Consider the following 144,179-nt stretch of genomic DNA (forward strand, 5'->3'; position numbering starts at 1 on the left):
ACGGAATACAGCTATATTTGTTTTGTATTTACAATACATAAAGCCATAAAGGTAGGAAGTAACAAAGTAAAAATACTTAAGTAAGATTTTCAAGTTTCTGTAGTTTATTCGACTTTTTCTTTCACTTAAGAGGTTTTACTTTTACATTTTTACTTTCTACTCACTACATTTTCAAAACTGACTCATTACTCCAGGGAAATCATCATCTGATTTTGTTTTTGTTTTTAATTTTCCGCATCAGACAGCTTCCATCCTGGAAGCAGCGGATCAACTGCCAAATGTGATTGGCTGCTTGTTCACCAAAGCGACACCAAAATGGAGAGAAAGGGACAGAGAGAGAAGCAACAAGAAGAAGAGAGAAGCAACAAGAGAGCGAGAAGAGAATTAACATTAGTGAATTCAGCTGTGCTAGAATTAACGTCAGTGATTTGACGTGCAGACTCTCTCATCTGTGATTCAGAGGAACGCTCAGAGAACCAGTTTCGTACATTAGAAATGCCTTTTTTTAGAGGAATATTTTTACTTTAATACTTTAAGTAAATTTAAGACCATGTACTTTTATACTTGAGTTATTACTTAGCGTAGATATTGTGTTCATTAGAATAGCTCGGTGTACAGTTAACAGTTATAGCTGCAGCTAGGGAGAAATGCAGGGAGTGAACAATAGTCCAATGAGGAAGTTTTACTGAATAGAATAAGAGGCAGAAAAGAAATTATGAGCTTTTGTGAGCATACATTTTTGAGACTGAACATTTACCAATACACAGGATGTGATGTAACCGTCTCTTGTGCCATAATCCAGAGCGAGCATTCATACAGAAGGCCAACTCTAATGTCAAAAGAATGATTTACTAACCCATGAATGGTGACTGTAGAGGACATCAGGCCATGCCATCATAAGTATACAGGACTATTCGCTTACCACCTAGTGGAGATGTTGCAGTCCTCACCTACCCACTGACTGAGGTTTTGGGGAGAGGCTATAGCACATTATAGGATGCACCTTGTTGTGGAATTTAATTAACAAGACAAAATTATAATTATAGTATAAATTATTCAAAAGGAGCAAAATAAAATAAGTATTATAAGTCATAAGCTCTTGCTGATCCTGTTACGTGAGTCTTTAGCAAGGGCTTTTTATACACATGAGGTGGTGATACAATCCAGCAAAGGGGAAAAATGATCAAGGGAAAAACAAAGGCAACCACAACTCCCTCCAGCTAAGTTCCTTAAGTTTCTTCCTCTACACTTTACCAATGCATCCACTAACCCTGTTTTAACCCTGAGAGACGGCCTTAGCACACCTTGCAGGAGTGGGAAACACGAGTCTCCTCTCTCTCCCTGGCTCATATTCTCGCCTCCTTCTCCCGTGAGCCAGCCTTCACTTGCCAGCTCACCTCTGCTCAATAACCTCGATCACCTACCCACAGTATGAAAGCCGTCCTAACCAACATGCTTGGTTCGACAGCGATTGCTTGCACCCCTCAGCCCGCCCTCCTCACCTCTTCCATCTCCATTCTGCACGCAGATCTCTCAGGGGGATGCTTGTCTCACCACAAATACTCCCTCCTCCAGACTCCGAGCCAAATATCCTCCGTCTGCCCCGGTCTGCCGACCCTCCTCACCCCACTCTTCTTCTTTTCTGAACTTCAATTAAAATCCCTGCTACCTTAACACTGTTGTCCTGTCACTCATCCGAGTGTTGTCCAGCCTCATGAATCATCTTTCTTTTCCCGGATGGGGTTTCCCTACTCCATAAAGGCCTAGCCCTTTGCCCATCCCTAAGCCTCCTCGCTCTTGTTGCACCGGCTCTACAATATTCCTACTGTATGTCTCAGTGTTGACTGTGCCAAATTTTAGTTGCAACACCTGAAGTTAGACATGATTGTTGCCTCAAGCCACTGCCCCTTTGCCCTCTTCAGCTGAAATGCCCTTCTGGACCAAAGAAATAATAATTATTATAATAATTATTAGTATTATTGTTGTTGTTGTTGCTGCTGCTGCTGCTGCTGCTGCTGTTATTGTTATACTTATGATTATTGCTATTAGACCAAATTAAATTGCTGCTGTGAAGTGACTGACCATGTGAAGTGACTGACCATCATTCAATAACCTCATATAACTCATAATGGATCAGTTTTTCATCCAGATACATAGTTGAAGCAAGTGTGTGTGTGTGTGAGAGAGACAAGTGTGTGTTTGGACATACTAATGATGTAGTGTGCCGAAGTCAGGATGATGAGTGGGGACAGTAGGCAGGGGGAGGGGGGCTGGAGAGGGGCTTTTTTTTTTATTGAGCCACTGCCCCTCAAAATATCTGTGCACGTCCCTGATTGTTGTTGCAGGTAGTGCAAGTGAAAAACTTGCTAGGGCCATAGTAAATAGCAACAGCAAATAATAACGTGTGTAAAGTTTACAGACAGTTTTGTTACATGTATAGGAGTCCAAAGTACAATGGGGTTTGCGAATGTGTAATGATTCTGAGTTTGAGTTATCTATTAATAACCATATCATGTGAAATCCTGTACTTTTTGCATGGCAATCAATATCCTTCCACATGCAGTTCTTTAAACCTTAATTCAATGCCCCACTATGGCGTCATTTCAAAAGAGAAGCCATTAATCACCATGGAAAGAAGTGGTTATTTTCTCTAGGGTTATTATAATCTATTGTGAAGCCTTACTATTAATGTACAGTCCTCGCTGATGCTGCTTTACAGGTTCTGGCTCAGCCTTACTTTAAACTGAGATGAATTAATATATCTTGTATTCAATATGAGGGAGAAGAGATCTATGGAGGACCATATTAGTCATAATTAAATAAATAAATATGTCAGTAAAATAAATCATTACATAAATAAATACAGAAATATATAATATCATATAATAATAATAAATTAATAATTGATTGATTTTATTCTTTAATTAAAATATATATATATATTTCATAATAATTGTTTTCATAATAACATGACTATATTTAGTTGTATTTTTATTTCATAAAAACTTTTTTTTATTTTTCAAATGGCTTTTATTTTCAGTTACATGATGATATTATTCAGAATTACATTTTTCAAAGTGGTTCTTTTATTTCCCTTTTTATTTTTTCATTGCTCCTCTTTTTATTTCATAACGACTCTTTTCATTTCATAATGTCACTTTTCATAATGTCTCAGCCGTCTGTCAATCAAAGTGAATGGGGCAAGATCTATTTGCCGATTGGGTAATCCTTTGCGATTGATTATTTTTCCTGGCTCTGAGGCTGGTCTTGCCCCATGGGCCAAATGACGTTAAAAAATACATTAATTAGTTGGATGTTGAAGGGTATAGTCCAGAGCTATCATCTCTGTTGATCCTTAAGAAACTCCTTAAGCTTTATTTTTACATTTGGAAAGACATGTACACTGTTTATTGCCTATTTTGGTCTTGGCTTTGACTTGGTCTCAACGTGCTTTGGACCTGGTCTTGGACTTGGACTCGATTAAGGTGGTCTTGACTACAGCGCTAAATTTGAATGCCCTGTTCTTTTCCACAGCTGGAGGTCCCATCGCTGACATCCTGCAGCAGGCCCTCCTGCCTATGGTCAGCCACTCCAACCCTGACTGGTGGGGAAGCCTGGTCACCAAGAACATGATCTATGCTGGAGGAGATGGACAGCTGGCTAGCTGCAACGTGAGTCACATTAATTTCCCGCGACCTCTAAATTTTATTCTACAGTCTCATGTAATATAGAAATGCAGTTCCTGTGAAAATATACCAGCCTTACAGTTTAGAATAGTTTTACACAGTGCCATAATGATTATTATATATGTACAATTTCTAAATGTTTTCGCCATCTTTTGCCTGAACATCACATCTGGCTCTGTTACCCCTCAGGGAGACTCTGATGGCCCCCTGTTCTCTTGTACAGTATTTGTTAAAATAGTATGTGCCTTTCAGTGGACGCTTCTGTCCAAAGCACCTTACAGTACAGTGCATAGATTGTTTCTTTGGCTCCACTTGACAATGTTAGTGCAGTGCTCTCTCTGTTGCTTACAGCTCTGCAGATAGATTCAGCGTACTTACGGTTTACTGTCTTTGTGACAAGGCAATTAATGTTAAAACCCACAGCTATTGATGGGCAGCCATTTCTTGGTGGTGATTATGTGGCTCTTAAAGTTAGGCTGAAATAAAAGCAGGAAAATGGTTTTACTTATAAGGAAATCAGTGAGTGTTAAAATGCGAATGTTCATGAAATTCCAAGTTTCATACTCAACTCCTACTCAAGTGGCAGATAGTTACACTTAAAATTTGTAGGAGTGTGCCACCTGCCGTACAGGTATAGAATATCTATCATTGAAGTGTCATTCAAGTGACATTAGATAGCATACTTTGAAAACCAATTGTCAGTGGTAGGAGTGCACAGAAATCCCTATTATTCTTTACATGAATATTCATGTTGCAAATAAAATCCTCCATTCGAACTTAGCATAGGAAATGCGGTCATTTACCAAAATGAAATACATTGCAAAATGCACATATTATCATAAAATATATGCACAAGAATAATATAATCTAAATCTCACTTTTAGACCTTTAAGTATGCATGGCTTTAAGTATGTGTGGCTCAGATGAGTGTGGATTAGATATATTGTGATTAAGAAGCATCAAGTCCTAGCCTGGCTCCAGACTCCTGACCTGCCCACTCTTCAGATTTGGTCAAGCGATTCAGAGTCTGGTGTTGCTCTATTCAACAGCGATTTCTCGATCGGAAAAACGATCAGGCCAATGGCGTTGTAAAACTACCTGTCAACTGAAGGTGGTAAAGCATAACTACTATTTCCTTACACGATTTTGAAAGTCTACCAACACATTTAGAAAGCTGAGAGATTTCAGTTCTAAAACTCGAAACAGGAGTTAATTGACGGTGGCTTGGCCTTGGTAGTGTTAATAGGAGCCTACTATCACTCTATCATTAGTGTATGCTAATGTGCCAATCTACCAGGAACACATGCATGATTTGAGTGTCTATGTATGTCTAGAGGCACTAGTTTCAGCCATAATCCCTGAGCAGCAGTTCTCAGGTGAGTTGGTGCCCTTGCAACATACAAATGACGAGAGTAGCCTATTAGCACCAAAATCTTCTCTGTGCCTCCGGTAGATAGCTCTGTCTGGTGCACATGCTAATGCTTTAGCATACAGTATGTTAAGTAATTATAGGCGACTAGCATTAACCTAAAAGTGAGGAAATGAGAACCTGTGTCAGCTCTAGCGCTGGCTAATTTTAATGGCACACATGTAAACCTGCCAGGCTTGTTTAGGGGATTGGTAAAATAGGCCTAAAATTCTATTAATAGAATGCACTTTCAATGGCAGACGATCTCTCTTCCTGTGAGACTTCAAGCATAACTTGATTTGTTTACATACTGAAGTTAGCAGAGTTAGCCAGAAAGCTAAAGTGATGAAGATTGAGATTTTGTTTATATAAGTTATGAACCTACAGGCCATAGCATAACAAGACTAAGGGTCTAACAGCCCCGTGATGCTGAATTTTGTGGAAGCGTCTGCTGAGATTTTACTTAAGCAGAAGGAAAATCACTGGTGTAAACACCTACTCAAAAGAAAAGTAGCTCATTTAAAATATACTCAAAGTAAAAGTTACTTTTTAATAAATCAATTCAGTGTAATGTGTTAGAGGGAGGAATAAGGGCCATGATACATGGGAAGTGTTGTGAAGCAATGTAAAGTATGTAAGTATTTTTTCATTATTCTCCTATAGCCAGTGTGGTTACATTGATTTTGTCCTGCTTGCCAATTCCATCCCTGTTGTAAGCAGTACTGCCCTTCTCCACAGCTTCAAAATGTTGCTTGTGCATCTTGGACCTAAAGCTTGTGATACAGCAAGCAACATTTTGGAGAAGATGACAAGGCAACGTGTCGGTCAACAGGAACTGAAGTCAGACTTGCAGCATAATACCATAGCATTAGAAGTTGCCATGTAGACAATGTGAGAGTGTTTATCCATCTACTTGGGCTGTGTAATCCTGCAATGTTGACCAAAATGTTACACAGTGTGCGTATCAAGGATATAAAAGTGCTGATACACCTGGCAGTTTTTTAGGGCAATGTAGGCTACACTCCCAATACCAACTTACCAAGTCAAAACACTGGATTAACATCTATTCTCTAAGTGTTGCCTTGCAAAAAGACATTCCTGTGTGATTAAATAAAAAATGTAAAGGCAACTTATTGATCGATCTTGATCATCATATTTGCCCAGACATGTATTTTCCCTGGTCATCTCTGCCTGAACAGCTGAACCAAAACAGAATTTGTCTGCCATAAATCCGACTGAGATTTTAGTTGTTATAGTTGTGTTCTAGTGGTTAAAAGTTTTATTTTGGAGTGGAAAATGCAGAAATCGGGCATATAATGACCCGGAAGCGGTATATTTGTTTGTAGAAAATGGTGGTAAGTCTGTCCCGTCTTGGCTCTTGCAGTATTCCTGAACACTAATATGAAACCGTGAACGAAACGATATTATCGTTCTGAAGCAATTTTGCAAAACGCAATTGGCAGCCTCTCGTCTCCAGAGTTGTTTTCTATGCCGTTTGGAATTGAATGGGAGTGAACAGGGAGCGCAATGCAGAAAACCCCCCAGGGTATACAAGAGTGGGCCCAAAGCAAGACACTGAATACAATTTTAACCTTTGAGCCATGTTAAGACTCTGAACTAGAAAGGTGGAGGCTGGGGTGGTGGAGGCAAAGCTTTGCCAGTAGCAGCAGCGGTGAGTGAGGCAGCATTGGTGTAGCGAGGATCAGTGTAGAAGGGAGTCATATTTAAATGGACCGCCTTGATATGAGAATGGGCTGTGATTGGTGTATGACTGATTAGAAACGCTGATTCGATCAGCGGGCTGTCAGCTGCTTACAGGGGGCGTATGACTTTTGTGTCCCGCATGAAGTAACGCGATGCTTCATAAAGTAATATTTAGACTTTTTTCTCAAAATTACCACTTTATTCTCGTAATATTATGACTTTTGGCTTTTGACTTTTTCATTTGGCCCATGGGGCAAGACCAGCCTCAGAGCCAGGAAAAATAATCGATTGCAAAGGATTACCTAATCAGCAAATAGATCTCGCCCCATTCACTTTGATTGACAGACGGCTGAGACATTATGAAATGTGACATTATGAAATGAAAAGTGTTATTATGAAATAAAAAGCAATGAAAAAACAAATAGGGAAATAAAAGAACCACTTTGAAAAATGTAATTCAGAATAATATCATCATGTAATTGAAAATAAAAGCCATTTGAAAAATGTAAAAAAGTTTTTATGAAATAAAAATACAATTAAATATAATCATGTTATTATGAAAACAATAATTATGAAATAATATTATTTAATAATTTTTAAATTAAAGGAAAACAATCAATCAATTATTAATTTATTTATGTATTTATTTATGTAATTATTTATTTCACTGACACATATTTATTATTTAATTGCGAGTTTGAACTGGATATTCAATGCTGAAGAAAAATAAGACCATAACTCTATAACCAGTACATGATTTACTGATATTTTTTTTAAGCTTTGTACTTGATACATAATTTATCCATTATCTGAACCTGGCGTTATACAGAATAAGAGCAATTATTCAACAAAGCATTAGTCTGTATGATTAAAAATGCACCTTTGAGGGAGCATCGAGTTTAATGGCCAATTAATAAAAGGCTTCTACAGTCAACCCTAGACCCAACATGTTAAAAGCACTTCCACAATTATTACAGAAGTCATTAATGTCCAGATTTCCTCTCTAAAAGCCCTTTCTGTTCTGCCTGCGTTAATGCGGGCTTTTCATTAGCGGTAATGAAACCTGTTGTCATTTGAGTCTTGTGTTCTTATTTAATGCACTTCAAACAGAGACTCTATAAGGTTCACTGGTTGAACCTTTGTACTGTGTGTGTATTGGGAATTCCTGAGCTCAATTATCTTACAGCTAATATATCAAATTGGATGCCAGACACTGCAGCTAGATTCAAGTCAACCCTGTATGTAATTGGCAGTGGCTTCAATAAAGAAATTCCACTGACAGTTCCGGTGTCTGAGTGTGAGTGTGAGTTTTTTAATGGACATTCCTCTGGGCGAACTAACAAAGTAGAAAAGGAAAATAAAGAATGCATCATTCTAAAGGCAGCAGAAAGAAGAGAAACAAAATAAATGTCCCCCCACCCACTGTTGACCTTGCCTGTTGTCCAGCCACCATGAATAGCAGCCTTTAGCACTTTTTGAATTTACATGGCAATTCATAGCGGTCTGGATGCAAGCCTATTCACCAGCAGTTATTTTTTTCAGACAGATACTGTCCAACATATCTGATTGGATAGTCGATGTAGGCGGGACAAACCTAATTATGACGAGCGTTACAGAGTGCGACGACGACTACCATAATGGCAGCGGCAGCAAAGGAATTGATAGCAAGCTAGATTTAGCGATTTTGTCAGTCAGTCAAACTTAATGGCATTGATGAATTAAAACAGGAACAATCAGCATGTTTAAAAGCTCGGAAGTGAACGCTGCCATGATTGTTATTGCTCTGAGGCGTTTCCAGATTACATCAATCCTGTTTGCTACTGTGATTGGTCAAAGATTTTGATAACTAACACCAACCAATCGGTTGGGGCAAGACATTACATCAGCGAATCAGTCGTGGATCGGCTCGTTTGAAAATTTATTTCCCATACCTGTATATACATTGGCATTTTTCCCCCATAATTTGAGTTGCTTGCATTTTCTTTGGTGTTGACAACATTTGACAAATATCAAAATATTTTACATTTGCCGAATAACAACATAAAAGCAAATTTTGGTGTAACTACCCTTTAAATCAAAGGTAATTTGTACTTCATCTGCAGATCCTGAGGACCTGACACATCATAGTCACCACTTCATCACTTCAACCACCATCTTCAGCCGCTCCTCTAAAAATATGAATCCATCATTCCACTTCCAGGAAATCATCAACCCCAGTAAAAATAACAAAAATTCATTCAGTAACTCCAGAATAAGAGCCTTGTGGTACTTCATCAAACATTTCCTCATTGTGTAAAGGTCCTGAGGTGAGGGAGGCAACACAAGAATATCTATTTGTCTCAATCTTCATTCATGACAGAATAGTTTCTTTAGAAGAGAGGCAAAAACCATGTATTCAGAAGTTAAATGTATTGGGAATGCTTTTGTACAGAAGGCACAACACCTGATCAAAGCTTATGAATGAAAGTCAAATCAGATGAATACAAAGAGAGCAAAAGACAAGAGTCAACATTTTAGCTTGCCAAGGAGATCCTCTTTTACCATAGATTAGACACAAAGGCATTCTTTAATTCACAAAAACTAATCTTGCAAAAATGAAACATTCTTTAATCCTGAGGCACGAGTCATTACACCCTTGAACACAAAACAATATCATTTTTCAGAGACATTATTTTGTGCTGTGGGCATATTGGAACACAGCCTGGTGACTTACGCAAATGCTCCAGAGGATTATGTCGATCATGGGATAATTATGTGTTGTGTTCCAATACAAATGGCAATCAGTTGATATATTGCCTCATATGCTTTTTTTTGTTGTTGTTTGTGACATCTTCAAGTGACATAATTGCCTGTGTTTGTGTGTGTGTGCATTCATGCAAGTACGCTTGCAAAATGAGTCAGTGTTGTCTCTTGTGTTTGTGTGTGTGCATGCACACGTATGAGAATGTGTGTGTAGGCAGATAATGTACAGCCCTCAGGTGGGTGATTGTTTAATTGTGACCCAAACTGTACAGCAGGTGGCTGCAACCTCACAAGCCCCCGATCCAACCCAAACAGACCGGGAGAGATAATGACGCACAGGCCTTCCCCGACACGTCTCCTGCATATTCATCATCAGATGATCTAGCTATGAATAATTAAAGTTTTAATTGCTGCATGCAACGAGATGGGGAGATTCACATTAACATGATAATCTAAGCCGCTCAGGCAGAATATTAAAATGTATTTCCGGTTCCCCTGACAAATACTACAGCTAGAATTCTCAAAACACAGCTTAGTTTTTTGACTTCTTGTTTATCGGTGTATTTATGAGCTTGTGCCAAAACAGTCTGAGTCACTTATATTTCAGGGAGTAAAACAATAATGTGACATTATTCTCTTGGTGAGTTGAAATCATAGTGTAACACACTAGGGGGGGTGATAGAGAGACAGTGGGGGTTTGTTGCGCCCATAATGCCATTCAGCAAGTTCCCCATTCTTCCCCCATTCTGTAGTTGTTCTGTTCTTTTGTTCATGTTAGAATTAGTTTTAGTTAGAGTTGTACCTGGCCTTGTGTACTCCTGTCTGGGTAGTGTTAGGGTTAGGGTTTTAGTGTGTTCGTGTGTTTTTGTATAGCCCCATTTGATTTATGTGTATGACCCCCTGTATTTTCCTCAGTAAATGTTGCCAACCTGATACTGGTTGCTAGCGTCTTCAACAAAGATGAGCTTAAGGCCACGTTTCAGAGGATTGAGGGATTTAATAAGATGTCAACTGTGGATATGATACTCATTTTTATTTATTTATTTCTCTTAGGGTTAATTAGGGTGCATGTGGATTTGAGAGGGAGGGGGCATAAGGGCGGGTGGGATGTAAAAATGTAAAAAAAGAAATTGGAAGTTTGTGAATTTATCTTTGCAAGTACATCTGCTTTCAAATTCCTAATAAAAACACAGTTAATAAATAAAAGAGTATAATAGCAATGCAAAGGAAACCTTTGCAATTATCGCACTTTGCCGACAATGCATGTACTGCTGCATATGTTTTATGTTTTATCATGCATTTTGTTTCTTATGTGTCTTTGTTCTTTTTTTTTTTACCATGTTTCTCATGTGTTCTTATGTGTTCTTTATGCTGAATGACGCGAAGCTCGTGATCAAGAATTCCAATGCATTTTCATGTAAATGGCAAATAAACATGAAACCATTGCAAGGAGCCTTGGGGTTTCAGGCTTGGAAACGTATGCATTGACGATTCAAATTGCATTTCTTTTTCAGTGTATGTTAACTAATGTGTAAAATTTAGCTTTGGACAGGAAGAGAGGACAGAGGACGGAGGAGGCGGCTGGCAGTTACAGATTTCAGTCCGCTGAAGCCAGAACAGGAATCCAATAAAGGTGCTGACGTCAAGCTCCTGGTTCAGAAGGCACTTGTTGATTGAATCAATGAGGCTGCTGTAAACTGAACACACAATATCTCTGTATAGCTGGTGACCTGTTTGTTGTAATAATGACTGGCTTCGGGCTGCAATCCTGGCGATTTTTGTGACAAGAATTCAAATGAGGCAAGCTGAGTGGGAGTATATAACTGCTAAATTAGCTAGGAGACATCCTCGCAGAAAGCAGAAGCCATACTGACAATTTGCATTCTTTGGATAACATTATTCAGCCTGAGGTTTATTTGGTTGTATTTTGCACTGTCTAAATTGAGGGTAATTTAATTTGGGATTCAACTACACTTTTTGTTAAACCTAAATTAATTCAGGAGCCTGTCTTTATGGACTGTTCTCAGATTTGAACCACTGTAATTTTTTCAGGAACTAGTGTTGAGGGATTGGCATTCAGCATTGTCCAACAAGCAAACATTCATTAACATCTCTTGTCAAGGTCAACTTGTAAATGAATATTTGAGCATTATCGCTGCATGAGTCATCAGTCCTTTCACAATGTGAATACATGATGACATCAAATGGTGGCATTCAGGTGACTTGGTATTTCCAATTGTGGAGAGGTATCCATTGGCCAAGATGTAAAACTATAATCAGACAGTCAATGGACTGACAAATATAGTACACTGATGTCTGGCTATACATTTTTTTACTATATTAATGGCAAGACAGAAAAGCATTTTGTAGTGCTGAGTCTGTGTGTGCATTAATTTGTAGCAAAATGAGACATACAGTCCTAATTTATCGATTTTCCCTCATAACTTTCCTTGATTATCTTTCAACAGAGATCAGAGAGGTTGGACCTCACTGCGAGTGACCAATCAGCAACACTTATTGAAAATGCAAACCAGCTGTACTGATGTTCAATTTTTGCATTTTAGTAGTTGATTTGACCAGGATTTGTGCTACTAACTGTTGTACATTCACATACTGCAGCTTTCTGCAGTAAAAGTGTGAAATATACTTCTAAGACAGGTAATGTGTCACCATTGTGTTCTGTTGGCCATTAAGTCAAATTACAGGTTATTTTAAACAGTTACACCTTACTCAACTTAATTTTCTTGCGTGCACAGAGTAAATTACTTGAGACTATGCTATTGTTGACAGCAAAAGAGTGAAAATAATGATGGTTCTGTGAGGGAAAGCCATTAGCACAAAGAGCTCCATGAACCGGACATCCCTGCCAAGCAGATATGAATGAAAATAAGCTCTCAATTGTAGATGGTGTTCAATTGTAAGTCTGTACTGGTGAAATTGCTCGGGGCCATACAGTCTATTCAAACTGGTATTTTATTGCCTGGGGTTCCAGTGCCCCAGTGGCTCCTCTCAAAGCCCTCACTCTCATGTTAAGGATTCAGTGTCCCAATGTGGCTGACTGTAATGCCCCGAACAAAATGCATTGAATATCCCTCCACCTGCTGGTTGGCCTCACAGACAGGGAGCCACTGATGCTGCATTATTACTCTTCAGCAAACTGGTATGATTCAACAGCTCCTCTGAGCTTCTTATGGTCATTTCCGCCGCGGAGGGGCAAGGCTTCACACAGCGATCCCTGTGTCCCGCACTTCCGGAGGATTCCACTCAGCCTCAGAGCGACTGTGCCATCAGTGTCTGATATCTATTTACCTTAGTTCTTTCATTTTTAAGACTTCAAGGTGCTCGCATGCCGAGGTGATAAAAGATCTCAGCCATGCTTTTGTGTTTGTGCGGAGCAACTGGTGTTCAGTGATAGCGGGAATCAATGAGCTTCTGTACATCTTTTATTTCCCCTGAAGTTCAAGGCTCTCGCTTTCCAGCGACATGACATGTTGGAATAGTTCACAGACCGGATATGATAGATGACATATCTTTCAGATGTGAAATTCAGCACAATGAAAGCATCTCTTGAAGCACAAACTTGTGAAAAATGAAATAAATGCACTATGCAGGAAGCACATGCATTTACCTCTGAATATATTTTGTGCATTAATGTGTTTTCCCAGGAAAAGTGCCACATGCTTTTTGTAGATAAAATTATTCCAAACCTAACTATTTTGACGATGTTGAACTTTTCCCCTCCCTTCCTCCATGTTTATCCTGTTTATGGGATTTCCTTCTCCTCTAAATAAAAACAAAAATACAAAAGAAAAAAGAAAATGAAACAAATGTAGGTAGTAAGAAAAAGGAAAGAGAAAGAGAACAGGAAAGGAAAGGAAAGGAGAAATCCATGCTGACCACTGAAGTCGCTGAAACAATGCTTTGTTCGACACATACAAATAAGAATGAAATGCAAGTCAGTCTTTCTGTGAAGTTTGGAGGGTTTTGTTGGCATAGACAAGTAGAGAGATACAGAAGAAATGGGGCAGACGTAGGGTCCGACTGCATGTTTGAGCTGTTCCTATTCAGACTTGGGCTGTGTTCCATTCCAAAGGGATCTTCCCTAATCCCTACTCCCTGCTCAGGCACCTGGTCACTTACCTGATACACTGAAAACCAATTTGACCAACTTTGGAAACCCCTCTGCCTTTCTCAGTTTGCATTGTTGTGCATTCTTGTAATATCTAACAGCTGAAGTGCAGTTCTAAAAAGAAAGAATGCAACGATGGAGGACAGATAGAGAAGTTTACTTGTCAGCCACAAAATATCGAGGAGAACAGAATAAAAGCATCCAAACTGTTCAGAGTGAAAAAAGGGGACAGACTGCTGGCTGTCATGGAGAGTATTGGTGTATCTGCTTATTACCTCAAAGAACTGTGTCAGAGATATTGCATGTGACACATGAATGAGCGAACAAATCATGTAATGTCCACTTGGCCTGATCAGTGTCATTTTGAAAATGTGAGAATGCAGTGGTGAGATGCCTGATTCTTGTTTTGACAAAGTTTTGACAAAATCCAACAAGTAAACAAACGTTGTAGCGCCCCCCTTAGGCGAATCAATGTCATTTTAAAAATGCCAGAATGGAGCCATGAGACGCACCATTCCCGTAAGTTTTGTGAAAATCTGATCAGCGGCATCCGGTATATCGTGCGTGACATCCAGACAAACAAATTCTGTAGCACCCCCGTTAGGCCAATCAGTGTAATTTTGAAAATGCCAGAAAAGAGCAATCACCATTCCCCAAAGTCTCGTCAAAAATCCAAAACAATGAGATGAACGAACGGATGGACGGATGGAGCGGGGCTGATTCATCGCCTTCAATGTGCATCTTGCAGGAAGCAAGTACAAAGCAGTTTGAAACACTAATGTGTGGCACTTAAGTCAAGGTCTGAATCACACCTGTAGTGCAGGGGTTTTGTGAGATGACAGCTCATATAGGGGTGATGTGAGAAATGTGCCAGACAGTAAATTAAAACCGGAAGCATTTACTTGGCTCCACTAATATGGAGAGAGTCCCCCTGCCCTATTTGGTCATTGCTGTTGTTTCCTGTGTATCTGCAACAGGAAAAAAGTTGCACGCATTTGACTTCATGTGCACTTCACATCCAGTTGTGCAGGTCCTGTAAATGGTTGCATGCAATTGAATGCATTGCACACGTAAGTATGAACTACTTCTTTCTTAGCATGCAGTTTTCTTTAGCATGCAGTTATTAAGAGTTAAGAAGCTTGCAGTGGAAACAGAGAGAGATTTAATGCACCTGGCAACGGGGATCAAAGCTGGATGATTGAATGTCAGCAGACTATTGCCTTGCAGACAGGAAATCCTTAGAGGGAGAACCTCCAAAGGTGTTGATGTCCGGAAAAGCCTTTTGAGCATTACCATGAAATAAAAGAATTTACTTTTCTAGAGGTCCAAGCACTCAACACTTCATTCTAATTGCTGTGGTGAGCTGGTACTTAACTGATAGCCGTAGGTGTTAATTTTCTGCAGCTTCTGCCTCCCTTAAAATGTCATTGACGTCATCGAGTGAAAAAAAAACAAGGGTAGCCTCGACAATTTCTCCCATACCCTTTTCATTCACTTAGTCAGACACAGATTAACCGTGCACACACGCACGCACGCAGGCACGCAGGCACGCAGGCACGCAGGCACGCACGCACGCACGCACGCACGCACGCACGCACGCACGCACGCAGGCACGCACACGCGCACACACACACACACACACATGCACACACACATATTCATACACATGCATAGAGAGAAAGCACAGTGAGTGGGCTGATTGCAGTTATTGAGCACCATGACAATGTGAATGACAGCACTTCAACAGCCTGAACAGAGGCAGACGTCATTGAACACTGATGATGAAAAGAGAGAGAGAGAGAAAGAGAGAGAAAGAAAGACAGAGAGAAAGAGAGAGAGAGAGATAGCGAGAGACAGAGAGAGAGAGAGAGAGAGAGAGAGAGAGAGAGAGATTTAATGAACACATGAATGAAAGACAAAGAGAAGCAACTGATCCAGGCAGTGTGTGATACATAAACAAAGAGAGTGCGGACTAGGAGGGGTCAATATTTTTTTCTCTTTCATGAAGCATCTCTTATGTCCAGTGGTGAACAATGAATGAACTGGCCTCATTAATCCCTGCAGGAACTGTGGATCAATAGCAACGTTTAAGACTCCAGGGCAAAATGCTGAGAAAAATGATTTCTTTTGCACTCTATAAAGCTATTGACTCCTATTCTAGCCTCCCTCTGTGGTTTGTTATGTGTTTTTATTTTTAAAATCTGCCCAAACCAACTTTACCTTACAGGACAACAAGGATTTGAGTTTAACTGAAATCAGGCAGAGGTGCAGACAGACACAGACAAGGAAAGTCATTTTTTAACTTGTCGCAGTTGAAACAGTCAATGAATATGGAAATCTGGGCAATGTGGCTGCCTGCAAAGTAGGAATTTGATGTAGTTAGTGCACATGTTTATACCTTTTAATCTCCTTGTGACTGCTTGTAATCCAATCTGGGTTTAGAGAGCCAATCCTGTTATTGCATCTCTCTCTTCCCACTAAAAACGATTGAAATACTGACTGAAGGTTACATAATATTGGAATACTGTTTTTTGTAGAGTCATTGTATCTCAGACAAAGTCCAAGTATTGCTGTTCCCCTTCACCTCCTATGCCACTGCATCGAGCACCATACATCTCTGATCATTGCCGAGAACTTCCTGTTCTTCTCATTAAGCTGCATTGATTTCCAAGGATCTGAAAAAAACAGCCGCGAGGAAGGTGTTGTTTGCACAGTGATTGTTTCTGTCTAAATGATGTTCGGGGGGTTCACATTACACAGGCCTCTGTGTGATGATCACATGCTTGAGGCTAGAGTTGGATTGTCACTGTGATGTTGCAGGCTGCAGAAATCAAACACAACCAATTCAGAGGTTCAGAGCCTCAGTGTTGATGTGTATTTCCCATCAGAACAACTCATTATATTAATCTCAACCTTTTTTCTTTTTTGGTTACAGGATGTCTAGTTAATGCTATGGTATGTCTGCACAGCGCCACAACCGACATGTCAAGAGTCAAGAATCAATACTGTCTGTGTTAATCATCACTGCTGACTGAGTATTGAAATGGGCTTGGAGAGAGTGAGGTTTTCAAAGTGTTGCTGTGAAAGGGAACGAGGGTCTGCTGTGTGACCCAGGAAGAGAAAGAACATAGAAATGTTGAGGCTTAGAATCAAATCAGGTACAATAGGCCAGATTACACCAGGTGGTGACCGCTGAACTGCAGAAAAGAAGGAATAAAAAGTGGAATTTCAATAACTGAATCTTCCATCCCCTAAAAAACAAAATGAGCCTAAAAAGCACATGATTTTAGAAAAGCAAGGGGAATTTTTGCGAGCTTTCACAAAAACATTGAAAATGCTGCTGAGTTGGCTGGGTCGATGGGGGCATGTCCTCAACTGAACTGACTATAGAAATGAATTTGGGTGCTTATACTACTTTCCTTCAATTGTGCAAATGTAAAGAACACACCAATATGAAGCCTATAAAGGAAGGGAGAACAACTAACCGCTGAAATAAAGGCAAATCAACATTAACATAAAATGAAAGGGTCTTAATAGGGTGTTGGGCCACAAGGAGTGTCTGGAGATCTAACCATTCTAAATGTAATGTAAGATTATTGATCCTCAAAAGCAAATTCTTGCATCAGCCACAGTGTAGCACCCATTGAGCTGGCAGGGATTCAATGTCTTGCCCAAGGACACTTCTACAGGATGGATGTACGCTGACAAGGAGGCTTGAACCGGAGTACTCCAGCAGAAAAACAGCCTCTCCACTTTACATTGCCCTGCTGTCCATTTCTCCCACAAGAAATCATTTGACAATTTTTTAAATTATGTTAGACACTCCAAAGTTTTCAATAAGTCTTTGTTTGGGCTGAGATCTGCTTTCCATGGTATATGGTTTACATCATTGAGTGCACTTTTACCCTGGTAATGACCGCTCCTACCATCGAATAAATGCTTCAGCAGTGGTTTAAAGTGATCACTCAGAATGGATTTATATTAACTGACATTTACCTTGCCGTCTAAGGGATTGAGTGGACCTTAACCATGCCGGGCAAATGCTCCCCATATCATAGCAAAGCCAGCACTACCCTGCTTTTAATATAATATGCTTTGTGTCTTTATTTTACTGAGGTGTTTATTTTTTTGTGGTTGCCTGCAGCTGTTAGTGAGAGAATTACACCCATTCTCTTTCATTAAATCTTGTTGATATACCAGTAAAAAAAAAAAAGAAAATCAGCATTCACTGCCATCAAATGTTCTATGTCTTTGTCTTGCATTAAAATGTAGAAGCTTACCAAGAACTCCACATGACAGAGGCAAAGATGCTGCTGCAGAGGGATCAGCCTCACACGGCTCTTCTGACGCACAACGATATGAAAAAACAGTGTGCTCAGTCAGGCAGAAAGGCAGGTGAGCAGCAGGAGCATGAAAACCATGGTCTGAGGTTACTGAAGCATCCTCAGGTTGTCATCCGTGATGGGAAAAAAACATTTTTGCAGCAAAATGATCCATGCACTTTTGGTTAATATGTCAAAACAGATTAACATACAGCTGATGTATATGAGTTTGATCTGCATGTAAATGTATAAAAGTAGGGTAATTTTCAGGCTTTTCTGAGCACATGGCCAATATGTTGTATCTACTGTGCTGAGATTTAGCACACAGGGGGTTAAGGAAAAACTACTTACAGGTCACATCAAGCGTAAAGGCTGGTGTGTATCTGATAAATACCGCAATTGCAGAGCGGCACTGAGTCTGCCTTTGGCCAAGTCAAGGGTAACGCAGACTTCAAAGATCGTCTGCGTCACTGAATGAGTACCAGCAACTCTGTTATCTTCAATGACCGCCCACGCCTCGTTACTCTGCAGACTACACACTCACAAACAAACCCTTACAGGCACACGCATGTCCACATACACGCATGCACTCTGTATGAGCACACACACACTCTGTTAGAGACGACAGATCACTGCCAGAGGTAAACAGCACAATCGACTTAATGATTTCCATACATCGACTGCTAATTCCTTCTTCAGTCTGCATTTCAAGTGTTCTCCATCAACATGTGGGGAGCTCCTCTGTGCTGGAACTTCACCATGAAGCATGTTGTCATGGTAACGGAGCCAGACATATGGAGGAGCCCTGAGCTGCCGATGGCTCCTGTTGATGCGGTGATGATGTCTTTCCTCAGAATATATTAAGTGAAGTAGGCTGAGAGCAACAAAACAAAAACCTTGAACTGTGAAGGCTGCAGGCTACACAAAATAACAAAAATGTATGATTCATTCAATGTCAATGCACAGATGCAGAAAGCACAGAACTTTACTGCAGACAACTTTATTGTGGTATTGCATGACTGTGTGAGATAGTCGATACTTGGTAGACAATTCATTCTAGCAAAAGTAATAACTGCTGCAGAATTGGTACATCTACTGATTATCCTGAAACTGTATCTCATTTCAAAGTGCAAACAACACACTTTCAGCTGTCCTGCAGCACATAGTACGCCTCTTTAAAGACTTAACTCTCAGAGCACATTTAATATAATTGAGCATTTCCTTGGTTGATGACACTATGCTAAGATCAATTTGTAAGATCAATTTGTATGACTTGGAAGATCAACAGGAGGTCCTGCGTCAAAAGGAACAACTGATATATATGTGTTCCAAAGAGAGAAATAGGAAATGGGCCCATGCACCCCTTAATCTGAAAGGTCAGGAAGAGAACCAAAAGCAAGGCATTTTAAACGGAAGCCACAGGGGTGTGTGAAAAATGCAAACAGAGAGTACAGAGGGTCTCTGCGGTGTTGTAATTACAATGGCTTGCACTGACCATCAATGTCTGGTGGAGCCTCAGCTTCCGGCAGCGGCTCGGTGCAGAATACTAATGCCGCAATTAGTGTAACCCAGCAACAGGAAGTTGGCTGCCCTTGAGGGGAGACAAGAGGATGGAGCTGAATACATCGCTCCGATACTGACAAGCTCTAGTGGCTGCTGCCAGGTGGCCCGTGCTCCAGGCCAGACCTGAGAGGACTGCTGGAGCAGGACAGCAGCGCCGAGGGCTGAACTCACCCACATGGCTGCATGAAGGGAGAAGCTAAAGGGCATGTTAAGGTTAAGTGCTGCATAATCATCGCAGGCTTTCCCCCACGACAATGGAAAGAGGACTTTACCATCTCTGTTGAAATGCTGTGCTGGCAGGTTCTGACCCTGTCGTTCCACTCACAATATTTAATCTAACAACGAGAAAAGTTTTAAAAACGACACTGAGTAGTTGTCGTCTTCTGCAGAGGCAAGTAGGAATGTAACTAAGTGCAATGGGAGGGTCCAAAGTGGCAGTGAGACTCTGCACCTTTACCTCGCCACTCACAAGGTGCACAATTTTTTATGTGTGAATTTTCAAATGTTATGAGTTTCCATCTGTGAAATGCACACCTTATGCACAAAAAGAGCAAATCACCCTCCTTTGAATGGTTTTCATTGGCTGTCACATTTTCTTTGCTTGTGCCCCTGAACCCCAAGGTGTTCATTCCTGATATATTGAGCTACAGGTAGATCAGGTATTATTACCTCCGCCAAGGAGGTTATGTTTTCGGTGCCGTTTGTTTGTTTGTTTGTTTGTCTGTTTGTTTGTCTGTTAGCAGGATTACGGAAAAACTACTGGCCCGATTTTCATGAAACTTCGTGGAAGGGTGTAGCATGGGCCAAGGAAGAACCCATTACATTTTGGAGCGGATCCGGATCCGACTCATGAACAAGCAATAATAGCACAAACCTTGGCGGAGGTCTGCGCTCCCCGAGTGCCCTTCTAGTTTATTATGCAGTTTATTTTCAAATATGTCACAGGCATTAAAAGAGAACTTGTACCATGATCTTCTATGGTACAAAAGGCCATTATGAATATAAATTGAGTAAATATCCAGACAACAGCCTGAAGTTATTGGATGGATGCTTGCTAATTGAACTTGATGGTACCATTTGTGACTCTGCAGAGTGCCTCAATTCAACCCGCTTGTCCCCTCTCTCATATCTCAAGTGGAGGTAGTCAATACGTGTCCTGCATTCTGATGAACCTGTAGCTATGGAAACTCTTCCTCGATTCTGCAAAGTTGTTCAATACAACATACTTTCAGCATTGCACAGCACTTTCACTTAAGTTTTCCGCTTGACTCGCTATTGCAGGGGCCTTGCACCCATTATATGACTTTTGATTGACAAACAAAATGATAGGCAGGCAGACTGTTTTTAGCAATTTGTATACACTGGAATGTTTTGTTTGTGAATGAGCAGTCAAACCCCATTGACAGTGCTGACACGTCTGAGTCTGTCCTTCCTTTCATGCTCTGTTTCTTGGCCTGTGGAAATAACTATGACTAAGCAGAGGGAGGTTTACTACTAGTCGTGCCACACACTGCCAACACAATTATTTCTTTGTCTTAGGTTTAATTTTTGTCTTCAGTGGGATGACAGCAAAGACAATCACTCTGCTGTAGTATTATTCAGTAGACCAAACCAGTAGGTGGAGGATAGCATGACGTGATGTTCCGGCACAAAACATGTTTGCACTGGAATAGCAGTGCATGAGAAAGGGCATCACTTGCACAATCATGGTCCAGATTTTTAAAATGCACTACTACTTACATATTCTACAACTGGTCATCTACTGTTTAATTCAAAAGTTGTGCAATGCACTTGGAATACAGAGTCGAATTGAGTTGAAGAGATGAGAAGTGCAAATGAAAACTGAAATATGATTGCTGCCATGAAAGAAAAATGCTTTGTGGAATTTTATTAAAGTTTCTAGCTGTAGTCTCTTTACTCCTTTGCTTGCTAAATGTTTTTTTTCCAGTTTGATACCTGTTGTTGTCTTTGAATCTCTTTGCTTTATGTAGCTGGTGGCACCCTCAGGGTTCCACCTGTGAAATGTGTGGGTTTTTGCAATCAAAGCTGCCTTTTATAGCCTAGGTAACTTGCAGTCACATATGGGAAGACTTCTTACAATGGTGCCTGGAGAACTGTTGTGGGAAGACTTCTTACAATGGTGCCTGGAGAACTGTTTCCTAAAGATGGTGACCATTATTACAAACACATGTTGCATGGCCAAGCATTGCTCAAACCTGCAGACCTTTATTTTAAATTCTAGTCAAGATCCCAAGGTTATTGTCATGTTGAATTACAGGGAAATGTGTATAAAATAATGCATAAGACATCTGGATTTTTCCATTTGATGATATGGTGCATCCATAAAAAATGGAATCTTGGGTTTGAATATTTCACTCAATATAAGCGTGCTATATCTTCATTGATACAGAACATGTATGTGACATGTCATAGATTATGGAAAAAATGGAAGGGGAAACTTGTGTATTGTCAAAAGCAGTGATCTAGGCTGTGGTGTTAAGAGGGTGGTGAAGCCAAAGTTTGCAGTCATCAAGCAGCTATTCTTTTTGATTTTTTCTAGGTTAGTGAGCTGTTTTCCCAGGTAATATCCTAAAAAATATCCCAAATCACCACCACTGATTCTACTATGTATTTATATAAAAGTTTTATTTTTGTATTTGGTGTAATGCTGTTATTCATTTTGCAGGCTTGTGTTGGGGACCCTTTTATTAATTTGGAGCTCTACTTTGCTCAGCATTGTGCAAAGAGGTGCAGTAACCTTCTTTTTTTGTTCTTCTTGCCAGATTTAGATGAGACTTCTATGCTATATCTCCACGAGAAGCTATTTTCTAACAGTTATTTTCTTTCTAAAAGTTATTTGGTGTTATAAATAGTTATTTTTAGAAATACTGATTTCCAAATGTGGTATTTCAAGCCAGAGCAGGCTCCATTTTAGAATACAATGCCCTATAAATACATGTCTTGAAGATGAGCCACTGCTGTCCCACTGCAATGTTTATCTTTAATGCTTGGTAATGGTTTCCGGGAGTTATTTTTAGTTTGTGCAACTAACAATTTCACCATTCGGGGGGCCATTTTTTATCTCAACGCCCCTACCAAGATGTCCTTGCCTGAATAGTGCACGCCCAATGGCTGCTGAGTATGCTATTAATGGTTTTGTGTGGGACCATTTGGAGCTTGCCAGAAATAACATGAATACAAGGCACTGTTACAAACCCACAGATGGCACACACATCATTGGTGGAACCATGGTAGAGTCATCGCACGGGGACATCTTGTCTGAGATGCAACCTAATGACTCGCCACATGATGATACAAGAGACATTACTATAAATGAGACTCAATAGGGAATTTATCCCCCCACACCCCCTTCTGCAATCATCAGATACATTTTCAACACTAGTGGGAATTATTTCTTTAGCCAAGTAACATACAGTTGACCTTGCCTAATTCATCCATCTGTCCTTCCTCTGGACAGAGAGCAGTTACATATAGAGCAAGGGTTGAGTCATGCTTATTGTCTGATGGAAGCTTCCATTCATCCTCTCTTTTATGTTTATGTTCCCACAGGTGCACATACAGCTAATGTAGTGAGTAGTGAGGGAAAATACATTGCCTCACTTGCGTCAAGTTACTGGGTGAGTCATAGGGCCGCTTGACAACCCACAGCCAGGTGAAACCAGAACAAATATTGTATAGAACGTTCCATATACTGTATGTGAAGCTGTTCACTTCATATAGGTGGCATGGCACGGATGTTGCAGAGCACCACTTTTTATTATGTTTCTACTTCTACTCTCTCTCTCTCTCTCTCTCTCTCTCTCTCTCTCTCTCTCTCTCTCAGGAAATCTGTTTATGGAGCTCCCGCAGATAGGAAACCTGTTTCCATGGGGACTGCTGTCTTTTAGACTGGCTAAACGTGTGTGCATAAGACAGTCGTGCACCTCAAAACTAAAAGTTTTCACTTTGATATAGACTATTGACGCAAGATGAATTGCTGAAGGCAATTTAACTTTCAATTTCAATTAATCAATGCCCCATTACATAGTAATACCTTCAACTGAGTCTGTAAGCTCTAAGGCTTCAGGCAGAGGTTGCATAGTAGATCAAAGTGCACAAGGTTAAGCCAGCTGTTACATGCATGCACGTGCATGTGAAAGGAGTTACATTTCTATTAGAGTACCTCTTATGGACAATGCAGATGCAGCTTGCCACTGATAATGCACCTTCCTAAGTACAAGGTCAAGATTTGGTTGCTGCAAAAGTTACAACAGTTGTGTGCAATAAAGTCTAATAGATTTTTCACCAACTAAGAGAGTAACATTTCATAGTTCTGTACTGACAAGAGCTTCAGGCACTGGGTACAAACATGTGCCTTTCCGGAACATTTTATACATGACAATATGGTTGTTATCATGTTATCGAATCACATTAGAGGTTTGGGTGAAAACAATACAGAGTGAAGCTCCTCAGAGGTTAATTTGCCTCTCCTCAACTTGGTTTTAGTGGAAAAGTGAATGCATACTGCCACCCAGTGTATGCAACAGGCTCCTTTGTGTCTCCTCAAGGTGTGAACCTGACTCATCAGTAGCTGTGCTTGTACAACAATGCTTGCTTTAAGAACGTTGTATGATTGTTGGTAAAATTGAAAACCTTAATATTTGAGACTTCTCAAAAATCAGTCATTCTAGCAATCTATGCATTAAGATATTTTGCATACTTGGTGGTGGTGTGTATACATTAGATTGCATAATTACAATTTAATTCACATAAGCAATGCTGATACCTCAATTGCATCACAAAATCGACAATGCAAATGTAATTCAATACTGTATGTACATGAAGACTTACAGTACCTAATGTTGTACATCTGCAATTCCCACCAAGTCGCCCACATTATGGGCTATAGTAGTGAGACTAGGGAAAAACTACTTTCATTTACACTTATGCTATTCTAAAACTGCTCATCCATGTTACAGCCATTTATCTCTATGTATATATCTCCATTTATCACTATGTATGTCAAGAGGGAGTTAAATGATGAAAGAGCGAGTCATAGATCAGACACAGCGGGACGTCCAGTTAATAGCCCACAAACAGTGAAAGAGCGTTACTTATTTGGCATGACTAAGAGTTAAAGGAAGTCATCATGGGGTTATTACTGATCACCACAGTCTTTAACGCAGTCAAAACCGGAGTTGAGGCATGCAATTAAAGCCTCCTCCCTCCCAGCCAATGACTTTTCCTGCATCAGTGTTAGTCATCGATGTAGGCACCCACCATGAATTACACACAGGGGGCACAAGGGCCTCTGAATCTGCTCAGCACAATACAAATGGAAACAACACTGCCCAATAAACAACAGCTTTCTTTTATTTGCTTCGACTATTCATGTGTCAAGTGGCAAATGTCAGAAAACAATGAAGACACAGCATAGTCACAAACTTTCTAAATATCCCCAAAGGATTTTGAATGATGAGTTTTCATACTTTCAATTCGACTTGAAATCCTGAGCTAAAGCTTAATTTCATACAAAAAGCTTGACCTGAATGCACCTCTGACGTCCAGTTTTTTGACTCCTCCCCTCCCCAGTCATTATCTTAGGACCAGCCTCTCTTTGTCATGCTGGTACACTCCCATGTGCAAGCACCCCCAGAGTCCCATTGATATTTTAATTTGACGCAAATGATAAAACGGGGAAATATCCTTCGTAATGTGCAGTTTAAGTATTTCCAGTGACTCACCCCTGATAAAAAGCAATAATGAAAGTACAAGACTAATGTTTGCTCACAAATGAGACAGGCACATTAAGATTTTCTGAATGTTTTTTATTATTATTATTAAACCTTTACTTAGGTAATCTCATTGAGACACGGGGTCTCATTCACAAGAGAGACCTGGTCGGGCAACAGCAGCAGACAACACAAAGTTACAGACAGACAGGACATTCAATACAGAGACAAGATAGAACACAATCATAAAAGTGATAAGTGCAAAAGTGCCAAAGTGGTAGCCAGATTCTCGTATAAGATTTGTTATATATAAGATTACGTTATGTTACGGTAACATAACGTAATGTCAAAATCTCACCATCTCCAGTAGTGTTGGATGGTGCGCTGGTGCTAGCAGGTGTCGTCGGCTCTTGCTCAGTGGAACAACTAGTGCTGCTTGCTATCTCGTCTTTCTTTTTAAAGAAACTGTCTATTTTTGGAAGCTTTGCTTTTTCTTTCTCGGCTGCTTCTTTCAGTTTTCGCTTCTGAAACCCGCTTTTGTGTTTGTACTCCATCTCACTTACTTGCTGTCTTAACTCCTCTAACTTCTAACTCTTCTAACGCAGTAGTACGCATGTGTTCATAATCACCATAACCCAGAATTTGAACATCAAATCGCCCATTAATCCTTATTTAAACTTAATTTAGAAATGTAACATAGAGGAGTCAATAAACTATATGTAAAACTGTTTTATGTTATTGTATTGTTATTTATTTGGTAAATGAATGACATCAAGTATGTGACACCATGGAGCAGATGACTTGGCTCATTGAGTACTATAAATACTTACCATTTACCAGTAAAGTTCAGCGGCTGCATGTATACTGCAGAGTCAGTGCTGGAGATGTTATGATACGGTAGTGGTGAGATAATGAGGGTCCCGTGCGGGCCCTGAACTGTTGCGGGCCCCAATGCAGCTGCATTACCTGCATATATGGTAGTTTCTGGCGCTGTGAGAGCCTGAGTCCTCCATTGTAATGGCTCGTTGAAAGTGGTGATTGTAATGATATTCAGTAAGGTAAGAAGTGTAATACCAAGTTTGACAAACAGATGGTTGAATCAAATCCCTATTTAGCTCTGCTGAGCTACAGGACCTCCCCTCTTGACTGTGGTTTATCCCCAGCAGAACTGTTGATGAATCGTAAGCTGCGTACCACCAGAAGACAAGCAGAGTACAGATGTAAAGCAAAAACTGGAGACTCTGAAATGGAAACAGAAACATCATTATGACAAGTCAACTAAGCTTCTCAGACCACCTGCAAAGGATGATGTGGTGAGAATTCAAGACCAGGATGCTTGGAACAGGAAAGCTACTGTTTTTCAGGAAGTAGGACCAAGGTCTTATACAGTAAGAACTGAGAAAGGGCACATTCTCAGGAGGAACCGCCGCAGCCTTCTGAAAATACAAGAGACTTTCCAGGAGTCAAAATATGGTGATGTGAATGTGACAGGTGATGTGTCACATACAGTAACTGGTTTGGACAATGATGAACATGTACAGACAGAGACACATGATGATACTCCAAAGTCACCAGTGCTAAGGAGATCTGCTCGTGAGATCAGAAAGCCAGATAGACTCAACCTGTGAGTTAGCATATTGTAATTTAGTTGACTGAAGAGATGTGTGTTTAAGAATCACATGCTAAAGAGTTAAAACAAGTACTGAAGTATATATACATATAAGGTTATGAAGTCTGTTTAAAAGAGCTTTAAGTTCATTGAAAGCATACTAAAATGTTTAACAAAGACAGGCTAAAATGTTATGGTCAAGATGTTATGTATGTTAACACGAAATGGATGTTACTGATATCACTTATAATTTTAATGTGGTAAATATGTTTTTTTAACAACTTCAAAGAAAAGGGGATGTAATGATATTCAGTAACATAATAAGTGTAATACCAAGTTTGACCAACAGATGGCTCTGGGAATTAAGGAACGTCTGTATAGACTAGAAGAAGTGTGGTTCCTGGTTGGTGAGCTAAACAATAAAGAACTAGCGCAAGCTAGCTGTTCATACGATAATGTTTCATCATTACAAGAAATGAACAACACAGTGATGAATATCCAAAATTAGGATGAACAGTTGGAACAGTTGGTGAATAGAATATCTTGTTCAGTAGACAACACAACCTGCTCTGAAGCATGTGTCCCAGTTTAAGATCAGAGCCTCAGTGATGATTCCTCCAAACCACCACCAGAAAATAAAAATGTAGGGTCACTGATAATGTGTGCATATATCTAGATTTATAGTTGTACGTCCCAGCACCACAAAGCTTTTTTATTGCCCAGTGCCATTTGGGTAGCTGTTGACGTGTCGCTACAGGGGCAGCGCCAAACGAGAGAAATATATATTCAGGATGTTAGAGGTATTCTGTGAGGGCAAACATATGAGGTTAAGTTATACACAATACTTCAAGTGTAGAGTCATTCTGTTATACTCTTGGGTATTGATAAAATTAAGTATACTCATATACTTTGTCTGGAACCCAACTCTGCTCCTGAGTCCTGCTGAAGCATGTTGACCTATTAGATAATTCTGGGGGAAAAAAGCATAAACTCTAAAACAGCATACCCTGGAATGGTTTACATGATATTCTGTCAGCATGGAAAGTAAAATCAGAATTTTAGTTAACGCTGATCTCATTTGAACCCCTTCCATTGTTGAATTCTCGCAAAACGCTGGCGCCGAGTCGGAGGTGTCCCACTGTCCCGGATAACAGTATCACCCACTGCTGATTTGAGGCAGAGTGTGAAAAATAGTTCTTTGTGAAAGAGGGTAATAGATGGATATTCACTCAGGGAGAAGGAAAATGAAACAAATTGGACATCTCTAATGCAGTGCCATTAGAGCAGACATGCAGACGGGGCGTACATCACCTTGGCAACCTGTGGCGTCCTCTGAGAGCCATCATTGTCTTCCCCTGTCAAAGGTGTTACATATTGAGACGAGCATGATGGACGTCATATGGATAGTGCTTCACCCTCTGGATCAGAGGAGTTTGGATATTTCTACTGAAGGAAGTCCTTATTTGGCTGTGTAACTGGGGATCAAGAGTGAGCAAGAAAGACTCCGGTAGCTTATGATTCATTAATCATCTATTCTCAAAACTGCTTTGAAGACAGTATCACAAACTTGGAAAAGTACAGTATTATTTAATGGAAGTGCAGAGAAGAAGCCAGAAATTACTGAAAAATGCTAAAGCTAAAATATGTAAATGAATAAGGTTTTTTGGATCAACACAAGATTTATTATATAAAAAACATATCATATGAAGCTGAGGCCTAGATCCTTGGCTCAGCTGCCTCACCCAGCCAGGGAAATTCACCTTGTGGTTTTAAGGATATAATTACATGGGATTTGGTATACTTTTTTTTCGATTTTTATTGGTATTAAAGCAATAATACATAACGTCTGGACTGTGGCAACTTGTAACTCCTTGACTTTGAGTAGTTCTGATATAACCTGCTATTAAAGCAGGAGGAATGATGTCATGCTGTTGTCTACTCAGGAAAAAGTAGCTTCAAACTTTACTGTTATGCAAGTGCCTGCAAGGTCTCTTGAGTCGCATGGAGTAAATGGAAAAAAAACATTTCCAGAGGTGATTGAACACATTAATTCAAAATGTCGCACTGGAGGTCATAGTGGCCGGCTCATCTGGTGGCTTTCTTTCATTTCAATCCTTCCAGATTTTTGACAAATCCCCTCTTGCTGTGTTACCTGTAAACTGTTGCATTGGCCATGCAGGAATTTCACTGGATTTCTATAATTTCAGTCACAATTCTGAAAATCTCTCTAGTACAGATTTACTCACCTCCCTCACACCCAGGCTCCTAGAAAAGGGATTTTATGGGTCCCTGTTTTCAAGAGGTGTAATATAGTTATAAATTCAGACTTCCTAGTATGAAAAATGTAATGGAAGGGCCCTTCAAGTCAAAATACAAAAGTCAAAAGTTATCTGATCTCATGTTAACATGGCAGCATACACTATAAACACTACACAGCATTTAAGTTCAATTTTCAGAACTACTGTATATGAGCTTAAATCCATGAAAACCTGTGTGGTAAGTGGTGAAACATAGTTGAAACACAAGTTGAAATGTAAAGTTGCACTTACACTTGCTTGGCCACATATCAGTGATACAACATTTGTGGGGAAAACTATGATGGTCAAAGTAATCTCATGAGCGTCCATGTTGGAATGCACTGAGGTTATCATTACAGCTGGGAATTTGTACGGTTTAGTTACATTTAAAAATGTTCTAATCTTGTCTGAAATAGGTCCATTCCAAAATGTGATGTATGATTATCAAAACAAGGTTCAGGTGAATCAGGAGAGGGAAGACCCACCTGTGCCTGTTTTAATTGTCAGGAATCAGGTGCCACTTTCTGCCACTTTGCCTTGTAAACTAAAGTTTTGCAAGGAAAAAAAAAAATCAGTTGGTGTAGGCCTTTATTGTCCCCTACATGTGAAAACTCCACTTATTCAATTTTTTTTTCAAAGCACCGCCCATTTTTTTAAAGAATTCCCTTATGTTCTTATGGCTACAGACAGTCCAATCAAGATTTATGAGCATGGCATACGTAACAGAAATGTTACTGTGTATGATGGAACAAAGACAAGTGAAAACTTCTCATGAGTGACAAGACCGATAGGTTGAGCATAAGAAACAGCAGGTACAGGTCATTATAGTCCATGTTAGTTTGAATATTTCAAAGTAAACTGAGATCCAAATGTTGAGACTTTAACATTTATTTGCAAAAGGAAGAATTCCATTATTTTATGTGGAGGAGGGATGGTATGCTGTAAATCAGCATGACATTTTCCAGTCTTGTTGAACTTGAGTGAAGGTCACAAGCTTTGATAAATCCTATTCCCTGCCTCACTCCCTTCAATGCATAAAGTGTTACTTACCATTTGGACATAATCAACTTAGAGAAAAAACATCCATAGAGCAGTCTGCATACAAAAGAATTCCAAAGCTTTGTCTGTTCCACACACAGACACATAGAGAGAGAGAGAGAGAGAGAGAGAGAGAGAGAGAACATTACACTTTGCCAACACCAGATGGCAGTCAAACTGGAGCACTGATAAGGACTTGAATGGTTAGATGCCATTACACAGCAGTTGTGAAGTGTGAGATATACTAGGTCAGGGATGGACAGTCCTGCCATGGAGGACAGAGAGTCTGCAGGTTTTCTGTCCAATCAAACACTACAGCAGCTGATTTCACTGATGAGTTCTTCCTCTCTGGTTGGAATGAAAACTTGCAGACTCTCAGCCCTCCATGCCACATGATAGCCCATCCCTACTACATCAATCAATCAATCAATCGATCAATCGATCATTCACTCAACCAACCAACCAACCAATCAATCAATAAATCAATAAATCAATAAATCAATAAACCACATAGACTTGCTTTTAAGCAGTGTTTTGATTTTACCCACTTGCTAATCTTGACTTGTTTCTTATACTCATTCATCTTGTTTTTATTTATTTATTTCATTTTGTTTAACTACTTTTCTTTTGAATGTTTTTCTTATTATATATCCTTCTTAAATATTTTTTACTTCTATTCATTTTAAGTATTTAATTCATTAGAAGCACTTTGTAAACTTTGCTTTTAGACAATTACTATACTGTAGAAGAGGATTAGGGGCAACGTGAAAATTTAATTTGACTTCTGAGATTAAACAGAACTCTAAAATCAGAGTTTTGAGATTAATCAGAATTATTAGATCATTACTCTGAGAAGTCTTTTTTCTCAGCAGTCTCAGAAACTCATCCTTTTCCGTACTATACACCTAACGTGTATACTAGGGTACGCACAAGGATAATGCTATAGTTATTGTTGATGATGTTATTGTTGTTGCTTTAGTTTCATTATTCCGCTGTTTGGTAATATTTTGTCTCAAAACGAGAAAGAAAAAGCGAAACATTACTGTGTGTTACGTTATGAGGGGACCGGGGCTCTTTTCTTTTCCAGGCAATCAGTTGCTTGATCAGCTGTTCTTCACGGGTGACGTCATTTCCGCACTGGGCTGCGCCATCTTCTTCTGCTAACTGGGCGATCAACAAACAGCTCAGAGTCAACGGCAAACTATCTGTCATCAAGGGCTTGTTCTTACAATTTGAAGGGATTTCGGCTCCTGTAGCTAACGAAGGCAGGTGAACTACATCTATCAGCTTCCAGTCTGAGACGGCTGCTTTTATGAGGTCGTTTTAACTTGGCTAGCTAAGTTTGCTAACAACTTTTGCTACGTTAACGTTAGTTGTCTGGCTAGTAGCTGGAAGCCTACAGCAGCTAAATTGTTTAACGTTACCAAAACCTAGATACATGCCGTTCTCTCTTTATCTCGGGCTAATGTTTGGCTACTTACAACACACCGATTGCTTCTACGACTAGGCCCCTAAGCGTTTATCTGCTTAAAATGTGATTCAGAGCTCATAGTGCATTCAAGCAAGTAATTCTCTGTCTAATATGAACGTGTCTTAAGTGCCAAATCTTTGCTCGCACACTTTCTGCACAAACCTTTAATAGTCCATTATTGTATTTATACAAACCTCATGCTTTACCCTTTTAGAAAAATATTTCCATTTTTTCCCCTCAGGTTCCAGCTGTGCACTGTCTGCACGAATTTGCAGGATCCACCTTGCAGCTGCAGTTTACATCAGATTTTACATAATATTAAAGCTTTGCTCTGAGTGCAAGAAGCTCCATAGAAGACTGGTCGAGTTTTTTTTTTCCACTGAAGACAGATGGTTTTGAGCCATGGATCAAGGTGTTGTGGACAGTCCTGTTACCCTTGTCATCAAGGCACCCAACCAGAAGTACGATGACCAGACCATCAATTGTTACCAGAACTGGACAGTGGAGAAACTCAAGGCCCACCTGTCAGATGTGTACCCCAGTAAGCCAGTGAGTATTTTGCGTCAGTCCTCCCGGGACAGACGGCGAGATGGGAATGTGAATTAGCCCGTGTGTTAATTTCCCCTGGGATCTCCCGTGTGTCTCTCTCCCACATCCTTTTCCTCTGCCATCCAATTCATGGCAGCTCATCACCCTTGTTTAATAGCACAAGGGGAAGTTATATCCTGTGTGTTGTTATCTGTGGGGTTTGTACATTCAAATTCAGGTAGTGAGTGGTGATTAGTTTAGAGACTGCGGACTGTTGATAAATGTCACCCTCTTACAGTCCAGTTCAGAACTAGCGTCCCGAGAGGAAATGGAACTGTTGGCCTATATCTCAAAACGTTCCTTTAATTTCTGCAGCACACTCAGTTTATCTGAGCTGGTCCAGGAATTTGAAGCATTGATCTTTCAGTGACAAATTTGCTCCCTTTCTTTTACGTTTAAGTGATAATCTGTGAGATGTTTTTCTTTTTTTTTTTCAATTTTGGCAACATCTTTGGTGCTCAGCGCTCATTGCTGTGGTGTTGTTGCTCTGCACTTCCCAGAGATCACCTGTCAATCAACCAGTGCCGACAGTACTGTGTGACATCTTTTTACTTAGATTTTCTATTGATGTAGTTTGAGTTTCTGTGTGGACCGGTCTCTGTCTGTTCAGTCATGGCGGCGATAGCTGCTCATGCTAACTACGATTTTTTTCCCAAGCAAGAGACAGCAGGTGTACAGAACAGCAAATGTAAAAGCTTTCGTGAACTGGATATAGGTTGAATCACTATTGTGTTATATCTATAGATCTATATATCTATCTATCTATATATATTTCAAATGACCTCCACTTGCTATTAGACACTTAGTAAACAGCACTGATCTTCTGCTGAGCTTAACACAAAAGCCTACTGTAAGTCACTCAGTCCTCAATCACAATCACGGCACTAATAATGTTGTGGTTTCAGGTTTTTGAGCTACACTTTATGTCTTCGGTCTGGAGCCGTGACTAGCCCCGTGTTAAGTGAGTTGTTTAAGCAGGTTATGCAGCCCAAGTCTAATTGGAAGTGAGGCCTTTGTGTGGACTGAAGCATCCCCCATGCCTAATCCTGTCACCACTGTAAGTAGATGGGCAAGCAAAAGTTGGCGCTGCTCCCTGTTTTTGTTTGCTGTGTCGCGTTTGCTTGCTGTGAATTCTTCAGAATTTCCTCCCTGTGTGATTCACAATAGCGCTGAAACATTTCAGCATTGTTCAAGAAATTGACTCAGTTGATTAACCTTGACAGCATTCGCTAAACTGAAGGAAGGTGGCTAACAGAATGATAGTGACTGAAAGAGCCTCTTGGCCTTAGAGTGTGTAGATTTGACGTCACGCTGAAACGAGGGCGTTGAAATTCCCATTGTACTGCTAATCTGACTTTGCTGTGTTTCCGCTCTGCTCAGGACTTGTTGTGATGTAATCATTGTAAACACACAGGGCCAAATTGCTTCCTTGTGAAGTTGTGGCCTAATCTCAGGAAGTGCTGTGCTGTTGTTCCTGTTGATACTGGATACTTGGTTTGGCATATTTAACAAGGAGGCATCTAGAATCTAGAATGCAAGAATTTCAGTTGTAGTTTGGCCATGTTTTAAAATGGGTGATTCGTATTTCTGCATGATCCTATTCTACATGAAGGCTCAAAGAGGACACGCTTTGACCTTGTTGTACGATCCATCTAATCCACTGTTAAGACCCAGTTATCCCTGCTGAGGTTACTCACCCACACTTCTCTGCCTTTTGATGCTGTGATCTAGATTACTAAGATCCCTATTTTCATGCTTAGAAATATTGTTCTGTTTGAATATTAGCATTATTGATTATAAAAATCTGTTCAAAGATCGTAGGCCAATCACTTGAGAAACTCTATGAATCAGCCTACCATAATAACATATTAAGGCTGGCCAATAACATCGTCTCTGACCCCAACCACGTCCTGAACAGTGAATACAAACTGTTACAATCAAATCGGAGATATAGGGTCCCACGATTTAATAGGGTTAGACTGAAGCACTCTTTTGTACACCAGTCAATCCTAAAATTAAATATAGAGCTTAATCTCAGATCAAATGTACGTTGAAGGGCCTTGAATATTGTCTTTTGTGATTGTAATGATATGTTGTATGTATGTATCTTTGTGTCCTGTCTTCATTTTTGTCTTTTCTGTGATGTTGCAAATGGAGCTGCTGTGATGCAAGAAAAATTTCAGACTGGATCTGACAATAAAATATTATCATCATCATCATCATCATCATTTTTAAGAAGGACCAAACAAATTAAGTGAAATGTATTGTTGCCCATATACAAGCCCTCTCCTTTGACCCCTTTATCATTATAATATTGTGTTTTTAGAGCTCCAAAGACCAGAGGCTGGTGTATTCTGGGAAGCTCCTTTTGGATCACTTTACCTTGAAAGATGTGCTCAGAAAGGTAGGTCTTCTCTGTCGTCGCAGGCCTTGTTTTCCTGTTTGTCAGGATGATACTAGCATAAAAGTCCTAAAGCTAACAGAGGGAGGGAGGGAGGGAAGCAGGAGGGCAATGTAAACAATGTGGAATGGTTACATTGTTTTCTGCCCAGACAAAAGCTTGGCAAACATTTAAAAAAAGAGCTTAATAATTAATATAAACTCCATATCTTGAAACATTAAGGAGTTATAGTAGTGTCAAGAAAATCAGTTTCCTCATTAATATACAAATTTATGTAGCAGTGCTCTTAGATCTAATCAGATCATCTGCTCTATAGGGGGAACCTGTAAGAATGTAAGAAGTTTCTATCATGTGTTGTTCTTGGGTTATTGGGCCTTATACATGAATGTTTTCTTATTTTCCTCTTAAATTTGTTCTTAAGAAATGCAGTAAGAGAAAATGCAGTAAGAGAAAATTTTAAATTGGAAGCGTGTGCTCGACAGTTTGTAATTGGCATACTTATACCCCAGTAAGCCTATATAAGGGCAGCAGATTTCAGTACTGTGTACACACCAACAAACCAGGCCCCCAGCAGGATGCCTGTTTAGGGCAACAAGAAGAGGGAAAAAAAACTTTTCTTCATCAGAAATAGAGATCATCTGAAGTTACTATCAGAAAAAAGTTTGTCATTTCTAGTTTGAGCTGTGGCGTTACAGCTCCGGATAAGCATAAAGCTTGGAAATTAATAACTCATGCAGTTAATGCTGCATCGGCTGCAAACCACTCAGTGAAGCTAAAAATAAATGCTTTGATTTGAAATTGGATGCAAAAAAACAGCCGTAGGATTGCAGCCATGGGAGCCACAGTCCAAACATAAAAAATGGTTGACGTGACGCGCGAACATTGCAGCCGTAATCGTAGAGGTTGCGTCGACGGGTTTGAACTCCAGTTGTCCTCTGGATCGAACTTAGAGCTCCACACAACATACTGCTGGATCAATAACGAGGAGCTGAGAATGATGGTGAGAAGCAATCCAAATTATAGATCCTCACAGCAGAATTTCGGGCTTGCCTATTAGTTTTGCACTCCACAGGCCCTTTTCAAATCTGTTTAATATTTTCCTTACGTTTTTAGGAGAGGAGTATTATTGATAAAGAAATGGAAGAAGGACTCTAAAACAAACGTATTAATGCAAATGTCTGTGGCTCCAGTGTGCCTTCCACATTACACACTTCTTTTCTTTGAACAACGGCAATTATGTAATAGTCCGACTGTCTTGGCTAATGAGTCCTGATGGCTTCCACAGCAGGACGAGTACCACATGCTTCACCTGGTGTGCGCCTCACGCACTCCTCCTGGGTCCCCGAAGCCCCACAGCAGCCGCAGTAACAAGTCCCAGGAGAACGCCTCAGCTGCTCCCACGGTGGGTTAACCTGCTCTGCTCACACCTCCCCATACATTGCCATTCCTTTCATCATCACGCCATACCTTTCATCATCCACCTCATCCACCGTGATCTACAGCTCCCTGTGGATGACAAGATTCGCTAGCCTTTTCCCAGATGAACCATAAACTACTACTAATATTCAGACTGTTCTTTTTTCCCGGTTGCAGACGCTTCAAAATTCGTATAGCCCCTCCCCCCCTGGTCAGGACAGCCAATCCCCTTCGACTGGAGAGAGCAGTGATGGACTCCGACAGCGAGCGGGCCCCTTCCCTTACTACCCGATGCACCCAGCCTTCATGCATAGGTAAGCCTCCAGACTCATTTCTTAAAATGAAACTTTAATGATGCCCGTGGGGAAACTGGGTCACTGCAGCAGCTTAAGAATATATGGGATATGGAAAAGAATAAAAAAAAAATAGGACAAATAAAACATAAAGAAGATAATACAGCAATAAGAACATATTAAAGATACAACATTTTGGTCATGCTAATACAGAGCTGCTATTGGCTTGAAATAATTTTTGTTAAGCCATTATTATACTTTCTGATCAGGAAATTATCTTGGCTATTTCCTTATCCCATAGTCAATGATAACTCATAACCAATAAATCTCAGATTATTGTATATAAAATCAAAGACATACAAGTGTGTGGCACGTCTAATATCAGTGTTCTTGTGATTTTAATGTTCTTCTCTTTTGCAGCTCAACATGGCCCCCGCAGTACTCCCCACAGCCGGCTCCTCCCACAAACATGCCCGCATATTACAACCCCATGACACTAATGTGGTGGCAGCAGCTATATGCCCGGCAGTACTACATGCATTAGTAAGTCAATATGTGTTTCTGTCTCACCGTTGCTAGTAAATGTTTGCCAAGCTTTTGTCTAGGCAGAAAAAAAAAAGTTACCATTCCACATTGTTTACATCCCCCTTCTGCTTCCCTCCCTCCCTCCCTCCCTCCCTCCCTCCAGTCAGATGCTGGCTGCCTCCTCTCAGCATCTCAGGCCGGACCAGCCCTTGCCCCAGCCGCACCCGTCAGATCCTCTGAGCCAGCATCCCCAGGCGGATCGCCGTGGCAACCCGGAGGTCCAGATGAACGCCCAGGGAGGGGAGGTCCTGAACGAGGAGGAGCAAAACCGGGACTGGCTGGACTGGGTGTACACGATATCGCGCGCCGCCATCTTGCTCAGTATCGTCTACTTCTACTCCTCCTTCAGCCGCTTCGTCATGGTGATGGGGGCCATGCTGGTGCTTTACCTGTGAGTGAACTTTGTACCTCATGTAGGGTTAGACCAATATATTGGTTTGCTGATAAGGCCAAAATCGGCAAACCAATATATGGGTTGCTGATTTTGGCCTTTTGTTAAATATCAGATATCCAGTCTGTAGAACCTGCAATGAAAATTGATATTCTTTGCCCATTATATTTATTTAATTTTTCAAAAATGTTTTTTGTAAATTAAATTATTCTTTTTAAGCCAGTAATGTATCCCAGAGTTTCCTCTGTCATTGAATAGGTGCATTGGGTCACCCTGCCTTAGAGAGCTGCTAAGCCTAAAATAATTTCATTGGTGTGGGTTTCCATGGAGAGTTTTAGTGTCCCATGATGGTCTAAATGCTGTTTCAGAGGTTTTTCCACCCTGACAAGAATACAATTCTGAAAGATACCGGAAATCTGCTATTGACACCTTCGATGTGAAAATATCGGCATTGGCATGGGTTTTCAAAAACCAGTATCGGTCGAACTCTAATCTCTTCTGGCATTGAAATGCTTTGTGATAGCCTCTTGAAACCCAGAGTGATTTATTCTTGAAGAATTTTGTCATTAAAATCATTCATTTGCAAAATCAAGGCCCCAAGAGTTCTCAATGCTTTCTGATGGAATGTCAGTGTCTTCAATAGACTTTGTCCTGTTTTACTCAGCATGAAATCTCTAATCTTTTTCTATGAACTGTGCAGTGTTGCATTGAAGGTCATAACAAGCAGGATGCGAGGAGGTTGTGATGTCACTTGTGTGTGTGTGTGTGTGTGTGTGTGTGTGTGTGTATGCATGCAGGCACCAAGCAGGCTGGTTTCCCTTTAACCTGGAGAACGAGCTCCAGCTTCCTGGAGACGGGGCCAATCAGGACGACATGGAGGGAGAGCTACAGAACCACGACTTACAAGAAATGGTAGCTGTGTGACTCATCCATCTCACCTTTACCAAGAACATTCCCCCAGGCTGATCGTATGTCAGTGACAATGATGATGATGATATCAGTTATACAATGGCATTCACTGACATGCCAGTTTCCAGCTCATTATAGCGTTTTCACAGACTAGTTTCCCACAAGAATAGAAGAAATCTGTTTTTGAAAAGCTGATAATACGAAAGCACCAAGCAAACAAAGAGGTTTGTCTTGGCAGTAAGTGGCTACCTGATCTTGGAGCTGTAGAGAAGACAACCTTCTGAAGACTGAAGCGGTGACTAAGTAAAAACGTTTCTTCAGTGTGACATGGCGAGGCAAAAATAAAAACTCTGCTGTCACGTTTTAGCTCACAGGGAACCTTAATCAGGGAACCAAACCACCTGTGACTGTTAAACACTTTTCTCTGCGTATGATAATTCTGCAGCAATCAAACATTTTTGTCTCTACATGTAAGTGGCTGTTGTGTTATTTTCAGAGCCATTGCTCAAATTTATGCTTACAGCTGAAAGACAATTTATTATGAGCTGCCTGAGTCTTTCAATGGCAGAAAATACAACCTCTTTGGTTACTGAAAAGATGTTTTGGGTTTGATTGTGCCTCTGTCCTCTACAATCATTTAGTCTCCACACTGTTAAGTTCTTGTCTAATTACATATTGTTATGCATTAGTAACTATTGTGAGATATAGTACCTGAGTGAACCATGGAGTACGAAATATGAGTTCAATTTCAAAATACTACCCATCTGTTATCTATAAAAAAAATCAAAAACAGATTATTCTATCCACAAAACATAAATGTTTGTAAGCAAAGTTCTTAAGATGGCTCATAACTTTAATAGTAACCAATATTCTGCTTTATTTTCAGGCCAGCAATTATTTTGTAAAAGAATGTGTCAACTTTTTGAAATAGTGGATATCTCATTTTAGTCGAGTGCACTGTATGACCAGAGCTACACATATTTTATTCGATATGCTGTGGGCTGTGTGATATAATCTGACTGTAATCTGACTTTCACCTGATCAGGAACGGGTGATGGATGAAGGCTTGGATGATGATGGGGAAAGTGGAGAGGAAGGAGCAGAGGATCCCAACAGCATCCCCCACACGGGCTTCCTGTCTTCCACCTGGTCCTTCATCATAACCTTCTTCATGTCACTCATCCCGGAGGGTCCGCCAAACGCTGCTAACTGAACCACGGGCTCCAGAGCCGCCGCAGTCCTCCATAGGAACACATTTCTTTAAGAAGAGGTCGATTGGCCCTACCTGTTTAGGGAACTATTTCTGTTGCAAGGCCGTGTCAGTTCCCCAGTAGTCTCCTCCATGTCTAAGACTTGGAGGCCGAACACTAATGTCACTGATTTAACCTGAAACCACGTGTTCACAGCTGTAGCTAATAGAGTCACTGTATATGGACCTGCTGGACACCACTTTGTCTGAAACAAAGACAAAAGGGTTTTGCATTGTTAAATGACAGTAACATAGTGAGACTGCGAAATACAAGGATTGCTTTTGACTCCTTGTAAACATAGTCCAAATAATAATAGTCACTGTTATGGTAGAATAATCGGTTGTTGTCAAATAGGGACAGGACGCACCTTTGTAATATTGTACAGTGATCATAGCACTATTTCTGTTTAACAACCTGAACAAGTATTGTCTTTGTAAAGTAGTTGCAAGATTTGTTGAAATTGTTTTATTAGTATATTTACCATTTTGTAGGAGTGGTTGTGTTCAAATAAGAATTTTAAAAGGGCCATTGTAGTCCAAATGCTCAGCTACAGCCAATTATAGCCCTGAATCATGTGGCATCTCTGATAACTTAAATGAATGGTTTTGGTCTTAAAGTACATAAAATGTGTCTTCTTAAAATTGGACTTATTTGTGTACTATTAATTGTGTTGTGTTGGATGTTTTCATTCCCATGAGGGTGAGGAGGGCGGTGGGGATTGTTCCACATGCCCCGGTGAAATGGAAGAGAGGGCAGCCCACTAAGTGATGAAGCCTGTAACCCAAAGTGCTCTTGGTTATGAAACTGTCATTTTCACAAAGGTGAATCAGATATCCTGAGTCCTGAATCCATTCCCTACTGTCAGACGGCCCGAAAGAATCGAGTTAGTTAAAAGAATTGGTAATGCAATTGCAAAGTGGATCCGTCCACTGTGGCTGCTCTTGGGATGAATGCCACGTGTCACCCCGTGGACAAGAAAGTGACAGAGCAGGAGAAACCAGACATAAAAGTGAATATTGCTATCGCTGTTATCCTCGGCAAGTTATTTAGAGAGTTTAATACACATTAATAATACCTAACTTACATTCATGGTAATGTAGTCACGTTTCAACTGTTAAACTATCAGCCCCAAGGAGGTTTTATAGAAGTTAATGGGTGCTACTTAACATAGCTTGAACGGCCTCAAGATGTCGCTGTAATATAGGCTTATTTGCATTTACTTGGAGCATGAACCAATGCAACCTATTTGAAAAATTGTAGGAAATCTTGACATGTGGCAAGAATCAGCTGGTTGAAGACTGGATCTGACAGATGTGTGAAAAAATAGAAACGTGACAGAAAAGTGTGATTTCGTTGTTTAAATCCACTGAGGCCTGCTACGTGTCAGAATGGTACCGCGAGAGCGCCCGGCACGAGGCAGCGCAGCACGTGAAGTAAGCCATCAAACTATTTCATCAGATACCAGGCCTGATGCACAAAACAGTCAAAAGCATTAATCCTGATCAAACCTCAACATCGCTGTCCATATGGTTTTTTTGTTGAAAATCATGGATACAACTTCATTTCTTCGTTGGAATTGTCATGAACTGGTGTGCCGCTGCTGCCCAACATGAATGGCACTTTGGCAGCACTTGAAATTAGTCTTTTTTCCCATGCTGACCTACTTGGCAATACAGGACATGTCACTCAAAATACACTCATTTAGCAATATGCGAAGAACTGAGTAACAAAATTATTCCTCTATGACTTCTACTTCATGGTGGTGATTGGCCCCATTTTTATACCAAAGCCTTCTTCTGTTCATGAAGGAAAGGTTCACAGCGTAGCCAACCCTCCAGTCATTAACAGGCTGAAGAGGTTTGATTTGCACCATGAGGTATTTTTGGTTTCTCATATTGGAACAAGTACAGACCATTATGACTCAACCCACAGTGGGTATAAATAGCTCTAATTCTCCCGCTTCCGCCCGGAAACCAAAGGCTACTCTAGGTGAACTGCCCTGAATCTACACCAAGGACTCTGTTGGGGTCCCAGTCCATGTTAACGGAGGATCTTCTGCCAACACTCCTGCTCTTTCAGTTCTCTGCAAATTTGAAATGTCAGTCTCTCATAAGGGTGTGCTGCTTTAGGCCTGGGCGACCCTGCTCACTTCTATGTCTCATCTGTTCATGTATGAAAATTGCATTTATCAATTTCATGGTATAATTTAACAAAGGAGCTGTTAATGTAAAGTTACCCAAATTATTATAACTGTCAGCACAGTGGAAATTTGACTAACGCCCTTTGAAGAACTCTCCCTGGTTATCAACAGAATCAAACATTTAGCATTCCAATCTACTTCCTGGTGTAAATGATGTCACCTACATCCAGGTTTTAATGAATGCTCTGATTGGGCGACAGTATGCATAGTTAATCAGGTGTCCCATAGTCTAGCAGACTGGATATTTGTTCCCCAAAGATAAATATTGACTTGCAGTGTGCTTTGTACCATCTAACCATCAAAAACTGAAAAAAAAGAAAAAAAAAGAAATCAAACTTTTCCTTACTGAGTTGAAATCATTGCACTGGATACCTCTAAACCTTGAAACTTTTGGCTAGTTATCTGCCAAAGTGTCTATACAAACTTACCAGCTGCAGCCAAAATATAGCAGTTTTTGTTTGGATGCTGCCCATTGTGGTTGCACTCATGCATTAATGCTGGGACAGACAGGTGATCTGTGAAACGACCTGTCAGTCTGTGTGGCCACATGGCCTTGACTCTCACTGGGGAACATTTTCTTGCATTTGCACATCCAGCAGTCCACATTTGGCAACATACTCAGATCAAAGTTCACAGACTAAAAGGATTTCCATGCCATGATGTACACTGGTGCTGTGGACTATGATTTCAAACGGGCTGACGGCTGGTCACCTTGTTGATCCAGTATTGTTTATTTTCCATGAATGGTCACAACCTGTTTTATGCTGAATGTTGTCTTGTATCTCTTCTCCAGACTATGTTTGGATACAGAAAGACATATTGCTTCTCCCATAAACATGATTATCTTAGCCTTCATATCTAGAAGGATCAGACACATTTTCTATACCATCCTCTGTACTGAAGAGTGTGCTTAATTATGTGCATTCAGTGTGATCATCTAATAATGTGTTTAAGTAATGTTACAAAATGCTTCTCAAAGAACATGATTTTAAAACAATATCTTCATGGGCAATCAAAGAGGTCTGGAAACTTCTAAAAGGAGAGAATACTGCTTCAAAAACACAGTTGTGGATAAGTAAGTATTATGTCTTTAGTAATGTGTCCACAGCATGTAGCTGTTAGTGGCGCATAAGGCAGATCTCTGCTGCCACCTTTTGTCATCAACATGGTAGCACCTCAGACTTGTTATGAAAGAAAGAAGAGTGAGAAATCGTTGCATTAAACGTGTCCTTTATTCTGCAGTGTGCCACAGTGTGCAAATGCTGAGGTAAGTTCACTTGAAATAAGTTAGTTAAATTTACAATGTATTGTATTGTGCTTAAAGTGAAGGATTTCATTACTTTTGCCTGATGGTTAACTATCAGTGTGAAAAACTGACATTTAGCATGAACACCGGCTGATCACACCACAAGAGAATATTGTATACCGGTAACTCCATTTTTCTGTCCATTCCCAGTTATTCAGATTTTCATGCAATAGGGGACACTTCATAGCTACAAAAGAATGTGAATGAGCTCATCGTAGTGGAAGAAACATGAAGGTAATCCTGTGTGTTCTTGTGTTTCAGCTGGTCAGTTGGGTCGGTGGCTGGTTCAGGCTGTCTTGCTGTCTGCCATCCCGTCCATCACAGCCATCCAAGGCCTGTCCAACTGTTCAGAGCCAGCTGAGTATCATGGGAGGCTGCAGCAGCTTGTGGAGTGCATCAAGGTCAACACCCTGCCTAGTAAGTGCTGCCATGCCATGGCTTAGTATAATGGGAGCTGAATAGATGACAGGGAAAGGGTTTCTCTCAGACAGATCTGTGTGAGTGTCTTTGTCTTCATACATGCTATAATTGTTGGTTCCATCGCCGCTGTAGCGAGTGTGAAACTGTCCACTGGTAGATCTGTTGTTAATCTTCTGCACTATGAGGATGGGCTGCAGAGGCACAATACTGTATTGCTGTTCACCACAGAAGTGCAGCCAAGATGGCTGTCATCATTTATTGACAGCTGTGGTGTAAGTGAGCATCGTTCTTTGTTTAATATTGAGCTGCAGCCCCTTTTGCACAATCCACATTTCACTCGTCTCAAAACTTAAAAATCCTTCTCTAACTTGTCCGCTTCTCTTAATCTACTTCTCCTCCTTTGTGATTGGTAGAGATTTAATAACGGAAATCAATAAGGGATAATGGCTATTACCTGGATTCACCTTATCAGTGTACTTCATGAAAAGAGCAAGTGTCCCTAATATTTTGTACATTGAGTATGACCACCATCTTCGAGAACGCCGTCTACCAAGTACTCAAGATTCCCCAAACCAAAATATGACCAGTACCTAATATAAAAGGTCAAGCCTGCATTTAGATAAAAGGCAAGCATTTGAATAAATCAATGTCAGCTTTAGTGTGGTGAGCTGTTTGATAGAGAAAAAACAGTCTACCTCTTATTCACACAAAGCAGCTGCATCTACTTTGGCTTTCTCACCCATTAGGCCTTAGCATCTGATCAATACACGGTGTGCTTTGTGATGTGAATGAAGAGAGAAGGAAGTCACCATTTGTATACTTTTATTGCTTTGCACCAATCGGCCATTACAAAAAAAGTCATCATTCAAGCTAACAACAGGATGCTATGTGTGTCACTGATGTCTTGTCTCTCTATGGTACGTCAGGACAGTGTATTTTAACCAGGGATGTGGTGGAGGGTAAACTGCACCTTTTTGTTGGTGATATAGTTTACCCACTTTTATAAGATAATATATAATCGTAATTTATAGTGTACATTATTGTAAGAAGTATCAGACTGATGTCACATGAAAATAGGGTCTTTATATCAAAATAAAACATTAATACTGAAATTATACGTACTTCTTTTTTGGTTGGTGGTGGTTCACTTCATGGTAATCACTGACTGGATTTAATAGTTACCCCACCTTTTAATCTACCACTATATATCACTGATGCTAGATGTTAAACATGGATTACAAAGGTGCACTGATGAAAACGCACAGTATATATAGGGAAAATAACCTGTGAAATAACAAATAGTCAAATATTACGCAAAGATTGAATTCAAAATAAAAAGGTCACATTTTGTTTTTAGAAAAAAAAAACAATGTCTGGCAAAATGTCAAAAGATTTCATTGATATTGAAGGTACAATAATTTGACATTCACTGACCTTTCAAAAAACAAGTACCTCAATATTGATTACAGAGCTTTCAGTATGTGAGCAAATACTACAGCTGTGACAGTAAAACACACACACACAAACAGTATTTTGAGTTACATTTATAAATGGAAGAGTTGATATTCGAGTTACATCATTTCAGTTGTCGGTGTGGCTCAGGCTACGACTTTCACATAGACTTAGAATAACGCTACAACAGACATGAGCTTCAACAAATGAGCTGTCTACGGATTAACTCTTGTAAAGTGATGGTCTGTCTTTGGCATTTCTGGTGCCATGTGTGTACCTGTACATCTGTTTTGAACACTTAAATTATCAATACAAGACTTGCACAAATAGAGCTTTGACAAGGCACGTAAGCTATTGTCCGTATAGTCACTGTAGCTACACATCAACAGAGCCAATGAAACAGACACAAAATTCATAACAAATTCCTCTTCGCCTGATCATCAGCTAGGTTTATCGATCCATACATTGCATGGTATTGAATACTTATTTATTATTGCTAAAACAGGACTGCACTTAGCAAAATGAGAACAACTTAATAGAATACATCAATAGTTTTTACAAGTACTGTAGAAATATTTTGCATAAAATTACATCTGTAATGCTGAACATACTGATTTATCTTTACACCACATGTTACAAACACAAAGATACAGACAGTATAAAAACAGGTGCAACTGATTGGGGTTATGAATATTTTATTTTTATTTTGCACCTCATACTATTTTGCTATGATTTATTTATCAAAATAGTTGTGATCCCAGCAATGACAGAAACACACTGGACAGTTATTTACCGTCTTGAGTTGTGACAAAAATATTGAGCGTAACCACAGTCAGAAATCATTCCTGATTCCTGAGTTCTTTAACAGACATTTGAACAACAGCTCTATGGACATTGTGGGAGGAGAAGTAACCTTTTCAAACACAATACAGGCCATTGTAGGTAGGTAGGAAACTATATTCTACTGGCAAATGCATCCAAAGTGCTTACTGTACAGTACAATGACGTCATATGGCCTCTGACAGTTTTCTATAAGGTTACGAATGAAAATAATATACAATAACATTTCTATAACAGCACATCTGAATAGTGAGGTTCACCTAGGAATCGACTGACCAACTTGTGAGCAGCAATATCAATACTGAGTATTCCCCCGGCGTCAGGAGAGATGGTTGATAAGCAAATCCTACAAAGACTTATGGAGTAGTAGTAGTAGCAGTTGTAGTAGTTGTAGTAATAGTAGTATCTATCTGAATGTACCTTCTTTTTGGTTTGTGTCAGTTGCTGTACCAGACTAGTGCTGAAGTATAACCAGTTGGCACTGACAGGACCTGAATGGCTTTAATCAAATGAGTTTTGAAGCTGGTGTAGTTAGATGAAAGGACTTAATCTGGACCCCACCCCCCCAACCCCAAAACAAAAACAAACTAACACAGGGAAACTGGCAGACAGACAGTGCAGGACAACTCACAATGTGAGCTAAAAAGAACCCAAGATGTACAGTACTTTGATCAGCTAAAATGATAACAGGGGAAGAACAAAAAACGTGGTAAAACTGAAATTAAAATATACACTGGGTTAGAACTAAAATTCAATTCAAGCATTCACAACAACAATCCAAGATCCGCACCAGCGAGGCCCCTTCCTTTGGCATCCGTGGTTGTGATGGGTGATAGCGCTTCACTACACAGGGGGATTCTAAAAGGTTCCAAAACAGTGAGCTTCGGTGGGCAGTGACAGCAGAGTTCGTTCATTCTTCAGCAATGTGCACTCTACTGCATGGCAGTCAACTGTACGTGCACTGGAGATGAAGGACCTCAGGACTTCAGTGGAGGAGGACTCACGGCTCGCCTGCTGCCCCGAAGGAGGCAGCACTCCAGGCGGGTTGCGCTGCTCCAGTACTAAGCCCGTTTTCCCACTAAGATGGTGGCCGTCAGCGGGGTGAAGTGTTGTGCGGGACAGGGTATCGGGAGGGAGGGCCTCCTTCATCACAAGAAGGTCTCGGCTGCAGAAAGCCCTCCCGGTGTGTCTGGGTTGACGTCGACTCTAACGCAGGCCACCTTCTCCTGGCTGTTTGCGGAGAGAGAGAGAGAAGGGAGACAGATGGAGGGGAGATGAGTGTCGGCGCAGCTTCGCGATGGTGTTAAGAGTGGAGAGCTCTTTGCAGATGTGAGATTTTGTCAGGTAGGAGAGTGCTAGACAATGCTCAATCCACGATGCTGTCAGAACACGATTTTAACACCCGAGTCTTGTTGGCGACAGGGCTCGTGAGGATGGTGCTAATATATGCAGCTCTTAATCATGACAATTATAGAGACACGATTTGTCAGCAATATGTTTGAGTTTTTACGGATTGCCTCTTGTCTTGATTTTGGTGTGATCAATTATATTTTGTAATCATATTTCTGTCCACACACTGTAAAATTAAGAAGTTAAGGCTTAACGGAAGTAGATAAGAATTAACCAAATTAATTTATCTCCTTGCTTGAACAGATTCATACTGCAATACCCAAAGCTTAAGACTGCATACTGCACGGGTCGATATTTAAGGGATTTGAACGGACATTAGGGGCAGGGATTCACCATATCCAGGAGAAGGCATAGCTACCTTTCGCTACGCTTCACGGGTTGGGCGCACGAGTCTGCGCCCGAGTTCACTGCTTTCCACGCCCCGCTTTTGGCCATTTCATCAGAGATATTAACAACCAAGGGGCCAGAATCAGAGCTACATGCCGAAATGCAAACACACACGTACGCACACACACACACACACACACACACACAAACAAACACACAAAGAGGACAGACAGGCAGGTAGACATCGAATCAGCGCGGGAGGGTCAGTACAGGACAATTAAAACAGGCAGACACAGACATGCATATGAATTAGAGGAGAGACAAAGTCACAGCACAAAAAGGCTGACTGGCACAGAGTTTCTGTCTTTGGTCAGCATTTCACACTAAACAGGCCACATATGGTCCTCTGTTACCACATGTACAGGAATGTGGCCACGGATTTTACGCATTGTCATTAATGTCTGTAGTGAGTTGATTATGTACTCATCCTTGGTGAGTTAGACGAGGTACGATTTGTTTAATTTCAAGAAGAACTTAGTTTTCCCTCCACGGCATGATAGTATGTCACAGCAAACATTTTATCACTGACCATTTCCCCAAAAAGGAACACCAACACAACACTTGACAACAGCGGTGTGTTGTCAAGCCAAATGGTCTGTTTTCAATAGCCAACAAGTGACAGCTTTGGCCATGCGTTCACTGTCTGAGTAAACGTTACTGAGCGGGGTTAAAACTCAGCCATGTGGGCCAGATGTTTTGCATCCGACACACACACACCTCTACCACCTCTTCTTCCGTTGGGAGGCTGTGGGTCACTAGTCCTATTCTGTATGATCTGTTCAAGACAGACATAGTAACACACAGCTGACTACCATTGTCAGGATTACCATTTTCTAAGTTGTAAAATGACAAAATGCATCTGAAAATGTAAAAACAGCTCTAGTCTACTGTATATAAAAGTATGCACTACATTTACATTGTTACATTACAAGTTTCTGGACTATTGTTATTCATCAACAGCGATCACCTCAGACATAAAGGCTTGATATAGGAGGAATTATATATATTTTTGGTAACAATTTACTTGAAGTGTTGCTCATAAAGCATTATAAGCCATTATAAGCACATTTTAAGCTGCCTGATAGTAATTATAATCACAAAAAAACAATGTAAATAGTGCATATCTGATTATAATACACTTATGATGCCTCACAATGCACTTAAAGTAAAGTGTTACCTTTTTTCTCCCAGTTGGAAACCAAAGTATGTAAAGAGAGGTGTGTTTTACGGACGGCACCACTCACCTCCCTGAGAGTGTTTTCACTGGGATGTTGAGCCGGTTTGGGTTGTCATAGTGGACCTTCATTCCCATATCTGCTTCTTCGTGCAGCCTGGACTCCGCCTCCTGGGAGACAACAACATCATCAGCAGGGCGTAAACCACGGACCAACCTGTGATTGCAGTGTGGCACCTCCAATCGAAAAACTGCTGTTTTTACACTTGTCATTCCTGAGGATTTCTTGTCATTCTTGAGATCTGATTCTTACGATCAGATTTTATGAGATCACATCAATTCATGTCCACACTTAGCCTGAAATTGGCTGTTATGCATCTCCTGTGGCTATATTTATTTAAATCTGTATCTAAATTACTTTTTCCCCACTCTGCCTCTCAAACTCATTACAATGCTTGTGTGCACATTGTAGCTGGATTGCGTCCAGACTACATAGACTGATTAAATGCGAGCCTGACCACTTACATATCTGATTTTGAAGATCTGATAGCAATGTGAGCCAAATCCAATTTTTGTGCACCAGACAAATCACTTGCATCCTAGTGTGATCAGATGATAAGTCACATTGAAATGACAAGAGTAACCGTAGCTATTTTGATTAAAATTAAAGAATTCTTGAAAGATTTATGAAGCTGTAACAGCCTTGTTTACTAAGTCTTCAAGAACATATTATAAATATAAATATACACATGAACCCAAAATTAAGATGGTTAAACAAATTTGGGTTGTATCTTTGATTTGGCCTTAAAGTACAGTACAGATTGTACAGAGTGCAGTATAGCAGATACTGTAGTATAACCATGATTAAGTTTTACCAGTTTCTCTCGCTCTTTCTTTTTCTTGTCATCCTCTTTCTTCTTCTTGCTTTCAGGTATCAAGTCGTCCAGCCAGCTCAGCTCCCTCTTGGTGAAAAAGAAGTCTAGAAGCTTTCGGATAAAGACCAGCGCCAGAACCTAGAAAAAAGAAAGACTTTTATGAGCACCCATTACATAGACAACATTTCAAGAAAAACAGACAACAACATTTCCCCCAGACACCATTTTGGAGGGGTGCGGTCACCGGGCTCAGCACCGCCCACCATGCTAGTGATTGATAATCAAACAACCCAAACTGTTTTTTTTTTTGCACTATCTGAGCTCAAAAGTGAGTTCCATTCTTCTGCCTTGATACAGCGAAAACAAAGTGTGGAGAATGGTTTGACGATGTTAGAATATTTGAGTGGGTGAGACTGTGCTTATCTTATCTGTACTTGTAAGTGTGTTTCTGTCTCTTTAATGTCTCATGTAGACGTTTCTGCACACTTCTACGTGAGCTGACATAAATGTGTGACAATCAGTGAGGGTTAAGGCCATTACCATCATTGGGAACACAACGGCTGCTGCAGAGGCCTTGATGACCCAGAGCAACACCAGACAGGTGAGCTGCACCAGGGTGAAGACATGGACCTTCCACAGCGGCACATAGCGCAGATAGATCAGGTCAGGCTGGTGCTTGGCCGGCATGCCAAACAGCTTGATACGGTCGAAGAACTGAAGAGAAAAGGAGAGGAAAGGAGGAAAGAGGGGGGTAGATTAGTGCGAGAGATGGGGGGGGGATGCACATGAAAAGGACGGGAAATGCAAGGGGTGATAAGGAAGGGAGAGATTCATTACATATTCAAGAGAGGAAATACATTTAACAGGTTTCAAAGGGTCTGAATTACGATCAAAGCTTTTGAATTACAACGGGGAAAGCTTATCGTTACTAACAGCTCATGACTGCAGTTCTGTTCAGGATAAAAGTGTATGACGTTATCTTCAAAGAGTCTTACTTGAATTCCTTTTAGTGAAGAGACACCCATGTAGAGAAAGACTCCATACAGGACTGGCATAGGAATAAACTGTGGAGAATGGAGGTGAACCAACACAGTATAACACAACCAACAGTAGAAATTATTCAACTTACAATACATAAAAGAAAATATGGCATATGTGATGCACACCAGTGTATTAAGTAGATCTAATAATAACAGCATCTAGAACATAAATAACCCCCCATGCTCTTATATAACATTTATATTATAGACATTTATTTGACCGTCTAATTCAGAGTGATTTACAATGTGTACAACCGCAGAACAAGCTTAAATCCTTAGATAGCCAACGCTACAAGCAACCAACTGCAGAGGTGGAAAGTAACTAAGTACATTTACTCAAGAATGTGATTAAGTACAATTTTGAGGTACTGACACTTTACTTGAATATTTCCATTTTTATGCCTCACTGTGCCCATGCTTGTTATCTCGGCCCTTTCTCTTTTTTCCTGTTTGATCTCAACTTCTTAATTTCCTCTCTCATCTACGTCACTCCGCTGGGTTCGTTTTCCCCTCTCCTCCCTTTCTGTGATGGTTGCCATCGTTCCTCCCCCTGCTCTTTCTGTTGCATTTTCACGCTATACCCATATGGCTATACCCATATGGCTATACCTCATCTTTTTTTTTGTCTTTCTCTCTTGCCGTCTCGGATTTTTCTCAGCATATCTGTCTTTCCTCCTCCCTCCATCACCCTCTTTCTCTAACATTTCCCCTGCTTTTTTCTCTCTTTCATTCCTCCTACTCTGTTTCTATTGTCTTCCCTCCTCATCCTTTCACATGCTGCCTGTCTTATATTTCCATTTATCTGATGACTGCAGTTACTAGTAACTTTTCAGAATAAGGTTTTACATGCAAAACATACAATAAGCTCATACAATATGATGCACTGTTAGAGTTTAAACTACCCAACAGTATATGGAGTAGTTGGACCTACAACATTAAAATACTTCTTACAGGTTAATGTATCAATAATTTAACACTCTGAAAAGGGACCGTTCTTCAGAATGAGTACTTTTACTTTTGATACGTACATTTTACTACAAATATGACTATAATTTACTTAAGTAAACTTTTGAATGCAGAACTTTTGCTTTTAATGAAGTATTTTTTCATTCTGGTATTGCTACTTTTACTTAAAGATTTGAGTACTTTTTCCACCACTGACCAATTGTTAAGAGTGCAAAGAAAAGCTGGGAAACTAAATAACCAGGCAGATTTTTCTAACGTTTTCCCCGTCTCACCTTGAGCACCGAGGTCATGAAAACAGAACAACCCATGAGGACAAAGATCATGAACCCAGTGACCCGCTGCTCCCGGATGCCCAGGAACTTGGGCTGCTCTCCCGGGGCGGAGCAGCCGGACTCCACCTTCAGACTGTTAACGTGGGAGATGGAGAGGACGGTGGCAGCCACAAACCAGGGTAGGCCCATGATCGAACACAAACCCAGCATTACTGCCACTATCAGCAAGTCCAGGTGGTAGCCACAGCCTTTCTGTAAGATACACAGGGAGACAGAGGAGACGGAGTGAGTATGAGTCATGGAAGCAGAGACTGACAGTGATGCGTTTTTGTTTTCCCCAAGGAGCAGATGCACTCCTAAATTAAAAAAAGAAATAAAAATGGAGCACAGGAAACAAGATTCAGGAGCATAATCTGTAAAAATAATTAAATGTGCCCATCAATGTTTTGAATCTCAGGTTGCAAATGTTCTTTTGAATTTTCAAGGTAGTGTGAATTTATTTTTAGGGCGTGTATGCTGCTAAAATAGCAGTACTGTAGAACCACGAGGCTTAGAAATGCAACAGAGAAAAAGTTGAAGGAGGTGGTAGTCAAAGCCTTTCTATGAGATGAAGAACAGAGCAGGAGGAGGATAGACAAGTGAAAATGATAGCTTCAGCCATTATTAAGGATGATGGATAGGGAGAGAGAGGACTGGGGAGAGATGAGAGAGCAATAGAGTTAGAGAGGCTTAGAGAGAGGGAGAGAAGCAAAGGAGGGTTTAGAGAGATAACAACAGCTATAGAACTATAGCTATAGAAGATAAAACTGGAGGAGAAAGAAGATAATAGCAATGGTAGAGATAACAGTGGTTGTAGACAGAGGATGTGGAATTAATGAAAAGACCAAAACAGGAAGGCAACAGCCCATTTATCAGGGTGTAGACAAAATTTTGCCTCCCACATAAACCGACTTCATGAGTTCACAAGTTCAATACAAAGTTTCAGCATCATCATCTATGCATGTCGAAATGTCAGGGGCGAAATTAAACTCGACGGCATAGCATTTAGCAGATTTTATTCGGCTACAAATTTGACTAATAACCTGGCATTGACTTTTAAAAACTCATTTTGCATGTACCAATTTAGATCTGGCTCCTTTGACGCAGCAGTTCTTTTTTTGGTGTTTATTCCTTTTATTGGAAAATTTCTCTCTTCTATTGCATTTTGGAGTTGGCTGTCAATTGTTTTCCCTAATCACAATCTAAACTCCAATTCTCTTCAGCCAAGGTGAAAGCATCTTTATGATCATTCCCGGTTTGGTGATATTGCAGCACATTTGAAAGGGACAGCCGATTATTCTATCCCCAAACTAAGCAATTGTTACAAGCTTGTGCACCTCCATATAGTCTGCACGCAAAGCAATACACCTTTTGTGTTCTATTAAGTAAACTAACCTTTCACGTTCAACTCATTCCCCGTTGGATAATAAAGAAGAGCAGTATAAGATCGGCTGCTGCTTTTCTCTGTTGTGGGATGTGGACCCTCGGAGCATTTCACAGGCCCATTCAATTGTCATCTGCTGACAAAATGAATCACTTCTCCACTGGGGGAGGGCCAGTGTGATGGCTTAGAGGGATCACTAATGTCTATGATGTCCTCTGCTGCACCGTCTTTGTCTCTGGTATCATCAACTGCACTGTCCTTAGAGGCTAAAATGTCCTCAACTTGTTCCAGTTGCTCACTTTGCCTGCCTCTTTGCCATAACATCAACCGGGGCAGCCGCTCTGCTCTCCCCCTCAGTATCACGGCGAGGGTTGAATAAATGTCCGCATGAAATATAAAAGAGCTAGCAAGGTTACCAATCTCATTCTGTGCTGGCATTTATTGTTGCAGTTGGGCTAACGTTAATGTGTTCATGTTAACAGTAACATTAGGTTTAGCAACTTGTCCTTCCTCAGTCTCCTGTCCTGGTAATGTTACGATGTTCATCTCGATCAATATTTTTCTGTTGTGGTTGATATGTAAGCCAAGCTGTCGCTCATTTTATTCTCCCTAATCCAATCTCTCCATTTCCATTTTGGCCACCTGACAACTTTTTCCAGGTGTTATCCTACTTGATAAACCGCCAATGTTAGCCGGCTTTACTGAACTGTACTGACATCGGTTGCCAGGTAACAAATTTTTTGGGGGAAAAAATAAAGGCTTACTTGCAGCTATAATTGCTGTTAAGATAGATTTGTTCAAATTTTGTCATGAAATTCAAAACATGATTTGAATGAGTTTGTATTGAATCTGAATGAATATGAATTTTATGATCTTGTGCCCCCATGCATCTCACATACTGTATATCCACAACAATGGCAATATTAGAAAGGTAAAACAATAAAAAAAAAAAATAGCTACAAATCATAATTGTGCAAATGTAAGATGTAACACCAGCAGAAGTGGTTTGGAGATGAGAGGTCATAGTTCTTTCATGTCTGTATGATAAACCGTTTATTTCCAGTACAGAAGTGGTTCTGAGACCTTGAGCTTGTGCTCCTTGCGGTTGATAATGACGGCAGTGATCTGCTGGTCCATAAAGATGAGGATGGTACAGAGCAGGGCAGGAAGTGCTGCCACCAGCAGCGTCCACCAGGGGTTTTCTCCGAGTGGGTCCATCAGCCAGCCGCGGTTCTTTGAGGTTGGCTGCAGGGACAAGGCAGAGAGAACTGATGATTGAATGTTTGTCACATGTAGTATATAAGGCATAGAGGATTGATGATATATTTAATGATGCAGAGGGATACATTCTAAATTTTCGACGATGCAATCATCTTTGATTTTAAATAACCGTTAGATCACTCTGCATACGAGTGTCTGATAAATGCCTAAATTGTTTTAAAATGTAAATACTGAGCAATGAACATAAGGTAACAATTTTGTTTTCCACAATGGAAATAATAGTGTTTTGGAATTAAATCCTTGACATGGCACATTATATTTTGCTAGATGCATTAGTCCCCAATGGGTATTGATTATTCTGGATCTTTCAATCTAAAAATAATGTTACACTATTGATCTGATGTCTTTTGAACATCTATGCATAAAGATAGATATGCTATAAATGATGCCTACCTCAAAGCGGTCAGGAACATTGAGTTTAGGAGAGGGGATGCCCATCAGATAGTCCACCAATACCATGATCATGATGGTTATAAACACAGCGAAGTCGCTGATGGTGGAGCGCACCTACATAACACAAAAAAATAACACGTATATGTATTTAAGGATTTTTGCTGAGCCTGCATGCTATTTTCCCACTACCACCCTGTTTCAAATTCATCCTGTTACACACAGTCACACCTAGAAGCTGCACCAGTACAACCACAGTCTTGAGACAGCCACTGAGAAGATCCACCAAAGCAATAATTACATTTGTGTCAACAGTAGAGGCATTACAATTCAGACAATACCAACACCTGCCTACACAGAACAGCAAATGATAACAGACAGGCTGGTACTGTGTGGGAAGATGTGAGAAGACCTTTTGTTCATGCACATGTGACTGCTCACGCATACTAATGACTGATGCATCGCAAACATTTACACAGAGAGGAGAGCAAGAGACGTTTAGCTAGAGCTACACACACACACACGCACAGATATACAGTACAAACACTCCACTCTAATGTATATTTGTTCATATTTTATATAACCAATCATTTAATTGTTATAGTTTGAAAAATAATTGCATGTTGTAAAATACCACCATTTGCGGTGTTAATAGTTATATACAGACACATAAACGCACACACACACATACACACACCAGGGGTGATCAGGAATCAAAAAATTGAAATCCTGGGGTTGAAAAAACAAAAACAAAACACCCATTCCAACCACACACACACACACACACACACACACACACACACAAGTCTAGTCTAACAAATATCTCACCTTAGTGGGGAAGTATCTCTCCGTCTTGAACTGCTTGAGGAAGGAGGAGAGGAAGAAGGTGGTGAAGAAGAGGATGATGGACCAGAAGAGAACGTCTGGGATGTAGGGGCCGTGGTGACCGCAGGCCGGACCCACAAACTCCCCGTCGAGCTCCTTACACATCTGGGGGAAAGAGGGATGAGGTGAATCACATTGAACACAAGGAGCAGGAAATGGTACCAATAGTAGTATTAGTAGTACAATAGCAGATTTTTTAGTAGCCTAGTTATAGCTGTAGTAGTGGCAGAAGTATTTGCGGTTAGTGTTATTATTATTATTATTAATAAACCTTTATTTAACCAGGTGAGTCCCATTGAGATTACAAGATCTCTTTTTTGAGGGAGCCCTGGCCAAGATAGCAGCAATACAGAATTTCAAACAACATACAAGCAAACATTAAAAGCACATAAAACAAAACATACAGTAGCAACTCACAGAATCATATGCCTAAAAGACAGACAGGAGGAAACAGGTCTAGCTAAGGAAGCAATTACAAATTCCAATTGAATTTGCCTCCAAACCCTTCACTACATTTTTGAATGCCCTAATCGGGATCAGCTCATCTAGCTGCAAATCTGTCTGCAAGTGGTTCCAGGCTGCAGGGGCGGAGAACATAAAGGCCCGTTTGCCAAATTCAGTGCGAACCTTAGGGACGGACAGTAAGAGGGTGTCATTTGAGCGCAAACAATACTTAGTGTATAAGTAGAAATAGTGTTCATGTGTCCGAATGAATCAATGTGCAAATGATGAGTGGGATATTAGCTCAGAATGTTAGTGAGTCCTGAGACTTGTTTGCTCTATACATGCGTGGGTGTGTACACACTATACAGCCTATCAGAGGTCACAGTGTGTTTGCCTCACCGACACATTGAGGCTGCTCCAGGGGATGGAGTCTGGGGTGTATCCAGTCTTGTTCCACTTATGTAGGAGCTGGGCTGAGGCATTGGCCGGTGGAGAGCACTGACACCTGGGGACAGACGGTATCTTGTTTAGAAAATCAATTAGCTTCATTTCAAAATGAATTTGCAAAATGGAGCAAAAATATTGGGATCAGTTGAGTGAAATTTGGTCTTTGACTTTACTTAATTTCAAACAATACACAGCATACAGCAAAAAGCACTAACCCCAAAATTGCTCCAACAACTTATGGCACTTATTATAGCTGCATGTTGTCAAAGATTTGAACTCACCATTGTAGTGAAACTACCAAAAATACATTATTCAGAAAATTCATAATCACAAATTTACTAATCACACTGGTAATGTCTCCTCCTCTTTGCTCTTCCTGTATGCTATGTCCATGGTCAATGCTGACTCAATCCAGTCTAGATACAGTAAATATTCTGAGGGACACAGGAATATGTGTTACTTTTTTTTTTTCTTTACAGCCATTTCTGCTTTATGGGAGAGAGAGGGGGATGACAGGCGACAAAGGTCAAACCCAAGTGTGGTATGTGCCTTGTGCCTTGAGCCACCAGGATGCTTAAATATGTGTTACTTCTATTGTCTTGGAGGCTGCGGCTTGGACTTTTGAACTCCTTACTATGGGTTGCTTGTAATGTTTGTGATTTAGGAATTTAATCTTATGCTACTATTGCAGTCATTCCAAGCCTCTCTGGATAAAAGCATCAGCTACAAAAGGCTAAGATGTGAATGTAATTGGAATCTCAGGACTTACGAGTACACGGTGAGGTTGTCCAAGTTGTTATGCATGTTGACGGGGAACTGTTCTCCCAGGTGGAAGAGCTTCTCCAGAGCCTCGTAGATGAAGATGATGCAGATGAGGGCGGCAAAGGCCTCCTCTGTGAACCGGGTGATGTAGCAGACCAGGGAGCTGGCATCGGTGGCCACCAGGACGATACACAGGAAGGCCGTCCACAGGCCAATGCTGGTCCGCAGCGACAGGTAGGACAGGCTGTAGTCACTGGGAAGGAGGGAAAAGGATGAGATGGAGGTACACACATGCATGCAAACACACACATTAGGGCCCAACGGATACAGGATTATTGCATACAATATAAGAAACCACTGTATTTAGTTATCTAGTGGTGCAGGTTTATACTCTGTAGACTATTTAGTCATATATTCTGATGGTATTTCCATGTGTTGTATGTACACAGTGTAATGAATATTCCTTAATATTTTATTTTGTGACAGTATCTTGCATGATACTTTATTGCGACGTTTCAGTCACAGGACTTTAGTGTAGACAGTGTGCGTGATTATATTTCTCTCAGTATCTACCTTTTTGGTTTTTGTCCAAGAACCTGTCACTCAAAGACTTTTAAAAAATATTGTTTTCTGTATCTTGTCACAAATCCAATTCTTACTGATGAAAAGCACCACATATTGCATATGTATGTTTATCGTAGTAACTAATAGTCGTGGTGGTAGTTGTGTCCTTACAGGTATCTACCAGTGGAGGACCACAGAGCAAAAGGAAACTCACGTGCAGAACTTGAAGAGGATCTTCTCAAAGACTAAAACTGGCCCTGTGCTGCCAAGAATAGTGAGGGGCTGCCCCGCGAATAGGGAGTACGCCACTCCTGTCAGCGACGCCCCGAATAGAGACTCTATGGCACTCTGTAGACAGAGAGGAGAGGTAGGGAGTGAGGGAATGAGAAAGGGAGGATGGAGGGATGGGGGAGGTAAACCCACACAGAGGAGGCTAGAGAGGGAAAGATTGAAGGAGAAAAGAAAGAGGCAAAGAAGAAGAGAAGAGACCCCGAACACAGAGAGTCTTGATTAAACAGACATTCTGGGCTGCATGGGAGCGACTAGATAAACTGCTCTAATTTTTCCACCCAGTCGACTTGTCTGGAGTCATATCTCTGTGTGACCATCGACTGCTGAGTTTACTCAGACGCATCACACACATCAGCACACAGACTGTGCCTATGCCAACAGTCCCTGGCCTAATAAAGACATCTGGGTTAGAAAGAGAGAAAGAGAGAGAGACAGAGAGAGAGAGAGAGACAGAGAGAGAGAGACACTATATATAATGGCTCACAGTGTGACAAGAGATTAGTGCACAGGAGGTTGAATAATCACCACATCCTACTGTGGATCAGTGAATAAAGACCTCACTGTGCGGGACATCCACACAGACGAGGATTAAATAATATAGTAAGAAGGTGATCAAGTTCAGTGCTTACAGTGACTTTTCTTGATGCACCGAGTGACCTGTTGTGCATATGACGGAATGGGATAAACAGGGGGGAAAAAAATCCTATTGCAGCAACAGATTAGTGACGGGTATGACTGAGACTGACTCTACGCAATACAAAAGATCTGAGATTATAACCACATACTCGTAACTGTCACTGGCAATTATGATGAGAGGGAGGGTGCTGCTCATGATGGCTGATAAGGAACCACCTAAAGGTTAGGTCACACTGGAGGATTTTGAACTAGAAACGTATGGGAATCTATTTTTAGGCATCAGCACAAGACCACAAAGTATTATGTGCACAACACACCACAAACAAAAAAAGAAAGAGTTCATATGCTCACACATGATAGACAAACAGTAAGCTCATTGGGTACAGCATGGCACTTACACTGCCAGGGATTAGGGGTTTAATTCCCACCGGGGCCCCATCAAAAATGCATGCACTCACAGCACCGTGAGGCTCTTTTAAGTGTCCATCAAATGTCATATGTTACCATGTGTTATGAGACACAAAAGCCGACACAGTTGCACTCTCTGTCCCACTCACTATGTTGCCCTTGGTGGCCTCCCCGAGCAGGCCTCCGAAGGTGATGACGGGGGACATGCAGGCGCAGTACAGGAAGAGGATGGAGGCCAGACACTGCAGACTGAAGGAGTCCCTGATGTCGCTCCAGTAGAACGGGGCTTTCCGCTTGATGTCCAGGATCAGACCTCCAAATATCCTGAGAGAGGAGAGAGATACAATTTAGTGTTTGAATCTGAACAATAATTTACGGAATTCACAATGACAGTGAAATGTGAAAAAAAGACAAAATATCAACATCACAATGGCAGCGATATGGGCACCAACTTGTTTATAATGAGAAGACTCAGGTGGATACAACTAATTCAGTATCAGATAAACTATATGATATGAAGAGATGATCCATTAGTGTAAATTCTATTGAGATATTCCCCCAATCTAAGATGTAAAAAAGAAAAGAAAAATAAATTATCTTTAAAGTTATCAATAGCTGTCAAAAAAATAATTCTACATAAATTATACATAACTTTACAGCCTATTAGTTAAACATAATCAGGGAATCTTTGCATTCTTCCTCATGAAGGTGGTTATCACTCACTCTCTCAATCCAGGATTTACCAATGCAGCTATGAGCGTGTTCACATAAAAGGGACAGGTTTTGTAACAAATAGTCAATTGCATACAACATGGACAGATCTAGAGCACTGTGTTTAAAATAAGATGAAACTATTGATCACTGTGGGGAAATTAGATTGCTGTAGCAGCAAACGTAATAGGACTCAGTGGGGAAGAAAGGAAATAGAATATAAGCGCACAACTAGAAAAAATAAAATGACAACAAAAGCAGTAGACCATACATAATTGTGGCTTTATTTAAGTATACGCTGCTTCAACACGTTAAGTAGACTGTAAAAGTGGGAAGTATGGGAAAGAAATGGATTAGTAACATTTATGCTCTTCTCTCAAGAAATAGAAACTATCATAATGAATAAATATGAGCAATACAAAAACAGAACAGCGAAGAGTAACGCTGTCGCTGCTACCAATGCTAGAGAGAATTGTTGGAGGAAAATTGCAGACAGTGTAAATATGCTTATTACTGCCCATCATTAAGGCACAGTGGGCACACTTTTCCTTGATAGAATATTGTGTTGAGGTTGTGAAAAGATTTTCTATTCACAAAGTCGGCCTCATGTTCCCCAGGGCCGCGGTGATGGAATATGAGCACAATCTATTGCACTAATCACTCTTGGGAATCCTATGAGAGAATTTAAGCACTTAATATGCAACAGTAAATTTCATTTATTATTGATAATAAAGCTACCTGCTATTTGATAGAAGCCTTCTTTTACAGCCAGAGTTGGCAAATTGCCTAGAAATGCTACAAACATTCATTATATCTCTGATATAATAACTCATCATGGAAAGCAACTGGATTCTGCTGGTCTCTAACCACTGTTGCCCTGTGAAGAGCCCTTCTTACCATCTGTTAATTCAACAGTATCCCCCTGCAGTTCTTTTTACAGAATTGTAGTATAGTACAGTCATTTGAATGCAAAGTTTTTGTTTGTATCGGGTTTTGCAAATGAAAAGGTTATTTAACAAAGTCCACAGGATCCTCTAGGAACGGTGATGCCATTTTTCCAGAGAGGTGATTTGTAGGGAGGCCGGCTTTTTATGTTTGGATCTGATAGCCTGAACATAACCTGTTCTGCAGCCTTAGTTACCATGACAATGTACCCTGCTTGAAGGTGAGCCACCATCGTGAGACCAAAAAGCCAGGGTTAAGCCCAAACTTAGCTCGCTAACCCACTGATATCGATGTATGAGACAGGACCCTGTTCATGCCTGTGCACTAACCCAGATTCAAGCTAATCTATTTACACCCCATGTCGTCAACTCCCACACCAGTATTGTACACTGTGCACCGCTTGTGTGTGTAGAAGATCTCTATTTGTATATGGCTCCATAAAAATAGGAATACCTGCTGTGTGTGTGCGTGCGTGCGTATGTACGGTGTGTGGGCTTGCGAGTGTCTGTTATCTTCTTCATACGAGTCAACCCCAAACCTACCCAAACTCTCATCTCTCTGCCACAATCTAATTATTTAGATCGGGGGTGATTTTATCTTTATACACATATCCCTCTGTCCCCTCTCCCCCTTTCTCTCTCCATTTCAGCCTCTCTTCCCCAGTCTCTGTGGGATTCTATTTTTCTAAATACATTTCTCACCTTATACATCTTACTCTGCTTTCTCTGACACTTTCACTTGCTTTCTTTTTCCCCACTACTTTTACCGCTGCAACGAGCAACCTCTTTAGCCTTCCTCCACAACCCCATCTGTCTCTTTTATAGAACCCCTGTGTCTGTTCAGGCTTTGCTTTCTTTACACAAGCTCCTTGCACATCTACTCCTGTGTCCCCTACTAGCTCCCTGCCAGCATGTGCCTTTTATAGCAGTGGTGAAAAGGAGAGTGAATCTGTAAATAATGCAGTGGCCCCAGTCTGATGTGTATGTGCGTGTAGAGTATGTGTGTCTGTCTGAGGTCTCAAATAAACACGTTCTAGTTGCAGTGTGGCCAGGGCTCAAGAGGCTCAGCGTGAGTATCTATAAATGTCAGCCTCCATGGTTCAGAGAGTGCAGTAGACGTGATTGCACAAACATAGTGTTGAGTTTAGTATTCTAAATGGGAAGGCCTATATGGTGATACGCAGGACTAAACATTGATACTGCATTCAGCGGAGGATTCTGAGTGTTTCATTCATTGAGCATTTCAAAGATTTTCATAAATACTAGGCTACTGTTACACACAGTTTACATTCAAAATATGTAATGAGCTTTAAAGACAATTAAAAAAACTAAAGAGAAATAGCTTTTACAGAGCATTTTGTGGTTACAGAACAAACACTACTGCTGCCTATTGTTTAATGTGAAACCAGAGAAAATAAACTTTTGATGGTGCACTTGTTAATAATTACCACTCGCCTCATCTCACTTTTAACACCAAAGATTTTGTAGCTTTTGTGCAGAGGACCTTCCTATTATTATAACCACAAATTGGTCTCTCAGGTGTGCTTGGTGATATATTAAACTTAACCAGTTATGCTAATGAGGTAATTAATTCAACTAATCAATGCATTAATTAGCAAATATTTCTGTGTCAATATAAGTCTTCACATAACACATGGGAAGTATTAATGAGCTCCATTTATTAAAGCATTTAGGAGTTTAGTACTTTATTTTTCCCCCCTTATTAATATGCAAACTTATGCAGCAAGGTGCTCCAAATTCCATTCAGATCATCTACTCTGCAGGGGGCTAGGGTTGGTGTAAGGTTGAAGTTTCTATCATGTTTTGTTCTTCAGTTATTGTGTTTAAAGGACACTGACAGACAAACAGCGGCCACCATGATGAAATAATGTCCCGCACCATGTACCACAGCGCTCTAGTTGTATATCAGGAGGGCCACAAGAGTGAGGATTCCAGTTTTACTTCCCTTCTTTGCTTACACCAACAGAAGCTGTCATCTCAAGTCAATGCCAAATCATACTGTACTGACCTCCCGGTCCTCTGCAGCTCAGGCACTGCGTGATGGTCCTCCTCCTTCTCCAGCTCCCCAGCCGGAGACGCAGTGCCGTTGGGCTGGGACGGCCTCTTCCTCTTCATCTGCAGGTCAGAGGACATTCACTTGATCAACCTGCTGTCATGATGCTCTATGTCCATCGGGTGGCACTCTCAGTGTGATTATAGCGGCATAGGGTGTTTGTAGATGTCATGGAAAACTGTTTCTAGGTTACAGTTGTAAAACATGAGAATCAAGTCATTGATGATCTTTGATGAAAGGTTTTAGTGTGTCTAAGCTGTAGGCTCACTCTCAATTCCTCCATAATATGTGTAGCATACTATCAGATGTGTAACACTGTCAGATATTAGAGGTCTAACAACTCACATAGACTTTACACTGTATCTGAGGTCTAGTTAGTATGTCTGTCAGTATGTACAGTATGTTACTCTGCAGATAGTTGTTCGGTGTTTGCACCAATGCCACCCAGGAAAATTCCTGTATGTTCATTTAAGTGATTTTGACATGCCTGTTAAATACAATATAGAGCAAGTTTACAACAAAATTGATATACTATTTATTGTCAGCTATGAACACATTACAGAGTCTATGACACAGAGGGACCCTCACCTGAGACGGGACATTCTTGGGGGGCTCGATCCGGATTGTGGGGTCCCACTCTCCAGGGGGCAGGACAGTCACCTGATCCAGGAACTCATCTATCCCAGAGAGTAGATCCGTTCGGTCTTTGGCCTTATACGCCACATCATGGAAAATCTAAAGGGTATAATGAACATTATCTGAAGTTATCAAATGCGTCTGCAATCACCAAGTGTTCACGGCAAGGATAAATTCACCAAATGGAGGGGGAAGGAGAGGGTAATACAGCAAATCACAGATTACCATCACAGGATGCATCTTGGATCAATAGAAAAAAAAAAACATACCATACATCTGTGCTTTTCTCACCTCATCTGTCATGAGTGTGGCCATTGATCTGCCAATCTCATGGTACTGGGGCCCTTTACCATGAGGACCCAGCAGCAGGAACAGAAACCTTTGGAGGAGACATATCATCATGTAATACACCACAAATAGCACTGTGATACTAATCTGCCCTACAAAGGCAAACAGCAGTAACTACTTTGTTCAAAGGGTGTTTAAGCCCTCAACACTATCTTACAGATGATGGGCAGACATACGGGTAACTTTATAACTCCTCCTCCAATACACAGAATTTATTTTTGCTAGGCTGCAACTTGTACAGTTGTCTGGCTTAACTTTAAGTACACATCCGGAGGCCAGGCAGGTGTGTTAGGGTAAACCAGGAGTAACTTAGACACATGAAGGGGGATATATTGTTTTTGCTTGGCTCCTAACTGTATATTTACCCCACAGGAGTTTTAACAACCTTGTCGAGCAGAGACCAGGTATGAGTGGACAGCTTACTAAAAATGTCTGGGAGACGGGCATATGTTATAAGGTCAATCGCTTGTTTTTGCTCGGCTGGTAGCTATAGAGTTGTCTAGCAGGAGTTTTAAGTAACTCATCTGAAAGATAAACAGGTGTGTTAGGAGTTAGCAACCTGTCTGGTAGACAGTCATAATGTTAGAAGACACTGTTTGCTTTTGGTAGGCTACTAGCTGTGCATTTAATCAGGCAGGAGCTTTCAGTAGTAACTCATTTGGGAAGAAAAACAGGTTTGATTGGTTTGGCACTTGATAGGTTGCAACTTTATAGGTTAGGACATATGAAATATGTTTCTGTTAGACTGCTGCGTTATATTTGGCTGGGAGGAGCCTTGTAAACAGCAACAGAGTGTTGGCCAAGGACATCATGTTTGGGTGCGCTCATCATTCTGTGTTTCAGAGGGGGGGGCCACAAGTTAGCCAGTTACACATGGTGCCACCTCCTTCTGAAAGACAGCGCTGAGGGCTTAAACACCCAGTGAGTAACTGCTAGTTGTGTTTTAAAGGTCAAATGTTATGACTAGGGTTTAGATTTAATATTAAAAAAAAAAACCACACTCATAAATGCTATTTAATGATATACAATCAACGCTATGCATGTCTGAATAGGAAATAAGCATTGAGATCAGTTTTCTGCTTCACCACTCACGCAGTTACTGCTCCTTGACTTTGTAGAGCAGTATAAACAACATGCAATTCTCTGCAGAACTGTTGTTAAAGCTGTCACTGGCTGGCATGAAGCCTTGTATTAGTGAACATTCATTTTAGGACATGGAACTGATGTATACTATTAAACTTCCAATAAATGCAGAGTCTCAAATAACAGCTGGTCTCTAAGCGTTGGAGAATACATCATTTCAGCAGTGGCACCTATGCAGTCATGAAAAAGCCTACGCTGAAAATAATGCTACTGAAAATGTTCATAACAAATTCGGTGGACAAGGCGCACGCAGGTATTTTGGTGTAGATCTTAATATAATCAGACAGAATCTGTCTGACATGTCAGGTACTGTTCATTAAAACAAATCATTGGCAATAATATTAATGAAAGTTTTAGAATAGTAGAGAATGCAGAGGAAAGCACTGAATGAAAATTGTAAGCACTGAAAGAGTTTTGTGTTTACCGGTACATATAGAGACTGACTGGGACTTTATAACAAAATGCTATACAAAAAATAGCATTCTGCAATTCATTCTGCAACTTCATCAATTGGGATTATCAAGCCGGCACGAGTCACAAGTCAGAATCAAGTCTCAGTATGTCTTATTTAGCTATTAGAATATCAGGCACTGGTTAAAATTAAAAAAAAAAAAGTAACCTAAATGAAGCTATAGATAGAAACCACAAGTGTACGTAATCACTTAATATATTATACTATCATGCAATAGGAAAAACAAAACAAAAGGAAAGCTCATCTTTTTAAAGTTAAAAACTAATTGGCCTTGAAACATGAACATCTCATGATTATGTCAAACATCCGAGAGAGAGAGGAACCAATAGATATGGTTTTTGTTTTTACATCACTCTTTCCTTTCAACCCTCCTGCTGAGGTCCTAACTCCAACTCATCTGGCTCGCAATCAGTGATGGCACATGTAAACATCGCCCACAATAATGCTGGTATTGTGCTAAAACTGACTCATCCATATGTGTTCTCGGTTGTCTGATAAAGTTTAATGTTGTCAATCCAGTGTTCTTTATTGTGATACTGCAGGCTTTGAAACTTGCAGTCTTTTTACTGAGCCCAATGGACTTAGCCATATGTTATTACAAAAGGCACTGCAGCTGATGTCATGTTACTGTTGTGTTTGTCCACGCATCAAAGTGATGAGATACATCATAGTCACACCCAACCTAAAAATAAACACTTTTCACCTTTTTTTCCTAGGTGTGTGTCACTTAATACAAATGTCAAATTAGCAATAGAAAACGAACATCGTCTTCCGTTTAAAAAAACACTCCTCAGGGTTTGCTGGTTTTGTCCCTGCATGTGCTTCCCCATTTGAGCGTCTTGTGGTGCTGCTTTATGTGTCAAATGTATTATCCTTCCCATTAGATGACAAGTTAATTTCTGACACTTTGCATTCAATTGTTGCTGCTAGACACTTCAAAGACTATTACAAAGACCAGGTAATAACTTAAGTGTCAGAGTGGGTCACTTTTATCAAATTGTGGATATCCAATTTTTGGCAAAAAACCTCTTAATGAATTATTGTACCTCGTGGGCACAGGCACCTCAGTGAGGCCGGTGATAAGGACGGCAGGGGACAGTCGTACAAAGGCGATTATGGGCTTCTCCAGGAAGTCCACTTCCCCCACCAGCACGTTGGAGGCCTCAGCACCCGGTGGGATCTTCTTCATGAAATTCATGTCCACCTGAAACCAATGGAACCAGTGAAAGAGAGGATTCAGATATTCAGATTAATATAGATGAGAGAGGGAAAAGGTAGAGAAAGAAAGGGAAGGAGTGAGAGAGAATGAGAGATTGAGACGGAAGGACGGAGACATGCAAATTGGGATTAGGATGCAGGAATGCTAGGGATGGCAGCTAGGGTTGCTGGGATGCCAGGACGAAGGATAATCCACGAGGAAAGTTAGTAGCTACATAACAAACTAGTAGTACTGAGCAAAGATTGTCCATCTTCATGACACATTTCTTGTCATGTTCACTGGACACGACATCTCTTGTGTGCATTGCTAAATACAGAGCTGAGGACAGCAACAATTTCTGTATCTCTAGATAGAAATATTCTGCCTTCATCCCTCTCTTGCATGCTCTGACTCATAAAAGATAAGAGCTTGTTTTTTGGCAGACATAAATAATGATTTTATAATGATAACTACTTATTGCTGCCAGCCCTTCTATTTAATGGATGAGAGAACCATGAAATGGTAAGATGGATGGAGGCCATGCGAGGGAGGAATTTTCCAAACCAAACACACCTACGGAACTAAATAAGACTTTTACTTTGAGGATCAATTCTTGGTCCACTACAGCTGAAGATGCCTCTTATTGAGCCCAGAAGAGAAGGGCCAAGGGGAATGTGATGGTGGCTCTCCTAGAGGCGGTTTTACAACACAGGCCATTGAAATGTCTGCGGAAGTCCAGAAACTATGAGGAAAAATAATGATGGGCCCTTCCACCATGATGGATTGTTTCTGTGCTCAGTACTGTGGTTAGGTTACCTTGCTGAAGTCGACACTGCTGCTTTCTCTACTGACCCCTGCTTTGGATGGCCTCCTCTCCGCTGACTTGGTACCGTCCAGGTTGTTGGGGACAGAGTTCGGGGACACCAGTGGTCCTGGGAGGGATAGGGGGAGGGAAGGAGGAGGAGAGGTGAAGATAGCGAAGGAGATTGTCAGTCGTGTGAGTACTTGAGGATGGTGGGAGGCAGTGACCTGTTGAGAATGGTTGTGTGGTCCACCATGAAATTTCATTTGTGATTTTCTTCTCTCTTCTCTTTACTCAGATTGTAGTTTTGAAATACAGCAAAAGCAAAAAAGTTGCGTTTTTCTTGAAGATATTTGAATCTATGATAGACGACTACTAAATGTTATGGGCTCAACATACGGGAGGCGATGTAACAAGCGTTTCATTTATTTTCAGTCAGAGGGGAGCAAAGATTCACAGGATGCTTCCTGGCAAAGCAACAAGTGATACACGATCTCGTTAAAAATGTCACGCTGGTGCACATTCACATGCACACACAGGGCTGTGATGCGATGCCAGCGGTTATTAAAGTTTTAAACTTTTGAGTTTGCCATGCGTTTTTCAGTGTGATATTTGCATTCTGTGGTGGTAATTGCAGCATGGAGGAACAACTTATTGTTGCAGTGGCTGATTTTCCCCAATTACTTGACATAGAGAAACATGTCCACAGAGACCTCAACAAAAACAGCAGTGGCTTGGGAAATTGTTAGTGCCAGAGTGGGTGTCTCAGGTATGTAAAGTTAGTATCAGCTCTGAGGTCTTCCATAAAATAATGAAATTCACCATGCGTTTTTCTCGACATTTGAATGGGATGAACCCACACAGACCTTTTTTATCTTGTAACGAGGAACCAGCCATTATTTCAAATAACTGAAGTAATCATCTTCTACAACAGCGATCCATGGCTGAAATTGAAATGCAATGGACAGGCGTATTCTACAAGTTGATATGAGGTAGCTTAAAAATATATAAAATCTATAACGCATGAAAACGCAAGAAGTTACATTTGCTGTTGTTGACGTTTCCCTTTTTAACTGCAAGTAGAAGGATTATTGTCTGCTTCCAAGACCAAACCATTGCTTGCTAGATGCGATGATTTGGTATAGAGCTGCGAGATTGTGATGGCTCTCCATGCGGGAGGCGGTGTGTTTTGCAAAGCTCTGTTGCTGATCGCTCCCCGTCTGTGAAGCTCATTATTCTGGAGCTGAAGTCATGCCTGCTTAGCTTGAATTCATATAATCCTTAACATAAAGGTGAGTGAAGGTGTTGAAAATGCATGACCGTACACCATCCTCGGCCTTCAGCACTGCCAAGTGTTGAAGCCATCCCCCAGCCTGACTGGCTGTGCACTTCAACACAGCCTATGTGATGTGAGCCATACAGGAGACAGGAAACGCTAGCACTTGAGGCGACATGAGAGTACGAGATGAAATGAGGGGATAATGTATGCGAATCAAAGAACAGGAACCGCACACTCCCCTCTGCAATTCTGAAGTAACATTTCTTTTACCAGTTTTTGCTATTTTCCTTATTTTCCCCATCAACACATTTCTCATTTCTCTATGAAGAAGTAATCAACCCAGTCATACAAAATGAATTAATGAAAGCTTAAGTACTGTAACACATTCTCATTTGCCCCTTCATATGTCTCACAGCAATTAACCCCAAGTCACTATTAAACATCGCTGAATTTCCGCCAGCATGTGGCTTGCCAGTGATTCATCCCCCTTGACCTGTACCCTGGAGTAACCCCCGTGGACGGTGGGTAGCTGTGACTGGTGAACGGGAGCGCAATCGCTCACATTCCCAACAAAGCCTCTTGGAATAAGGGGGGGATTAGCTTAGGTTGCATCCGCCAACACACTTCATTCAGGAAGATTAAGCCCCGGAATGCTCACCCATACCAGCCTTTTAAACAGTGGCGTCACAGCGCTGCCTCTTTCATATGCAAACAAAGAGTAAAATAAATAAAATAAAATTATACAGATCCACTGACTCCTACTTGGGACTGGAAGCACAGGGCTTTTCTAATAAAAGGTGAAAAGAAAAAAGATGAAATTGGATCATGAATCTTTAAGGCTTAGAGTTGTCATGTGCTACTTTGCTATGTTATTAATGTATTAAGACGGGTCTTGTGGTAATCTACAATTCTTTCTACAACTATCTTTCCACTGTATAAAGAGAGCAGTTAAATGCATCCAGGAGTTGCATATAATGGTGCAGCTAGGTTACCATGGGCCTGGATCCAACAATTTTTTTTTACATGGACCCTGCTTCCTGAAACTGACTCAAGTTATTTCAGTAAACGTTTAATGAGGGGGAGAACTACTTAGTCTTGAAGTGCCCTCACTGTGGGCCCCACAATAACATGGAGCCAGCACAGCCTAAATTCACCCCTCACTCCATGCGTATATGAAATGTATAAGTATAAATAGCCTGTGATGGGAGACTAATGATGTCAAATCAATACCACTGCAGTTATAACTGCAAACAACTACATATTACAGGAACATGATCAATTGCAGTGCAAAAACTTCAGTTATTTGTAACCTGTAAACCAGACTGTAACCAAATTCATCAGACAACTTACTGTATATGACACATTTCAGACATTTCATTGTCTGGTGCAATATCCCCATCCAATACACAGTGACAGAGCTGGTTATGTGATTCAGCCATTATTACAGCCTACAGTGTTGTACGCCAAAAAGTATTTATAAATTGCAATGACGAAGACTTGAAAGCCCTAATCCCCCTTTGAAAAACCCACACACGGATGTGAAAATGTTTGCCTCTTGAGAAATACTGTATACATGTCTTCCTAGGAGGGGGTACAATTACAGAGCCTCCTCATCTATAATAAGACCACCCCCAACCTTTTAGTTTAAACTCCAACCCAGTGCTCGCTGGTTCTCATGACCCATCCTTTGAGCGTAGCCATGCCCATAGTGAGTGACAAACACACACACGTACACGCGCACACACACACACACAGTCTATAAATAAAGGGCACAAGACTGGGTTCGGGAAGAACAAAAAGTCACTGTAGATGCCAGATAGTACGTGCCAACACACCCACCCTCCTCCCAGGCTTATATTTAGCCATGCTGCTGGCACACATTGCCCTCACTAGACTCTTAATGGGGTAAAAGACTCTCAGACGACTGTTTATACTTAGGAATTGAGGAGGAGGAAGAACATGAATGCCAAATGATGCAATGGGAAAAGCACAAGGTGCATGACGTTTTATAGCTGTATGTTTTCTAAATGGGGCAGTCACACAGAGATAAAACACATTGCAGCTGGGAGGATATAGAACTTATTTTGCCACAGTTACTGTAACACACACTGGACCAAATAGGAAATAAGGGTGGGAAAATAATAGAGTTGGGGTAGGTGAAGTTGGCACTGAAATATCACAGAACACATGACAAAGGATGGTAGCCAGACACCAGACAAACCAAAACATTTTGGAAGACAAGATTTCATGCAACCACACTGAGTGACGTATGAAGGAGGACAGGGCCAAGCAAGGCATAGACGCTGAGGAGGGGCTCGATGGAAATGTGTGGGGAGAGAGAGAGAGAAGTGTGGATGGCAAAAAATAGTGGGCTGAGTGGAGAAGACAGGTAAGGTAGACAGAGAGGAACAGGAATGATTCAGTAGAATGGATAGAAAGACAGAGAAGTGAGGTGAAAAAAGAACTGAGGCGGAGAAGAGAGTGGTGTGAGGAAGTTTGTGGGTAAATACAGCGGGAAGAGCGTCTTAATGAGAGAGCCTTGCTGTGGGTTATTGATGAGATGGCCGCAGGGTTGGAGGGTAACAAGGCAACGGGGAGCAGAGCCAGCATGCTAGTGCTAGTGTTCTCTGTTCAAGCCGTGACTCACACTGGCAGGCTACACAGATATTTGCCTTCTAAGGGCAGCAGCTGGAGGCCCTGGGATGCCAAGGATGCTCGCCGGCTCAGGTGCGACGCTGCCCCCTCTTCCTCTGCAGAGGCCGGTGGGTCGTCATCCTCGGGGGGCGACACCACCACCTCTGGGATGCCATGGGGGCCGAGGCCCGGGCCAGGGGTGCGCGGCGGGGTCTGGGAGGAGCGTCGAAGGGAAGGGGGGGTGTTTTGGGGGGTGGTGAGGGGCGAAGGGCCAGGGGAGGGCCCGGTGTTGGAGGAAGAAGAGGGCAGGAGGTGGTTGAGGAGGACGGAGACCCGGGACTCGCGCCTCTGCGACAGGCTGGAGACAGAGGAGGCTGCCCCTGGCTTCTGGAGAGAGAGACGGGAAGAGGACAGGCCCTCTCCTAACAGAGGAGACAATGGCAAAAAGGACAAAGAGAGGAGAGGGAGAGAGAGAGAGGGAGAGAGGAAGAAATGAAGAAGAGGAAAAAGAGGGATGGAGCAGAAAGGAAAAACATATGAGGTAGGAGTTTATCAGAGAGATGGTTTCAGGAAGAGACTCAGCCAGAAGGGGTGGACAGCAAGAGCGTGGGAGGACTGCAGTTAGAGAGAGACGTGCAAGTAGAAATGTGAGCGAAAGCATGGTTGTGTGCAGGAGACACGGTGTGTGGTTCAGAGGGGAATGTAGGGAGGATCCACAAGGGCCAATCAGCTTGTCTCATTCAACTTCAAACCAACCAATCATACACCGTGACTGAATTGAGGCAAAAGTCTGAGTTGAGAGAGGCTTGCATGCAGGAGAGGATGAGTTAGTGCAGTGTCAGTGCACTGTATGCATACATTATGCTCTACCACCAGTCATTAAGTCCAATACATACTCTTTTGGCACAGGACATACTTCATACAGCATAAACTGTTTCACCATCACTAATACATCAATATAACATACACAGTTTTGACCTTTCACATTTACATTTCATGTTTAATGATACAAAATGCAAGCCCAACACAGGCACATGAGTAGAGAAAGCTATATTTCTTGCATACATAAACAAGACACCACTGTGGCCATGCCCAGAAGAAAAAAAACAAAAAAACACACACACTGCTGATTCCAGTTGCAGGAAATTAAAACATCACTTCCTGAATGTCACCCTAGGGAGAGGAAGCAGTCATTAATTCAAACCCCAAGCCAGGCCAGCCATACATGTTAGCACGATCATTAGCACCCAGATTTCTCTTTCACTTGGGGGGCCGGTTGATTCAATATTGATAATCATTCTCTAGATTCTACTCACTTTTACCTTCCACCTTCTACGCTGGCATTGAAGGGATTCGAACATTGGATTTTTAGAACCAGTCCGCCAAGGGGGGAAGATAGAGAGGGAAAAAGAAATGCGAGTGCATCGCGGGATCTCACCGTTTCTGTCAAGCAAGAGCGGGTCAGAATGTTTCTTGCCTATGTCAGCGATGGAGCGCACCAGAGGGATGCGGTTGCTGAGCTTCCTCTCGTTCTGGTGGTGGTGTCTCTTCAGCATGGCTTCCCGCACCTTCTCACGCAGGTCCTCCTTCAGCTGGCCTGACGCCACCATGCTGTCTATCACCATGTCTGACTCACACACAGGCAGGCGCACACACACACACACACACACAAGAAAATTTAAGTATGGGCCACTGGAAATCCATTAGGAATCCATGATAAGTAGTGCAGTGATTATACTATCCAACAGTAGAGTAATACAATTTATTATCAGCTTTATTTATCTAGTACTTCCCGAAACAATGTTACACAAAAAATTATAAATAAAAAGGCAGTGTGATAAACAAAAATGCCACACATGACTAAAAACAGGGTCACAGGAGGATGAAATATACAAATACAAGAAGGATATAGGTAAATACAAATAAAATGATTTGGAGTGATTAAAGTGATTTAAGTGAGTACTGTCAAATAAATGTACCGGCGATTTCCTCGATACTGTTGGCCCTCATGTCCAGCATGACGGTGCCGTTGAGTATGCAGCTACGCAGTTCGAATAAGCTGTGTAGTGACAGCGTGGCAACGTAGGGCTTACTCCACCTCTCTCCGCCATCTTCCACATCCTCCTCGAACTTCAGCCATCTGGACATGAACACCCATCACACATGCACATATACAGAATGTTTTACTTGGATCCACTAATTATAATTTACATAATATTAAAATATTAGGTTCATCGTGGTTCAAGGACATTTAAGGATACAGAAAGCATTGTTCCTGCCACATGGCCTCAGAGAACAGTCTCACATTTAGCATCACATACTGAAGCACTTCAAAGTGAATGACTCATACTCCAAATCTGAGCCTTTATTGAACACCACAAGTCATAACAGTGAGAAAACAATCTCTGTGACAGGACAGCCAAGTAAAGTCGCAATAACTTTTTAAAACTCCATATTCTCAATAAAACCTTTAAGTGACATTTTTTTTGAAAAAGAGGTAAATCACCATGTTGAAATCTGAATTTGTGAACCAAGATCGAGTTTGGGTCTTGCACCATCTGTAGCCATAACAAAAAGTATGACTAAGTAGGATATTTACAATTAGTCGTGTATCATCATATATTGTAAATTAGTTTCCACAATTAATCATAGAAGGGAGGGAAGGGAAGGCGATCCTGAAACAATTTTATGTTATTTCTTTTTTTTACAAGTTCGTGTCCGTTGGAAAACACTTAAGGCTGCATACTACAGAGCCAAAAAGAAAACTCGAACCTATACACACTCCCTTACTTTGACCTCCTTCATGATATTTATTTTTTAGCAATACAACCTCTGACTCCCGCAATTCTCTCTGAATAATCAAAATAAGTACTTTAATAATGTAAACGGAATTATGGTGAGTTGTCATGTAAACGGCTTAATTAAACCTTTTTCATAGCATTGGTAATAGTCGCACTATTGTGCGCATGCAAGTGTAGCCACTGAGACTAATGGTTGGGAATAATAGTTTGGATCACAATACCTAGATGATAATCAGGATTATCAGTTTAGCCATAATCAAGCAGTTCTATGACTAAGGTACAAAGCCATCAAACAGCCACACTGAAAAAGAGCTAAACTTTGTACCAAAAGCCAAATGAGCTGTGGAGTTCTGGACTGCTTTTACATGCACAAAAGTGTTGGTGGTGCTGCTGCCTTGAGTTGCTTTCTGACCTGGCAGTCTCCTTCCACTCAGTGGCGCTGCCGTCTCTGAAGGAGAGCTCGTCCAGCTCGGTGAAGAGGTCGTGGGGGACGTGCTCCAGGTCATCGTCCTCCGTACCCAGGATGAACTGGACCCGCTGGGATGGTGTGTCTGGACAAAGGTCAAAGGCCACTTTTACAGGGGGAGCAATGATAATAACGATAAAATTCTCTGGGGAATCTGTGCTATTTGGTGGATGCTTTAATCTCAAGTGCCCCACAGTACCATTAAACCATTTTTAGTATGAGTTGCCCCAGTGGTAATGCACTGCTCTATGCCTTCAGCTATACAGGACCATAGGGGGAAATGTCTGCCCACAGAAGCAGAGATATAAGAGTATAATACAAGTAGATGGGACTAGGAAGCAATTGAATACTGTAGGATCATTTTGTGAGTGAGTGTGTGTGTTTGTGTGTGTGGTTGGGTGGTCAAATTGCATTGATGCCTTCTGTAGCTGGGGAGAATGACTTCAGGGATAGGGTGCAGTAAGACCAATGTATCACTGTAATTACTTTTCATTTTGTTACACAAAGAGGAACACATCAACAGACTTAATACTGAGGGGTCTTTTGCGGTAAGTGTGCAAGAGAGAATAATGAAAACTTGGACTGCTTTCCATCCATCTACTTTTCATGTTTGATTTAATCAGGGGAGAGATATGATCGGGACATCTGGAGCCACAGAGAAAACAGGGAAACGGAACACCACAGGGAGGCAGAAATGGATTGATTGCGAATGAAAGAGGAAAAGACTATCAGACAGAATAATTATTCTTCATACTGTTCTCCTATTCATTTGATAGTTTCTGCTGATAAATGGGTATACAGCGTTTCCCATACATTCCCGTACAGCAGACATAAATATAAATAAGTATATGGCATATGTTTGTTAGTTAGTTAGATGAGTGCACACGTTTTTGCCCATAATTAACGGGAATCAAACTCCTAACCCTGACAGTGTTAGTGCCATGTTTTACCTACTGTATATAAGGCATATGATATGAGCAGATTGCTAAAACCTGCACACTAACTTCATCATTTATTGGTAAAAATAAATGGTATTATGGCAAATTTGAATAACCTATCATCATCCATCCTCCCCACATCCCACATTAATAATTCTCCTAACATCACTACTGAAAAAAGATGAAAAGGCGGCTAATAGCATGTGGGTTTTAACAATCGTCTCCTGATTCACACCCACCCCAGCAGCTGCACTGGATGCGTGTGTGTCTCTGCTCTTTGCAGGTTATGTGATGTGATGTAATCATTTTTGGCTGCGGTGTTGAGACCAACTGTGTAGATGAGCACAGCCTTGTTTCATGTTAGGCTTCATATGAATCTTGATGCTCTGTGCTCTCAGTAAGCACTTGACATGATGGTAGGGCTGCACAATTAAACGTGTAGAACTGTATATTGAAATTAGAGTTTCAACAATCAATAATTGTACAATATTGGTACATTCATTGGCACTATTTAAAAAGGCACATTAAGTAATCTATGAGTTAATAATATCAACGGGTCTGTAGTACAGCTTACGGTGGCCTGTAGCTGACATAAATAAGTTCCATTTTCACAAATAAGTTCCATTTTCACCACAAAGAACAATAAGGCAACTAATTCCAGCAGAGATCCAGCAGAACAGTCGACTGAAAAGGTAATATGCAAGCTACTGTCATAATTTCAAACCCCACAGATATTAGTATCATTTTGTGCTATGGGACAGTAAAAATCTTACTTCATCAAATCATCTCATCATCACCAACACCCTTGATTAATAATCATGATCACAATATCTAGCAGCCCAAATTAAGTCTTCAGGCACACGGCCCTTAGCAGTTTGGGAGTTTGAGTCTTATGAGCTTATGAGCTCTGTGCAGCTGATATGCAGTTGAGGTAATACTGCAACTTGCAACTTTTCACACAGACAGACGCAGTGTCTAAAATGTCAAAGCCTTCAATCGGTGTTAGAGCTGGTTCCCATCCCAGTGGCCTCTAATGGCTTTCAGAGTTGGATGTTTTATTCAGAGCCTTTTTAACTTCTTGAAAGAAGTCTTGAAAGAGTGGGCTTGAGCAGACCAGTGCTTTTCCCTAACAATCTGTCCATGCATTGTTAGAGCATGGGTTTGAATCCAAATCACATCATGATACATTGTCACATTTGTTTCTCCCTTCTCTCCTGTCACTTCTAATTGTGCTATGCAAGGGTGGAAATAACAAATTACAAAATCGTATCCACTGTCCATAAGCATTGCATTAGAAACGGACCAATCATAAACCCCATATGCGTAAGATGTAGCAATAATAGTAGTTTAGTAACCATAATCTAAAAATCCATCCATCCAACTACAGTATTATCATTTTGCATTTGCCTGTTTTTTTGTTAAATCACGGATCAAATAATGACAGGACCTGGTCAACATAGTCTAACAATAATAATATAACTATAATAATAGTTAGTTGAATAATTATTTGTAAGGCACCTGCTGAATAACAATTTGTAAGGCACCTTTTGTAAAGATACAAAGTGCTGTAAAATAAAAGGACCAGAAAATTCCTATCAATACAAAGAACAGAACAGAGCGGTCCGCAGAGACTAAGCTGGGTAGCCATTACAAGGGTTTCTGTTTATTGCCTTGAGGCAGCATGTCCTGTGAGTGCATGAATAAACATGGTTGAAAGCTGTCAACAGTTGATATGATTCAGAAACTGTGTACTGGAAAATGAGAGTTAGAGAGTGGGATTGAGAGAGGGAGGAAGAGAGAAAAGAGCCGTGTGGGGGGTTGGGTTAACGGCATTAAGACATTAGGCTTGGTGTTGTGAGTTACAAATAGTTTCCAACCGTAAGAGGGGGACTCCCTGCCATCCTCCTTCCCCTCCTCGGAGTCTTTCTCCCTCTTCTTGCGGTGGTGTTTGTGTCCTCGGTGGCGATGCCTGCGCTTGCTCTCCCTTCCAAGAGGAACATGGACGCCTACATACACTGCTCTGTGGCCTGGGGAAAAGGAGAAGACAGTGGAATTAAGATTCAGAAAACTTTCTTGACCATCTTCTTTCACAGGACTTAAGAAACTCTCATGGATGTACCTAAAACAGAAAAAGGAAGGGGAAAGGAAAAGGAGGAGAGAAGGAGAGAGAGAAACAGCTGAGGACAGTGTATAGTTTTACAAGCTACCAGTTACTTCACATTGGAAGAAGTTCAACAACACCAAAGCTATTCTCAAGACACACATAGTTGTTAAATTAATTAAAGAAAGTAGTTCAAACTACTTTGCAGATATGATATGATATTTTTTTTTACAATGTCATATAATACAGATTCACCACTGAAAAAATACCACTGGTTGAGATGTTAACAAAAATTTTACAAAGCAAAAAGAATGTTCACTGTGTTTATGCCGTCACTCCGGACAGCTGCCTGCCAGAAACTTAAGTCTGGATGTGAATGCAAACCAAACATCCCTATCTGGGTTTGTGATATCTGGGTTTGTGACAGGAAGCAGTGCAAGGAACATTATCTTTCTTTTGCATATAATGTCCATCACTCCTACATTTTCAAGGTTTTTCCAGCATTGTATAATCTTGCGTGGGCTGCCTAAGATGTGAAAATTTAATTCAAATCAGCTCAAAAATTGCATTTAAATAAAAGCCTATTTAAGAGGGATGCAAGAGCGGACTGTGTTGCGATAAACCCTTCCACATACAGAGGGCGCATGTCATGCTTTCAGTACTGACAGTAGAGGGAGCCGGATGGAGCCACAGATGGAGGGTGGAGCAAGTTCAAGTGAACTGCGTATAGAAAAAGCTGCTTTATGAATAAGAAGAAGCATGCAATTTATGACTTCTTTCAGTCTTCGCAGAAATGAGTGGTGAATGACAGCGAAAAGCCAATGTGGACTTGTGCACTTAATGATAGTAACGGTAGACCATCCTGTGTCGGTTGTAACAAGCTAGCTCTACACAGCCCACCCGCTCCCATTCCTTTCTCTGCGCATTTTCAACTGTTCATCAATGGAGGACGGTGCTTCGAGCAAGCGACTGGCATCACAAGATATACTAAAGCTAAAAAGCTTAATTTTCATGCCAAAAAAAAAAGTCCGCTAGGCGCTGGCTCCAAAAAGACTCCAAACCCGGCCCAACTCCATGCAAGTCAATGGGACCACAACCCAACTTCTCACTCAAATCAATACATTTTTTCGACAAGAGGTTATGTTCTAACTGATCTAACTAATTTCACTTGTTCTAATGTGTGTCCTCATGGAGATTTTCAAAATAATTGTGTCATTAATGGTAGATAACAGTTATAAAACTGGGTTGTTTTCCTAGTGATTGACAGTGTCGCCTAGCAGGCGGTGCTGCGGCTCTGCGGACGACCCCCGGCTTCGCTCTAGCTGCGCTGGCTCTAAAAAATGTCAACATGGCGGCGATCATAAAAACCCACTCTTTTGGCTTCAAAACGGCCCTTCAGTAACCTATGGGTGACGTCACAGTCACTATGTCCATCTTTTTTTTTTACAGTCTATGGGCTGTGCCAGAAACTTGTGTAGGAGGAAACAACCTCTGCTTATGTTGTTGCAATTCCTACTGGTCACCAATAGAGGTCATAAATGATTACTTACTTATTACTTAATACCCCTTTAAATGAACATTGTGAACTCTATAATTGTGTATTAAATCCATTTGTATTTCAATGGTGGCCAGCCAATCTTTTTAACCTTCTTTGAAGGCATATAATAGTGTCAGTAGAATCAATGTCATAATGCTGATCCATGTTTTTGAAAAAGGATAATCATTAGATTAAATTTCAAAATCATGGTAACCCTGTATATTCAAATGTAAATACATACCCATTAAAATGGACAATTTAAGCCTACAAGAGCAGTAACACATCCCAGTAATGGACAGGCACTGGATAGCTAAGTATGAGACATAAGACAGAGACACACTAACATCCCAAGAAAGGAGAAGAAATGAAGGGGAAGAATTTCCCTACATTTCCTGTGTGTACACTGGCTAACCTACTTGAAGGAAAGGAGAGAAGAAAATTTAACTTTTTCACCCCTCCAATACCCCAATGTTTTTTCCACTTCCCCTCATCATTGTTTCTGCCGCACAGGCTCCGTTTTCTGAGATGCAAACGCCCTACTTTCGCCCTACTTTCTCTGCCAATAGTCATTTTTCACAGATGAGTCATTTCTCTTTGATTTGAGAGGGACCCCGGGAGGAATGAAAACAATACGCACAACTCTGGGGAAGGGATAAGAGACTCACACACGAACTGAGCAGATGGAGAGAAAGAGAGATGGAAAGAGGGAGAGAGGGGGAGAGAGAGAAAGAGAGATGGAACAAGATGAAAGGGGAGTAAGAGAGGAAGGAAAGGACAGCCTAGCTGGACAAAAAAAGAGAACGGAGAAAGGAGAGAATGGGATAAATGGAGATATGACGTGCGGTGGACCCACATAGAGACCGAGCAAGGGAGAGGGAGGGGGAGGACAGAGGGACAAGTAGAGAGCCACCTGAGGGAGATGCCGCGGTGGTAATAATGTTGTTGGAGCTGCTGCTGCTTTCTCCAGCCATAAACAACACTGACACTTCCTTAAAAGCTCTCCTCTCCCTCCACCCAGGGGAGACACACGGATGGAAATAATTAAAATTAAACAACTCGTTGATTAATCACTGGGTGAGGTAGAGTACTGGTGGGCAATAGAAATACTAGCCAGCTAATCTAAAATTTAACCTGCATGCAGTGGCGAGTTGCCAGGGCAAAAACAAAATATAAAAATAAAATTTCTATGGTTTAGCAATATAGATTAAAAACAGGCAACATAGCTATTTCCCATCTGTTATGCTTAATGGAACAAAAAGTCATCATCCATTACCTGGATAGTACAAAAGAACAGTCAATTATGCCCATTTTTGACATCTATGTTTAGACAAGTCAGTTAGTCAGTTACATAACCTTAAATGTATTTAGAAGATTAACAGTCAGTGAAATTGGAGAAAAAAATTCCCATCCCTAGTCGAAGCCTACACATGCAGCATCTCAAGTTGCGTCGGCCTGATGCCAGTTCTGCTACACAGCCTTCCATAGCAGTGTTAAAATAGAAATGCCTTGTAAACCGTATGCTTAATGACGTCAAATAAATTGAGGGACTCTACTATGTGCTATATTGGTCTTGTTTTATCCTGTCCTTCCTTGGCTTTGACTTACAGTTCATCAGGGTAGCACATTTCTGATGGGTTACAGATATTGGTAGATGTAGCAGTGTTTTAGTTGTCTGAGCCAGTTATCACATAATAACACTGGTATGCCTCTGGGTGGCTGTGTTTATTTACTTTTCTGGTGGAATCAGGCGTTGTACCTGGAAAAGCTCTAGCTATGCGAGCAGCTAATCGGTGTTATGTCCTCCTTCACTAATCAAAATCAGATGGAGGAGGGTGGGGGGTAGGGGGGGTTAGAGAGTGCCAAGGTTGCAGTCCTAGGGCCTCATTTATAAACTGTTCTTTGATGTTGTCTTTGATGCCGTCGTACATCAGTGTCTCCAACAATATGATTTGGAAAAAACAAAAAGAAAGAAATAGGTTAAGTGTACAAGTGAGATATTTGGCATTCTATGGCATTTATGAGTGCCAAATATTTAGACAATCAAATGAGAAAGTATTTGAAAGTCAATTTAGCATACTTCTCTGTCACGGACAACATGACATGACATGACAGCATTTGTCTGGTCTTAATGTGGTAAATCCCAAGTCACTGGTAATACGTTGCTAATATCACTTTAGTGACAAATTACTTTCAATTTCAGTAATGATGTTACAGGTGTGTCAAGGAAAAGTAATATACCGAGTAGTATAACAAATTACTGGGATCAGTAAACAGTACTGTAAAGTAAGCAGTAAAGTATGTAAAGAAAGTAGCAAGTGAGTCCAACAACAGTATGTATAATTTGCTATGACTCTTTGACTCAGGTCTGTGTGCAGAAACACTGATCAGGTCAGTAAAGTTGAAACAGGGGCTCCTTGGGGGGCATCCTGGTGGCTAAATCTAATAATCCGCATACCAGGATATCTGTTCTGGGTTCAAATTTGGCCCAGAAACTTTGTCGCATATCATCCCCCCCTCTCTTCCAATCTTTCGTGTCACTGTCCACTGTGTACTATCAAATGAAGGTAAAATGTGAAGGGAAAAAAAATTCTTAATAAATAAATAAAAAACAAAAAGGTGCTCTTTGGGTGCTCTTTTATGAAGGTACACACACAACAAAAAGCTCTGGAAACAGCTTTGAGAGCTGTGAAGTCAGTCCTTTACTCCTGAAAACCAGCTATTTTCACCTAGGTTCAAACATCGATGAATGGAACAAAACAACAGAGCATTAATCGAGTGTGTCGGTATCTTTTTCATTGCTTTGCCATTTACAACAAGCATCTGGTCAAGAATTTGTATGCACATTCACTATCACCTTCCTCTTATTGTTCCCCTGTAGAAGAGCTAGAGCAGAGTCAGGCTGGGGCTGCGCCTGCCAAGGCCCCCCTGAAAGACTAATCCAGTAACACCTGTTCTCCCTGTTCAGCAAACAGCCTCAAACAGAGCCACACACAGGCTGAGTCATAAATGTGCCATAAACCCAACATTAAAGATGTAATCCTTGATACGTAAATAAGGACTAGAATTCAAGGCTAGGACTTAGATGTAACAATACACCGGTATGAAGGTTTACCGCAATAAAAAAAAGTGACGATTATCATACCACAGGCATCTCCTTTAACACTGTGTCCATGGTTTAAATACCATTGGTGATGCGTGCAACTGCTGTAGCTGCAGCTCCGCACTCTGCTGAGGGCAAGGAGGAGCGCACGGGGGAAAAAAAAAACAGACGGGCAGTGTGATGATCATAACTAAATTGTATAATGCCCCTTTAGAGGGGCAAGGGATTATGGCACACCAGATACAGCATAGCAATTATAGGCTAAACAGAAAGTAAGCAGCAGAAGATGTAGAAAGTCAAAAATAAAAGGGGCTTGTTTGAATTCCAAATTCACCATCTCTTACTTTATCCAACTGTACAAGCAGCAGGCCTACTGATCTGCAACGGTGTAAGTGTAATCCTTTATTTGCACTGAATGAACATCAACATAAGCTACAATGTGAATAAACTGCTACATTACCCTACAAGAATGTCATTATTTTCATCTTCACATCTGTGCTATGCATTCTCCCTTTCTCACACTGGGTGGATCCCACTCAGTCATATAATTTAGAATAAAAGGGTAATATGGTGATATATACCATCAAACCGTGATATTTTTGGAGACAATACTCAATATTATATGCAATATTATACCATTGCATCCCTACTATAAACACATTTGTGATTATTAAAAAGGTGCACGCTTTCAGGAGTAATGGTTACAGGACAAACAACCTAATGTTTTTCAGCAAACTCCCAGATCCCTTTTAATTTTAGTACTGATCAAAGTATGTATTTGATGCAAATGGCTGATGCTTTGCATGGTGAGGTTTTTTTAATAACCCTATTTCAAGCTTTGTGGAGCATTCAGAATCCGATTACAGAAAAGTTAGTTACATGTTTTGATTTTTTTTTTGTCTGTTAAAAAATTACAGGCACAACTAGTGCATGGTGCATTTCCTCCTCAGTAATTTGGAGGAGTAATATTGTAAGAAAGTTATCCCTGTATGTCGTTCTACCAATGTTCAGAATTACGTTACCCACATTTTCCTGTAATACTAATCCTGTCTGGACATGGCTATATTCAGCACAGAGATATATAAAGACACAGTTACAGGGGAAATGTTTAAGTGTGGGTGGCTTCGACTTACTTTCCAACTCTTCCTTCTCATAGTTTGTGTGGGTGGTGGAGCTGGTCTTCCCATGGTCAACTAGTGCCTCCTCGTCTAGACCCTGGGGAGAAGGGGAGGGAGACAGAGACAGAATTAAAGACATATTATGTGTGGCTGTCTGATGACCTAACCCCAATCCTCAAAAATCCTCATTAGTGGTAAATGCTCATTAAAAGGTAAATGTAACTTTCATTTACCACTAATGAGCATGGCTGCACAATTAGCGCTTCCATTACATGTAACCAATCACAACCTTTGAATGAACAACATGCACTCATGTGACCAAAACGAAAGTTAAGATAGAGAAACAGGCAACTCTCGTGGGAAAGAGAGAGAGAAACCTTGCATAGACCATTTTTGGTAAAAAGTAGCCAGGAGCAGTGTGGAAAGAATGGTTCGGTCCAACGTTAGAGAGGAAAATCCTTCTCCTGAGTCTGAACGGGAAAACAACGTTTTAGTTCCTAAAAGTGGATCTGTCATTTGGAAATACTTTGGTTTTAAAGCAGATCACAACAAACGAGCACAGATTCTGTGCAAAGGTTCCTTAGGGGTTGTAGCTGCGCCCCAAAGTAATAAAGTGGTAATTATTTATTAGAATTTTGTAAATAAGGACCTTAGTAAGAGTGAAAACAAGACTTTCTAGCTGCAGCTATTTCGACAAATACTGCACTGAAAAAAGTGACAAAGTGAAAATATGACTGCATCAACAAGCCTGTCAGTATGTGGCTATGAAGTGTGCCTTTAAACCATAGAAGTGTACTAAAAAACAAATGGTTTGTTGTGAAAAGTGCCTCCGAGGATAGGTATGGGGCTGCAGTCTCGTTGGCTCGGGGCTGGGAGTGGGGCAGAGCCCAGGAAGGCAGCCCAGAATTGATCATAACAAGTGTAAAATGAAGGTAATCATACACTGTCCTGCTATGTAAGAGGCTTTTGTGATGTCTCTACCTGCAGTCCTCTAAGGCCAATTACCTTTCAGCCACAGAGTAGTGAGGGTGAACAGGAGAAACTGGTACCCAAAACCTCACACTGAAGTGGAGGTTCTGGGTAAGGGAGCTGAATACGCAGCAACCCAGCTCACCCACTAAAGAGATACTGACACATACCAATACAAGAGAGTGGGTAAAAATAATTTTAACCTATTGTCTTATTCTATCATATTCAACATTGAAATTAAAGCTTTGGCAATATTGTTTGTGTAACATTCATGTCAATAAAGCGTGCACACACGCAGAGAAAGAGAGAGAGAGAGAGAGAGAAAGAGAGAGATGACATGGACTGGCGAGTATAGTCACCGGACACAAGCACAGGAAGATGCTATGTGCCATATGCCACTGCAATCTGCACCACTGACACTTAGTTGTGGGCCTGCTTCACAGGCAGTCAAGGACAACAGCTTAGCCTATGATCAGGACGGAAGTGGAAAATATAATGAAGTGTACTTAACGACTGGTGGTCTGTGATAATCAATCCCTTGATTAAAATTCATGACAACTTACAGCCTCTGACAAATAAATAAAACCCGGCACGAGATGTGATTACGATACAGTTTATCTAGCAGATTAGCTGCTCATGGTTTTCCTTAACAACCTCAAGTATAATGCAGCAGGGTATCATTGCAACTTAATGAAGGCTCGCCTATGTATATCTTCCGCACACCAATTAGGCTGTCTTGGAAAATACATTCATCGTTACGGTCCATGTGATAGAGGGTAGGGTTTCATAGCAACGTCAAGGGGCTGACTACGCTCCTTATTAAAAAAAGGTTATGACCTTAATGAAAAGGTAACAATTCATGTTCTTTATCAAATCATAATGCCCATTCACAAACAACCCCCCCCCCCCACACACACACACACACACACACACACACACACACACATTTAAACCTCCTTAAACCCAAATCCAGTTTGGTCCAATTACCAACCTTGTTATCATTGCTCCCTTGACTCCCTGCCCTTGGGCAGCCACAAGGACACACAGCGTCTCTAATTACCGCTGCATGTGTGACCAGAACACAACTAAATTTAATGGGATAAGTCACTGTGGTTTGCCACCAGGATACAGCTGTAACTGATAGGGATGTCAGTTCACGCTGCAACCACAAAAATAATGAGAAAGCCAGAATCCCTCTGCTACTGATATCATAACACAAGGGAAAAAAAAAAAAAAAATGAGGGAAAGTCAAATCACTTCAACACAATATACCAATGGCACATTGTAACCCGCGCCCACATTAGTGAGAAACTGGTATTTCACAGCTCTAACAAGGCTACTACTTCCAGCTGTTCAGCGAGGCATGAGGTATTGTGACTGGGAGGAAGAGGCTATTTTAGAGAGGTATCCATAAGGGATGTATAAATACCACAGGGTGGTAAGCAAGCAGCTAATGCTGGCTTTAGGTCTGACTGCCGTGCTATGGGCTGAATTAGGGGTATGAGCTTGTGACGGTTGAATGGCCGAGAGTGGGGAAACTGGCTTACAGTTTCTTTTACAAGCTGCAGCTTACAAGTCGGTGAGTGTGACAGGTTGCAGGCTTCAGCTCATGATGAACTTTAAACTAGTTTCTGCTGCAGGCTGTTGGCCATAACTGATTATAATGAAGCCAAAACAATGCACCCCTAGGATTTGCAAAATCACCAAAATATGTTGCATTGAGCCCCTTATTGTTGCTGTTAATTCCATTTAATAGTTTGTAATCATATCGCATGATCAGACAGTATTTCAATAAATTTTAATCTGCTGTTCTGCTGTCTCATGCACAAGTGCTTTGATGCAACACAATCCCCAATTGGAGGATGCTTCCAATCCCTGCAACCAATCACAGAGAAGCACTGCTGAAACAAAAAGGTGATGATGTTACCACACAGTGAAAGAATACAGGATAGCTGGCTGACATCAGGGTCTCATTTGCTCTGGCCCCATCGTGCCAGCCCCTTCCACTCAACATACTGAGGTTTCATTCTGATGAAGAGCACGTACTCTGTGCCTCTCTCCTGCACTCTCCCTTTCCATCACAGGCTTGCTGTCTCACACAGACAGTCACCTACCCGCCCATCCACACAGTTGAGCCACTCACTCAGACATTTCCCCAAGGAACACAGCATCTACACTAAAGGACAGAGAAGACACGAGCGCCGTCTTCAATGGGCACAAACAACTGACAGCGACAACAATATAATCTCCATTTTCTAAAGCCCTTATAATGTGAGCACGTCCTCCAAATTCAAGACATGATTAATCTTAAAAATGTTTCGTAAAAAGGCTAGGTACTACAGGACAGATGCGAGGCAGAACACAAAGAAAACTGAGAAAGGAATAGGCCGAAAATAAATAAAGCATTGTGAAAACCACGATGACCCATGCTGTGCTTTGATAAAAACAATACTTCCAACTGTAAATATAGAGTAATAAAAAGTGAATGAAAAAATGGTGTCCTATCCACAGAAAATAAATCCCATGCTTTTTTCAACAACAGTCATCAATAATCACGTGGAGGGGACATCATGGGAAATAGCAGTGATTCAGTGTGACTATGCCTTCAATGACATTCAGATTTCCGCACATATATTACCATAATAATCGTTTTCCTGTTAGAACCCCCACCTACGAAGAATGACGGCATCTGTGACTGTGTTTGTGCGTGCACATGTGTGTATGTGTGTGCTGGTGGATTTGCATGATAATGAGCAGAGTTGCTCTCTGACAGTGTCTTGATGAGGAGCTGCAATATTACAGTGGCAGAAAGGCAGAGGAGAGCCAGGAAATGAATGTCACTCTGGGAACTTACATTCCCCCCCCCCCCCCCCCCCCACAGCAGACCATGGGTGACTAAATAAAACTGGACTGGCTCCTGATGGTGATTGTGGTGGAGAAGCACTGGGAAGTGTCTGGGTTTTCTGGTCCAATTGCCTGGCTGCAATCAAGTCAGGCATTCAGAGTAGTCACAGTGGGTGGTAGGCTATATCCCAAAAATACCACACTGCAAAAGAAATGTCCATCTTAACAGGCCACGTAGCCTCATGTTCACGTTTACTTAGGGTTAGTGTTAGGGCTAACCAAGTGAAACATTTGGCCATTGTATTGAAATAATTTGAGTTGTTGCTGTTACAGTGTAAATTGTTTCAGGTATTTTCTAGAAACAAGGGTCAATAACTTGAAACAAAGCAAAATAAAGCAGATCACTCCACTAGTATTGAGAAAAAGGTCACTTGATTCAAGAACACTTGATTTGCTGATTCAATACTGATTCAATGCTGGAGTAAGGATGGATATTTTCTGCAGTGCAGATACTAATTTATTTAAGGAAAAGAGTAGGACCCCCAAATGATGGTTGCCAAATTGGCTGGTAAACTAGACAAAATTACTGGCCAGAGTAAGTTTTAACACAATTTGGTTGGTGGCTACTTTTAATTTCCCACTCTTCCCACTTTCCCCAATGTTTACAAGCAGGGAACATAACGCTGGTCTAAAACTATTCCTGTTTTCAGTATGTTCTTATTGTTAAGCTTCTTAAAATACCATTTCCATAAATCTGTTTACTTTTACTGTGCCGTTGACTCCATTTACATTGTTTACGTACAAACACACATTATCATGCATTCTACGAATGCGGCTTGCATGTGCACTGTTTCATGAGGTATATGCACGTGTTAAGGTCTGTCGTGCCCTCTCCCCCATGTTACTTGGAACAATTTCAACACACATGATGCAACCTGTCACATAGCTTTGGTCCAAAATAACCCCCTAGTCTGCCACACACAGTCCCCAGGCCAGGGAGGCGATTGGCCATTATGCCCACAGAGCACAGCTGTGTCTGGGCTAAAGGAGCCGTGCCAGGGGGGAGGGGTTGGAGGGCAGGAGAAGAACTGCCAACTGAGTAGGAACACCAGCCCATTCAGTGACATCAATAGGGGGGGGCGATGACAGAAGATTATTATCTCTCTGGCTGGATCTGCACATTATCTCTCTGGCTGGATCTGCACAGTAAAGAAAACAAGACTAGTCTTGTTTTCCTTTACTGAAATTACAGATCCTGCCAGATTAGGTGTGTCTAGTGGTGGCTGGGCAATTCTGGTTCTAATCTAATATACCAAAATTGTTCTTTGACATTCTTGAGAGATGAGCAGAGCTGGAGGCCAAATTACCCAAGAAGGTCCAGATCAAATGCTACAGCAATTGGATTAACCACAACATCCTTGATGTTAAAGATAAGACCTGTTCATACCAGTGCTATGTTCATCTCCAAACTAACCAAAGGATAATTCTTATTAACTGACAGCATTTACAGTCTTGATCTTTTGTAATATCCCAAAATTATGTTTCATATAGTGGTGCTTCTTTTAACAGTCTAATTGTTCATTTCAGTTGGGTCTGCTAGTAAACACTAGGTAACTTTAGTAGTAGTAGTAGTAGTAGTAGTAGTAGTAGTAGTAGTAGTAGTAGTAGTAGTAGTAGTAGTAGTAGTATTAGTAGTAGTATTAGTAGTAGTAGTAGTAGTAGTAGTAGTAGTAGTAGTAGTAGTAGTAGTACTACTGGCCATCTGCCACTGTCAGCACCTGTTGTACTCTAGAAGGTGACATCACCTGGCACCAAAGACCAGCCAATAGCAAACTGCCAGTTCAGTACCCTACTTTTCACCATTAGGTGTCCGGCTTCACCATAGATTTGACTTTGGGGTTTAGTTACTCTTTAACATCCAAACAGAAAATTAAGGTTAACATGAACAAACTGAAATTCTAACATAAGATGAAATGGGATGGTTCCTGAGCTGTGTTGGGATGAGCTGGTTTGCCTGGCTAACCTATAGCCTACTCCATTAAGACTGAGTTAAGCTGTTGGAGTTTTGACCAATAACTGATTTCTGTTAATGCTAAGGGTGTTTAAACTTCCTCTAGTCAATATTTTACATTTTATTTTGACACCATGACACCTTGTTGACAAAGCCAGCATCTTCTCAGGAGCAACATCTACAAAGCAATCCTCAAAAAGCGCATGGCCAAACTAACACATGGCAGGATGCAGCAGGATGCAAACAAAGACAAACAAACAAACAAGGCTGGTTGTAAAATACAGCCGGGCTGAAATAGTGCATTCTTCCCTGATCTTTCTATCAGTTAAGTTCCCAATGCTAATATAATAAATTTGCCCATTTATTGGCTTATATCAATGTATGGCCTTTATCATGCCATCTCTAATCACTACTAGCCTAGCCTGAGCTGTGTTTAGCTGGTAGGTAGTAACACTGAGCGAGTTTCCATGCACATTAATATTTCAGTATTATTCAGGATAAAATAAACATTATTATTAAAACACCATATCCCATCCACCATTACCCTGACTTTGAGAAACCTGAATAAGATAGTTGGGATGTTTTTGCGGCCTAAGTGTAAGTTCTGTATCCAAGGTAAAATATCTGTTTATTCATGTATACAGAGATGTTTGTGATGAGAATGTGAAGACGAATAGAAACAGCTTTTCCTGAATTTGTGGTATGAGCATGTAAATGTACTCACAGTGCTTCCTGTTAGTGTCCGGAACGACGAAAACATTACTCAGAGGACATGTCCTGTCCTGCTGTCCCAACCAGTGAGAAGAGGGGTGTCTAGGGGGGTGGGGAAACCAGAAGCCCCTAAACCCCAGAGAACATAACGTCACCTGGAGCGCAAGGGCAGCAGAATGGAAAGCACGCATGGAGTCTGATTCAGGATAAGCCCTTTGTAGCCTTGCTCATTCCCCCTTGGAAGGGGGCAAATGTGGGTGGGTAGCAGGTGGGTGCCAACTGGCAATCAAGGGGAGGCAGGCAACGCTAGCGGCCAACTTGCCAATACAAACAAACCATCAAAGTGTCATTCTTCATAATTTCTCCCTCTATCCTCCCAACCTGCCCACCCTCTCCTCCTCCTCCTCACACAGGTGCCATGTTGAAATGCAGTTCCCAGATCACAAACATGCGGGACACACAATGACTTAATTGCTGATGCCAAACATCACTTTCCCCTTATTTAGTCCATAACGCTACCAGCTAGCTGTCTAGTTTCTCAAATTTGCTCTGCTCCAGACAGGATCAATTAACAACCACCAATTTGATGCTGAAAGGATTAATTACCAAGTAGACAAAAGTGACAGAACATCCGCACTGCAAACAATTTGAGATGCTCTCGTCAACAGAGTATTTGTTTTTCCTATGGGCTATGTGACCAATCTAAGTCTGATTCTGACAGCAGTCGTCAAATTGGACACAGCTCAAATTTAAAGCAACACTGGTCCTCATCACGGCTGGTGCTTACATTGTAATACGTCCTCCCCATTATTACAACAGCATTGGTGCTGCGCCCAGCAATCAGTTACCTGATTTATTTGACCATCTACTTTTTGAGCATATTCACACATCTCTGAACAGTTTGAGATGGAAAATATCTTTAAAAAGCATGTTTTTTGGAACACTCTTAGCTCATCATAACTCAAAAGACAGGTCTGTTTCATTCCAAACATTTACAGCTCCCAAAATAGATAGGCTACAAAACTCTTTTTACAGATTATAAATACTGAGTTTTAAAGGCTCAGTCAATATGTTTCGGTAATTACAGACTGGGCCTCAAACTGGACAGAGAGTGGACATTGTGATTGTTTGCTATCTGACCGCCTGTTGTGGCAGGAGCCTAAAACATCTCTAAATAACCCTAGGCTGTTCTGTTACAGTCTTAAAACAGTCAGCCTGATGCACACCAAGTTCCATGATGTTGTTGGCCGATAGTGGTGAAGCGCCGTTTCTGTGCACGCTCATCTGAGAGAAAGCCTGGCTCAATAATTAATAAAGCTTCTAATACAGACAGACAGAACTATGGTGTGTTCTTTAGAGACTACAGAAGGGCATGTGAATTAAAAAACACAACAGAAAACAGACTTTCCACTGCAGAATTATGTACATAGCATTGCCATGTGGGAGAAAGGCTGATATAGCCTGTACTATACTGGGATAGAGGATTTAAGGTTCACATTGAATCCATTCAGAGGCTCTAAGCAAGGAAAAGGCACCGTTTGAACTCAGTGCTATGCCTTATGCATGAACAGGACACAACATATAGGCTAAATTGCATATTTCACATTTTATCTACTTGTTCAGAAAGAAAACTCAGGGTGGACGACTAAAAAGGCAGAGAAGGTACAGTATGTGTGTGTGCGCGCAATACAACTATACATGTATCCAGGCCAAGAGATACTACCACTATTAATCACAGACCTTTGTGTGAAGTCCATGTGTATTGACTCATGGTGACACAGATTTCATTAACCACTGTGCCACTGCTCATTACTGTACATTGTTAGTCATTTTATATCACAAAGGTAATCTAATAATTAAACATTTATTTTCCATCAAATCAGTAACCTATATCACATCGTCAGTGGAGAATGTGTTATATCAGGCATGACACATTGGACTAAAATGTTTTCTTCCTTTTCATAATAATTGACACAATAATTGAGAACTGCAATAAATTACTAAATTTTAAAAGGGTAATGCGTTGCATTAATTTGTTACTCATTAAAGTAATGTTATTACTCAAAAATCACAATATTTAGGTTACCCCAAATGCTGTCGGTATGTGTGTGCGGGAGTGATTTTAGCACGATGCAGCCAACCACCTGCTCAGTCAACCAGACAGTGAGTGAAACAACCAGCCATCCAACGAGCCACCCGGCCAGGTTCCCTCTAATCTCAGTTCACTGCCAGCCTTTCTTTACTGGGCCCCGGTCCAATCCGCAGAGACTGACCTAAGAGAGGTGTTAAATAGTGAGAGACCTTTCCCTTGAGATTACTGGGTGCCTCTGTTTCACACTGCCAAAAGCACAAGCACACACTAGGGACGAGAATACTGACAAATCGTTACTGCCAATTATTGTTAAATTACGTAACCAATTCAACTAGTCCGAAAACAGAAAGATGCTAAGCACAGACATGATTGAGAGCACATATACACGACTTCTAACAATCAGCGAAATATATATGCATGAGGATATACGTACATACATATACACACACATATAAAAACAGGCAAGTCGTCTATTTTTATATGTAATGATAAGCAGTAGGGGTGTAATGTTTTCTGGCTGCCATTTCTGCAAGGCTAAATTTAATTTAACCAGCTAGTGTTTCTATTGCTGACTGGTACATCGCCCCACAACTCATTCTAGTCATTTAATCATTCCCTTCCCTGAAGCCTCACCAAGCTTGAACAGGGCAAAGCAAACAAGGCAGTCAGATTACATCCCTTATGCCCACCAATGCCTAAGCTCTTCTGGGTCAAGATGCTGATGTAGGGTTCATTTTCTCCCTTGAACTCACTGAGCATTCTGGTTTTTGTTTCATGGTTCCATCTTGAACAAGGAAGATGCCTCAGTGCGCAGACACATGGAAAAACACAGACACTCCAAACAAACAGATCTCCATGTATGATGTTGGATGTAATCTACACACACACACACACACACACACACACACACACACACACAGATGGAAACCATGTCCCCTCTCTACCCCACAAATATCTTCCCCTCTGTGTGTGCACCTGCTTTCAACAACACTTACATTCAACTCGGCGGACCAATTTTCCACCCTCCTCTCACTCGCGCTGCTCCTTCCCCTCCTTCCTTCCTATTCTCCTTGTCCCGCTCCTTCAAGCAGCCATATCTGTCTCAGTTGGTTTCCTCTCGTTCCTGCTCCTCGAGGTGATCAAAGAGCAGGAACGGATCGTTTCCATTTCAAGAGGCATGGCTGGCGAGGCAAGGGCTTCTTGCCCACTCTTTCACCTATCCTCCTCCTCCAATCTCTGCTGTTTTTTTTTAATCTCTGTTCAAATGTACTGAACAACTGCCCCCTTCAATAGCACAACCTATGACCGCTACTTTACTCTGCAGCATGAGAGCATAAGAGGACACAGACACACACACACAAGTAATACTGCACACACAGAGCCACTGGATGTTATTGAACTGCACAGCACGACAGTCATGCACATCATAAACACACACACACACACAGAGGGAAGAACAAACGTACCGTAAGCACATGCTCCCCTTCGCTCTGTCCCTCCATTTAGACTATAACATTAGCCGGGCAGCAGTGACGTTAGCCGGTTCCTTCTCTCTGTTGGTTCTCTCTACTGTAGAATGTGTGTGTGAGCCAAGCGTGGACAGAGATACTAGAGCACTGGTCTGCTCCCTCTTCCTCAGCTCATCTCTTTATACAGAGAGCAGAGACAGAAAGAGAGAGAGAGAGAGCGAGCGAGACAGAGAGAGCTGCTTTATGACACACACTGCTCCGCTCTACCCTGACAGCCCGCTCTTTGCTCAGCAGCCAATCCCCTGCCACCATGAATATTTTATTCACCCAGCCAAGAGCTCAAACACAAACACACACACACACACACACACACACAGAGGACATACACACATTTGGAGGACATACAAATGCTCACCCGCTGAGGTATTCAGGTCACACATGAAGGCCCACCCCCAGCACAGATAAATAGAAACACACACACGTGTCGGCTCGGCATTCCACAGAGGGTGCAGTGTATTGAAAAAGGACAGATAGCTGTGTATTCATTAGGAGCCTCTGTGCTCTGACTCTGTGACATTCATAATCTCTATCGCAGCCTCAAGGTTGGCGATGTCTTTCAGCAACCTGTAATCCCAAAGAGGACTATGACTCATTTCTTCCCTGTCCAATACAAAAAAAAAATGTCTCTAGTACTGTTGCACAAATAGGGCAAATGAAGCCCACATTTCTGCATCATAAGCAGCTAAGAAAACAGAATTTGGTTACTCAAGGACAAACTGTGGAACCCAGTCCTTAGAGACCAATGGATGTGCTACATGTAATCTGCTATCAGTTCCACATAGATTAATAACCACAAGACCATTATAGCTAGGGTAAAACTGAGCCTAAATTCATTACCCCACTTAATCAGAGACATAATATTGGGAGGAAAGGGGAGGGTGCCACCTAATGGCTGAATCTACATTTAGCCAAGGCACCAGGCAAACTAACTGCCCACCAGGGTAATGCTTGAGACTTTGTAAAAACAGACTACATGCTCTATACCTACATAGTCGGAACAATGATTTTCTGGTAACTGTGATACTGTGTTTCATTTTTATTTCAGATGTGTATTTGTGAGTGTGATGTCTAAATTTGAAGATAGAAACCTTTTTTAAACCTTTACTTATCCTTATCCAACGAAAGTCAAATGAGCAGGCTTGCTCTTTTCCAGCAACGCCCTACTTCACATTCACAGTTACATACACAACATTCACAACATAGAGCTTCACTGAAGAAGTTGGAGGTTAAGTGCCTTGCTCAAGGGCACCTCAACAGTTGCTCTTGAGGAAGGGGAGAGAGTTGCTCAAAAAAAACATGACATCAAGTACTGGAACAGAGGTTTCTATCCTGAAAACTGTGGTATTACACCATGTCTCAGATAACAGTAACAAGGAAATATCAGTAGTGGTTAAAAAGTAACAGTAACAGTATAATTTTTGACTTTCCAGGAAGTGCAGATACCTCAAAATGATGTCCACTCCCACATCCTTAAAGTAGGCAGAGGTGGAGGTAAAATAAGTTAAGCAGAGGTTAAGATTTACGAAAAGGTAAGCAGAAGTGAAATTCAGACATACAGTATAGTAATCTGTGAGATAACCAGAGAGCTAGCCTAAAGCTTCAACTTTAAGACAACAGATGGAGTTATTTACTGTCACAGTTGCCTAGATTAGCATATCCCATGTGTTTGTGCATATGTGTGTGTGTGTGTGTGTGTACTGTGTATGTTTGAGTGTGTGTCATAGTGATACAGATTTATGTCGAGACTGACGAGACCCAATGGACTAGGTTAAGGTCAGGTTGAATTTCTAACTTAATTTCACAGGTGTGATCCAGGTTGGGTTCAGTGTTACAAAACACTTTTATTTGCAACTGATGATTTGAAAATTATTTGGAGTTTTGCGTTTTGGCCTGGTTTAAGCCAAGAAAAACCCAGCCTACACACCCCTGTGACTCAGTTCAGGTTTAGACAGATATCTTGCAGGTTTGGGTTGGTTGCAAATTTTCCAGCCCAAATCAAGCAAACATTATCTGCAAATCAAAACAATATGTATTACAGACATACAGATTATGAAGTTCCCAATCCTATATAACCACACAAGGAAATAAGCAGTAATGGTCATCACCCATCTTTTGTTTTTCATTAGCAGAGGAAAGCTAGGGTCTTTGTGTTCTATTAATCATTCTGAGTGCAGAGCTTTAGGAGGTGACACACCCCAGAATTTCTGACTATTTCAGTACCTTTTGCACGCAGCCCAAACCCCTTACAAATGCCCAATGTACTAAATAGGCCAAACTGGACTGCAAGTTAAGTGGTCAGCTAAGGGTGAGTGATTAAGCGACCAGTTAGGTTGGCAGATTGGTCGCAATGTCCGTGGGTGTAGTGTGATATGAGAATAATGGCATAGTGTGTCCTCTTCCATTACTTTCATCTAGCCAAACCCCAATTTTGTAATTGTCATTATGTGGTTATGCAACAACAATCAGCTCACCACTAAACACAGGAAAGAATGCAATACTTATCAAATTTCGTGTTTCCAAATATAACTGGCATCCATGGCAGTTAGCTCACCAAATCATAAAATGCAACATGGCTAGTTGCTTAGCCACGCTCAGGATGTGCCAAAAACAGTAAGCATGATAGCTTGATAGTTGCAAAAGTAAACATCTGTAGCTCTATCTTTGCAAGTATCTAAGCAAAATGACAGACAAAACACAGTCAAAAAGATAGTAAAAGAGATAGCTATGGTAAGACATTAAAGTAATGATGGCCTTTTAAGCTTCTAATATTACTGTATTGTAGCTGCTGTAACGTTACAGTATCTTTGCATGGATGAAGGTGAAAGGATAACTCCAAGATAGTAGGCCTAAGCCTCAGGAACATAAATGCATGCACTTACATTATAATGCCGTTCAGCTTCTCACTGGCAGAGACTGAGCATGCAAATTTTCTGCCACAGGATTGCGTGTGCACACCTCCTAGTGTTTACAAACAAGAAGCGGGTCTATGGGACAAAGGTGAACTTCTCAAAGACCCATTATCCAGTCCAGTTCATATCACCGCCCACCACAAAGCTTCCACTGTACCATCAACCATTAAGGCTGAGGCCACTTAGCTACTCAATGGGGCTGATGAGTTTTGTAAGCTTTCCTTTAATTGGATGAGCTTTCAAATCCTCTCTGTAGTGACATTATAAGATCAGTACTCACAAAGACAAAGCTCCAACTAGTCAGAGAAAAGGCACTATACTATTTAGAGAAGTATAATCGTGAGCTCTCTGATCTGCTTTCCTGCCCTGTATGCTCATAAGATTACCTTCTAGGGAAATGCTATGTCTCAAACAGTTCTCCAAGAACTCAGTCACAGTAAATAGTCCTCAAATTGTAGCCGGGGCGGCAGTAGCGTAGAGGATAGTGAAGTAGGCTTGTGGCCAACGGTTGCCAGTTTGAATCCCCAGACCAGCTGGGAAAATGTGGATAGGGAAAGGGAATGGGTAATGCTCTCTCCTACCTCCACAGCTACTGTCGAGGGGCCACTGAGTAAAGCACTTAAACCCCAACTGCTCCGGTAGAGCTGCTCAGTGGCCAACAGTGGAAGACTGCGCCTGTACTGGGCAGCTCCCAGGTGTGAATGTACAAAACTGTGTGAATGTGAAGCAGAGCGTTGCTGGAAAAGAGCAAGTAAACTCAGTAGACTTTCCCTGGATAAATAAAAGGTTAAAGTAAAAAAAAAAAAATCCTTTGATTTAACAACATTTTTTTCAACATTTCTATGAGTCAAAAACAAGGAAAATACAGAGCAAGGGCACACACAATGGTATCATTTTTCACTGTCATGGTAGTGGGCCTAGTCATTGCCTCCAAAGAGCACTTAAAAGCTTATGGTCTCAGTCTGCACTGTGGCGTTAATATTAGCCTACTTGGTGAAAGTACATTTCATCCCTACAGAGAGTGGATTGTATACAGTATGGACAAACAGGCTCTCTATTGTGCACACCCATTAGCTTATATCTAGCTCCTGTATGCATGAATCCTCTATTGTGTAGGGTTATTATATCAACATTACAGCTGAACAGAACAGTACACTATTAGACCTCCAAAGAGGCTCATTCTGTGGTAAAAAAAAAAAAAAAAAAAAATATCAAAGCAATGTCATGCAGCCAGCCAGTCTCATAAACACTCACTGACCCTGGCAGTAACCTCTTCGCTGAGCCTTTAATAGCTCGGGTCAAAGAGCCCACACGGGCTGGGCTAAAGCCACGATTCATGCCGTAGCAGGAGTGGACAGCAGGAGACACAAATCTCCCTGTCACAATCTCCCCTCCTGCCTGGCAGACACCTGAGGTAATATTCCATGAAATTCCAGGACAGCTTGTACTGTACAGCCGGTAAACAGAGATCAGGGTGTTAACGACAGAAGACGTGAAGTGGGCTAAATACGAGACACAGACCTATCGATCACAAAGGATAGGAATCAAGAGGGACCTGGCAACTCAGTTTTGAATCTCAGTCCCAATTCAATGTTATCATCATGACTCATGATGTACAGTCAGTTTTGACACATTAACATGTGATTATCATTTGGCAACTTTTTACTGCTACCATTTAGAAAAATGATCATTTGAGCTCCTAGTTGAGTACCTTTTGATATGACAGTGGCGGTTAAAGCAAAAGTATGAGTGTGAGACTCATTTTCCTGAGCCCCTCTGGTTGCTGTGTTCATCAGAAAAGTATGCTATGCTGTAGAAAAAAGTCTCTAGAAAAAAAGATGAGAAGTTTCTCTTTCTAATGTCATCCAAGAGGTTCCTACATGCTTTGAGAATCGCTTTTAGGACAGTTTTAAAATAGGGAGCAATAAAACTGGAATAGCAATCCTACCCATTGCGTATACAACACTGATGCAATTCTACCCATCATATACTGCAGTACTATAAAACTGCAATTGCAATCCTGCTCATCCGTATCCCAAAGATATAGTACTGTGAGCTCCAGTAAGCAGGGCATCCTGGTGGTTATGCAGCAGAAGTATAACGAAGCTGAGTGTTTGCAAGATTTTATGATTAAGAAATAAGTGTTTAGTTTTCGCAAGTTAAAGAACCAATACAAACTTATGAGGACAAATAACTACCATCATCCAGGGACAGGTACTTTCATATTTTCTCTTTTTTCAGGACAGCAAGAGCCAAGAGAGAGGTGCTGTAGATGAGACAGGACATGCCCACTAATGAGGTGAACCAACATCAGAGCACACATGTAATCATTTGGTAGTAAATGGACGTCACTGAGAATGTAATGAATGCCTGGGGAAGATCCAAGTCATATCGGTTTCTCTCACTCTCTCTTTTTTGACCTCCCATCTCTCAGTTTGAAACCAAAGACAATCCATTAAGTCCTGGTGACCACGGGCCAAGTCTTTGGCCACTAAGCGTTCAGTAAACACCATCGGCTGAACATGTAGGCCCATGCATAAAACCTAGCCATAGTTAGGTTTGCCAATTAAAATCTTTCAGCTGTAAACGGCCTCACAGCAATCTCCTCTCTAATGCTTTGAGGCTTACAAAGGTCGCTCAGGCATCCAGTCAGGGGGATTTTTAAGGGGCTCTCCATAAATGCCATGTAAACAGTCTGACATGGTCAGCAGTGGTCAGAGAAGAGGCATAAATATGGCTCAACAATCAGCAGCTCCATGACATAACATGACATTTACTGTTGGCGTGATCGTGGGTAAAACAGAAAGAGCAGGATTCATGTCACAGGGATCAGACAAAGGCATAGCCAGTGATTTGATTACGGGGCAAATGTACAGACTAACCTCACGTTTGAAATGAATGGGACTGGTGTGTCAAAAAAAAAAGAAATAATAATAATCACATCCCAGCTTGGAGGCACAATGTCAGCAGTGGCTTTTACAGTATTTACCTGTTTCGTATGAAAAGCACTGTTCATCCCTATTTCTGAGCCCAGTGACAGCAATGCCTCCTTGCCCATTTCTCCTTGGTATGGACATTTTAAAGACTCCCGAAGATGGAATGGGTAGGGGCAGCAAGGCCGAAATAACAGAAGAAAAGAGACTGGCTCCTTGCAACCAGAGTCAGGTTTCAAACATCCAGGCAGTGGCTAATGCCTGGATGTTTGGCTGACAACTGAACAATGGAGTCTTCTTCAAGACGAGCGCTCTGACAGAGAAATAGTTAATGAGCCCAGAGACTTTATTAGGCATCAAGCAGTTGAATTGTATGAAGGGTTTTGTGTGACAGTGAAGGCATTGACTCTTAAGCTTGGGGAAGACGTAAGCAGCTAGCCAGCAACTCCCTTTCACTGGGCAGCCAGGGGTCAAGTTGCGCACACACACACACACACACACACACACAGTGCAGGTCAAAGTTCCCTACGCTGACCTTGATGTCAGACAGTCAGAGTACCATTTAAACTTAGCTCTGCAACCAGTTTCTTTTTTTGGGGTTTGTTAGACTGCTGTTTGAGTTGACACAGTCCACCAACCCATCTGTGACTGTAAAGTTACACCCAACAAACAGGATGTGGATCTCTACTCTCACCACAGCTCAAGTAATGCAAGTCATACAAGAGTTTGGTACTTGTAGTGTATCCTTCTGCAATTCACATGTCTGACACTGTGCAAAATGATGTCTCTTTCTGTTTTAAGTCTATTTATTCTCTCTCATTGCACAAGCTTTCAGTGTAAAATTAGCAGCATTTCCTGACTTGGAAATGTCATACAAGAAAGCTGATCTATTTTGGGCGCATTTGATATGCAAATGAGCTTCTCATTTCTGTACTCCAACTGTAAACCAAGCTACACAGCAGATCTTTATGACTGACCTGTTAGGACACATTTCATTCAGTGTCAGAATAGTGAACCTGTTGAACTTGTAGATGCGAGAGAGAAAAAAATGCTACAAAGCCATGTAATCAATTATAAGCAGACTAAACTACTGTCAGATCCACTCAGACAACGCCAGAGGCTAATCATCTATATCGAAGTTCAAGTTGATCAAAGTGCTTTAACAAACACTGGTTTGCAGAAATACAGTCTTGCCTGCCAACTGAGGACAGCTTTTCAAGCAATAACGTTTCAGAACAAGGCTCGAGACTTTGCCTGTTCGAATCGTGCCTGGCTAGTAGCTTACATTAGCTAGCAGTATCTAGAAACAAATGCAGATGAACTAAACAACTATAACTCGTCGGGAAAACAAACTTATACAAACAACGTGTTTGAATTGACGCCCCAACTGACTTCAACAAGGGGCTTTAAATACAACTTGCCCCTATGCCACGTGTCATAACTAGAAAGCCGGCTAACAATAGCAGTCGCCGGTTGGTGGCTGAATCTGACTCCCAAGCATCCCTTCTTCTCCGGCTGTTTGGCAAGAAAGGGGCAAACATGGACAACGAGGAAACAAATAAAAACTATGGTAGGCTACCTGTGTTGGGTGCGTACTTACCGTTCTCAAGAGGGGCCTCATTTGCTCACTAGGTTCGTCCATTTCACCTGTCGCCTGCCTTCTGCCTCTTTTCTGCCGGGTGATGAACGGCGGAGACAGAGTTCGGTGACACTTCTCTGAACTGTGAGGTCTAGCTGTGCTTTGCTGCTGAACGACGCGGAAAAGACACGCCTTCACGGTGATTGACAGGGTTCTCTACCAATACGCTTTCAATAGCCGGCATTCACAGCCAATTAAATCCGAGAACGCTCCAGCAAGGGGGCGCAATTTCCTTGCCCCGTCCGTCCCCAAGTCCCAAGCGGGCTTTTTGTGATGCAGATTTTTTTTTTTTATTGAGCGAAGCCTGAGAGAAACAGCAAACTACCATGGGGCCAGGAAGAGGTCAGGTTAGGGGCAGAACAGACAATGCACAGTCACATATTGCACGAGGATGCTGGGTTATTACCTGAAGTTATTAATCTTTCAAATATAATGAAATCACAAATTGTTGAAGACAAGAGACTTCCATGTTTTAACCATGTTTGTTTTTTATTTAGCCTTCTACGTTTGCTATACGTTGCAGTGAATATAATTTATCCAAAATGTCTGGGTCTAAGCGGGCTTTTTGTGATAACTGGTAACAGCCTGAAAATGGTACCCCTGCTATGTTTTGGGAATCCTCAGACAATACAGTTGTTTACATGCACATCAATATATAGTCTGTTTTTTTAACATAAATACTAAATACATAAATAATGAAGGCAAAATATTTTGCTTGAAGTGGGAGATAAACAATGAAACAGATGCCTTTTCATTTGAGGGGATAATGTAGGTTTAGGAGCATGCTTTTCATCAGAAAACCACAAAGTATTTGAACAAACATGAAATGTAATCCGCTCACTCTGTCATCCTAGAGCCTCTTGACTCGGGTTTATCATGCATTAAAAAAAATGGAACAATTACTATGTAATGATTGATTCTTACCAGCAGATGGCAATGCTGCATCAATCAATTTTCTGTGGCCATGTGAGAAGGCAGTGGTAAAGCATGTAGGCCCTACTGCATTTCATTCACTATCCAGAGTTCATACTTCATATTCAGAGTTCATGTTCATATTTATGTCTTTATGGCACACATCTAAAGAAACCAAAAAACTATATTTTGGTGCTGTGTTTACAAACTGCTGCAATTGCAAAAAACATTCACAACTTCAAAGTGAAATAGAATAGGTCTAGTTGGGGTTAGTATATTGTGGAATAATCTTGGCCTTTTCCATTAGTTTGAATGGTCCAGTCCAGAAACCCATCTCTGGACATCCTGTCATCCAGACCAACGTGATGACCTACATGACGATTAGCACATGAGTTTGAAAATAAGTAAACATCTGATGTCTCTTTCCGTTTTAAGTCTATTTATTCTCTCTCATTGCACAAGCTTTCACTGTAAAATTAGCAGCATTTCCTGACTATCTTTCTTGACTATCTGAATATCTGATTTCCTGCATAATTGCAGTGAACGCCCTCAGTCATATCTATGATTCTAAAATGAGTTTGTGATCAGAGGTTCACAGCAGTTCATCACTTACAGAGGGCAATATAATTAAAACAGAAAACAGACAGATGCAAACAGCAGAAGTAGTCTGTTCTTTCAGAAGAGTTCATGGGCATCTTCCTTTAAATAGAGTCCCCCCCACCACCCTCACCAACCCCCGGCATAATCACACGGCGGCTCTGAAATAGAACTGCGAGGTGGGAGATCAAACTATCACCTCTTAATTGTACCCTGAGTCTTAAAGATGCTGAGAGCCCATTAGCGCACAAAGAAGTGTGCCGTGTACCGCTCCTGAAACATGCATCCGCACAATGCAGCTGGGAGATGAGTCAGAAGTTAGACAAGTGGAAGAAGCACCACACTGGCATCCACCTGTGCTGGGACTCACTTAAAAAGATGCAACCTGCGAGGCTTGGTGATGTCGCTAGAGAAAGTTTTCTCTTTTAAAGCTTCAAAGGGGAAAGGTTAGGAAGAAGAGTGCAGTTGTACGGAATATTACTTATGCCGGTCAAAGAATTCTTCCCATTTGTCCTTCAATGTTTCATAATTATTACGAGAGTTTTGCAGATATTCTTCCCTTGGCTGCAGGCAACAAGAGGCAACAGATTTGAGTGTGTAACACGGCAGGCGCAAGCCACCAGATGAATATTGACCGTGTCATGTTTTGTGCCAGAGGCTGCGGAACTGAAGAGGCCCTCTTTCCCTGAAGGTTTAGTGGATGTTGTTTTTCCTCCTGTGGCGAGGACGTCTGAGGGTGCCAGGAGAGACGGAGGGGAATGTGAAATTCCCAAATCTGTCGGAGCGCTCCATCAAAGTGCCAATGCATTGATTTTGACCACAGATCTTTTCCACCTGGCTGCCTCTGCGTCCCCAACCCCAAACCCCGCTCTCAACTGAAGCCTACCCAAGGTCTTGTGGGAGCCTTAGTGCCCCTGAATCCTGCTTATCTCCCCTGGGACACTCATAGGAGGGGGTGGGTAGAGACGACCAGAGACCAGTGTGGTGTACCCAAATCGACAGGGATGGATAGATGGTGGGAGGGGCAGGCTGTAGAGATGGGAAATGGTGGTGGTGGTGGTGGTGGGTGGTGGATGGTGGAGGGGGGGGGGTCTGGGGCGGTCCGGTCTGTTGAGGTGCGTCCCACTGCCCTCCGGGGGGAACACAGGGGTCTGAAATCAATGCGCTGTTAAGTGCAGCTTAGCCGCGGGATACTCTATCTGGCATTAGCCATGCACCAGCGAGTCAGGGCCTCGCCTGCGCGCTGCACACGCAGTCTGAGGGCACCGACACGAGTTCCTTCCGCGCCTCCGGTTTCTCTCGCCTCTGTGTTCTCTGCTAACACTCAACGCCCTATTCCAAACAGTTGTGGCCCTGCTAACTTGAGACTCATCTCACACCAGGGTCTCACTCTAACGGACCTGTGAGCGTTACACCCGTCCTGTAGACATGTAGACATCGGAACTGCTGACGAACCACTTCCAATGGAGAGAGAGAAAGAGAGACTAAATAAGCGTTGCGTTGTGTACATGAACACCTGAGGCAAGCTAAATGGAGGGCTTTTTGTCATCATCATTAGGACTTTCAAAGCCCATGACCTCCACTTGATAACACAAATAACATATGCATATCATACCGAAAAAAGAACAGCAGTTTGGGAGTCTCATCATATGACATGAATTGGTGCAGTAAGGTATTAATTATTGTATTAGGTCAAATAACTATCCCCAAGGCCCCTACCACATAACATAGTACAGTGCACTGTTTGATGTACTGTCTGTGTATCATTTCAGGTTGGACTGTAGCGTTATTTGATTTTTTCCTGCTGACATTACCATCGAAGACATTTAAATCAAGACCCTTTACAATATCAAGTCCGTTAGCTAAATCTTGGGTGAATACATCACAAAAGAGCAGAGTGGCCATGTGAGGCTCAGTTTGTCCCTGCAGATCAGTTTGGCGGTTATTCTGACTGGCTTGATAATCATTTGACAGAGTTGACATTTATCAACACATCAAAAGGGGAAATATAGTGTGAAGAGGAAACATAATCACCACCGTCTCAGTCTTGCCTGTCTGTTGGTTACTTTTAAAAGGGGGGTCTAAAAAATCTTGACCCAGAAACATGTCTGCCTCTGGCCATATTTAGTCAGTGAGAGCAGTAATAGTGTGTGACTGAAGGTGAGGAAACAGCCTCAGGCCCTCATCTGTGTTTGGATGTCAACCCTCCTTGGGTACAATGTCTCTGTAGCCTCCTCGGCCTTTCTTACATGAACTCTCATCATGGTCACCAATGGAGGGCCTAAGGGAAGGGCACAGACATGCAACTGTAGACACACACGCACACACACACACACATACACACACACACACACACACACACGCACAGATGCACAGAAAAAAGAAGGAAGAGAGACAGAACTTAAGTTCTTGTAATGATACATTCTCTCTAAATTCTGTATACCGCTGATTGGTTTTCACCCAGGTGAAACCTGATACAGTCCTAGGCCTTGTATAACAGATACTGCAAATGCAGTCAATCACTGAGATTGTAGCTAGCAATGTTAACATCAGCAGCAGAGTACAGCAGTCAATTCATCACTTTCTGCAGGTCTCATCCCAATGCACACATCTCCTATAAGTCAACATGGTCTGAGTTTGTGGAAGCATGCTGTAGAGGTGTCTATTGATTACTGTGCTTCTTGCATGAATGGTTGAGAAAGGCACAGTCTATCGACTTGTTGCTGGCTTTTGGAGTTGTCAGGGGCTCCCAGGAATCACCTCTTGTTAAGTCAAGGGATATCCATCAAGTAAATGATCAGATACTATTTAGTGAGCTGCATTCACTGACAGACTGGAGGCTGCTAGTGATAATCCTTACTTAAACATAAAATAGATGGATATCTTGCCTTACACTGAATGTAAGGTCATGTTGTCACTGTAGCATGTGTCCCAGTATATGCTTATTACTTACTTACTGATTGCCTACTTATGCTACTATGTTATTTGTCAATATGTCCCTGCACCAATGTCATCAAAACAAATTAGTATGCATTTATTGTACTTGGCACATAAAGTGGTTTTGATGCCTTCACAGTGAAAAGACTACAAAGATCTTTGCAGTGGAAACACAACAAAGAGGGGAGGTCAAGTTGGCCTAGAGGTCTGGAGGCTGATCAGCAACTGGAGAGTTGCTGGTTCAACTCCTGGCATGGACAGGAGAGTGTATTCCAGGTATTACATCTACAGTGCCCGACATCCATGCCAAAGTGCCCTTGACAAGGCCTTAAAACAGGGATGCTGCACTGCGGGTGACCCTGCACCCTCTGACCTCTTTGAAGAAATACATATGTGTTGGGGGTTATGTGTGTGTGCGTTGGAGGAAAGAACATGTGGAAAGATAAATTCCAGTAGCCATATGTTTAATTGGGCAGTAAACTGCACTAGTTCCACTGTAAGATGTGTAATAAGTGTAAATATAAGCTGGGTAATTTGTTCTGTTATGAAAAGACTGAAAAAGTTAGTTATTTTGGGGATGATCAAAGAGAAAGATCCAAGATTTTTTTTTTTATCACAGAGTCCTCCAATTTCACTTCGATAAAAATCAGATTTTTTCTCAGATTGTCAGTAGCTCTATTACTATCGTTTGTCTCCAACTCTCTGCCCCCACCTCCCTTTTTATACAAGTGCCTATGGTTGTCCAGTCACAACCTTGACTGCTACTCTACACCTCACAGCCGCTGATGAGCAGAGGTCAAGAGAACATGAAAGTGAGAAAAAACATCATCAGATGCTCAGAAATACGATTCGCTGACATGCACAAGAGCAAACAGAGCACATTTTTAGTCCGCAGTATCTAACCCCCCCAAGAGCCTATTTCTTACAGCTTTCCTGAGAGGCCAGGGCAATCAAGAACTCTACCTTGTTAGGAGGTGTTAATTGGAGTTAGTCAGATTCCTCACTTTGTCAAGGAGTCTGACAACAGAATTAATTAGAATTCTAGAGTATGTAAATCAATTCAAATTGGGATCCTTGAGGGGGAGGATTTTAACCATTTTCACTAACGAAAACAGGAGCTGAGAGGTCCCCGTGTGATTATTATGACTTCTCTTCATGCATTTTATCTGTATTGCTGTGCACTAATCCAGTTTTAGAAAGACCATATATACTGTATATATATGGTATATATTATATATATATATACAGTATATAAAGTTGTTGAGATGAACTTGGCTGTTGATTGATGGATGAATCAGTTTCCACTTAGCCTGGCTTTCTGTCTCTGTCTCACATGAGAAGTCATAGTTGCATTACTTAGGTAAATTCTGAGTTATAAAATGTGTGAGAACACCATGGCAATGACAGAGTGAATAGTAGGATTATGCGCTTTTGTGTGCAATTTCACCTAATTAGGTCTATGTTGTGAATCATGATGCAAGTCTCATATATAACACTTGAATTGTGAACTATAGTGTGATTTTGTAACACTTAATTGTAGCTTAAATAATGATTGCTCAGCTCTTTCGTGACAAGAGGCCATGGGTATTGAGTATTTCTTCTTTATATTGCATACATCTAGGAGCAACAATATATTATCCAAAACATTATCTTGTTGCCGAATGACTGTGGCCAAATAATAGGCTATAATATTTTATAGATCTAATGAACTGCTGAGAACTTGATGGGCACAATGGGAATTTAGCCTAAATGTCCCTCCATTAAAATGTTACAATATAGAACGGCTGGATGGATTTTATATTCTAACATGTTGCAGTGTCAACTTGATGGCAAGCAACCCCTCGAAGGTCTTATTTTGCGGCCTCCAAAACAGGCCAACACATAGGTCACCTGGCTTACACACACAGCTTAATAAATCACGCAAATTAAATTTTAGATTTGATTGAAAATTTCATTTTATCACATGTTGGGATTTTATTCCAGTTTCTAAACTGGCCTTTTATACATTTCAAAATCCATGTTTATATTTCCTTATTTACAGTTGATTAAGGCAGAATATTTAAGGACTGAACACAGACCATTGGCCTATCTACGGTCACACGGCAATAATGTAAAAATAAAACATACAGCGAAAGACATATTTGGACAATGCTTTATGAAAAGCTGCTTTATTACCCATTTTATAACACCTCCATGAAGACAATTTGTACAAGATACATCACATTCTAAAGTGCACGAATACTGTACAACAAAAAGGACTTAAATATGCAAAAAAGAATTCACATTTGTAAAAAAACAAAACAAAAACAAAAGTTAGTAAAAAATAAAGGAAAAGAAGGGACATGCTTTTTCAAAAACAACAATCACTATGCATGTTTCTGCTCAGGTATGTGGGAGGGGCTGGCCTGGGAAAATAACCTTGTGCAGCTTGCTTGGGGGAACACTAAGCTTTGGCACCTTTAGAGAAAAGAGAAAAATGACATTAACAAGGAACGGAGTGCACTCAATAATAAACCAAAGAATTATATTCAGTTTCAATAAATACAGTCTTAGGGGCTTGTGTAGAATGCATAATAACCCATGCCTTTTGGGTTGTCCTTGTTGTACTCCTCCGTGGTCAAGTCCTCACACTTGATGGTAGGGGAGTTCTCTGTGCTCGACCCCCCAGGAGACATCCTGCGCCTCTTGCAGACCATGGAGTACACGCCGGAGTCGGTAGAGTCCACCGATTTCAGCGAGTGGGACGTCTCGATCCAGGTGGAGGCCGGCGGGGCGCTCTCCTCGGGCAGCTTGTCTTTAGTGGCCCCCAGCTGGTCCTCGGGGAAGGCCGGGGGGCTGGGCCGGGGGGACCAGGGCAGGCCCGTGGTCATCTTGCGCTGGTAAGAGCTTCTGGTGCCCCAGCCCGCCGCCATGGAAGCGAAGGCCGAGTCTGGGTAGTAGCTGAGGGCATGGGACGTCTGCAGGGGCAGGGGCTTGATGCCGTAGGACAGCAGGCTGCTGGTGGAGTAGTCATTCTCATACGACAGGTCCAGCTTGTTGGAGCCCGCCTGCTGGACCGGGGTCACGAACCAGCGCTGGGCTGAGGCGGCCGCGCTGGCGTCCTCAGCCTGGGGAGACAGGAGGCTGTTGGTCTGAGGTACGGCCCGTTCTCCGGTGTAGAAGCGGTTCTGGGGCAGGTTGTTGACGAACTGGTCCTGAAAGAAAGGCTGCATGGCGTAGCGGGCCCCGGGGACAATCTGGTGGGAGCGGGGCGAGTCTGTCGGAGACGGGGTCAGCCTGTCGCTCTCTGGGGCCGTGTACATCCTGTTCAGCAGATGAGGAAAGGAACAGAGAATTATGAAGAATTATGGGACGTTGTGAGAGTAAAAACAAGCAGCCAAAATAAGCATCACACAGCGTACCCACAGAACAACAGACAAACCACACTTTGCTTGAGATGCAAGACACTTACGAGTCATAATTGTCCCGGAAGCCTTTTGCAAATGGGTTGTGATCTATCTTCAGCTGTGTGATCTGAAAACACAGAGACATTCAAATCATGCATTATTGGTGTGCATCATGACACAGCCTTTTGCATTATGTGACTAAGGAGAAATGATCAAGACTGATGACAATTTTTTTTTACATGTAATTTCAATATCATTTTGTTTTGTTCTCGCTGAATAACCAAATAAATTCTAAATCAGATTCAAATAAAAAAACAACTAATAATCCAAATACTTACGTCTGTGTTCTGGTAAGCAGTGACAGCAATAAACTGGTTCTCTGGGAAGGTGAAGGTTTGGGTCTTGGCCTCGTTGCTCATGTCCTCCACTCCATCCTCTGTCACCTCCACAATGTGCAGCCGGGGTTGGTATTTGTGAAGAGACTGCAAGACAATCATCTGCAAGGGAGAAGTGTGTTTCAAGTAAAATATCATCACAAAGCCCATTCCATTTAACAATGAAGCATACTTTAGTCAAGCTACATTCTTTATTCAGTGTAAACGGGTATTAGTTGATTTAAAAAAAAAAAAAAAATCATTATCATGACAATGGACACAAAGTAAAATATTGTTGTATAAATGATATTTAAATAATATGTATAAATAGATAGCTGACAGATTGACATTTGACAGATACTGAATTCAGACACTGACATGCTGGGAGACAATAATATCTAACCTGTGTGTTGTTGTTGTTGGCCCCTTTATTGTTGGTCAGCTTCAGCTTGCCAAAAGAGATTTCTTGCCTCATCCAGTGAGCACCAGTGTTTGGAGATTCAGGATGAACATACATTTTGTTTCCTAAGATTGAAAAAGAAAAAAAGACGTACAAATAATGTGATCAATAATATGACACACAAAATGTGCTTATATCTATGCAAATTATTTCTCATCTAAAATTGCTCATATGATAAACCAAATCCTCAAATCAGTGAATTATAATGAATCTGATCATTTTATTTTAATAATCCAAAGGCTTTGGGAAAGAAATATTGATAAAATTCAATAACCATTCCATCCTGGACATTTGTTCTGATTTTTATTTTCATAAATAAAATCATCAATTGATGGTGCTAGATTAACCTACATTGAGATTAATTTTCATTTCATTTGAATAAAATTAGAAAGCTTCAACATTATTTCAAAAACAAAGCTGAAAATTGTACATTTTCTTCAAAGCATATTAATACTCTCAATATTAAAATATAATTCCTCTCAAAAATAAACGAAAAATTTCACAAACTACAAATTTTGATGGAATATGAATGAATGTAAATATTTTGGCAGGTTTGAATGCCAGTGCTTTTTGTGTGAATACCATATTTAGCCAACAATTTCTCACACATACTGGTTCCCCAAGACAATTTGACACTTCAAGTTAAATTATACGGGAGTGACTAAATTACTGTGTTAAAAACTCGGATTCAACCCTGTTCAAAAAAATTCAAATGAGCTAAAAATTTAAGTAAAACTGCCTATTTGTCCAAAACAATTAAAATATTCTGGACTAAATGTCTAAGGAACCGATTCCCTCATGTTTTAAAATGTGATTAATTCCTGAAGTAGAGTCATGCCAAATTCTGTACCATTCTCCAGGTTTTATTAATTATTTTGTTAGATTTCATTTTGAAACATTTATACAATACGAAACCTACAGACTAAAACTAAGTTTTGTTAATTCTGTAACTCACCCTGCATATTATTGTCTGCTTTTCCACAAGTGACCCACTTCCCTCCTTGAAAGCGCCAGTGGTTCGGGTCTGCCAAAACAACTTCTACAAAGACATTGTAATGGGCCGTGAGGTTGAGTCCGGTGATGTTGAAACTGAGGAATGGAAACATCCGCCTGGAAAGATGAGAAAGATGAATAGTCAACAAATGTGTCCGGTAAAATTGGCAAAACTGTTAAAAACAATATCCTAGGTTGGCATTGCATGTCTCCCCATGTACAGGCCAAAAGCTTGACTAACATCAAATCTATAATAAAAGCCATTGGCGATTCATATTTAGCCAATTACGGAATTGTGCATTCACAATTTACTCGAAACGAACACCTAAACCTAAATTGGTGTAAATAAAAGATATTAATTTTGTGCGTAATATTTTGCCCATGCGTAAAATATTGGCAACAAATGTGACACATTAAAAGAATAAAAATTTGTAAATGGTTAAGCCACAAAATGTATACAAACGGATTGCATATTCTAGATATGACTAGCATATACTCAGTTTAGGCCCACTAAACCCGCGGCAGTGCGTCTGCCTACCTGCCCTGTTTGGTGATAATCATCTCGGTCTGGTGCCGGTGGAATTTGAGCCACAGGGGCCGGTTACACAGATAGACCTGCGCCCTGGCTCCGGCGGCAGACCCCGGCAGAGACATGGAGCCAATACCCGAACCAGTCCCGGGATAGGAGGGGTACAGACAGCCGGGACCCTGGCCGAACTGGTACCCTCCGCTGCTAAACTGGCTCCGGCCGGTGCACACGGAGGAGGAGGAGAAGCCTGTGGGCGGCAGGACAGATCCGTAATGAAGAGAGGCCGGGTACCTGGAGCTGCTGGACCCGGTGTACACCGACCCGGTCTGTCCTGCATAGGGGAAGAGGGAACACGGGTTTGCCATGTCGGAACTCGCCTGGGACGACGAGATGAAGTATCTATCAGACCCAAGTTCGTCTATGTTGTAACGCCGGCCGCTCGTCAGGTCATCCTCACCGAGAACCGGGGAGCCTTTTCTCCCATCGGGACCGGTTTTAGTCCCGGTAAAAGTGTCCCCCTCTCCCTCACCCAGCATCCCGTTTGCCACCCCGCTCAGATATTTCTTAGGAGCGCTACTAGACTCTGATTCCGTCCGGTCGACTTCTTGATATTCAATCTGCGACGATGGCCCCGGGCTGTTGTTGGCACTGTCCGACGACGAAAGATTGTAAAACGTCTTGGGTAAATTGATGCTGGCGCTGGGAAGGATGTTCTCTAACTGCATCGTTTTAATCTTGCAATAAAAACAGACTTTTCAGAGTCCCAAGTCAATTTCAGCCAAGGAGGCGACACACCACCGGCGCCTTGCTTCTCTCTTTCTGTCCTCTGTGCGCCTCCCTCCCTTACGTGTGATGGAAGGAGGTTAAACCTGCTCCTCACCTACGAATTTTCAGCTCAGAATATGGTCTGGACATGGGATGTTCAAGGGCTCTTATAAGATGTACTTCTTCACACACCCAACTCACTGTAAGCGTCAGGGGAGGAGCTTTTGGAGATCCATGCGGAGGCTCCAGCCCTCTCCACATCCAATGGTCGCACTACTCTAATTCAATTAGACAGTGTCTAATCGAAATAATATCAGAAGACAATTTGTGATGACTAGTTTATTTTTTTTTACTCTCATATCCGGAGCATGTGTCTAACCAAAGTGACATGCTCCCAATATTGGCCAAGTTATATTTTGTTTTATAGCGAATTAGGCTACGCGTGTAGCCCATTAGTTTGTTTTAGGATTTGAGTGAAACGTGATTTCTAGGAGGCCAGTGGCAGAATACAGTTTCTCCACACTTTATCTGAAAGACTGAACACGACAGAAAATAATTCCGCAGTCCACAGCCTCCGCTCATAAACAATCACCTCTAAACTTTCCGCCTCGCTTACAAGTCTTTGCGCCTGGCACTTTATGTCATTGTAAATTACAGCCTACAATTTCAGATAGTATCGGCTAATCAGAATACCTCCGCTCACTCACCCAGACGATTTATCCTTGATGAATTACAAAAACCCGGATTATTTTCTCCGCAACCGATTGCAGCATGTTAACCAAATGACATGTGCACCTCATTTCCTAATTGGCCTCGACTCCCTCTTCCCTTTCCATGTGGTCAGTCCTGGCACTGACATATATAGGCTATCGACTGTCGGAACAGACTTAAAATACCCTACCTGAAAGTAGAAAGACAGTCTACACACTGTCGCTTTCATCTGTCACTGACAAAAAAAAAAAAAAAATCAAACCAATAGGCTACGTTTTTTTCCGCACAAACCTTTAATAAGCTGTTTTATTATAAGCCAGAGAAATGTTTGTTTCTAGGCCTCAGTGAAATTGGAGATAAATATAAACGTAAAATTTTCTCTTTCGGAGATTGTTTTTTTGTGTGTTTTTTTCCCCTACATAAAACCTTTTTTAAATTTTGCGTATAATTGTCACACAAAAGGATAAACGCGCACTGACAATAACTGGCCATATGGCAGTTTAACGTGCGCCTATTGAATGCTTAAAATATTAGCCATAAATGCCCTTAAACCAAGCAAATGTTTTTAATTGTTTGGCTGGTCTATAAATGACAGGCGATCTCATAATTTGGAGTTAACCAATGCAAATTAATAAACGGGTCAAATTGACCTTAGCATAAATAGCCTTGGATTATTTGAATCTAATTTCAAATCAAACTGGGATGAGAGGCTGTAATCCCCACAGGATTGGCTTTCTCGATGCAGAGGGAAAATGTCTAATTATTTTTCCATTTGAGGTAACCGGTGATGAAGAAGGAAAGGACAGCTTGTGAAAAGAGGTGGACTACCACGTTTACATGGCAGTAAATCTCCCCCACAGGCCGCTGATATCAAAATAAGCTATAGGACGGCACAGGCAGTCCTGGCAGAGAGAGAGGACACACACACACACACACACACACACACACACACACACACACACACACACACACACACGCACACACACACACACACACACACTGCACAAGTCTGCCGATATTGACGGCACACATTTAATACCAGCTGAGCCAGTTTATGAGAAAAATTCAATTTTAAAATGTCCAAAGGAATCTCGGCAATAACACAAAATGTTGCAAAATATTGCAAAAATAAATTAACAAAAATATTTATGGAATATAAAGTAGGTCAGTGCAAGAAAAGACTATTAACCTATGTCTCTCTCTCTCTCTCTCTCTCTCTCTCTCTCTCTCTCACACACACACACACACACACACGCACACACACACAAGAAATCAAAAGCTCCAGAAAACGAAAACGAAAAAGAGTTGAAGATGCATGTCACGTTTTCTATAACAAATGTCTTTCTATACTGTATGTAGGCTTAATGGTAAAGGATTTTCCAGTAGTGACAGTGGGACAGCGCTCTCTAGTGCCTGATGAACAAACTGATGCTTTCGTGCTGATCTGAGTAAGGACTGGCTCCCAGCAGTATAACTTTATATTTCCAGTGTGCTAAAGTGACCAGCATCACATCAAGCAAATAGCCTATCCACTATGAGAGTAACATGACACAATGCAGGCTGTGGGCCAACTTCTGACGCTCACTTTTTTCCACTTGCATCTCACTTTACATCATCTTCAACTGCAGTGAACTCAGCTTGCCTTTTTACGTGTATGTGTGTGTGTGTGTGTGCGCGAGTATGTGCCTGTGTGTAGGCAGTTTGTACGTGTGTTTGTGCATGTGTGAGTCTTAGAGTAAGCTGGAGGGGGAGTAGGGGTGAGATGAATTTGGGGAAAATGGGGATACAAATCTGTGAAAAGCTGAGGGAGAATCTCGGCTGGAGGCAGATTGGCTCGTGTCATAAATGGGAAAGTAAAGCTGGCTATTGGGCCACCAGGGGACCAGAGCTACATGCACAGCACACAATCTGTCAGTCAAGACCAAGACCCTTCCCAGACCGTGCAAAGATGCAAACACCGAAATATTTGCCAGTCCAAATCAAGCTCACCTCAAAGTTTGAAATCATTTGAAATCAATTTGATGATTTATTTTGCCCATCTCTGCCCTTTCTCTCAATAGAGAAATTGAATTATCTCCACCAAAACCAATCTTAAAGGTTGATGCAGCCGGCACTGAGTCTATTATAAAATGATTTAATGCCTGTCACCCTCCCCTTTGCTCCTGTTCCTCTCAACAAACACATCCTGTAGAGAAACTTACAAAATGATGACACTGGAGAGCAGAACGCAGCTCCTGGGTTAGGTGAAACAGGGTGACTCGAAATCAATAATTTGCTTTTAGACTGACGCAAAATCATGAGGGACCGTTGTTCTGAATGGTCCGTTTCTATGAGTCCCAGAGGCTTAGAGGGGAAAGTGGTGGGAAGCATGAAGCAAAACTAACAAGCATTGGAAATATGCATTATGAGGATCATGGGCCTGTCAAGTTTCTCCAGAAGTCTACCATCAACATTTTGTCTGTTTCTCTCTCTCTCTCTCTCTCTCTCTCTCTCTCTCTCTCTCTCTCTCTCTCTCTCTCACACACACACACACACACACACAGACACACACACAATGAGAAGGTGTCTCTTGACTCAGGACACAGGCACAGCGTAGTAACAGGCGATAGGCCATTATACAGATGTCATTCTATGATTAAAAGGTAATTTTATAGTTCAAAGGAAGCTGTCTCAGTATTAGATACAAAGTCAAGTATTTTACACTGTCAACGCCTTGTTAGTATAATCCTGTCTTAGATTTACTTATTTAATTGGCCCTTGCATGATCAGCAAATTACTGTGAATACTTCGCTGATGTTAAAGGCAGAATGGTTTATAGGGAAGTACTGGCTTTCATGCCACTGGTACAGGCCCAGCTTTGTTACTTCTCTATAACATGTCATGAAAATATAAGTCAAGTGAAATTCCCTTTGTGTTAATTATTTCACAACTGATCATTCTACTTTACAGCTATGTTTCACAGATGATTGCTTGCCTGTGGGGAGAAAATCTCGATAAAACAAACAGTAAAAACACAATGCTATCATTTTAATGGCCAGGGTTTGAAGTATGTTGGTTTTCCAAAACGACTCCAAAGTCGCAGTTGCCATTTGAAAGTTAGAAAACAAAATAAATTTGAAATTTATAGCCCCTATAAATAAACTAATTCCAAATGAGGTGGATGTTTAGGTCCTACTCGTAAAGGAGCTCCTGCTTGTGACCTGTCAGCGTGTTTCTTGACCACCTATAAAAGCCCAAGTGTGTCTGAGATGACCCTGTTTGGCCCGGGGCCAGGGCCCGCGCGACAGGGGAAGGGAAGTCTTACCATATTGTTGTCAGAGTAGATCATCAACAGAGCACATGAAAGGAATACATTCCAGGTTTTATGGGCCAAGGTGGCTGCTGAAGCCTTTGCTCGGGAGTGAATTCATGTACCCCATTGCAAGGATTAATAACGCGAGTCTCATTAGAGATCCTCGCCACCGAGACCCCTGGAGGGAGGGGTGCTGGGAACAGAACCGAGTGCAATGCGCACCACGCCAGCCCCGCGGTCCTCCGCAAATCATCATCCTTAAGAACACTTTTATTGTAAAGAATTTATTTCACAAGTTTATCAAAGATGTCCCCCAGTATATTTTCCAGTGTGTTGGGATTACTAACATTTAATCAAAGCAGGAGTCTTTACGCAAGTAAAGCTTATGTTACAGACATGCTGCTGTCTTCAAAGATAGCAAGGTGACAGCTTTCATGAATTTCCATTTGAGTACATATTGCTTTCATCAGTGACTTTCTCTTTCCCCCTTTTCCTTATACAACTGTCTCCACCATTTTCCTTGCTGATTTAAACAGCTCTTTTTAGAAATTAGATGTTTTTTTCCCCCTAGAATTATGAAAGTATTTTTTTACGAAATGTATTTGTGTAAAATAGAAAAGGCTTCCTATTTGTCACTGCGCCTTTATTTTTCCATACTCAAAGAACATTAGAATATGTAAAATGTATTCATGTTTGATAGCATGTAGGCCATTTCAGATGTCATTCCAGCAGAGCAAATTATCATGAAATGGGAATCTTTCCCATCTGAAAGCAGTCAGTGAGTGAGACCCATGGGAATCCTCTGTATATATGCAGCATGTTTGAATTCCTGAAACTACATTAAAAATACACCAGAATGCATAAAACCATGGGATGTTACTTTGTGTCGTATCAACAGATAAGCCTCAATGTCAGCATGTTGCTGCATGCATGCGTGTGTGTCTGTGTGTGTCAGTGTGTGTGTGTGTGTGTGTGCAGCCCATGGATGGAGGGATGGATTATTGTAGCAATGTATCTGGGGATATGTAAGCCCAATACTTTTGTGATGAGGAGGTTTTCAGGGGGCAATGATAATCCACTGTGTTAAGATAAATCTTAGAAAAATCAGGTGTACTGACTGCATTCAAGAAGATGGGATTGAAGGTACACAGACTGTATTTGATTCCCCAAGGCATGATAACATGATTTTTGGATTATTGCATTATAGGAAGTGTCACCCAGGGCCCATGGGAAAGCACCAGGTACACAATATGGAGCACAGGACCTGGGTGAGAGTCTAGTATCTGACTTTTTATCCCCTCTCACAAATAAATTATCTCCTGGTGCTCCTCTACTGTAACGCTGCTGGCACAGTTTTGAAGCAACCTATGAACTGTCATATCTCCAAGCACAATAATGTTTACCTGAAAGGATACCTGAAAGAACATGGAATAAATACACATCATTTTTGTTTAATATTTTCTATGTAAAGCTAAAAAAAAAAGAAAGAAAAAAAGCCCACAAAGTAATTAATTGCATCAGGGATTTAATTAGAGATTTTTTCTTAGACTAAGCAGTAAGTAGATTGATGAACTGATTTTGACACATGCACAGTATAACCATGCTTTTCCTTTCACTCAGAGTGTCATCATGGGCAGAACATGAAGCCGGCGACACCAAAGTGGATGCCAGTCCTTTGGCCCGAGTCTCACCCTCATCCCCATTTTAGCATCAACCTTTGTTGACCCACTTCTCTCGGCCCATCCTTCTGAAACACCAGAGGAATTGACATAAGGGGCCCAAGCAAAATGGCAGGTGCTAAAAGTTTGACAGCGTATACTGGATATATGTGTTCCCTGGAACGTGAGGTGTAAGGGAGGGAGGGTGGCAGAGTTGTATCGACTCGGCATTAAGCCTCGAAGATAACACACCCTCTCTAACAGGCATACTCTCTTGGCCGAGGAGGGCTGGGGTGAGCTGGGGTGGGGAGGGGAAAACAACCTCTCACTTGAGCTAGTCAACCAACCACGGCCACCAAGACACGGCAGCCCAGCGCAGCGCAGCCCGGCTCACCCCTGGTTCTCTGTCCTTTCCCATAGCACTATTACTGCCAAACAAGCTGGGCTTTTATCACATTGCTAACCCTGACTCAGAAACTGCATTTCAGGAGGACCCTTTATTTTTTTCCCCTCCCTTTTTTGGACAGGGAACACAAACAGATTTACACCACAGGAGTATTCTGCTGCTGCTCCTGCCTCAATGTGGTTAAATCAGTGAGTCAGAAGTGAGAATGTAGAGTTTTAACACTTCTCTCTCCTGGTATGAAAGCTTCTAGAGCGACACAGAGGAAAGCCCTAACCGACTTACTGTCTACCAACCAGAGGCATATGCTAGTGGGAGGGAGGTTATGTAGACATGATTAATGGTTTAAGGTTGACCCCCTGGTGGAGCGGGGATGTTGCCCAGGCATCTTCAATCTACTCTGGGGAGTGGGGACTACATTCACAGTGCTAGAAGGAACTCCATTTGCCATTTTCTATCAAACAAAAAACACAATTGTAGCCCCCCCTTTATGGCTGAATTCGTAAAAAAAATATTGTACACTTTAAGTAAATATTCTTCTTTCTTCTTCTTTGTTTTGTACAATTAGATATTCAACTGGTTGATAAAATGCCAAATTATTCAATGAAAATGCTCCTATTTTCCGCTTTGGAGGAATGTATCCAGCAGCCATTAGATACAATTAGAGACCACAGAATGCTTTTGTATTAAAACATTTGCTGTAATTTGGCAGCTGTATAATTTAGATGTACTGGATCAAGCCATGCACATACATGAACACACACACACACACACACACACACGGGCATGCATGTATGCACATACTCACACACATGCACACGCACAGGCATGCACACACACACACACACACACACACAAACACGCGCGCACGCATGCACACGCACACACACTCATATATGTACACACAGAGGGACCTCCGTGCAGCGGACACCTTCAATATTGAACCCAGACCCAGCCCTGGTCTCTGTATTTACATGTAAATGGTCTACAACAATCTGCGGCCCCCTTCGTCTGCTCCGTCCCTCCAGCCGTCTGGGCCTGGGGAAGGGAGCTGCTAGTCAGATGGGGGACCACATCAGATGGGCTCCCGCGGTTATGGAGCCAAACGCTCCAAGGGAAGGGAGAGGAAAGAGGCTGCCTGCCTGGCAGCCATTGAAACAGCAGGGACTCCCACATAGTATGGAAGTGGTCCATGGTTTGGTCTCCTTTGCTGACTGGAGAGCAGGAGAGTGATGTAAAGGGCTAAGGAAAAGGCCTTGCTGCTTGAGGACTCAGTGTTGTAAGAGCAAAGCAACCAATGTGATGTTCAAAGGAAGGACCATCAAAGTATGGCTTGCAAGCGAACTTATCGGGACAGTTTAGCCAGGTTTCTCAGAAAGAGGGTTGAGAACCTGTTCTCTTCCTTGTGGTTAGAGGTGTCATGTTTGACAAGTGTATTTGTGTGTGTGGTGGGGTGGGTGTCTATGATAAGAAATTATGAACAGCAGTGAGCATGCATCTCCAAGCCACATGGTGGAGGGAAGGAGCCTGCGTGTATCTGTTCCTTATGATCGTCTGTCGAGTGTTTGCGTGTCCTTCTGTGCTGGCGGGTCAGATATGGTGGAGGTCTAGACACATGGACCAAACATTCTGTCTGACGGGAGAGCGCTTGTTTCGAGGTTCATCTGATGGCTTTAGACCTTGATAGAACAGAACAGCCGAGACGGGTTGGACCCATACCCGGCGTTAATGGTCCGGACTCCGTTTCAAAAATCTGTTGTATTCTATTGACACCCGTACAAAATGCTTGCATTTAGCGATTCTTTCTTTCATGTGTGTACCCATACAACATGAACAGAGGGTCAAGTGTCTGTAGGAGTTGAAAAACATGAAACCATTTCACAACAGAAAATCAAAACGATGAAATCCAAGATGTAATGTACTTACGTTTAGAAATCTTTGATGAGAAGGATCGCAACATGGCAATCAAAAAGCAAAAGCAAAAGTCTTGATCTCATGACACAATCAGAGAGAGAGAGAAAGAACGAGAGCATGCCTTGATTTCAGACAGTAGAGAAAAGATGCATGAAATGAGTTACGGAGATGAATCATAACCCTGTTCACTTAAATTACCCGTCTCAGAGTACAATAAAACTGATTTCAGCGTCATATAAGAAGAGCAAAAACACACATGCAAGATTATTCTTCAAGCATTTCTGCGTTTTATTAGACAGTCTGACAGGAAGATGACATTGAACAAAGGTGATGACCCGGACATAAACCTGTGATGCTGCAGGGACGTCGTATGTGTGCCAATCTGAGCTGAGCCACCATTATACCCGGTGAAACCCCACTTTGAAGCAAATGGTAACTGTCCTTCACAGCTCTGATGGATGCATGGAGGGGATCCCCAACAAGGGCCAAACTTCCAGTTACAATGTGGTTCAGCAGCGGAGGACAGACCAGCCTAATATCTTCCACCCCTGGCTGAAGAATGCCCCCCACCTCCTCACCAGCACAACTAGTGATCACACCTTTAGCGTGGAGGCAGACAAAAGGGGAGCCCCAGGCTGATGTGGTCCGTGTGTGTGTGTGTGTATGTGTGTGTGTGTGTGTATAGCTGTGTGGGGGACAATGCAACACGTTAAACCAGTGTGGGAGGTGTGAAGACAGGGGATCTGCTGCAGTCAAAATGAACAAAGAAGAAAACCGCTTTCTCTTTGTTTTAACGTCTTGTGATGATGCAATTAATTGTGTTGATTGCTAGGCTTTTTTGGTTTTGGTATTTGTCTATAGAGTTGCTAACTTCGGAAATATTTAGAGGGTCTCCATGGAAGGAAAAATCACAGTTGCATGCACATGCATTGAGCCCTGTTGTTCACAGCAGTGTTTACGGGTAACCAGCCAAGCTACTAGCATCTTACAGAAAAAATAAATATAATATTTTTCTGAGGTTTAGAACACAAAGGCAGCATTTTAAATTGTTGTATTTACAACAAATTTATCACTACAAGCATAAATAACTGTACACTGAGATACTTCAAACTGCAGCAACATGTGGTCTGTATCCTAATGTTTATGATCTCAAGTCGTATCGATGTAGACCCCCCTGTCAACCTTGACATTTGTAATTTTTTAAAAGTGGTTTATACATGTGCTGGTGTGGGGGCAAACTGTGGTTTACATCACCTGAGTGGTTAGCAGTGAGTCACCCCCCGAAGCTACAGAGGATGTGAGTGGGTGGTCCTCTCTCACAGTCGAAAAGCTATTTTCTCTTTCACTCTCTCAACTGGATTTCACTGAATCTAATTTGAAATCACCTACAGGAGACTATTTTAAAGTTGAAATTGTAGGGAAAAGAAGACTAATCACTTAGGATGTGTATTTCAGACCTGGGTTGGATAAGAATTGTAAATGTTGTACATTGCGGCAGCAGGGTCGGGTAATGAGTAGGACGACAACTGGAGGACCGGGTTCAAGCCCCCATGTTGGCAAGCCACTACAGAAAGCCAAAAGGCTCACAATTTGTCTCTCTTCCTTTGCTGTATTAAACAGTAAAAACATCCACACCACTCGCTTCGTGCATCATACGACATTTATTTTGTGCGGGCCAGTGTTCATTTACCACCAGCAGACAGGTGGACCTTTCACACTGGTATAACATTTGCATATGGTTACCTAGTGATAGAGGAGTGCACTCTTGCAAATGGATACATTTGATATGGCAAACATAAACTGAATGACTACACTTCTGTCATGTTGAGAACCAGAATAACAATTACGTTTTTATATTTGAATTTCACTAGTCTATTTTACATGTACACAAGTATACAAGTATACAAGTATGAGGGATGCTAGTGATCCTTTCCATAATAACATGCATGGATAACTAATCGTGGCCCTGTATAGCTCAATGGGCAGAGCATGACACTAACAGTCTTAATATTTGCATCTGAAAATATAACTTTCTGCCATATTGATTGTTGAGGCAACTGAACTCAACTGCTTACTGGAGTAACTGAACTAACTTTGCCATAGACAGGGGAGGTGCTATGGAAATTAGATGCAAATATGATGCAAATCCAAATCCAGACCATGTGCTGGCACAAATAAACATCATACGGTGCCAGGCACACCAAGACGTCACACACCGTCAGCGTTAATTTTATGGCGGTCGGTGACTGGTTAAGGAAGGAATAGAGGCAAATTGTGACCTTTCTGGCTTTCCATAAGTGTCTGCCCTGCTGAAGTGCCCTTGTGCAAGACACTGAATCCCTACAAGCTCCAGGAGAATTCTTCTGTAGCTAACTCTGCACTCTGACCTCCTTGTGAGAGGGAAAAACAACAAGAGAATTTCACTTATTATTTGTTGTATGTGGCAAAACCCACTCATTTGTCACCTAATACAAATCATACAAAATATGCAAATACTTTTGGACCCAGGTCTGCTGTATTTACATTAGACATATGACATGATTGATGATTAGACATATAGTATGTATAAATGTAAAGTGTTATGACCCTCCTGTCATTAGTCATCCTGTTTTTGACTCAGGTTAATCCATCAGATAGATTCACACAGCTCACATCAACCTGGCATACTGTAGTTTAGCGAACCTGAGCTGAAACCCATCCCAGTTTTCATCCCTCCCTCATAATATTTCTGCCAGTATTGGCAGGGCCCACATGGCTTGAGGGTCAGTGCAAGGGTAGGCAGGCATCGTCCGACCCATGCCAATTAACCACGTTCCGCTCTGTGCTCTTTGTAGCTTTCTGATTCCTGCCCTAAACAGGGTCACTAGTTGCTGCCTCCCCCCTCTGCCCCTATGTGTGTGTGTGTGTGTGTGTGTGTGTGCATGAGCTAGCTTAGCCATGGTCCCCACTGCAGGAAGAAGAGTGTGTATGTGCGTGTGTGTGTGTGTGACCCTGCAGCCTGCTGGCCTTCCTCCCTGCCGAGGCCAGAAGGCATGCTCCCCGAGTCCTGCCAGCTTCGCCACAGTCTGGGGCCACTGATGTCATAATGGCAGGAGCTTGTAGGCGGCTGCTATTGGTGAGTCCTCCTCACGCCGGATTCTGGAGTTCCATCAGCTGGTTGTGTAACTTGTTTTTTTTGCGGCAGGGAGGGGGAGCTTGTGTGTGTTGCTATGTGTGTGTGTGTGTGTGTGTGTATTGGGGGGTGAAAGCGCGAGGAGTCGGGGGCAGAGGACTTTTGGCTCGGAGCGAAATAGCGTGAAAGCACCTTCATCCACAGTCATGAGACTATATTTGGCTAATAGGCATTTAATGTTCGGAGGTCGCTGAGCTCCTTGAGAGGGGTTTCAAGAAAAGAATAGTATTGAGTTTGATAAGAACTCTCCCGTACAGCTGTCCTCCCCACGTCTGTGTTTATGGTTCAGTCCTGTCTCCAGTATAGAGCAGCAGCAGGGGCGAACCATCACATTTGGTGCCCAGCGTGGGGGCGGTTGGTGAGCTGTCGTGCTCCAACTATCCCATGGAGCTTTTCTTCTGTCTTTTCAGTACAATTTTGACTAACCTCATTTGCATCTGCTAATTAGATCCTGTTAGCATAATTCATACACATGACACCCTTTTGAAGCTAATGAATAGATACATCTCCAGACAACTCGCAAAGAGCATTTAATGAGGTTCAACTTACTCATGAATGCATGCTTCTGTAGGGAAGAAACTGGGGAGAGAAAATCAGAAGCATTACATTTTGCACCTGAAAATCAGCTGGGAGTTAGACTTTGAAACTTGCTAATACAAAATTATTAGCGACATACTACATGCAATGACCTACAGTGCGTAGGTTTGACATAAAAAAAAAATTCTGCAATTTCAGTGCTGTCTGCGTACTTAAGATTGTGTGCTTTTTTCTCCTATTCAGAGGGCATATTTACCAAAAAGCTTAAAAAATATCATGTCAATCCATCTGTAATAACAGTGTGAAAGGAAGACATGGATCATAACTGTTTCTGAAATCATCGACCAACCATTTTCATCCAGACAAGCTATATGCAAAATCCAACAAATTATGAATATTCATAAGTAGAAACGGTATATGATTCATCTTATACAGCTGGGTATTATTATTCAGTGCAGTAAAGCAATGTGTAGAATAGAGAGCCTTTCTGCCAGGTTGTCAAAACAAGAAGAGACTCACCAAGTCTTTGAGCTGCTGATCTCTCCATTATCAGGATCTATTCCTGATAGGAGTTCACAGCTTTCCCAGTGAAGTTCCCTTTAGAACTGGGGCGCCACAGGAGGTGGGCTTCTGCTGTGATACATCATCCTTAACACAACATTCAAGCCTTTTGTGTGTTTTTATTTTAAACTTCCCTGCCAGGATCCAATTTGTATGACAGAAACTACTATTACCCGTCTTTTCTTTGACATTTTGCATTAACTTTTAACACTGCTCAATCTCAGGACTGGTTTTGCAAGTTACACAAACCACAACAGAATTAAGAGAATCTGCCCTACTGCCCCTCTGCTGCTACACTGGTAGAATTTTTCAGCTTTGAATGTATATTACTTATTGTGTCCATTTGTAGGCTACTGTCATACGTCATGTTTACACTACGTTACGTTTTCTCCTTCACCTAGTGTGTCAGTACTGTGTTGTGTAACTGTTTTGTGTCTGCAAAATTAACCAGGTTCCTTGTTTCCTTCCAAATTCCTTTATTAAAAAGATTCAGATTGCGAAATGAAAAAAACAAACAAACATTCATTTTAATTTTTGCTTTAATTTGGTAAATTCTTAATTTGGTTTTAGAAATCATTTATCCTTTTGCAATCTGTTATATCAGAGTTGCCCAAAAAGATGTATCAGTGCCTATCTATCTATCTATCTATCTATCTATCTATCTATCTATCTATCTATCTATCTATCTATCTATATATCTATATATCTATCTATCTACCCCTCTCTCTCCCTCTCCCCTCAGGCCCCCTAGAGTAAAGTGCAATATACTGTATATACATTTTCCTTTATCCCACTTGCAATAAATATGCTTAATTTGCACACAATGTAAGCACTTTCTACCCCTACTTCTGCATTTTTGCACACTGTAGCACTTTATTTTGTTTTAAGGACTCTTTATTGTATGGAATCGTTTGTACTTGTTTGTATTTGTACTGTACTACGTGGCATTGTGTTATCGTTTTTATTGTGCCTTGCTGCAAAACGAATTTCCACTTGTGGGACAATAAAGACCTGAACCTGAACCTGAGCCTTTCTCTCTCTCTCTTTCTAGCATTATTGCTCTTATGCACAGGGCCTACCTGCATGAAAAGGTATGAATAAAGAGCTATTAAATTAATGTTAATACAACATCAATTATGCTTTAGGCAATGTAGATGGGCAACATTTCCATCAACACGCAATGTGAGACAGAGACTCTATTTAGTAACTATTCATTTCTTGTTATCAAGTAGTTCCTATGTGATTAAAGCAGCATTACAGAGGCAGCTCCTTTGTCACTGTTGCTCATCAGAGTTGCCGATATTGCTGTAAGTATAATTTTGTGACTTGTAACTACTAAGTACAACTATTTGTCTTACTTATAACACTAAAAATACATTTCAAATCAATTATTTGTTCAAACACATACTTGCATTAGCACTACTACATTTCCACATTTAGAGGCTGTAGTGTTGAAGTTGTTCTGTCATTCTGGTGTGGAGCTCCACCTGGCTGATGGAGTGAAGACCCAGCAGGGAGTCTTGAATCATCTCAGCTGAGGCCTCATGGCTTGGCCTGGCTGGAGCCCTCATGATGTGTTACCATAGTGAGCCAGGCCTGAGTGTGCTTGTGTGTCTGCGTGTGACTGTGTCCGCGTGCTTGTCTGTGTGTCTGTGTTTCTCTGTGTCTTTGTGTGTGTGGAATTGTCTGTGTGAGTCTGTGTATGTCTATGTGTATGCATATGTGTGCTTATGTATACGGGGACACGTGTGTGTGTGTGTGTGTGTGTGTGTGTGTGTGTGTGTGCATGTGAGCAAGTGTGCGTGCACTCGAGTGTGTGTGTTTGCTCCCGTCTGCTCCCTCCAACCGGTTGATCTTTCACATTTCGCACGGGCAGGAGGGACAGGAGGCTGCCAGGCTGCGCCCGGAGCCTGGGTACAGTACGGTTAGCAATGCCCGGCATTCATTAGCACCTCCCAAGCTGTCTGCACTTTTACCAAACGCTCTAGCTAGCTAACATGCACTGGCTCCCCGCTCCCTGCTCTCATCACCCCGGTAAAGGCCTTCACCATGCGTTGGCTCCACTCAGCCACAGCTGAGGCCTCTAGTCTTGGCTTGGGACATTTCAACTTTGTTAGGAGTTCGGCTCAGCGACACTCGAGGATAGCAGTCAACTTTGTCAGAGTTCGAGAGCTTTTCTGATTTAGCATGTATATTCCTCTTCTACTCTGACTTGATTGTCCGTTTCACCCAAGTTGCAACACTTTTGGCAGAGAATAAAACCCCTACAGTACACATGTGATGCAGTTCCTTGTGATACATGGGATACCCTGATGATGCTACTACATCTGTGAGTGTGCGATGGCTCCTTCTGATTCAAGTTGTTTCACTGTGGCCAGCACCTTACCAATCATCATCATTCCTTTCTCACACTCAACCTCACTAGTGCACATTGATAGCAGGAAAAACTTGCTGTTCATTAACTTTCCCCAGGTGCTGAAAATTTTGTGGTCAGCACTTACAATCACTTCATATTTAGTGGAATGTACATCTCACATTCATTTCTATTGAATTCGCCTGTAGTGACACAGTTCATTTTCATTTCTATTTATTTCACAGTAGTTGTCCAATATCAACTGTAAAACCTTCACATTCATCTAATTTCCCATGTCGACGCAACTTTATTTTCTATTCATTCACACTCATTGACCACTGTTTGACAGGAGTCAGACTATGAACTGAACAACACAAAAAGGTGCTGATTAAGTGCCTGATAAGGAAATAACAAATCAATTAACAAAATCTCATTCTCAACACCCACACACAAATACATGCAAGAAAGCAAGTATGCATGCTGCATGCACAAGTGCACCCACATACAGAATTGATACATGCACAACTGTGCGTGTGAAGAAGAGACACTCTCACACACATACACTTGGCACTCTGGTGACCGGGTCACTTGGTTTTTACACTTTACACCATCATATGACTTAATGACAGTACTCCTCAGAGAAAGAGAGAGAGAGAGAAAGAGAGAGAGAGAGACAGAGAGAGAGAGAGAGAGAGAGAGAGGGAGGAGGGAATTGAAAAAGCAGACCTAAGGACTGAATCTGTGAACTTTGATGCTGCGGCACGAGGCGTCTCTCCCCTCGTCACTCTTCTCTTTGTTTTACCCTCTCATTCTCTCTTCCACCCGTTCCTTCTCTCGCTCCTCTTTCTCTCTCTCTTGTTTCCGCTCTTGTTCTATCCTCTCTCCTTCCCTCACAGGCTCAACAGGCTGGGGATACCTCTGAGAGCTGAGACCAGGGTGCAAAGAACACAGCGGGAGTGGTGTTTACCACAGTCCTGCCATTCCGCCAGCCAGCTCCCTTAAAGATGCAGTCCGGAGTTTGTCTGCCTACGTGAACTTTGGGGATATTCTCTTAAAGAGCTTGATTGGAAATTAGCTTTTAGGAGCTTTACTTACCCCATCAAAACTCAAAAGGTCTTTTGTAGCCATTACAATTGTTTTGCAGCCTCAAAAGTACATGCAAAACTCATTTAGCTGTCACATACTGGTTAGTGCTTGAATCAAAAGCTCAGACAATACATTTCAAAATTTAAAAAAATATCTTCAATCCACTCAATCACTACTGGAATTATGGATTCTGCAATTATGGATAGGGCCTTTAAAAGGATCATGACCATGCCACACACCATCAGTAGTCATGGTAGTCCTGTTTCTCACTAGCTTTATTGGCTCCACAGTGCTCCTCTCTCTCACACAGAGTCTCAGAACTGCATGTTAGACTCAAGAAGGAAAGGTGTGTAGTAGTACCAATTAATGGGTCCTGCAATCATATGATAACTACGTTCACTGCGATATAGAATACCATTCTGGGCACCCTCTCCATGACAACGATCTCACCCTAGGGTGTTGCCACCTTATGTTATGCAGATTAGGGAAGCCAATCAGTGTGCCGTATGTATGTGCATGCCAGTTTTCATTGAAATAATTTTATATTGTAAGCTGTGTATTCCATACTATTCCATACTATACTATACTATACTATACTATACTATACAGTACTGTACTGTACTGTACTGCACTGTACTATATTATACTATACCATACTATACTATACTATACTATACAGTACTGTACTGTACTGCACTGTACTATATTATACTATACCATACTATACCATACTATACTATACTATACTATACTATACTATACTATACAGTACTGTACTGTACTGCACTGTACTATATTATACTATATCATACTATACTATACTATACTATACTAATTCTACACTGTAATATTTAAGAAGAAAAATGTGCCCTTTGCTGCATGTCATCCCCTCTCTCTGCCCTGTCTTTTAAAGCTTTAAAAAGATTTATATAAACTTTCTTTGACTACTCAGGTTGTACCCCTGCACCATCTTTCGTTATTCCAATCCATCAATGTCTATGGTTAGGGTTAGGGTTAGGGTTAGGGTTAGGGTTATGCTATGGCACAACTAACTCTGTGGGTCTCCATCAACACCATTGTTGTCTGCCAGACTTGATGTCTGTGTCACTGCTCCGAAGACAAACCTCCTGGTAGAACTGAAAGGCTGTTCTTTGGACCCGTCTTTTTCTTAGCTTCCAATCAGGAATGTTGGCCAGAAGTGTCTCATGCTGCAGTCAACTCATGCAAGGTTGAAGCACTGATGGTCCTTCAAATAGCAATGAAGAACCATTCAGAGTTTTGAGTGGTTCTTTAAATGGTGATGGTTTAATTAAGCACTATTTTCCCCACAAAGAAACCTCTTTTAAAAAAGTGTATTAGTGACGAACTAGTACTTTAAGGGCCTTGGTGGTTGTGCTTATTGAGCCAATCATATCAGTTATCCTGGCAAAAAACTTCAATCATGTCAGAAACTCCATAGTTTCTCCATAGAGAGACAGAAGCATCATTTTCCATGTAAACCTGCTGGCTTATTTGGGAGTGTTAAAATTGTTAAAAACATTTTGAAGGGTACATTCATTTTCTTCAGTGCTAATGAACTTCTGAGTTCTAACTACCAGCATAAAATACAAAGAACTATCAAATTAGAGATTTAAAATGACTTGAGCTCTCTGATCAATGTTTGCTGAACCATAATGCTCGTAATTCACTTTCACTGCTACTTGTCGGCCTCATTTTGTGTAGCGGCAGACAGACCACCATAATGCTTGCCTGCAGGCTACCATAAATGCTGGAGGTTTTAAAGGGTAATATGGACTGAAGGTTTGCGCCGTGGTTTCATGGTGCTCATTTAAGGCACACCATGTTCAGTCTGTTCTTCTATGAGCAAATCCATCTGTTACCCTGATTCGCTGTAGCATGCTATGCGCCCTGACAAGCACTTTTGAAATGTAGTTTCAGGCTAATCATCTCAATGGAAGACAACCCGAGAAAAGCTGTTCCGCCACATCCTGCAGAGGGAGGGGGCTAATGGCATGCGATAGGGAATGCATTTAACTACTGAGCCACGTCATTCTCAATACACTCATCATGGAAAGATAGATAGATGGGGAGGGAGCAGAGAATCTGAAAACTAATTAACACTTAACTGCATGACAAGGCTGCCATTTCTGTTATGTTGATAGCTTTAACAATTGAGTTCCATGGACTTGATTTCCTAATTTGCGTTTCTTTTTATGTATATGTTGATTGATTAAGATATTTTGTTTATTTACAACTAAAACAACTATATGGGTTCACACTCTTGAGAGATAAATCACAGATGTATGTATAATTAATAATTTGCACTAGTTTCACTTGATGTATTTCCTCTTTAAAAAAAAAAAAACAAGCAAACACGGCTTGTCTCAAACATGCAAAGAGAGTGAGACAAAGGTGTTTCTCTATACTGTAGCTTTTGGATCTGCAAACATCCTCAGTGGCAAATCTGCAAAAAGGCCACCGCTGACTTGAACTAATTTTAGGCGATGCCATGCGCACAGGACAACCTGCTGGGCCCAAGATGGGCCTTCACCATGCCACGACAAACAAGTGGTGGGCGAAAAGAGAAAGGGAAAATTGATAAATGCAGCAGCCCACGCCAGTTTTGTTTTCCAAGTGAACAATACCACCATTGTTCAGCAGGGGCTCTGGCAATGCTTACATGGTGGTGGTTGATTGTTTTGTAAAATCAACAACTTAGAAAATAGATTTCTGAGATTTCTGGCTCCAGTTTCCAATGTGGGTAGGCTACACCTTGTGAGATCACATTTTTTTAAGACAATATCACCTAACCACACAAGCTTGAAAAAAGGAAGCAAATTCTAGTTAAGACAGAAAAATTAAAAGTGCGAATTGAACAGAATAAAAGCAGAAAGGTTTTCTATCTTTTTCATATTCCTCTGAACCCCTCTATTCTCCATGGCCCAGGATAAGCATGAATCATCAGCACTCTGTCTGTACATCTGCAGGCTACATCAAGTCAGTTCCCTTTCTCCTCCAACTCACCATGAGCTGTTTCGGCAGATGCTAAATGCAAACAGCGTACCCCGGCCCCGCTCCCTGGAACCACCCCTCACTCCACATTCAGCACATTGGCCTTTGTCTGCTTTAATTGAGCCCCCCGCTCCATTTAATGCTCTGTTTAATACTTATTGAAACAGAGCTAGTGCTGCAGGTTAAATACATCTTAATGCACTGCGCTAATCCCTTCATTAAAAGAAATGTAAGGCTGGTCGAGGGCTGCAAGATTGCCTCCATTAATTAGGGGGTCTCTTTGCCCCATCGCCCCGCTTGGCCAAGCCGTGTGTCACCGCTCTAAATGGTGGGAGAGGACTGCAGAAAGAGAAGCCGCCGGCCGTACAAACTGCTAATACAACTGCCATAAATGGATAAAAGAGGAGCCAGAGTTTTCTTTAGCTAGGTATCAAAAGAAGCCGTGCTTGTAAAAGCCTCAGTGCGCTGTGCTGCTTGGTGAAATCTCACAATTGTTAGAATAGCTGTTAGGGTTGGAGATGAGGATGAAAACATCATGGATTATTTTTCTCAATTCTTTTTCAAACAAAAATCATAGAATAGCATTAAAGAGGTGCTATAGATTTGTTTTACAAAAGTTAATCTGTGATCAAGTCACAGAGAAGTCAACCTTGAATTTAACACCTAAAAACATATAAACTGCAATTTTATGTCATACTGTATATTCATTACATATTATTCATGAACAAATTTATTTTATCTGTAATTAATTCAATTCTTTCCCTCACTTATTTATAGTATATGTCAGGGTAATTTTTTATGCTTTAAAATTCATGTGGTTTTACACTTATTCATTGTGTTCCTCGAGATTCTTTAGAGCAAATGATGATCCTATAAATTTACTAGCGAGAATAATTTGTTTGTTTTTTCACGGGGTGGAGAGTTGGCACTGCAGCATTAGATCCCCGCACTGTTGTTCCTGACTCCTGTACAGAATGGCCCTCTCTCCATAGCATGGCAGGCAGGCAGGCCCGGCACAGTCTTGTCTGGGCTCCAAGCCATGCTCTACGGGTGAGGGCGTGTGGTCGCAACACTCCTATGCCCCCCCACCCCACCCCACCCCACCCCACCCCACCCCACCCCACCCCACCCCAGCCCAATCCACCCCACCCCACCCCACCTCCTTCCACCCCCCGCCACTCGCTCACCCAAACCCAAACCCGTCTCCTCCAGCCACCCATCCTTCTTCTTCTGTATGTTAAATACCCGCCCACTCCTCCTCCTCCTCCTCTTCCTCTTTATTTGCTTTACGTCGGGATCTAAGAGCTCGCAGGGTTACGCCAGGCGACGAGAGTGAGTGACGAGAAGGGGAGAACTGCCTCAACCCCACAGCATTACAAGAAAGGAATTGTAGATTGTGTCAGATACGCTTCGCACGTTGCATTTACTCTTCTGAAGCTCATTCTCAGATTAAACTCGGAGACACTTATTAACCTGTGAAGTATAATCCAGCCGATATGATGTCATCGCCTCCGAACGCAGGAGAAGTCTGAGGCCCCTGAGGATAACTCCTCTCTGGAGTCGGATAAGCAGATTGCAGTCATCTTGAACGCTGCTCTTCCACCCTGCCCCCCCGCTGCTGCACTCCGCTTTAATTTCCCGACACTTTGAAAGCTTTTCTCGCTGTATATTTTATCACTTTTTCTTAAGACTTGTGCTCAGCTACGCCTCAGCTCCTTTTAACATACAGAGCCAAAAAACAAGACGACTTGCTTCTTGGATTCTCTCTCTCTCCCTCTCTCTCTCCCTTCCCATTTTGAACAGGCTTATTGGAAAGAGCACACTTAACAGAAGAATTTCACACTGTATTAGTAAAATGTATCTTTTCACACCTGTAAATATCTTGTTTGATCTGCTTGGTAACCAGCCCCTCTGAGGGAGGGCCACATGCTGTAGAGCAGAGGGGCGATAAAACGGTGGAATTTTGCTTCCACTGCCAGGATGAGAAAAATAATAGAAAATGCACACAATAACAACATGCATACTGTGTTGTTGATTTCATAAATCGTCATTGGGATGCATATGAGCATTGCATTACTGTTTCTTTGTCTTCCTGTTGTGTGTGCGTGTGTGTGTGAGAAAGAGAGAGAGAGGGAGAGAGAGAGAGAGAAGTTCATGTTCATGTGCACATACAAGTGTGTTTGGGAAGATGACGGTTGCAACACAAAAAATAAAGGGCGAATGTAAATTCACTTGTAACATATGTATGAATTCCGTTCATTCAACATTTCCTAAATAGAAAAGTCTAATAAATAGCAGCAAACACTGTCTATTAATTACTAACATGCGGTTGGTTAATGTTATGTGATTGAAGTGTGACAAAAAGTTGTGAGGTTTCTTTTTTTGTTGCTGTTGTAATGGAGCTGGTAGATCTGTGGGCGTGTAATCACACCGAGGTACAGACACTCCGAGAGAGACACACATTACATCTCAATGTGCCAACAAGTTCAGGAGTGAAATCCTGTGGATGCAAGCACATGTAAAGTCATCATAACATTGGAACAAGGTTATCTGAGAAATGGCAGTTTATGTGGCAGTTTATGTTTTACCTTCATGAATAGAAAATATGCTGACTGATTTGGATGATTTTGCACATGCGCAAATACACACACACACACACACACACACACACACGTGTGCACAACACACACTCTTACATGAACACACACACACACACACACATGCACACACATACACACCACACACTCCTGTTTCTTCGAATTTGATATGAAATAATATCACACTTTCTTTTCTCAGAGATACACCAGTGTTTACAACACCAGATTCAATTCACCGCTCACATTTTCAGGATGCCGTGTCGCCTGTGAGCACGTTGCGGTGTGCCTCTTTTTTTGCTGGGGCACACAAGTCCTGTAGCTATCGATCACGCCTCTGAACACGCTGATCAATCCATCAATTTATGTGAGTGCCGTTGATGTGCTAGTGAAATTTTCCGCGGGACAAGTCACAACGTGCCCTACAAAGTATCCCCGACCCCCACCACCGACACCTCCTCCACCACCGCTACCTCTACGTACCCCCTCCTATGGCTCTCAGATCTCACTAATTGCCTACAGCCACCCCCCCCCCCCCCCCCCTATAAACCCTAACCCCACCTCTAAACCCCCCCCCAACCCCACCCCTTACCCCCCTCAGCCCTCCACCTTGCCCCCGGCCAGAGCGGGCCAGAACGGTGGTCGGTGGAGCTCAGGAGAGTGGTCTCGGCTGGGGCCCCCTCACTAACACTCAGCCCAATGTGTTAATAGATCCAATGCCATCTTATTTTCGCACTTCTGTGAGACGGCAAGGGGCGACCAGGCGGGATCGGCAGTCTGCCGCGCTGGAAGAGCTGGAACAGGGGGAGGAGGAGGAGGAGGAGGAGGAGTGGATGGATGGGGGGGTGGGAGGGGGGCAATGGAGGGTTCACAGCACTCCACCAAGGGGGTCAACAAGGAGGCAGGGAGCACAAGTTCATCAGTGCAACACAGAGCGATGGGATCAGAAAGGGAGGGGCGTGGATGTATGGGTGGATGTATGAACGTATGCATAAAAGTGTTGAAGGATGGATTAATAGACAATTGGGTTGGTGCCTTTCCTTCATCCTCTGATACTAAAAAAAAATGTACTACATTAACAGCTATTGGCAATGTACCTTGCATTTCTGGGTCCATTTTGTTGGTTGGTGGTGTATTTTTCTTAACTGGCCAAAGACAGATGACGTGATGCCATGTTAAGATATTTCCAGCGCAGCTACAGTGGAGATGATAGCTGAAATTTTTTCAGCAATCCAAAACGTCAACAGTAAATGTGTCAGGTTTTGGTGTCAGTCCCTCCGAATCAAAAAGCAAAGGCTTCTTTCTAGACTCACCATTTTTCACCGACGTTCAACAATCATACAGGGAGAAATCTATCATAGAGGAAGCAGAGAGAGACCGATTTCTCCACCGACAGTAGCCTCAATAGACCAGAATGCAATGCAGCCGCAAGACGTGTTTTGAGTGAGAGGTGTGACTCGCTTTTTCTTGGCTGGAAAAGTCTTGCTCTCCTGCTCTTACTACGCTGTCGCTATCACTATTGGTCCCTCCACCTACACGCATAACACACAGCTGAATGCAACAAGTTCACAGCCGCTCTCTGGAGGTTGTCGAAAGTCATCTTGGGATATGTGGGAAATCACTAACTGAAGTAGAGATAAACAAGGTAGGTTGAGGAGAGAAAATGGGTACATCAAAAATGTAAATTACAACACATCACATTACCCCATGACGTACATTTCTGGAATGCATTGAACATAACAGATTGATATGTACCAGTGTAAGAGTATCTGAGGGTGGATTTTTCCTTTGAGTCTTGATGCCTCGAGGGGCCACTTATTGTGACTAGCTGAGAACAAATGTTTCTTTGATAAGAAAGATTCTTAACGTTTAATATATACCTTTATTTTAAACAGCTACAGATTTAAAATCACCTAGTGTTGAAACCTCTGAGGCCATGGGAAAATAAGATAAACTCTCATGTAATTCAAATGATTATGGATTGAAATAAATCTATTCTGACATTCTTTTTCTCTCTAAATATTTTCAACGTAGCTATCTTGTACCTGATGCTCTCGAATTAAGTTTCATATTTTTTTCTTTTTGCGCACTAATACGATTTATGTTGTTCTGTTGTTACGTAAGTGAGATCCTCGGAACAGAATCAGTGCAGCGCTTTATTTCTGAAAAAAGAAAGAAAATCATAGCTAAACCAAACAGACCACACTGGAGGTGGTTTTTGTAGCACCTAGAGTATGCAGGCAGACATGCAGGAAATAGGAATCCCTGCCTTGCTTTGCACTTCCCACCAACACCTACACAGTATCAAAACATTAGTCATCGGTGTGGCATCTGTCAGTCCTAAGGGGTTGCTCTGAAGTCACTGTGTGAGCCTGACATAGGCTCATGTTTTTTTGTAATAAGTAACATTATGTTGTTGTTAATTACAAGCATTTATTTTTATATGCCGAGTATGGGGTTTGACTCTGGGTTTGACACTGATGTCGTCCACGCTAAAAATTACATGCACTCATGGCACTGTAAGGCACTAAAAGCACAAAAGCATTCTAGAAAAGTCACATGTTAAGAAATTACCATTTGCTTTCACAGAGATACCACCAAAAATTAAAATGTTTGTGAGTTTATTTGAATATATGTTTAAAAGGACAATTTTTTGTCTAGTTAGTCACCTTTTTTCTGGTAGAAACTTTGTCATGTTTAGCTCTTCTAGCACTTTCTTTTCCTAAGGAGGCCCATTGAAAATACAATGAACATTTCTGACAGCGGCTGTTTACTGATGGCACTTGTCAAAGTGTCAGAAAGCCTGATTAGCTCTCAGGAGAAATACTAATAGGTCTCGTCCTTTCCGATTTTTATCCCCTAGATGTAAAGGTTAGAAAGATCATAAAGTATAAAAGTTCACATAGACACTCTGAAGTGTCAGGAGGAAGAGGGGCAGAAAGAAGCAGGGGTGTGTGTGTGTGTAGAGAGGGAGGGGGTAGAGAGGGAAGGAGGGACAGATTTTGGCTCTGAGCCAAGTGTGTCTCAAGCATTTTGGGTCCTCACCTTCCGCTGCCCCTGTCAGGCCGGTCATGGTCTCCCTCTCTAGGCGTCGGAGATGCGAGGTGACAGCCAGGGTGGCTTCCATGTCAGCGAGGTGAGACTAGGCTCTCCGGCTAGATGCCCTGACCAGGACCACCCCTTTGGGTCTGCCGCGTGTGAAAAAAAAAAAATCCATTTTCCTCACGCTGCAGTGTCTCACCATGATTATATTGTCAGTGCCCCCTTGTAACCTGTAAGCTATCCCCTCCTCCCCTCCTTCAGCCTCTCAGAGATCCAACAGTGGCAGATTAGGACGCTGTCATCAAAGTGGCAGAGTGCTAAAACATCCATTAAGGTTTTAATTGAAGAGACGGTAGGACGAGAGGGGGGGAAGGAGCATGTGACGTTGTTTGCTTTGGTACGACAGCGCTCGTCTTGCAGAGGTGAGAAGTGACAGAGACTTGTCAAAGGTCACAGTGGGCCAGAGGCCAGCCCCGCTACACTGTACATCCACACTGCTCTTTTGTGGCAGCAGTCATTGATGCAAACACACACACACACATACACACACACACACTTTCATTCAGGCACACCTAGATCATGCATGCATTAATACAAGCGCATATGTATTGACGTGTTGCCGCTTAAACTAGTGGACCCATGAGTGCGTGTGCATGAACTCATGCATGCATACACCTTCGCACACACACACACACACACAAGCAACTTAGTGTTTCTTAACCATCTGAATCTGAATCTGTGATAAGCAAGCACACACATACCTCCTCATTCACTGCCCACACACACACACACACACACACATTGTGTCCTGCCTCGGCGCAGACACATACAAGGTTACTCAGCTGTTTAGAAAATAGATGCTTTCAGATGGACCAATACCATGTGTGTAAGTGTGTGTGTGTGTGTGTGTGTGTGTGTGTGTGGGCGGGGGTGGATAGTTTGATTTGGAATACTCATATCTTTTGAAGACCTCCCTCTCTCTCTCAGCTTTAAAGGTCAAGGTCCCCTCTAATGACTGTGACCTTTTACTGTGAATCAAACATAGATACTCATAAACTGTATTTGTTGTTTGTTTCAAACACCTGTACAGTCTATAATAAAATCAGAAAAGATACTCACACAAACATACAGTGATTATATCGAGTTGACATGGTCCGGCAGAATGGACATATTGACATATTGATGCATTCTTCACTTTCTAGAGTGACACACACACACACACACACACACACACACACACACACACGCTGTCCTTCAGAGTTTTGGTATCCCTGCTGAGAGGCAGTAATGTCAGTGTTTGTGTTGGTCAGCAGGGTCTCTGTCCATACAGCCAGCGGGGTCAGCGCCCCCACAGCAGGACCTGGACACTAGGAGACACACGGAGGTGGGTGGGGTCGGTGGGGTGGGTGGGGTGGATGGGATGGGGTGGGTGGGGGGGTGTACTGAGGGTCTGAGGGGTCCACTCATCCTCACATCCAAGCCAAGGCCACTGATGCCAAGCTAGTCTGTCAGGCCCCCCCCTCCCTCTGTGGTTCTGGCCTCGGCACCCCGCAGTTATGGAGGCATAAACTGGCATAGGGCAGCATAAGCCTCCTCGTGGCGCTGCATATGATTAACTGGACCATTGGGCAGCTTGGCCTGGGAGCGGCCCGGGTCCTGGGCATGGGTCCACAGGGCACGGGCAAGGACAAGAGACTCTGCCAAGGTGGAAGCGGATCTCTCCTCTTGTTTACATCTGATGAAAATTTGTGCTGACTTTGAACGAAAAACGGTTTATTCCCAGTTGCATCAGATGCATCCCTTTGCCAACATCAGTGTCTCACACTTTGTGAGGCTTATGCATGTATGTGTAAAATTGTTAAGATACTAGCTAGTCAGGTTTTTACAAGTAGGGAAGGTGCCAGTGAGTCAGAAAAATTCGTTCAGAATGATGCTTAAAGTGTAATACTCATATTACACTAATAACATAGTTCTACTCTTTTACTCACTGTAACAGCAAAAGCAGTATATGGACACGCTTACATCAATGTATTTTTACCACAGTTTGCGCCATAGCTTGTCAGTAAAGTGTAAGAAACAGAAATGCTATTTTAGAAAGGAAAGAGTTAAGCAGCACATTCTTGGGTTTTAAAACAGCAGTCCAAAAAGCTGCCTTTAAGCATGATCAAGTCTTTTTCCTTCACACCTCCAACTTCACAAGTGTGACTTCCGTCTGTTGCGTCTCTCTCTCTCTCCATCTTTTTTCTTCCCCCCTCCTCCTCCACCTCCTTCTCATCCTCTCTTTCCTCAGTCTTTTTCACTTGCAAATCGCAGTGCTACACTCGCTTAGCAGGAAAATGGTGTCTTCTTTACCATTATCATGCCCATCCGACACTGTCTTACCATCCAGACGCTCCTTAACAACCCAGGACCAACTTAACCCCCACTTGTACCCCTACTCCCTTCCCCCTCTCCCCCCTCTTCCCCCTCTCCCCCTGCCTCCAAACCCCCTCTAACCCCTCTCCTCCTCCTCCTCCTTTCCCTGAGGGCGATGTGGCATTTCTTCCCTCAGCCAGCCGCCTCGCTGGCCCTGTGCTGTCACTCTGGATGGCTCCTAGCATGCTCTGCCCCGCTGTGATTGAGCATTACGAGGTGTTTCACGCCTCTGTGCATTAGGCAAGATGGCAGGGAGGGCGTGGGGTAAATGATACGTATGGATCGCAAGGGCAGCAGAGTTCATGACTGGGTCAGGTCAGAGGGAGAAAGGCGACGGTCCGGGCTACTCTGACAATCCATGCATGCACACATGCGCTTGCACGCACACACCTGCATGCATGCACCTGCACACACACACACACACACACACACACACACACACACACACACACACGGTATGCACAGGCACATACACACATACACATGCATATACATACACACACCACACACAGACGGATGCATGCATGTATACACACGTATGTATAAAAAGGAGGCAGATACATCATGGATGGATGGATAGATGCACACGCTGACACTTTATTTCACTCCTAGCAGCCAGATTGATGGACACACTGGCATTTCAATTTACTGGTATTTATAGAATAAAAAAAAAGGCAAACACAACCAGATTGTACACTCTTTCCATAGCCCACTCATCAAGAATCATCACCACACAGAAGGTCCACTGAAGTTGATGCAATTAATTTTCACATTTCAAAATAGTGACTGCTCAGTTGCCTTTGTTACCATTATCACTGCATGTCCTTACCAACATTTCAACCACAGAAACACAAAGACAAGGGCAGAAGTGAATGTTGTGCAGAAACAACACACAATCCACTTTGTTCCTAATCCATCTCCATGCATGAACAACTGAGGCTTGTTTGAGCTGGTGAGAGTGTGTAATTAATGTGTTGTGACGAGGGGCTTCTGCCCAGTGACAGTGAAAGACCACCTACTGGCTTTTAATACTGCCTGTCAATGTGGCCACAGGACACTCAATACAGGCCCGTCTCTGCTTGGGGGTTGAATGGGAGAGAGCTAGGCTGAGAGGTGGGCTCTCTGAAATGTCTCCCAAACAGGCAAAATTTAAAGGAGAATAGGAATTATCTACTTTGAGAAAGAATATGACATTTGAAATTTTTATTTTCCAAACATGCATGAATGGCTGCTTGTCTCAACATCTCAAATTTGTCTGAATCAGAAAAAAATGAGAAAAGGAATGTCGCTGTTTCTTTCCATTGCAACTTGACTGTGTATCGGAATTGCAGAAAACTATAGAAAAAGATGGAAAAGTGTTGATATTCACATGCTGAGCCAAAATGGCCCAATGCAGGTCTGAATTCGGCCATCGGACCACCAGGTTAGCCAGGGTGGCATGTATGGACAAATGCAAGAAAAAGCATTTGTCACAGACTTAGAGATTGGTAGTATCACTACTAATGTAGTTGTACTCCACAAATACCCAGATGATGTGTGTATGTGCAGCTGAGGTGGAGGCAGTGTTCAGTCAGAGTGCACATCTCTGACCTTTCTCCAGATCCCCTCTGATTAATACACACTCTGTTGCACTCCTGTGAGCGGTGGGGATGTGCTCGATAACGCTCCCGTCTCGCCTGCTTAACCCCCTCACCGCCGTCACCTCCCTTGTACACCCACTTACACCGCCTTACAAACACACACACACACACACACACATGTGCGGACGCCCCCCAGCACACCCACACATGCACGCACAAACAGATATGCACACACAAACACACACACACACACTCTCCTTTAGACATACACACAAAATGACGGCTACTGTATATCATGCAGGATCATTACAGGATATGTGATGTGCTAATAGTCATTTGACCTTATTTATAAGAGGTGTGAGGGGAGCACCTCTTATTGGTGGCTATACATGCACATGGAGAGAAGAAAAAAACAACAACATTCCCATCAGTTCGTGAACCAAATCTAAATTTTTTTTTTTGTTAGTCTGCGATGACATTACATATATCAACGGTAACATATATGGCTGTCCCCACCGTCAGCAGACTGTAAAATAGTGAGAAATAATAACTTTGTTATGCTTATAGGCGTAAAGAGAGAAGCGTAGCATCACATCACTCGCGAGATAGCTGTAACCCGAAAGTACCCAGATGGCCTGTGTGTATCTATTGTGGAGAGGCTCTATCTTATCTTGTGTCACTCAGTGCCTGTTGTGGTCTCTCATTGACATGCTCTTCACCGGCTCGGCTTTTGTTCTTTATGTCTGGACATAATTCTAACATGGCTATTTCAGCCTGAGTAAGCAGAGAGCAAACACGTGCACACACACACACACACACACACACACACACACCAGGGTTACTCTACTACTGTACCTGCTCTATAAAAGGCCCAGAGTGCCGTCCTAGACACTGGGGTTAAGTATAGCTTCTTGTATCCAGGCACCTTGTACAGTTGTAGGAAGAAATGATTCCCCGCTCCCCCCGCTCTGTGTCTCCCTGTCTCTTCCTCTGTTCTGGGAGTGAGTGTATGTGCCACAACTGAGCTCTCCAGATCAATACAGCCATACAGGAGCTGCTGAGGCTACTGCCTGAGACAGGCCTGCTGCCTCTGCCTGCCTGCCTGCCTGCCTGCCTGTCAGTCTGTCTGATGGCTTGTCACAGTCTCTGGAGTGTCTGGATGATTTTCAGCCTCTGCTTCTCTGCTCGTCGCTCTTTCTCTCCTTTCCTTCTGTCTCTCGCTCTCTCGCTTGTTCTCTCATTCTCTGCCTGTCTCTTTCTCTCTCTCTCTCTTGCCCTCTCTGTGCTGTTCTGCCCATGTGCTGCTCTCACTCTCCTCAGAACCTTATTTCCCACCTATTATCATATACCTGCTCTTTCTCTGCAAACACTCTCTTTCTGTCCCTGCGACATATTCTTCCTATCTCGCTCTCCTGTTTCCTTCTGTTCTTTTCCCTCCCTCCCTTCCTCTCTCTCTCTGTCCCTCTCTCCCTGGCTGCCTGCAACCCCGGGGCTTGACAAGCTGGCCAGGCCGCCGCATCTGCCAGCACATCTTTAGCGGCTTGGCAGTGAGGAGCGCCCGTCACAGGTTGTAATCAAACCTGCCTGGAAACCGAGCAGGAGGGGAGAGGAGGAGGAGGTGGCGGAGGAGGTGGAGGGAGTGGAAGTGGAGGGGGGGGGAGGGCCCCTCCTTCTGCCTGATTAATCATAATGTAATTTTAATTAAAAAGCACAGTGTCAAAGGGTTTAGCTGCCTGAGAAGTGAGCCCAGATTGCCACGCAGCAGCAGCCCCCTCAGTCTGCGGGCAGGAAATGCGTCCTGACAAATCCAGGCGCCCGGGCCAAGAAAAACAAAGGCCACCATTACCAGGATATTGTCATTGAGGGAAGAGGAGGTGAGGGGGGGGCGAGAGGAGAGTGGAGGGGGGATGAAATGGATGATGAGGGGACAAGGAAGGAAGGAGAATGGGGATGGGAGGGGACGGGATGAGGGGACAGGCAGGAAAAGGGTTGGGGGGTCACACTGTCATGCCAATTGGTTCTCGGCGCAAACGCCCGTGTCACGCAAAAAAAGGCAAAAGGAACGGCAGGGGCAAAAGTGAGGTGAGATGCTGGCACCGTGTTTTGTCAGGGGGGTTTGTGGGGTGGATACTGTAAGCTCTTGTGAGGGATGCTGTAGGCTGTGGGGGCCGGTTTTCGGTGGTTAAGTTTGTTTACATCTCAGGTGGATGTAGTGTCCACTCAGTGTCAGGCCGGGCTAAAATCCGCCGCCGCCTGAACCGTGGCTGCCGCGTGCCGTCGCCTCGGCTCCAGGCCAAGCTGAGGCCGAGACGACGGTAGCTGCTTAAGACAGCGGCGAGCGGAGGGAGCCGCAGTCTCGGTCTCGGGGAGGCCAGAGGGCTGCAGCCGGGGTCAGGGAGAGTTTCTGAGGAGACGTGGGGTGTCAACATGGCTGAGGAGAAAGCTAAGCCAAACACATGTGGTGACATGGTATTACCCTGGGTCATGGTGACAGATTAGGAGGATTACAGACATGGGTGAGTTGTGTCTGTGAGGGGGCGCCCATAAGGTGTTTGTGTGTTTTGTATATGAGTGTGTCTGTTAATGTGTCCAGTGATCTGACTTTTTTCCAGAAAAGAGTATAAACACATACAACAGACCAGCCATGTACAAAACGCAAGCATTTAAAACTACAGACAACTTGTGTCAAGATGACTTAATAATGTTTTCGTAAGTAGCTGAGACACACTGTATGCAATATGCTTAATTTTCTATCAGGTACACTCCCATATTACTATATTAAGCAGAATTGTGTTTTAAGTTTTGATTTCTATCATACCCTTGACCAGCCATTCAAAAAGGTTTAATACACATCATACACAGTCTGCCCTCTATGCTTTATATGATTTGTGTATGTTTTGCATTTATATATGTGATACCTATAAATTGAATAGTATGAAAGTGATTGGTTTCGTAGTACGAAACTCATAAGCCCTATGCAAATTCCAAGATTCATACAAGATTCATAGTAGAAATCTCACTTATATGGGTGGCTTATAAGTTTCTTGCTATGCAAGTGGCCACTTGCATATAATAAGCAACATAGCTTGACATATGAAAGGCAGAATAGAGAAGGAAGGGAACACATTAAAGATAGATGGAAAGAAACAGTACAATATACAGTATTTGAGTGGGAGAACAAAGGAGATAGATAGATAGATAGATAGATAGATAGACAGACAGACAGACAGACAGACAGATAGATAGATAGATAGATAGATAGATAGATGAATCGTTGCATCCTGGGCCTCACACTTGCAAGCACAATTAGAGTACATGGGTCCCTAATGCTTTTTGGGAGTACAACCAGCACCCCAAGAGAGGGAAGGGGCTAAAAGCTCAGTGCTTGTATCCTTCATTCTCTCTCTTTCTCTCTCTCTCTCTCTCTCTCTCTCTCTCTCTCTCTCTCTCTCTCTCTTTCTCTCCCTCTCTCTCTCTCTGTCTTCCCTCTCCCTCCCTATGGTTTTGGGGGGGGGAGAGAGGTGGCAGGGCCAGGATTGGATGACCTTTG

At 41.9% G+C, this 144,179-nt stretch overlaps 3 protein-coding genes across 8 annotated transcripts; 1 reads left to right on the top strand and 2 right to left on the bottom strand.

Annotated features, from left to right (window-relative positions):
* The first annotated feature begins 31,946 nt into the window (after positions 1-31,946).
* Positions 31,947-40,180, top strand: LOC139914362 (homocysteine-responsive endoplasmic reticulum-resident ubiquitin-like domain member 2 protein). 2 transcript variants are annotated; one of them, XM_071902659.2, is made up of 8 exons: positions 31,947-32,250; positions 34,616-34,693; positions 35,976-36,092; positions 36,284-36,420; positions 36,820-36,942; positions 37,088-37,375; positions 38,173-38,287; positions 39,330-40,180. In XM_071902659.2, exons 1-8 carry the CDS (start codon positions 32,104-32,106, stop codon positions 39,495-39,497), a joined length of 1,173 nt encoding a protein of 390 aa, XP_071758760.2. In that variant the 5' UTR covers positions 31,947-32,103; the 3' UTR covers positions 39,498-40,180. The 2 variants fall into 2 exon arrangements, with proteins under 2 accessions (XP_071758760.2, XP_071758761.2); XM_071902660.2 differs by lacking the exon at positions 34,616-34,693.
* Positions 40,181-44,265: 4,085 nt separating this feature from the next.
* LOC139914359 (sodium bicarbonate cotransporter 3-like) lies at positions 44,266-101,349 on the bottom strand. Of its 4 annotated transcripts, XM_071902654.2 has the most exons (26): positions 101,308-101,349; positions 83,725-83,806; positions 77,731-77,880; positions 74,862-75,000; positions 73,628-73,788; positions 73,087-73,275; positions 71,687-72,070; positions 67,750-67,865; positions 66,782-66,939; positions 64,064-64,151; positions 63,725-63,871; positions 63,092-63,198; positions 59,557-59,731; positions 58,287-58,420; positions 57,516-57,761; positions 56,699-56,804; positions 55,799-55,960; positions 54,974-55,087; positions 54,383-54,544; positions 51,877-52,128; positions 50,594-50,662; positions 50,139-50,312; positions 49,599-49,736; positions 48,794-48,894; positions 47,521-47,637; positions 44,266-46,982 (listed from the first exon to the last, which is right to left on the bottom strand). In XM_071902654.2, exons 1-26 carry the CDS (start codon positions 101,347-101,349, stop codon positions 46,901-46,903), a joined length of 3,795 nt encoding a protein of 1,264 aa, XP_071758755.2. In that variant the 3' UTR covers positions 44,266-46,900. The 4 variants fall into 4 exon arrangements, with proteins under 4 accessions (XP_071758755.2, XP_078146506.1, XP_071758757.2 ...); XM_078290380.1 differs by lacking the exon at positions 71,687-72,070 and having other exon boundaries at positions 67,786-67,865; XM_071902656.2 differs by lacking the exon at positions 71,687-72,070.
* Positions 101,350-107,930: 6,581 nt separating this feature from the next.
* On the bottom strand, positions 107,931-112,418 carry eomesa (eomesodermin homolog a). Of its 2 annotated transcripts, XM_071902658.2 has the most exons (7): positions 111,544-112,418; positions 110,968-111,122; positions 109,956-110,077; positions 109,517-109,675; positions 109,244-109,305; positions 108,377-109,095; positions 107,931-108,249 (listed from the first exon to the last, which is right to left on the bottom strand). In XM_071902658.2, exons 1-7 carry the CDS (start codon positions 112,257-112,259, stop codon positions 108,236-108,238), a joined length of 1,947 nt encoding a protein of 648 aa, XP_071758759.1. In that variant the 5' UTR covers positions 112,260-112,418; the 3' UTR covers positions 107,931-108,235. The 2 variants fall into 2 exon arrangements, with proteins under 2 accessions (XP_071758759.1, XP_071758758.1); XM_071902657.2 differs by having other exon boundaries at positions 107,931-109,095.
* Between the last annotated feature and the right edge of the window lie 31,761 nt (positions 112,419-144,179).

This window comes from Centroberyx gerrardi, chromosome 19, assembly GCF_048128805.1.
Source record: "Centroberyx gerrardi isolate f3 chromosome 19, fCenGer3.hap1.cur.20231027, whole genome shotgun sequence".
NCBI lineage: Eukaryota > Metazoa > Chordata > Actinopteri > Beryciformes > Berycidae > Centroberyx > Centroberyx gerrardi.

What these genes read in the sequence shown, in the direction of transcription:
- LOC139914362 (XM_071902659.2), top strand. Translation starts at nt 32,104, where the DNA reads ATGGATCAAGGTGTTGTGGACAGTCCTGTTACCCTTGTCATCAAGGCA. An exon ending in ATGTGTACCCCAGTAAGCCA is followed by an intron (nt 32,251 to 34,615) that starts GTGAGTATTTTG and finishes TTGTGTTTTTAG; the next exon opens with AGCTCCAAAGACCAGAGGCT. An exon ending in TGAAAGATGTGCTCAGAAAG is followed by an intron (nt 34,694 to 35,975) that starts GTAGGTCTTCTC and finishes TGGCTTCCACAG; the next exon opens with CAGGACGAGTACCACATGCT.
- LOC139914359 (XM_071902654.2), bottom strand. Translation starts at nt 101,349, where the DNA reads ATGGACGAACCTAGTGAGCAAATGAGGCCCCTCTTGAGAACG. An exon ending in TGAGGCCCCTCTTGAGAACG is followed by an intron (nt 83,807 to 101,307) that starts GTAAGTACGCAC and finishes CCTTCTCCCCAG; the next exon opens with GGTCTAGACGAGGAGGCACT. An exon ending in TCATGACCTCGGTGCTCAAG is followed by an intron (nt 50,663 to 51,876) that starts GTGAGACGGGGA and finishes CATTCTCCACAG; the next exon opens with TTTATTCCTATGCCAGTCCT.
- eomesa (XM_071902657.2), bottom strand. Translation starts at nt 112,259, where the DNA reads ATGCAGTTAGAGAACATCCTTCCCAGCGCCAGCATCAATTTACCCAAG. An exon ending in AGCAGACAATAATATGCAGG is followed by an intron (nt 110,078 to 110,967) that starts GTGAGTTACAGA and finishes TTTCAATCTTAG; the next exon opens with GAAACAAAATGTATGTTCAT. An exon ending in CTGCTTACCAGAACACAGAC is followed by an intron (nt 109,306 to 109,516) that starts GTAAGTATTTGG and finishes CTGTGTTTTCAG; the next exon opens with ATCACACAGCTGAAGATAGA.